Here is a 112161-nt window from a genome sequence, read left to right on the forward strand (position 1 = left end):
CTCTGACTTCGTCTTCTGGATCTCGACTTGGTTATTGTGGGTTTACTGGTTTTTGACCCTCTTGACCTCCTGACCCATGTTTTCGGATAAACCCCTGCTGGTACTTTTGAGTTCAGAAGATTCTGCCTAGAGTCCTTCTTCCGCCCTGTAACAGCTCCCCATGCACACGGGAGAAGGGGTACCATTAAAGTAGGGGGCCTGGATAGTACAGACACCTGCAAATGGTAAAGTACTGTAACATGAAGGGAAAGACGCACTGTACAGGGAATCGATACCCTCTGGTCTGTCTTTTCTGGACTGATTCCAGCTGGAACATCAGCATAGACTGGGGACCCCCCAGGAGCAGATCTGGAGACCTCTGGTCTGTATATAAAGGGGGGCAAGATCTTACTACATATAGTTTCTTATTGTTGTAATTCTGATCTGTTGCTAAGAGCTGTAGTGAATTATCTGTCTCACCCTCCGCCTGTAGGCAGCTCTGCAGGAGGCTGCGTTCCTTCAACACAGCAGTCTGTGGAACAGTGTTCATGGTACAAGCCTGCTTTACAAGCACAGTGAACTGCATTAAAAGTTTAGGTGTTTTAACTCGCAATTTCTGCACATGAAGGTGATGCCTATTAAAACAGTGATTACTTTAAGAAAGTGATATGTTTCATTTTTAAACTCTGCTACTTGAGATTTGCAGTGCAGCTGCACATAGCACTTGCAAAGACACACTCACACATTGATGCTGACTCTGGCAAAAATAAAATGTTCTGTGACATTTGCTAAAAGGAACATTGTCCTGAGCCTCTGAGCTGTTTGCTTAAGATGATCAGTTCATGAGTATTCTGGAATATTGATATTTTCAATCAAATTTTCATATTTCTGTTCCACTGAGGTCATTGCTCAGTCATTGTTCTGTCACACTTGATTCTGTGGTGACTATGCATGGTACTCAGGGATCTGTGACAAATAAATCAAATAAATACCATCAACATAGCATATTTAAAGAAAGGTTTTTAAGAAATCAAATCGCTTTCAGTAGCCATTATGTATGATATCTAAAAAGCAGACTAGGCTCCATTTTAGTTTTTGTCAAATGTTCAGAGCATGCAATAAGAAGGATTCTCTATTTTACAATGCTATTATCTAGAGAAGCAAAAACAAAATGAAGGGAAATGGTTTAAAATACAGTATATACAGAGCCAAAACTATTTAAGACTGAGTGCTCAGAAAAGGTAGGGGATAGAGGAATTTTTTAAACACAGCTGGTTGAAATCAAAGCCTGATATTTCCTGCCAAAAAAGTTAATTATCCATCAACTAATCCCTGTGCTATAGCCACGAGTCAGTCTGAAGGTCACTGGGCCTGCACGCTTTTTGTGAACTGGTTGGGGGAAGAAAGTCAAATTGCACATCGGTTTTAGACGCTGTGAAATCAGGCTTGCATGAGAATGATCAGCTGCCCAGTAATCAGGGAAAAGAGTTTTAATATTTGTAGCAGAATCACCCCCAAACTCTTGGAGGGTTTTTAGGAGTTGCTTGCAGACTTGTAGAGTCTCCAGTGTCACTGAATAGGTGAGAGGTCAGGAGAGATGCACTAGCTAGCTGGGTTAGAGTCTGCATACAGCACTGGTAAATTATTTTAAATAAACATTTCCTCATTTCCTTTAGGAATGGCAGTGCCCAGTTTTTCAGCAGTACTTATCTGCCTGTGGTAAATATCAACCTCGCTTATGACCGTCTGCATAAGGCCCTGCATTACAGATAAGGTTGTGGTATAACATTGCTGTCTTCGAGTAATATCATTTTTTGCTTGGTGTTTTTGCTTTGCTTATCACAATTTCAGAATCTGTTGTTTTTAGAATTGATAATAATCAATGTACAATTCCTTTGTAGCTTATTATCTTAAAAGCTTCTACCTAAATTACAGTAGATTGAAACTTCTCAATGATCACTTATAACCTCAACAAATGCATATAGATATTATCACTAGAATTGCAAAAAATGTAATGGTGCACTACATTTTGGAACAGACATGACTTACAGTAGGCAAAATGTGCAGATTATCATTTGTCCATCCGTTCAACAAGTGACTAGATAGATGATAGATACTTTATTGATCCTGTGAGGGATCAGTACAGTGAGAAGTGCACTAAGAAGAGTTACTCACAGTCCAGACTAATGGTACCATTGCCACTGTTGGAAACAATACAAGTTGCACATCTGGCGCAGTGGTTAGCATTTCTGACTCCCAGCCCTTTGATTCCGGACCTGGGGTGCGATCTGGATCTGTATGGAGCTTCTTTTCCCCATGTTTGTGTGGGTCTGCTCTGGGTGCTCCCGTTTCCTTCCACAGTCCAAAGACATACTGGGAGGTTAATTGTCATCTGGGAAAACTGGCTCTGGTGTGTTTGTGAACTGCATGTCTGCCCTGAGACGGACTGATGTCCCTCCCAGGGTGTACCCTGCCTCGTGCCTGTTGCTTGCCATGACTGGCTCCATCTCCCCTGCGACGCCGACTTGGAAGAAGCTGTTAGAAAACGGATGGATAGATCAATTGCTAGTTCCTTTACCTGCAGGCCCTAGCACAGGCCTGTCCTATCCTGATGCTGGAGGGGCAGAGTCTTAATAATAATAATAATAATAATAATAATAATAATAATAATTGCTTACACTTATATAGCTCTTTTCTGGACACTCCACTCAAAGCACTTTACAGGTAATGGGGACTCCCCTCCACCACCACCAATGTGCAGCATCCACCTGGATGGTGCGACGGCAGCCATAGTGCACCGGAACACTCATCACACACCAGCTCTCGGTGGGGAGGAGAGTAGAGTAATGAAGCCAATTCATAGATGGGGATTATTAGGAGGCCATGATTGGTAAGGGCAAATGGGAAATTTGGCCAGGACGCCAGAGTTACACCCCTACTCTTTTCGAGAAACACCCTGAGATTTTTAATGACCACAGAGAGTCAGGATCTCGGTTTCACGTCTCATCCGAAAGACGGCGCCTGTTTACAGTATAGTGTCCCCGTCACTATACTGGGGCATTAGGACCCATGTGGACCGCAGGGTGGGCAGCAACCTTAGTTTTTCCCAGGTGGTCTCCCATCCAGGTACTGGTGGGTTTTCATTGCCACTGGGCTCTTGGTGAGCTAAACCAGCTGATCACTGGCTTAGCTGGAGCAGTAGAACGGCTTCTCCCAGCTGCTGCTTTAAAGAGACCTGGGAAAGTTGCAAACACTCTGGATCTCCTGGACCAGAACAGGACGCCATGCTCATTGGCTGTAGTTGCAACAATAAAATCCCCAGCGTGTCCAGGGTTTCAATCTTCAATATTAAACTGCACATTCCTGTGCTTTCTGTACACTGGAGAAAAATAGTAAACATGTTCTGCTTCTGGTTTTCTTCACATCTGTCTAAAGTGACCTGAACAAACACCCCTCCAGCTCCTAGCATCCTCGCAGACATCTCACACACCTTGTTCTCAGCACTGACCCACAAAGTGCCTAACCAGCAACCTGAGATGAAAAGCTACTCAGAAAGTGCTCCAAAAGCCACAGAGGTGACACAACATCATTAAATGCAAATAAAACACTGATGTCAGCCATTAAGTGAGATAGTGTGACAGCTCCATCCGGTGGTTGCACTGTGCAATGAAAACAGAAGACTGCAGTATACTTAAGGACACAAGAAACGGAAGAAATAAGAAGAGGTATTTGGCTCATGTAGCCCATTTGGTTGCAAGAAACAAATTATTCCTCTTATCTCACCCAGCCACTTCTTGAAACAATGGTACCGGCTTAAACTACAGGCCTTAGTTTCAAATTCACATCTGCTTAGTTTCTGGTTGACTGGCACATGATAGTTTCAACAAGAGCACAGCCAAAACCTAGTTGCACTACATTGATGAGCTCTGCAATGGGGCTGAAACTGATGTGCATCCAGCCAACATGTGAATCCAGGTGGTAGTTACCTTAGGCAATTCAAAGGCACCAATTAAACTCATTGAAATTCTTTGGGGGGGAAACTGAAGAAAAATCACCAAAATATGGGTGGAACGTAAATTCCACCTAGAAGGTACCCCAAACCGGAATCGAACCCAGGGCTCAAGGGCTGGGAGGCAATAGCACTGACCGTTTCCATCCCTTCGCCAGCATTTGTGATTTTTTGAGCGCCCGTGTGTGATTTGTGTAAGTTTGGGCAGCTTTTGTGCTTTTGATCGATAAAACTGATACACGGGATGTGTACTGTGGATAGGACTGCAATGTGGGAGATGCACTACACATAGAAAAAGTTCAAAATCAGCCACTGTGTCTGGCTTTGGTCTCTCGCTTTGCGAAATGGTTCAAGAAGGTGGTTGTAGAAAGTCCAGAGAAGAACAAGCCCCATTTCAGGGATGAAGGGACTTATTTTCAGTGCTGGAAGATGATATCTGAGAGCAGGCCTTATTGAGACTTTCCCAGTTTCAAAGGGAATCCATTAGGAAGAAACCAAATAAGTTGACTGTACAGAGCTCACAGGCAGAACTGTTGCACCTGTACAAGCAAACACTTTTTCACACAGTTATCAGTTCCCTTGGCAGGCTGTGGCCGAAAAGATACTGGAACTGTTTTTGGTGCCATGATGGCATCGCTAAGTGTGTCCAGAAATGACCAGCACAGACAACATGAATGGCCTCTCATCACCTGTAGTTTTCTCATGTTCTTGTTTTTTTTTTTAAATAAGGGCCTGTTTTCATGCACCACTGTGGCTAAATATTTCTACTGCTTATTTGAGAGGGCAACGAAAACGATAATATCATAATTATAACCTTTAATTAACAGAATCATTAAATAATCTTTGATTTTACCAGTGCTTGGTGAAGGCCTTTTTTAGGAGTTTAAATCTGACAGCAAGGAGTGTAATTATTACAAACATTTGTCTGTACAGAATAAAATACTGTCACGAGTCTTCATTTCCCTATGTACTGAAATGACTAGTGCTTTATAAAAGACCCAGAAATTCAAGAACAGATTACAGTATTTTACTGTAGTTCGTTCTTGATTATTTTACGTTACTACTGCTAGTCATATTAGTAATGGCTAAGAAGATTACTTTAGTGAACTTGGGAGTTAAAAATGAGTAAAACAGGCAGAAGAAAATGTGCGCATGTATAAATAATGTTTTAGAAAATAACCTGAGTCTAATATTAGCTAATTGCATATTGGTAACTAACAACAGATGCGGATAAACCTAATTAAATTTAGCCCGTGCATGAATATGAGTGTGCTGTCGGTGTGTTGTTGGGACGGGGAGACTGGCATGGGAACTGCCAGGCCTAGAGGAAACATGTGCGGACATATTTTTCAAAGCTATTCTGGCGCTGGGGGGGAGAATCGACAGCAAGGCTGAACTCATATTACGTCTTTTTGTGTTTTCACGGTGAAAAACTGAAATCCAGTTATTTCAAAGAGCGCAATATCGCTTCGAATGGTTAGACTACGAACTGACGTCTATAGAATAAAGAGTCGCCCTTTCCTATTTCTAATAAATGCGCCTGGTCTTAAACATAAATCACAACACAAGAAACCCCCTCTTTTGTTCCGTTCAAATACGTGCCATTTTTGTTGTCCGCTGAAAAGCGTGTAGTCAGTGTGAGACGAGTAAATGAGACGCTAATTAAAAGCTTCCTGCGTTGTGAAGACTAGCGGGCAACATTATTCAATTGTGCATCTTTCACGATGTGAGCCGCTGTCTCGTAGTTGGGGAGTATTTTTAATTTTTGTTCAGTCGAGCCATTGTAAATCAGACGGTAATGAAAGCCGTTCTTCGCCTGCAGCAACCAGAAGTGAACAGTAGGCGACCCGGAAGGTCTGAACTCCGATTGAAGGCAGGCAGAAAGAACATCTCAACCTTTTTTAATATATATATACAAGAGACAAAATCTGCAATCGGGGATCAAGGTCTGTATGCAATCCTTCGTTGTCTTTCTATCTGAGAACTTTAAACATGTTCTGGTGCGCGCATTGCATGTTTAAAAGAGTTAATTTCGTTCATTTGAGTCGGGGGAAAAAAGTTGCAAATTACAAATATTACAAAAGCAAGCGCATGTTTCGGAAAGACAACCTCCTTTTGGGATTGTAAAACATTTCCCTCTGTGTCGTGGCCAAAATGCAAGATCTAAAAGGCTGCGGCGGTGGCCTTTTTCAGGATAAATTTGAATTGCAAAAAAAGCATCCGAGCGCCTTAGCAAATGCAGTGCAATTTTGCAAGGCATGATTGTTGTAGGAAGTGTCTAGTTTTTTTTTTAAGAGCCGGGCTATTCAAACCTGCAATTCTTCGTAAACAATCATTCATGCCCTTAATGCAAATAAACTGGTCTCAAATTTCGATTTTGTCAGATTACTTTCGTTTTTTAAAGGTGAATTGTTTTAGTAAATTTGGGATCTGCAGAATATGGCGTCCTGTCCTTATAAAAATAAGACAGGCTGCCATTTTTGTTTTCCTTTTGTCTGAAAATTTTAATAAAACTGTCTGAGAATGTGGGAGAGGCACCGGGTGAGGGTACTAGGCGGAATCGAGACTTTTTCTTTTTGTTGAAATGCTGACAGTCGGGTCCTACATTTTACGTGAACGGGTTTGCGAAAAGTAATGGATTTTTATCTGAATCAGTCGCTTGGAGCCTGGTGAAATTAAAGAAGAAAAGTTAGGCAACTTTGAGTTGTGGAGTGCGGAACTTTTTCGGATAATCTCCAGTCTGAGAATTAGTCCGACCAAATGATCAGCCACATAAAACGTCCTTTAAAAAATAAAAGTAAATACAAACGTATCAGCGTTGTACTTGGCTCTAGCGGCGAAAGAAACGTGAGTGTTCGGCATATTTTATTTTTAACGATGGTTTTTATGGCTGATGGGTGCCTAGCGTGAAAGAAACGTCTCGTTTTTTAAAAGACGTCGATTTACATTAAAAATACATTATTTTATGGTTTTACTTGTAATCGCTCAAAGGGGAGCCAGCTTTTATTTTAATGACGATCTACATTTTAAAGAAGTAACTGGAAGCAATGCTGGGTGACATTAATAGTAAAATGTTTCCTCTAGCGTGGAAAAGAGGTCTGTGATTTATTGACACATACAATAGAGCGCGGTACAGTGTTACATTTGCGACTGCATCTGTTTTGTCCAAACCTTAAACACAGAGGTGTGAAACGAACACACATGATCTTTGAGGCGGGCAGTACAATTCGCAGTCAAACACCGGAGTCGTTGTTTTTCCCAATAGGTCCAAGTGAAAACTGGATTCCGGTGCCGTAGATTTCTGGTGTCCTCTGAGAGTCTGTCACAGTAAAATCCCAATTCCAGGGTTTAAGGGCTGCTATCCCTTAAACAGGTTTACAGGTATCTTTTACATCTCCATCTTCCTAAGATCATGGAGAGGCTTTAATCCGTTCAGTTGGACAATTAAGGACATGGAAAGGAAAGAAGACCACAGAGCGTCTGGCTGTCCGGGACTGGAGTTGTGCGCCTTTGGTCTGTGTTTCACCAAGTGGAGTTGAAAAGTGTGCTGACAGCTTTGTCTCAACCTGTCTCTTAAGTACAGATTCATCTTAAAAGTCAAGCAGCTGTTCTGGGTCTCATACTGTAAGTGTGGCCAGTTATGGGAGTGAACTTCACGGAATTCACTTATTTTTTGGCACAGCCAATTGCCTTGAAAATAGGGTTGTATTTGACCATTCAGAGTCCCAGTTTGTGAATTTGTGTGCTTAGTCACAGAATCATCCTCAGATGCTCCTAGAGAAATGCACGAGGTAGTGAAGTGAAAGCTTAACTGGGGCAGGATTTACGGCTCTGGTGAAGTAAATCATGTCCAATGGTTATTCAGTCTTCTTCGAAAGGAAGTTATTGGACTGACTAACTTGTTTTTTCATTGGCGTGTCTGTTTCAGTATTGGAATGGCTGCTTCATTCCATTAGATTTTTAGCAATTTGTTTAATTTCTGGAGCAACAATGGAAAATTATTCAAACAAGCTCATGCAGAGATCTGCCTTTTAGTTTTGGGAGCTAATTCAATTTCTTCCAAAATAGTGAGTCTTGGATCGCACTCACTGTTGCCCTGTTCGCAAGTCACGTGTCTGGTTGAAAAGTCCTACATGTTGGACCCTCATGACATTTCCAGATGTCCAACTGGGTCTTTGTAGTGCTGAAATTTAAACTTGGGTTGTTTTAAACATTTGTAAAACGCAAAATAATTGCTAGCATAGAAGCTGTAATTTTTTTGATGCATTTAAGTTTTGTTTAATGATTTTAATTATGTTTAATTAATGTTTTACTTAATTCTTTAGAGCAGTTTACTGCCCCCCTTGGTCCTAAATTCAGGGGGTCCTCTGATGGGCATTCAGCTTTGTTGTTCTTCACGTGATTGAATCTGATCAAGTGGGGCGATTGATCTGAACTACAACACGTTCCTGGTCACCAGAGATTGAGTTCTCTGGAAAATCAGTAGAGTTGTGCCTTCCCTGGACCAGGAGTAAGAGAGAATGCTGTATCATATGCCTGATCAGTGATCTGATTCTGGGTGAATGGTACCAGAATGAAGAGGAGCAGCAGAGAGTAGCTAGGATGACAGGCTGTGGGTTCGAGTCCCCACTGTAGACACTGCTGTTGCATGTTGAGTGAGGTGCTTTACCACAGTTTCTCCAGTCCACCTGTATAAACCTGGACCGGCACTGCACAGACGTCACCCCTGGGATATACCAGTGTCCTATCCAGGAAGGGATATACATGTCTTAGTCTGCTTAAGGCTACAGAAGCCAGGGTGATCTCAGGCCTCATGAGTCTCTATGCAGTGAGGTGGGCTTTGCCTGCTGAAGAATTACTTTCAGCAGGACCACAGCTTGATGCTCCATAATAAGGATGGAACTGGGAAAACGAAGTAAAATACCCAGGGCGATTTATTTCGATTACTGGAGCGCCGAAGCTCTGTGGAGAGACCAGCACCGTTGCTCTTGGCTACATGTGTGCAGAAACACACCTAAAGCATGTGTTTAACCGCATCACATGGCCTCACAATGGAGGAATTTCAAGAACTTCCCCCTTTATTTAAATTTTATTTTTTAATGCATGCCATACATGTCTTATTCAATACTTATTCAGATTTTTTGTGAATATTCTTATATATGCCGAGAACAAACAACCACTTTTTTTTTGTATTAACATAACAGGATTTAAGTAATATGGTTACAGCACACCCAGCTGTGACCAACTCCAGTGGAAAGCTGTGATTTATCTTAATCCCAGAGGTTATTGTGCAGTGCTAGGTTTCTGGATCATTGCTGTGAAATTGCTCTCCAAGACTGCTGGAAGACAATCACCTTCAGCTTCATGTGGTTGTCTTACCACTCCTGTGTTGCGCTAAGACAGTAAAGACCTCTTTCTCAAACTAGTTTGTGGCCCATAATCAATACATTCGTCCCTCAAATAACCATCCTTCGATTTTTTTCTTCACTTGCAGTTTAATGTTTGCCCAGGCAGAGTTTTAGGGATGTTTCTAAATGTATGTTAGTTCTTAGGTTATAGAATAAATCCAAATGACCATTTGCGGCTAAGTGTGTCATGTTTCATGTAGAAAAATCACAGGAAAACTTTCCTTCCTCCAGACTTCAGATCTATCGGTTGGTAGCCAGTTTTAAGTGATAATCATCTCTGTGTCGGTCGGGATAAACCCAATCGACTGAGCATTTCGTAATCCTGTTGTTGACATTCTCTTTTTAAAGCATTTCTGTTTCAGTTCTGTTTGGTACCCTTCCACGGTAGATTATTTCTATCTGCAAATGTAATATGAGAGGGTTCTTGGTCATCATTGTCTGCCAGACAATGGCTGTATCCAAAGTAAATTTCCTCAGTTTCTGACTCCCCACTGTCCATAAAAGAGTGGACAGAAATCTATGCTTATTGAATAAACAGAACCATATATTTTGTCATCTAGGGTGCTTTTCTATTTAATAGTTCTGAGCTATCCAACCTCAATTGAATTTGTTGTTTTTTGAACAGATAGCATAGGAGTGCTTTCCTGAGGATTTTCCTTTCTGACTTTTTAGCCCTCACGTGAGAGCCTCAATACTCTCACAGGGGGCTGTGTGCCTCCAGTTTCGTTTGCTTCTTAAACGCTTGGTCATTTTTCGGACAGCCATTTTCTTTCCACGGCCGTGTTCACTGCGTGTTTGGGCACTGTGGTTTGCCCCACAGTCCATTTCACTTACCAGAAACTATTTTTTTTTTCTGTGCCAAAAAAAGCAAAAATGATAGGTGCCAGCGTGTGCAATTATACTTCATGAAAATAGTTGGTGATGTAGGCAGAGTAGTGCCTGTCAAAGATAAGGCCTCTTCAACCTGGCAGAGGATGTAAACAAAGTGGCTTTCTGGAATGCGTTAAACATTTGATTAGAGTGCAGGACCTTCATTCCCTTTGAAAAGCAAGGTTTACTGACCTTATAAGCAACAGAGTCGGACTCAGATGGTCAGAAGCCATTCTTTCAATGTAGAGTTCATCCTAAAGCCTGGAAACTCCTGTCTTCCAGTACCTACCAGTACTGTCTGACAGTCTCTTGGCCAGGAGGACGTGACTATCAGGGTAGGGCAGCTGGAGACTCCTTTGATTGTTAGCTGGTGTAGGAAAAGGTGCACAAGCACCATGTTTGTATTTGAGTCTGGACATTGGTTTTTTTTGTTTGGTCAGGGAAGTTCACTAAGAAATGTGTGCCCAAGAAGGCCAGGAAATGGAAAGACGCAAGTTGGAATGACGTTGTCTGATAAAAGGACGTTTGTAAGTCATTTTCTGAACAACCATATTCTGATTAATAGAGGATTGTCACGCCTTTATTTTCCGGTATGCCAGTCATCGTCTCCTCGCTTTTAATTTCGAGGTAGTTAATTTGTTTTAACTTATCCTGCAGTAGACACTGGTATTTTTGCCTCAAGCTGCCTTGTACAAAGCTTTGAAATCTTGGTAGACTGTAACAGCCAGGGATTCAGCTCATTTCTCTTTGTAGGTGAATGAGTACCAGGAGAAACATATGCTTCATACACAGACTGCTTTACTCCTCCGCCATGTCTCTCTGCACCAAGCCTGCTCTCTCTGCTGTGGTTTGTGGATGTGGGGTGAGGGATGAAGTTCATTGCATCATATGTCACCTCCTACACTGCGAGCACTGCGACAGTGCGTATTTAACTCTGTGAACCTGTGCGCGGGGAGCTCGCTGCCTATTTTTGGGGGACACATGGGTACCTGCTTACCACTTATAGTGTGGAGAAAAAGTGAGTACACCCCCTTCAGATGTTCTGGTGTAACATATTGATTCATTTTTTTTATCTAGTCCTGACCCCATCTTAAGAGCAGATAAAACTAACCTCATTTTACAGATAACACACAAGCTACTTTGTCTACTTATTTTTTCAATCCAGTGCCGTTTCTTGGTAATAGCCATCTGTAAGAATTGTCAGGCAGCACCTAAGATTAGACACGTCTTTGATTTTGCCAGCAGATTATTGCTGCTTTTATCATTTTTGTTGGGTAGGAAATCATATCTCTAGAAGCTAAGTCATTTTTGTTTTCCAAACTTCACAGATCTTAACCACAATTTCCTCAGGTGAAAGTCACTTTGATCTTCATATGTTGCACAACCGAATGCACTTTTCGGTGGCATTCACCTCAAATGCTTTAAGTAGAAGACATAAAGTCATTCTGGTTGGTTAAATATTTCCTTTTATGCTTTACATATATTAAAACTCCGTCTTTTGGGTGAGACGTTAAACCGAGGTCCTGACTGTCAGTGGTCATCAAAGATCCCCGGGCATTTCTCGATAAGAGTAGGGAGTTATCCCGGTGTCCGGGCGAAATTTCCCCCCTCGGCATTTACCATGGCCTCCAAATCGTCCCCATGTATGATTGGCTTGCACTTGTACTGCGATGGACTGGCGCCCCTTCCAGAGTATACCCTGCCTTGTGCTCGTGTTTCGCGGGAAGCCGGAGCCTACCCGACAAGCATCTTACGGTATTAAGCGGTTTGGCAAATGACATGATATTACATATTTGGAACCTGTGTAGCTCTGCTCTGCCCCTGGTGGGAGTTGATCACGGTTGCTTGTGAGTCACACAGCATCACTCTCTAGACAGTGGCCACTATGGCAGAAGAGGGTGGGCGTGATGCCATTTCAGTTACAGGCTCAGTGCACTGAGCCCTATTGATCTATCCCCCTCTTAACCCCTCCTTCTCCTCTACTGCAACCTCAGCCTGTGAAATTGGGCTCACGGTAACAATGTAAGATGTGCAGCTCAGCTCTGCCTTTGCCAGGATTTGATCGCAAGTTGCTTGTGGGCTTGGAGCGCACATGTCATTGAACTTCCTTGTGGCATAAGATTGGCTTCTCTGTTGCGGCAGAATTCTGCACTGCCTAGGCCTCACTTCCGTACCATGCTAAGTGCACTGAGCCCTCTTGCATATATCAGTCACCCGCCGTGAAAGGGAAAATGCCGTTTTGAAATGTGTGTCATCTGTATCTTCTGTGAGGGTTGCCTGCTCGTTAGGAGTGCAGTTAGTACTTCTAGGAAATGATGTCTCCTTAACCTCTGTCTCTTCAAGGTTCAGTTCCTACCCATTTTAAGAAGGACATCATGATTACAGTTGTCAGGTCTTGAGTTTGTTTCAAAATGGCAAATGGCTTTTTCGTGTGCATGATGTTTTTCAATGTCTCCCCCTTGTTGGTTTTCCGAATGTAGAACCATGTGCAGATGATAGCAGGCCATTGTAATAAATGACTAAACCTAAAAAGATTCAGGGTTTCATATTTGGCTCAACTTGTTACAGTACGCTCTTCGGATTTGTACTGGGTTAATGAGGATTAGTCAGTTATTAAAACTGATGTCATGTCATTACCAGTTGGCTTGGTATGTAATAAGTTCTTTTTGTTCCTGATTAAAAACCGTGCTGTGTGTGACTGGCCTTTCTAATAGATTAAGCAGCTATTTACATATGATTACAAGACCCTTGGATTCATCAGTGGATTTTCCCTCTAACGTACCTCATTTTCTGTCAACCACAAATGGGCTTCCACACCCTCGTTCTGCCAACTGTTCCTTTCTGTGCTCCTGAAGAAAAATAAATTTGGAACTGGCTGCCACTTTGTGTGATTCCTGCATTCTCTTGCATGATTTGCTGTGTTGGACTGTGGTAACGTGTGCCCATTTGACACAAGTCACCAGTTAAGTCAATTAAATCTGTCCCCTGACTTCATGAGCTGACTGCCAGAAGTAAATTCGAAGGCCTGGGCATTTGCGTTCCTGAAGAATATGTATGCTGGGCGAAGAGTACCAGGGCTGTTACCTGCCATAATTATTACTTATAATTCATAGTAATGAATTGTTATTAATAGTGACTAAGTTACGATAAATTAATGAAAACGCAACTGCATGCTGCCATTTTGTGTCATATAATATTGTTCATTTTAAAGGAATTTATTTCAGTCTTCTGCAATGATGTCGATCGTTAAGTCTGTCGGTATGCAGCAACAGTACTGAGGGATTGTTTTGGTTTTTCAGAGATGCAAACTTAAATTTGAGGATTCCTGGAGTTTGGCATGATAGCCATTAGGAAAATCTGATTGATTGAATCTTTTCAAGTCAGCACCAGGTTTTAACATATGTTATTTTTATAAGAGTAAACTAGAATCTTTTTCCTGAAATTTTGGGTTTCTGTCTGCTTTTGGTGTCTGTCATAGGTCCATATTGCAGATTACAATGCAGTGAATTGTGCTTCTGGTTAAAAACACATTTTATTAAGTCACCTCTCAGATATTCTATTTATGATCTCGATAATGTTGATAAAAACAAACTGTGATGGCTCCCGAAATGCTACTTTTTTAAGCAGCTCAAGTTCTGGGGAAAAAACCTGCAATTTCAGATTACTTGTGGAAACTGGATTGACGTTATGATTTCTTCTGAATTATCTCTGGGAAATGACATTGCAGTCTTTTACCAACTTATTTTTTACTTTTGACATTTGATTTTGAATTTTGAAATTTGTCTTTTTTATGCTTTCAAAATTGGGATCTGTAATGATCCCGGTCTGCTGCTATAAACCCTGTAGCAGCACACAGGGAATGAGGGCTGGGCATGTTGTCTTTCAAATCATGAACACATCAAGGCTGTTCTCTGTGTTTTAATAATAATAATTCATAATTGCTTACACTTATTTAGCGCTTTTCTGGACACTCCACACAAAGCGCTTTACAGGTAATGGGGATCCCCTCCACCATCACCAATGTGGAGCCCCACCTGGATGATGCGACGGCAGCCATAGTGCGCCAGAACGTTCACCACACATAAGCTATCAGTGGGGAGGAGCGCAGAGCAATGAAGCCAATTCATAGAGGTGGATTATTAGGAGGCCATGATTGGTAAGGGCCAATGGGAAATTTGGCCAGGACACCGGGGTTACACCCCTACTCTTTTCGAGAAACGCCCTGGGATTTTTAATGACCACAGAGAGTCAGGACCTCGGTTTTGCATCTCATCCGAAGGACGGTGCCTGTTTACAGTATAGTGTCCCTGGGCATTAGGACCCACATGGACCGCAGGGTGAGCGCCCCCTGCTGGCCCCACTAACACCTCTTCCAGGAAGTTACTTTAACACAAGAAGTCCTACATCTCTACAGGAGACTGGGTATTCATTGGGGGATCTGCTGATCCCAGAGTCCGGTGGGTCCTGTGCAAACCTGCTTGGAGAAACCCCAGTCATAATTGCCTACTGACCTAGACTTTTAACTGGGGAAGTCTGGACTATAGAGCTCAACCTACTTTCTAAGTGGATATCTGAACTGGCTGAGATGCTTAGCAGTCCAAAGGCACGTCTTTTTAAGGGCCTCTTGCTGTTTTTGCGCAGAACAATCTGTGGCGGAAGGGAGTGTGGACCTTCAAGGCTGGGCTACAGGTTCCTTCACAGCAAGTCATCCAACTAGTTAAGACCAAAATCACACAAGAAACACCCAGCTTCCTTCCTATCTTGCATATGCCCAGTATGGTGTAGTAGAAGTTGATTGTGTGGGATGGGAATGTTATTTAAAACATATTCTGAAGAAAGTCTGATTTTTTTGGTGTGAAGCTCCTCTGTTCTCATGTCCACAAAAATGCTTGGTCGCCTATTTGTTTTGGGCTTTTCACAGGGAAGCTGCAGTGTTTATATTTCATGTTTATATTTCAGGGTTAGAAAGAATCAGCTTTGACAAGTGCATTTCAAATCACAATAACACAGTAAAATGTGCATAGTAATGTGCGAAACCTCCAATTTACATCGCAAAATAGACATAATTTCCAGGTGTCTGCAGCCCAAAGTTCTGCAAGTCAGAATGAGGCAACAAAATTTCCAGTAACGTGAAGAGGCCTTTTACATTGTAATCAAGCAGGCTTGTGAATCATTTAATCCAATAGAAATATTGCTCTCGACTTTGAGACGGTTCTGCTGACAAATACAACTTGCTTGTCAGCTCTTTATGCAGATCACGTTGGAACATTTCTGCGGCAGAATATCTGCTGCACAACCTGCACTTTTTCGCTCGTAGGCTTGATCACATTAAATTAGTCATTACAGTGACTAGTGAGCAGGAAGGGCTACTTCACATTGCAGTTCACATGAACTCTTGCTCTTTCCCATGGGAAGACCAGTTGTTTGTTGCAATATAGTGACTATACAGTACTTTCTCAAAGTTCATGTTATGAGCTTAATTTGGAATTTGTAAAATTTTGCAATACCATTAATGTATCTATAGTTTTTAAAGATTTAATAACTGCTCTGAGAAATTGGCACTGCAGTTACCCTTTAAATTTGTGCATGAAAACATTTGTCTGCAGTTCTTGCATACACCCACAACCCATTGTGTCGTGATGTTTTTGTTTCTGAATTGAAATCAGCCTCATTTACAGTTTATGGTTTCTAGTTTGGCCCTCTGATCAGTTTTAAGAAAGGTGTGGGTTGACATGGTTAGTGCCTTGATGAATTTTAAGCACTTTCTGATCTTTTACAGCAGTCTTTGTTCCAGGCGGAAAACGTAAAACGTTTTGTTAGTTTTAGTGGCCCTAAAACTTTAGTGGCCCCTGTTTTATTCCTACTAAAATAGTATTAGTCGGAATCACTGGGTTAAGGAGCCTGAAACAAGCTTCTACACCTTCTCTGGCCAGAACGTTCACAGTCCTGTTGAAAACTGTGGGATTTTTCTGGGAAGTGCAGAATCTTTGTTCTTCACTTAAAAAGCCTGGTGCTTCCATGTATACTCTCGTCAGTCATATTTGGCATTTTGAATGTTCTGGGTATTTACTCTGAATGTTATTGATGCGTTTGTCTGACATTTTCTATCAAATCACTGTACAGCTGTACCCATTGGTACCCAGCTGTGTCCAGCTGAGTATTTTCCAGGGAGCAATCTGAATGCAGTAAGTTGATCAGGGGTGTGTTAGCAGTGTCCCAGCTGGCATCCGGAGCCACAACCTTCCAGTTCCCCATTCAGAGCTTCAGTCACTGCTCCACACTGCTTACCTAGCTTTGTGCTCTGTATGTTCAGAATGCTGGAGGAATCTGTTCAATATTCAGTTATATTTTTTAAAATATTCAAGGAATTATGAGCCATGTACTGTAATGGCAAATTCTGAATATAAGTTTGAACACACAAACAGCGGTACAACAACAGGAAGCAGAGAGATGAATGCACAGATGCTTTTGGCCCTGTGGGTTTAGATAGAACTGGAAGTCACAAGGGTGGCACGGTGGCACAGTGGTTAGTGTTGCTGTATCAGAGCACTGGGGCCCTGGGTTCAATTCCTGGGGTGGGACTGTATCTGTGTGGAGTTCGCATGTTCTCCCTGTGTTCCTCCATGTGCTCTGGTTTCCTCCAGCAGTCCAAAAACATACTGGCAGGTTAATTGGGTTCTGGGAAAATTAGCTCTTTTGCGTCTGTGCATCTGCCTTGCAGTGGACTGGCGTCCCATCCAGGGTGTGTCCTGCCTTGTGCCAGTTGCTTGCCAGGATAGGCTCTGGCTCCCCCGCGACCCTGAATTGGATAAAGGGGTTAAAATGATGGATGGATGTAAGTCATAAAACAAGAGGAAAACAAAGTGTATGGAGTTTTAAAAAGTTTAACGGAAAGCATAGACCACACGTGACTGGAATCCGCTTCTTTCAAGTGGTGGAGGGCCACTTCAAGACATAATCCTTGTGTTTTATGGGGACATATCCTTGAGTAACTGCAGCTCACGTCTTGTTAATCTTTGAAAAGCTCAAGAAGTTCAAGAGGGATCACTTGTGTTTTCTCTTGCATCAACAGCATGGATGTTGTACTGGGCGGAACTTATTTACCTGCTCTTATTAAACTGGATTCACTGTAGCACTTCTGAAGCTCAGAATACAGTAACAGCTTTCAAATATGCTAGCATGTAGTGTTGCAAGTAAAGGTTTTATAATTATGGCAGATACTATTGTACGGTGTTATTAAAGGCTGTCATGTTGACCTAATTGTCTCAAAGATCTCTACATCACAAACTATTTTTATAATGAGTTTTGTTCATTTTGTTCATTTGTAAGCTTAGGCTGCTATACATGAAGTCAGTGAACCTAATAAAGTGTAATTTGTCTTGCCTGAAAGACAGTTTATTACAATTAATTATTGTGTAATATAATTAATAATATTTATTTTATTATTGATTGATGATACTGTTAATTTACCATTGTATAATGTTATTATTACAATGAATAATATACATTAATTTAACAGAAACTTTTATCTAAAACAACTTACATTTATATCCATGTAAAGAACAGGACATTTTCAGGGGTACTCTGTGTGAAGTACCTTACTCAAGGGTGTAATTGTCTCACCTGGGGTCTGAACCCACAGAGTCCTGACCACTGCTCCACATTGCTTTCCATGAGCATGTACTGTGTATGTTGTGTGTGGAAGCCACAGACAATGTAAAAAACAAAGATGTGGTATGTAGGTTTTCACACAAGCCACTGTTTGTACTCATAAGAAAGCAAGGTGGTGAAGTTGTTGATACCACACAAAAAAACAACCTTTCACAATACTGCTGTATGAGGAGGAATTTGCTTTTCATTTTGCCCAAAAGATTGTTTTTATTATATGTTATGGCATGTTGTAGTGAAATAAAATGCTTATACTCCCTTCTGGTAAAGAAGACAGTGTGTTGGAATGGCTGTCTGATCATGCTTTATGCAAAGGGTGAATATATGTAAGCTTATATATAGGATATAGGCTTAGACTTTGAGACTATAGACTGTAATGCTTAATATGCAATTAGATTAATGAATTAACTGAGAATGATATGCAGTTGCCTTCAGGTGTGTTTGTACTTTTGATGAAATGTGGACATGTGCTGGAATGAGCTACGGATTGTATAAGAGGATCAAGGCACATTTGTATGTGTCACATAGGGCAAAATTGTATTTGTGGGAATAATTTAGTGAGTTCCAGAAAACCTGGTGTTTGAATTTATACATACCTCTAAGCATTCCATTGGGTTAACTCCAACAAAAACACAATTTTGTTTCTTGGTAGTGTGGTGCAAGCCTCTGGAACTATATAGAGGCCTCTCAAGGACAGAGAGCTCTTAAAAGACAGCAACTTAAGGGTCATTGATGTCCATAAATTGAGGGACAGCTTTAAAAATATCCATAATTAGCTGAATCTACCACATTGCACTGTAGTGTCCATTATTTGGACAATCAAGGCCACTGCTATAGTGGACACCCTGCTAGTAAGAGGACTAAGTTTATGTTGTTGTCAAGAGGTTGAGTGGCAAAAGTAAAGGCAGCAGCTGGAATCTGATCAGAGGTCTTCAGGGTACACAGTGGGAAGAACAAAAAGAAAATCCAGCAACAATCGAAATTCAAATAAGTGTTAGATAAAGAGTAGATGATGATTAATGTAGACAAGTGCAGTGTTTTGCATGCAGGTAGCAAAGACAAAAGCTCTAAATTAAAAAATGGAAACGCTGTGCTGAAAGAGGCTTCTACAGAAAAAGACTGAGGTGTCTGTACTGACATGTCATTGCAGACAATAGAGGGAAGCAATTTCGCTGACATTTGGTCTTTATATCTTCTAAATGGTCTATGTGGACAGAATGGCCTCTTCTCATTTGCAACCTTATTATCTTGTGTTGGTATTGTTAAAAGTGTAGCATTTAAATCAAGGCTCATGTTAAAACTGTATAATGCACTAGCAAGACATCTTGTCGAATATTGTGTTCAGTTTTGGTCTCGGCTTTATATAACAGACAATCTGGGGCTTATAGGAAAACCATACACTGACAAGCTGAAGAAACTGAGCCTTTTTAGTCTTGTACAAAATGAGCAGTTGAAACATGAACAAGTGGAAACTACGTGGAAACTGAGAACAGGAAGCTGTTCGTTACTCAAAGAGTTGTGGGAGTATGGAACAAGCTACCCAGCTGCATTATTTATTGAAGCTGATATTTTATGCCTAAAAATGTGAATGGTGACCCACCATTACACAGAATGAGACTGTTTCACGCAATACAGTTTCACTGATTATAGGTAAAGGAGAAATTCACAGTAGGAATAAACCTTCACTTGTTCCTTTGCAGCCCACGCATGGAAAATTACTTGGGGAAAATTAAAATGTAAAAACTGAACTGGTAAATGAGGATCTTTTAATCTCCTGTGTGTATTATGACACTATTTTCTGGTTTTGACACATCGGATCAATTTATAGATTGTCGTTATATTAAGAAATATTACAGATAAAAGGGAGCTGTCGTGTCCTTCCTGCTTGGGTTACTGTAGATTATTGTTTGAGTAATGTTATTTATGTGTTTCTTGAGGGATCCCAGAGATTCGGCTGGAGTATGTGTGGGCAGTTCAGATCCCCTGCAGCACTTAGTATAAATGAAGTGCTTACTGGTTTCAGTCTGAAATTCCCAGTTTTTCAACTTGTTTAGTTAGTGGGCCGGTGATTTGGTCGAAACTGCTATTCAGGATTGTAACATCCATCCATTTTCTAACCACATCTTCCAGTTCAGGACTGGCTTGCAGCTATAGCCTATCCTGGAAAGCAATGGTTGCAAGGCAGGCTACACCCTGGGCGGGACGCCAGTCCATTGCAGAATCTCAGTTATCAGTTATTAAAGCCTATTTTTGTGGAGGCACATCAGTTTGTCAGCTAGCAGTCCATTGCAGTACACACAGACACACACTCGCAACAGGGCCAGTTTTACTAGAGGCCAGTTACCCTTCTAGTCTGCTTTTGGACTGTGGGAGGAAACTGGAGTATCCAGAGGAAACCCAGAAGGAAAATGGGGAGAACGTACAAACTCCACATAGACAGCACCTCAGGACTGGAATTGCAATGCTGACCGCTGTACCATCATGCCGTCTGTATTGTAACATGCAAAGATTCACTCATGGGCTGTAGTGTCTGACAATTGTGGGGCTTGTGAACGCGTTGCTAGTTTATACAGTACTTTAAACTAGGGTCCAGACTGTGGTTGTTAAAGATCCCAAGGTGCTGTTGGTAATTGGTGGGTCCTGTCCTGTCCAAGCTTGGACAGTCTGGCCTCCCTGCAGTTCTTCCTTGCTTCAGTCAGTGCAGCATTTCTGATTTCTCCTCCTGATTGAGACTGCTGGAGTAGAATGGCTGCTCATCTTCCAAGGGGGTTCTGGTCTGGAGGGGTGCAGTGAGACCCCTCCTGTGTCTTAGGAGCTTTGGGATGTAAAGCCCTTTACAAATGCTAGACATTTTTAATTGCTTAGTGTTGGATTCTAATGCAAATGGCTACCTGGATGAAGGTAGTGGTTCTTTCCGGCCAATAATTAAAGGTGTTTTTACTTTCAATTGCTTTCTGATTGTTGCTGAGCCTTTTTTAAAAAAATTCCATCTTCTACATTTGCCAGCTGCTGTATGGTGTTTTCCACTGTGCTATTACTCTGACTGTGGTCGCTTTCATAAAAATAAACGGGCAACAGAGTGTTCAGAAAATTATCTGCAGCAAAAGGAGCTTTGCTGCTTTGTCTCTCCTCAGCTTAATGTGCCCTCCTCCCTGCTGTACTGTATTTTATTATTCTGAAAAATACCAGGTGTCTGGAAATTGTTTCATTTTCCTGAGGCAGGGCTTGCATTCATACTACGATCACGTTCAAAATCTGTGCGCTGGGGGCACATAGTTAACCAAATATGCATTTGAAATGCTTGTAGCCTGCTAATTGGGAAATTCTAAACTAAACTAAAAAAAAAAAAACAATTCATGAGTCAATCCTGTATGTGGGTTCTGTTTGGCTTCTCAGGTAGTCAGGTTGCAGTATGTTTCTGTGTGTCAGTGTGCTTGTATGTTATAAAAATGAATTTGCATTGAATGCAGGGTCCTGCTTTATGCTAGCAGAATTGTGTTTTTTTTTTGCTTTCCTGAAATCCGAAGGCTGGTAGGTTAGTGCCAACAATAATATCAGATTTCCTGAGTGTTAAAAAAAATTGTAAGACTTGAGAGCAAATTACCGAAAGTGGTTCTTCGTTCTTAACGGGTTTTCTGGGAGAGTGATGTTGCTGTATGTGATGGGAGGCTGGTTTCAGTGCCGTGCCAGTTTTGGTTCACTCTGCTAATTGTTGGGGGAATTGAGAAATGAGGGTCTTTGTCATCAGTATATGTAGCTAGTGGAGGTGAAATGCAAAATGTTTATCAGGAGAACCTCGGCTGAAAAGAATAAGCCTTTTGGTCCATCTGGTTTGATGGCTAATGGCTTGTTGACGGAAAATATTTTTATTTCATGGTTCTCCCGCAGGATCTCAGTGATTCTGCATTCATAGTGTGGCTTTGTGGCATGTCCCATACATCTGCTATTCACATGGTAGGTGTGGCCCTGTGAAGAAGTGGCTAAGTCCCGAATAAGCCCGCAGCAGTGTTCTTCACGTCTGTTTCTTCCCAGGGATCGGCCTGAAGAATGTGAAGGCTTTTACAGGTGTTAATACTTTTGTTTTAGTTTCATTTAGGTCATTATAGTGTGATCATGTGTTACTGGGCTCTTTTGTCTTAAATTAAGCTGTGGTCTGACAATAGTTTCTACACAGTTAGCCCACCTGGAAGTGCATTTAAAGCTGAGAACAGAAGGCACTTCTTTACACAAGGGGTTGTGGGAGTATGGAACAAGCTACCCAGTGGTATTGTTAGAGCCAAAACGTCTTCGAGGAAATAACTGGATGAGATCCTTGAATCAATTGGAAGCTAACAACCAAGCAGGCTAGAGGGGCAGGTTAACCACCTATCATTTGTAGCTTGTATACATTTTTGATGTTTCTTTCCCAGTTGTGTTTGACAGCTCTTAACGGTATAACCAGGAATTGGATCACTTTTATCAGCTGCTTTTCCAATCATTGAAAACGCTGACTTCAGAGCTCAGCATCTGGGTGTTTTCAAACATCATGTGGGCTAATGGGGTTGTAGTCTATAGCGGCATCACTTTTATATGATCCTTTTACCTGAATTTTACACTAAGTTTAATTTGCATTGGCACAGCTCCATACAGTATATATACGTCTACATTTGCTGTAAATTTGTCATAGTTTTCACGCCCCCCTCCACACTCATACACCCTCACACGTGCAGGTTTGTGTCAGTCAGAGAACCTTCGGTCTAAGTCTGGATGAAATCAATACTCTAACCCTCCCATCCTGGCACAAATTACAGACCCTGGTCTCGCTGTTGGCTTTTCGCTGGGAAGAAGGTAAAAAAGCGCAGTGTGAGGTTTGGAGTTTGAGATTCACAGGGTGGGTCCAGGCCACAGTCGCTGGTGCAGATTAGGAAAAGCAGTGGTCCTGGTATTTATGGTTGCAGTGCTATAAAGCCTTTGCCCAGGTTGCAATTTCATGTTTTAAAGCTTCCTGTTCCCTGTTAGACGTGTGAGCTACTATTTCCTCTTCCCTGGATGCTGTGTCTCTGTGGATTCCTGTGAAGTCTGTGAAGTTGAGGGACTGTCGTGTGGAAGTTGCTGTGCCATACACTCTGCTGCTAACTGTTACGGAAGCTTCTTCGCTGGTTAGACAGAAGTGTCCTTTCCTGACCTGATACCCAGTATTCTGTGATGTCACACGAAGGCTGGCACAGCGGCTGGATTCTTTTCCAGACAAGGGTATCATCTTTGTGCCTTTGGATGTTGTCTCCTGGTCAGCGTGGGTTTTCTCAATGTGCTCTGGTTGTCTCCCACCCCCTGGAGGCAGGCTGGCCAGGTTAATCGGTATCTCTAACCATCCTTGTGTGTGCCCTGTGATGGACTGGCACTGTGTCTAGGAGATAGGCTTGCCTTGTGCTCTGTGCTTCTGGGAGCAGCTCCAGGCTGTGGTGGCCCTTTCTAAAATTAACTGACTGATAATGAAAGGATGAAATTGCAAATGGATAAGTTGAAAATTATTTGGATTTTTATATACACTAAGCCTAATTGACCTGCTGTAAAACTAACTGCTTTTTTTGTTGTTGTGATGCACATTTTTCGTATGTTACAATCAAGAAAACCTTTAAAATACAGTTGAAATGTTAGGTTCAGGGTCAATGTGGGCTCTTCCAAAGGCCAGCAAATGTTCTAGAACTGGTTGGCACATTGATGGATGCAAGAAATTAAAAGAACAGACGACTTTCTCCAAGGACTTACACCTCAGACTGCTCTTTGAGTGTGATCTTTTCTCATTCATCCACCCATTTTCTAACTGCTTTATCCAATTCAGGGTCGTGGCAGAGCTGGATCTCATCTAGCAACAGGCACAAGGCGGGATACTCTCTGTATGGGATGCCAGTCCGTCACAGGGCACACAGAAAAAGTTTTACCAGAAGCCAGTTATTCTTCCAGTAACTCTTGGGACCGTAGGAAACCAGAGTTCTTTAGACATCCTGGCAGACGGCACCCCAGGTCTGGAATTGAACCCAGGGCCCCAGTGCTGCAAGGCAGCAATGCAAACCACTGTGGTACTGTGCCACCATCTTATCCATTTTCCTTCTTATTTCAATATTTGTTCAAAACGTTGCCCTTTAATTGTGAGTAATGTCTCTCCTTTGTTCAGGACAGCTGAATAAACAACAAGTTGATTAATTAAATTAATTATCGCTAGTCCCTGTACATGAGTTTCCAACAGAAACGGAGTGCTTGCTGCTGTGCATCTGCCCAATTAAACTCTTGCATAGATGGCCTTTTCAATGAAGACATTCTGATTCTTACTGCCCATTCTGTAGCTATTCTGCCCCTGTGTGCTTTCAGTCGATTTTTTATTTACCATGGACTGGCAAATGGAGAAATAACTCATCACTTTTCTTTCAGTTTGCCATAAAATGCTATCCTTTATTTAACCCTTTTTGCAGTTGAATTGTTGAAGGTGGGTGGTTGCATTGGCGTCTTGGAAATATGGATGCATATGACAGCAGACCACTTTTAAATGCAAGAAGCAGTAGTTGTAATATTATTTTGTATGTCTAATAGCAGCACCAATCCATCCTTCACGTCAGTAGTGTTTGAGTGGTGTTTTGCTGGGCTACTCCACATTCTGCAACAGGAGATTCAGTTCAGACATGCAAGTTCTACCCTGCCTGTTTCAGAGTCCAGATGCTGTGTAATGTAGCATATAGAGCAAACACGATGATGTGAACTCTCTAAAAACCTGAACATATGTTTTCATCCCATTATGACATTCTTGTTCCATTAGTGCTATGTTGAAATTGGGTGCCCCCTAGCATTTGTAAACTTGAATTATTTTTTCTCTGTAAAAGAGGGATGAGTATCAGGCACGGTTCCTTACAAAAATATTATTTTATATGCTGCATTCCTGCTTAGTAGGAGAAAGAGCACAGACTGGAGGGGAGTAGTGTCTGATGGGAGTGCCTTGAGCTCATGGATGCTCGGCACTCTGGGTATACTGTAGCATTTTTGAGCTCACTGTAGCCCTCTTGTGTTCTGCAGATTGAGAAGCTAAGACAACTGTGTGGAGTAATGGTTAGAGCTCTGGACTCATATCAAACTTGGGATGAAATCCTGCTTAAGGTGAAGCAAGGTACTTCACTAAGATTGCTGCAGTAAAATACCCAGCTCCTGAATTTCCATTGACTTTAGGTCTCTGGTCAGATCCTTGTTTAGCTCAATGTGAGGATTATAGCCATTGAGGAAGGTTGTTTACGGAGGATTGGTGAACTTTTTTTTTAATAAAATGGATTAGAAGACCAAAGATTCTATACTTGTTCAGAGATGCTTTAGTAAAGGACATCCGATTAGGAACAGAATTTTTTGGAACATGTAGCTCAGGATGTTTGTCAGTCTACTATGTCTTCATTTGTTTTCATTAATAATGCTCAACATTAGGGCGGAGCTGTGGCACTGTGGCCAAGGATCTGCACCTGCGCCTGGAAGGTTGCCGGTTCAAATCCCACGGCACGCGGAGGAATCCTACTCCGTTGGGCCCCTGAGCAAGGCCCTTGACCCCAACTGCTCCAGGGGCGCTGCATAAATGGCTGACCCTGCGCTCTGACCACAAGCTTCTCTTTCCCTGTCTGTGGGTCTCATGGAGAGCAAGCTGGGGTATGCGAAAAGACAAATTCCTAATGCAAGAAATTGTATATGTCCAATATAGTGATCTTATAAGCACTCTTATCTTATAGTGCTTATGTGTGCTGAAAATAAATGTTCTTTGAAAGCTGCAATAAAATATATATTTTATGGATTCTTTACAGGAACAAACATTTACAAGAGGGAATAAATGATGGACATTTTAAACCTACTGCTCAAGTAATTTAAGACTTTTCTCTGATGATCTAGTCCACCCTGCTTAGTTTCCTAAGATCACCAGTCACCTCTGTCTGCCATGAACAAAAAGACCATAGCCACCACTTTGAACGTTTGTACTCAATGAGTCCCTCAGACACTCTCCCTAACAGAAGTATTGAAATTAGACTGTACTATAAATTAGCATTTTAATATTATTCAGAGAAGATGCTAGGAAGTTTCCTTCGCTGAGAGTTGATTGAGCACCTAAATTATTCTGTCGAGAAAACCGATCACATTAAAAGTCATTTTGCTCTCCAGGTGTACAATAATGAAGATGAGTGGACGATTACTCTGGTCTAATTTGTGCGATATGCATGTACAGGATAGGTCATTCGTTTTTGGAAGATACATTCTTTTTTCTAAAGACACTCTCAAATAAGGTTTAGTGCTGCAAAATTTTAATGAATTTGTTTGCATTTCCTCAGAAAGGGACAGCGTCATAAGTTATTTCACTTTCTTAATTATCTAGAGCTTCCATGTAACCAGTTTTCCTGTATGAAAATTCCATAGCCTGCAAGGTTGTGCAGGAGCTTGGTAACGTGCCTCTGACACACTTATATGCAGTTATTAGCAAATGTGTGCACGAATATGGGCCCCTGCAAATGTAAAAGTCCTTTTCTCAGTCGGCTGAAGCCAGAAATGTTCTAGATTTTATGCTTTTGCTTGCTTCAGAGGTTTTGATAAAAGCAATAAAAAATTAGATAGTTTTTAGATTTGTAACTTTACAAATTGCATCGCACAAATGAGGAGACATTAGTTCTTACCTGCAGAATGTGCTCAAACACGGATGGAGCTTTAATGTTTCGTTTGTTTATATAGCTAAATCAATTGAGAGGAGTTTCTGCTTTCCAGTGAAAACCTGGAGCTCTCTTAGTAGAGCAAACTATTATTGGAGCCATGTGAGAGCAGTGCTGAAGTGGTATCGAAGAGCTAAGAGGTACAACAGAAATGTGTCAACCAGCATGTGAACGCATGACCCTCCTCTCTGGAGGCCAGAGTGCTAACACTGTTCCTCATGACACACACCTTACTTGTTCTCCCTGTCCTGAGTCCGGGATGATGCCTACTGCTTGTTAAACAGTGAGGAGTCGTGACCTGGTGTTGTTTATTGCTTCTGGTGAATCGATTAATAAAGAAGACTTGCCCTTTATTCACAATTACTTGACATCCTTAACATTTAGTTGTTTGTTTGCATTTGTAGTATAAAAAGTACTATATTGAGTTATCACTTGAAGTTGAAACTCTCTAGCAATGATGAAATGCAGGGAGTGTATACATATGGTATATATTAAAATTATAAGAAACATTCAATATCTTTATATGATATAAGATTCAGATGTGAACATTTTTAGGTTGTACATTAGGTCATCAAAAATATTGTTACGTATTTTTTCTAGCAAAAAAGGCATACTGTTAAATAACCATATACATTGTATTGCTTTGATGTTTCTATGGACCTGTGGAGTTTGTGGTTGAGGTGTGTTAAGTTAGGATAGGTCTTAGGATCTGCTGTGATAGTGCTGAAAGAGAGGCATACAACACTGTAGTTCCTTGTTTCTCATGATAGAAGGTCAGACTCCACACTTACATGGATAGTGAATAATCCGCTGATTAGATTTGTAGTAGTCGCAGTCTTTGGCTTTTGTTGTCATAAAGCGAAAGTCTGCTCCATATCTAAACCAAGCTCTTCATGAAATTTCACCTTAATGAGTATGTCAACTGCATCCTGGCCAGGTACTTAATAAAAAGCTGCTTTTTTAGAGGTTGTGGCAAGACCATTCCTTTTAATTTTGGCATGTTTAATTTTAATGATAATAATAATAATAATAGTAATTGCTTACACTTATACAGTGCTTTTCTGGACACTCCACTCAAAGCGCTATACAGGTAATGGGGACTCCCCTCCACCACCACCAATGTGCAGCATCCACCAGGATGATGCGACGGCAGCCATAGTGCACCAGAACGCTCACCACACATCAGCTCTCAGTGGGGAGGAGAGCAGAGTAATGAAGCCAATTCATAGATGGGGATTATTAGGAGGCCATGATTGGTAAGGTCCAATGGGAAATTTGGCCAGGACGCCGGGGTTACACCCCTACTCTTTACGAGAAACGCCCTGGAATTTTTAATGACCACAGAGAGTCAGGACCTCAGTTTTACGTCTCATCCGAAGGATGGCGCCTGTTTACAATATAGTATAGGACCCACATGGACCGCAGGGTGAGCACCCCCTGCTGGCCCACTAACACCTCTTCCAGCAGCAACCTTAGTATTTCCCAGGAGGTCTCCCATCCAGGTCCTGACCAGGCTCACACCTGCTGAGCTCCAGTGGGCTGCCAGCTGTGAGTTGCAGGGTGAAATGGCTGCTGCCAATTTTGCGTGCTTTGGAGCAAGAACCACAGGGTGGTGTGACCCTTCATCCTGCCACAGTGAGCAGTTTCAGAACCGCTGGCTTCACGTAATTCAACCCCTTCCTTTCTGGACAGACTGTTTCAAATTCACAAGAAGCTAAACCATGGAAAAAAAATTTAGACTCGGGGCAGTGCGCTTTTCCTTTGGGCTTCCTCACTCTGTCACACTGGTCTCCGGCTCAGACACCAGCCCGATCTTCAGGTCATTAAAGGTGCCTCTTTGGCTCACCATAAGGGCAAAGTATTCAAATATTGACCATGTGCATGCCTGCATGTGTGTTAGACACATAGAAGGATTTGTGTGAACCTCAGCAACAGGTTTTGGTAGAAGGACATGTGTAAAACCCAATATGAATGTTTGCTTAAGTTTTACACCATTGGAACCACTTAACCTTTAACATGTAAAGTAAAGGCACCTCTCACAGAATTAATATTTATAATAATAAACTATGCCTTTAAAGGTGGCTTCTCAAAGCGCTTTACAGAACAACAACAGCAATAAATAAAAAGAATACACAAGATAAAACAAAATTACAATATACAGAGACCGTGGATGGTGGTACTACGAAAAGCAGAGGGGTGAAGAATGGAACCAGTTAAGTTAAGGCTCTTTTAAAGAATTAGGTTATGAGTCTGGATTTGAAGGAGTTTAGAGACGGTGACTCTCTGATATCCTTGGGCAGAGAGTTTCAGAGCTTGGGGGCATAACAGGAGAAGGCCCTGTCACCCATATAATGTAGACGGGCTTGGGGGACAGTAAGGAGACCAGAGTTAGAAGAGCGAAGGTTGCGAGGTGGGGAGTAGGGGAATAATAGTTGATACTGAGGTGCCAAGCCATGCAGAGCCTTATAGGCGAGCATGAGGATTTTAAAGTCCACACGGAATTTGACCAGAAGCCAGTGCAAGGACTCCAGGATAGGAGTAATGTGATCATTTGCACTAGACCTGGTCAGGATTCTGGCTGCTGAATTTTGGACATACTACAGCTTGTTCAGAGTAGATTTAGATACCCTAGCGAGTAGAGTATTACAGTAGTCAATTCGAGAGACCACAAATGTGTTGATCAGCTTTTCAGCCACAGTTAGTGAGTCCTAATATTTCATCTTTGTGTGAAAAGAGGTTAAATCCTTTCCAGGTGAATCCCTGGAAAAACCACTCTGTTGTGGAACAAGAACTACACGCGATGTGCTGAGGTAGTGCTGTTGAATTAAGTACTGTTGTCGAAGATTAATCTAAAAAGGCTTCTTGTTTTACGAACAAACTCAGTGTGTGTACTATTTAATCCTTGTTTGTTTGTTTTTTTAGGATGGCAGAGCCTCGGTTTAATAATCCCTATTTCTGGCCTCCTCCACCAACCATGCCCAGCCAGGTAAGAACATCTACAGTTTTTTGGGGGCGGGTTTCTCATGCAGTTTCTTTAAACTGTGACGCTCTGTTAGACAAGAAACCAGTATCAGTCATGTGCTGTGATCATTCGCTGTTAAATAAAGGGGTCTTCTAGTGTTCATTGCAAACAGAACTCTTAATTATTGGGTCATCTAGACTTTAAAATAAATTATTTTGCATGTTCAAATAACCCAGTGGTTGAGACTGCACTTAACAATTAATGTATGCCCAGATTTCAGACTTCTTCAAGGTCTTCTAAAGCTTATTAACTGAAGGATGCAACTGAGTTAAAGCACAGAAATCCTTTCCGAGCTGTTAAATTTAACAAGGGCAAATTAGACTGAGTGTTTAACACGGATTGGAGCCAAGACACTACAGATCCTTCAGCAACAGAGTGTGACTGGCGCACCGGTAGGCTTCTGAATACAGTATCGCAAAACCAAGTGCATTTACAGCACTTTGAAGAGCATGCTTCTTATCAGTGTTGATGTGTAAAAGGTGCATATCGCCAGTGTACGATCTGAAAACTTTGACTTTTACAGACTCCAAGAGACATAGCGAGTTGGACTTTACCTGTCCCTTGTCCTTGATCACAAGACACCTCAAACCTCCGTGTTTGCAAAGAGAGGAAGAAAAGCCTTGTTAGAGTGGGGTTAACTGGAGCAAGAATGTTAGGCGCTGTGCTCTTGGGATGTGTTGTGTCTTGTTCTTGCTGTGCTCTTGGGCTGCCTCTAGGGAGACCTCCTCTTCCCTGTAGGCGCTGTGGGGCTCCGCTTGGAAAGTGATTGAGCGCACGCTTCCACACCGCGCGCGTGGTCTGAGCCTCTCGTTCTCTCCCATGAGAGCCCCTCCCAAGAGCATAACAACTTTCTACGGTTTTATTAAAAAATTAAATTACACTTTCCTGTCAATGTAATTTACGCACAAATAATTAATTGTTCACGGTAGAAAGTTCTATACCATTTAGCATAAAGATCACACCCACTTGCTCACATAAGTGATTGACATAATTAGTAAATAGGTCAAATCAACATAGACACAGACTTAACACAGGTTATTGTATCTAGTAATGTTGGAGGCCCAAAATACCTATAAATGGCATCAAAACGGCTTTCCTCCAGGTCCTCCAGTTTCCTCCCACAGTCCAAAGGCATACTGGTAGGTAAATTGGCTTCTGGGAACACTGGCCCTGGTGTGAGTGTGTGTGCCTGTGTGTGCCCCGTGATGGACTGCTGACCCATCCAGGGTGGACCCTGCCTTGTGCCCGGTACTTGCAGGGATGGATTGTATGGACAGATTAAATATTTTTCTTAGTAAAATGATCTGCTTTGATGCTTTAATTAAGGTTTTAAATAGTTAGCAAAACCTGAACATAAAGACATAAATGGACATTTTTAACTGTAGCTGGAAGCCTTGAAGACTCAAGTATTCATTGACCCAGATCCAGCTGTTGTCTCATTAGATAACAATAAGTCTACTTTTAACAACATCCTCGTCACCTCTAAATATTTAGGAAATCCCCTTTGCCCTCTAGTATAACTGCGACAACTGCTCTAGAGGCTAAGAAACTTTGAAGTTTCTTACCTTGCTTGGAAAGATAGGGTCTTGATTTTTAAGTGTGCACTGTCCTCAGCCAGTCAGGTGACTCTCGCTTAACAGACACAAGTTAAAACAATTATTTTGAACACAGCAATTTAACAAGCCAACCAACGCCAGGAGCCCGCTCAGAAACCGAAAACCCTCTGCTGCTTTCCCACAATAAAAGTTTTGCCGCTATAAGAAAGCAGATATCAAATACTGTGACCAAATCAGTTGACCCAATTTGAGATAAAGACATTGCCTCTTCCTTGAGGCCAAAATACATTTTTGACTCATGAGTGTTTCATAGACAGGAAGTGAGGATTGAAACAGAAGAAGCAGTGCTTGTTTACTGTTTGTAGACCTTTGTTTAAGCTTTTCTAGATGTATGTTTTTGTCTCAAGCACAGTGGGGGGAACAAAAATTGGCTTTACTGCTGGAGTGTGTTTCTGCTCCCTTGAGGAGGAGCTGGAGTGTTTCCTGTAGAACATTTATTGGAGGTGTGGACAGGGCAGTGTGTGTGGAGGTACACGGAGTGTGTAGAACTCTACAGGTACTGTGGAGCTTCAGGAGCAAGCAGACAGGCTCTTGTCCGGTGGATCCGGTTGTTAAGGTCCATGTTGGAGCAAATGACAGACATTATTTATTCAGTTAACTGTTGAATGGCCAGATGTTATACTGGAAATCTACTTTCATTTCAGTGGATGAATAAGCTTCTTAATTGAACAGATCACCTCCTTCACTTTTATTGTTTCAGGAGTTTAGATGTTTTTTTTTTAACTTTGGCCAACCCTGTTTATTATCCTGCAAGGGGGGGTGAGTAAACATGTAAAAGGAGTATTGGGAATATAGCCGGTATATAGCTCGTATCTAGATGAGCTATGTTGGTACAGACCTAACCAGAATTAGATAGATAAGACTTTATTGATCCCGAAAGGAAATTGATGTGTTACAGCAGTACAGCCCAAGACAAGCAAAAACAGACATCACAATAGACGAAAAATTATAGAAAATAAATAAAAATAAATACAAAGGTGTGTGCAAAATATGATGATCATAGTCACTGTGAAAACAATAAAATATGTGCAAAATGTGCATAGGTTTATACAGATTGACTATTATGACTATAATTCAAGCTAAAGGTGCTACTACCAAGCACTGACTCAGGTGTTTGTACCCATTTTTCTAGGTTTTCATCTGAGATTACTTTTCAGAATGTTTGGGCATTTGTTTTTCTCTTGGAGGTTGTGTGTTACAATATGTGAAAAAAAGTTAAATCAATTCTGATGAATGTGACATGATTTCAGGCTGTCAGGCCACAGTATGTGTTATTTTGGAAAAAGTGTGTAGAGCTTCTATGGACACTATAACCAGAGTGTGTTCCTGCCCAAAAATATTGCACACAATGCTGAGAAATTGAGTGTGTAATACCCTTTTTTCTGCCCAAACCGGGTTTTGCCTAGACTATGGCCAGCAGCCATATCACCCTGCAACTCACAGCTGGCAGCCCACTGGAGCTCAGCAGGTGTGAGCCTGGTCAGTACCTGGATGGGAGAACTCCTGAGAAAAACTAAGGTTGCTGAGGTGTTAGTGGGGCCAGCAGGGGGTGCTCACCCTGCAGTCTGTATGAATCCTAATGCCCCTGTATAGTGATGGGGACACTATACTGTTAAAAAAGCACAGACTTTCCAATGAGACATAAAACCGAGATCCTGACTCTTTGTGGTCATTAAAAATCCCAGGGTTTTTCTTGAAAAGAGTAAGTTTGTTACCCTGGTGTCCTGCCAAATTTCCCCCTGGCCTTTACCAATCATGGCCTCATAATAATCCCCATCTATGAATTGGCTTCATTACTCTGCTCTCCTTCCAACTAATAGCTTATGTGTGGGGAGTGTACTGGCGCACGATGGCTGCCATCGTATCATCCAGGTGGGGCTGCACACAGGTGGTGGTTGAGGGAAATCATTATTACCCATAAAGTGCTTTGAGTGCAGTGTCCAGAAAAGCGCTATAAATGTAAGGAATTGTTACTAGACTAAAGCTAAATCAATTGACTGCTGAAAAGCTCCTAACAGAAACAGAGATATCTGGCCACGTGACACCAATACTGGCATCTCTACACTGGCTCTCAATTATACCGGGTCAATATCGTGTTCCTGTAGTGGACTGGCAGTCTGTCCTGGGTGTATACGGTCTTGCGTCCATTGCTTGAGGGGTTAGGCTTTGGCTCCGGCGTGACTCTGTATTGGAAAAAATGATTACAGAATGAATAGACGATTTTTTTTAGTTTTACAAAGCCCTTAAAGGGACAGGCCCCATCTTAAATGATCTTACTTATTGATCCCCTGGACTCTGCAGTTCTGAGCACTTTCAAAAAGCTTACTGGTGTTCCAGTATTTGCCTTCAGTGCTCTGAGTTCCCTTCAATAAAGGAGTCTCTGGCAATATCAGTCTTTTGAAACCAGGTTGAATGTGAGATTTTAATGCCTTATTCCCCGTGCCTGTAACAGAGCAGCCTTGTTTGGACTGTAAGAGCGGGGTTGAGCAGCCAGAGGGCAGCGTTGAGACACTCCCAGCTAGAGCAAACCTCCCATTCTAACGAGGAGATTAAGGAATCGGTCACACCTGTGGATAGAAATACCCCAAAAAAGAAGTTCAGAGTAGACAGAGCTTGGTGGTGAGGCCTTAGAGCATATTCCAGCGGAGTGAAAACTGAAAATAAGACTGTTGTGGGAAATTCTTCATGAGGGGAGCAGGACACACAGTCTTGTGCAGATTGAGTTTTATTGAGATCAGTAAGGACAGCAATGCTCTTGGGTCTGCCCCGCAGAACAGACAACAGAAAGGGGTTTCCATCCCGTATCTATAGTAAGGCCTCAGAAAGAGGTTTGGTTTCACAGTTTCATGGTCTGTTATGGGTATTTGTCCTGTCCTTTGATATGTAGCATTGGTTGAGTGGCTTTTTCCTGTTTCTTCTGTTGATGGTATTTTTATGGGTGTTTGTCCTGTCTTTTGTTGTGTATCATAAGTTGCTGGAGTTTCTAAAGCAAGTCAGGTTTGTTTTATCTTCGTGTAACCGTTGGTGAAGGCCTAATGAGCAGATCCCAGCAATTCCTTCCACAGTTAAGTGCAGTGCTGGATATGTGGGTTATTTACATGACCCAGTTTTAAGACTTACCTCATTGCAGCAGCCTTGAGTGTTGTCCTGCCAGCCCACCAGTAACTAAGAAGAGAGGTAGAGGACTGGCCTAACAGGACTGACCGGCTGGGGTTTTCACTGCTACTGCTAGAGTGGGAGTCAGGGACACACTCGTCAGGACCAGCCCTGGGTTGGAAAGGGCTGATCTGCTGGCAGCTTAACATCTCATGCAAAGGGACAGTTAATTAGACAGGTTCCCCTGCTCCACTGCCAACTAAGGTGCATCCTCAGTTAACTTAATGCCTAACTGCATTATGCTTTTCTTTTCTTTAGATAGGATAGATAAGATCACTTTATTGGCCACATACAATTTCTTCTATTAGGAATTTGTCTTTTTGCATAGCCCAACTTGCTCTCCATGAGACACACAGACAGGGAGAGAGAAGCTTGGGGTCAGAGCGCAGGGTCAGCCATTTATACAGCACCCCTGGAGCAGTTGGGGTTAAGGGCCTTGCTCAGGGGCCCAACGGAGGAGGATTCCTCTGCCGGTCGTGGAATACAAACCGGCAGCCTTCCAGCCACAGGCACAGATCCTTAGCCACAGAGCCACCACTCCGTCCCTTAGTTGTTCAGCACTTGTTTAGTTGTTCAGCCTCATGTGAAGCTCCCCGAGACAGCTTCTTGTGAAGTTAAAGATGGATTATTATTAGACTAGCCTAATATCTAGGAAACTAAGAAGCATCTACACAGCATTATTAGTGAATCCATATGAGATCTTTTAATATTCCTTTCTGTAAGAACTTGGTTCATTTTGGACATGTTCATGTTGGCATTATTGTGCTTCCACAGGTTACAGTGGTACATTGTAGAATTATATTAGAAACATCACCATTGAGAAGGCTAATATCTGTCATTCACAAATTGGATTAAAATAATCACCCTGGAATTTTTTTAATGAAAAGTTTTGTGCTGTAATTGAATGTAATTGTGCTGTGGGGAACAATAAGCTGACAGCTGGTTATTTGAAAATTATATTTGACTTTTTTAAAGATTTGGATTATATTGAAAAGCAAATGCTGTTTACACTTGGGAATAGCAATATTTTCCTTTTCCTTTTAGCCAGCAGCCATATCACCCTGCAACTCACAACTGGCAGCCCACTGGAGCTCAGCAGGTGTGAGCCTGGTCAGTACCTGGATGGGAGAACTCCTGAGAAAAACTAAGGTTGCTGCTGGAAGAGGTGTTAGTGGGGCCAGCAGGGGGCGCTCACCCTGTGGTCTGTATGGGTCCAAATGCCCCAGTATAGTGACGGGGACACTATACTGTAAAAAGGCGACGTCCTTCGAATTGGTAAAACCGAGGTCCTGACACTGTGGTCATTAAAAATCTCAGGGCGTTTCTCGAAAAGAGTAGGGGTGTAACCCCGGCGTCCTGGCTTAATTTCCCATGGGCCCTTACTAGTCAAGGCCTCCTAATAATCCCCATCTATGAATTGGCTTAATTACTCTGTTCTCCTCCCAACTGATAGCTGATGTGTGGTGAGCGTACTGCACTATGGCTGCCGTCGCATCATCCAGGTGGGGGCTACAGGGGAGTCCCCATTACCTGGTAGCAATTATTATTTACATCCGACCAGCGTGTAATTCATGTTCAGGCCGCTAGATGGAACTAAAGTTACACCAACCCACTCAGTGTTGAGTCACGGGTTGCCGATTTTTTAAATGTTTTTGGGGGAGGCAAATCTGTAAACAGTATTATACAGTATCTGCAGTTTGTTGGTTCTTGTGACAGTTATTTCAACAATAAAAATAATGTTTTGTATTTACTTTTTATGAAACTTTAAGTATTTCAAATATTAGTAACATTTTTTAAATGGCATTAGAAATGGAACAGAATATTTAGAACACATGTTTTATGTGTGTGATTCACATCAGCATTGTAGTTTTTCCCCTGCGTATGGCCATTGTAGTAGAAAAAACAAAGGGGAAAGCAGATGTTTTTTAAAAGTGTCACAATCCAGTAATTTTTGGCTTATATTGCTGGTTAATTGTTTGAGTAACATGCAGACCATTCTCCAAACTCTGCTGTGAACCAAAGAAGAACTCGTATTAGGGATTTTAAAATATTAACTGGGTGCAAAATAGGTTTCTCTTCCAATTAGGTTCAATTTACTGAACATTTTAGTGCTCAAAATGGTAAACATCTTCTTTCTGTTGCAATTTTCTGTCTGACTACTACTTCCAAACTAAAACTACATCTGCTCTGGAAAGCACAAAACTGCATATGCACTGGTGCCCAGGGAAATGCAACAGTCTGTGTTTTTGTCTCAATAGTTCACGAGGACATACATAATTATTACATTTACATTTTAATAGTTTTCTTTGGGTGGGGGAAAAAAAAATACTGTGCTCAGATCTGGTAATTTCATTTAAAAAAAACAATGCTCAGTCTTTGGCATCAAGTTGAAGTACATTTCCCAAAGAGTTAGTTATTAATTGGAATAAACTGCCAATTTAAAACACAATTTTAGTTTAAGAACCATGAAAGATATGAACACATCCTGCTGAGTGGTTGCTGTCAACGTGATTGAAGGAGGCCAGTCTGTGAGAGAGTTTGGCAAGAGAATGTGATGCTTCAGCAATAAACAGGGTAGACCAGAGAAAGCTGGAAACCTGCCCTGTGAGAGAGAGGATGCGTTGTGAATGTGTGAGGGTCACCACACATGGAACCTGGGACCATCACATCCATCTGATGCAGATCTGTAGTCCTGGCAAAGGCTGGAGGATTCATGAGAAAGTCTAGGAACAAGTAACCTAAGCATCAGCAGAACGACTGTAGCTCATTGTCTGAACAAAGATGATCTACATGCTTGGCAGCCGTTTGGCTGTAGTTGCAGTCTTGTATGGGCAAAAGAACACCTGCGATGTTGCCAGGCAACATGAGTGAGAGTGTTTCCTATACTGATGAATACCGTTTTGCCCTTAACAGACCTGACTGAAGACAATGTCTGTGGGATTGTCGTGGTGAGTGTTGCACTGATTTTCACGTTATTCAAGCCAGCCGGTGAGGTGGTGGGAAGAAATCGCCTTTAACCCAAAAAATGTCTGTGGGCACCTTTCCTGCTTGGTGGTATATTGAGGCAATCCACAGTTTTTCCTTTTCTGTTAGCCACACTGGACATGTTGATTTCTCAGCGGGACAATGCAGGACCACACAGTCTTCACAGCCCAGCTTCAAGACTGACTTGAGTCCAGGCAGAACCAACTCACCAGTCCATCAACAAGAGATAACTGTGGGCCAGCATTCTCCAGCTGCCTGTCAAATAGCAAAACACTTTTCAGTCTTTCGGGGACATCATATTAAGTAGTGATTTTATTATGTTTTATTTTGACAGTGTATCAAATGTAAAACTGAAAACTTATGAAGATTCTGAACTGTATTTTTTCTTCTAATTTTGTTATCATTTGGTTCAAGTACTTATCCATCCATCTGTGAGAAAACTGCTTATTCTTGATGAAGGTAATTCAGAGCCTGTTGTTGAGGCATAAGATACAAGGCAGGACATACCCTGGACAGGACACAAGTCCATCACAGGACACAAGGCAGGACCACACCCTGGACAGGACACCAGTCCATCACAGGACACAAGGCAGGACCACACCCTGGACAGGACACCAGGCCTTCACAGGACACAAGGCAGGACCACACCCTGGACAGGACACCAGGCCTTCACAGGACACAAGGCAGGACCACACCCTGGACAGGACACCAGTCCATCACAGGACACAAGGCAGGACCACACCCTGGACTGGACACCAGGCCATCACAGGACACAAGGCAGGACCACACCCTGGACAGGACACCAGGCCTTCACAGGACACAAGGCAGGACCACACCCTGGACAGGATACCAGTCCATCACAGGACACAAGGCAGGACCACACCCTGGATGGGACACCAGTCCATCACAGGACACAAGGCAGAACACACCTTGGACAGAACACCAGTCCATCACAGGACACAAGGCAGAACACACCCTGGACAGAACACCAGTCCATCACAGGACACAAGGGAGGACCACACCCTGGACAGGACACCAGGCCTTCACAGGACACAAGGCAGGACCACAGCCTGGATGGGACACCAGTCCATCACAGGACACAAGGCAGGACCACACCCAGGATGGGACAACAGTCCATCACAGGACACAAGGCAGGACCACACCCTGGATGGGACACCAGTCCATCACAGGACACAAGGCAGAACACACCTTGGACAGAACACCAGTCCATCACAGGACACTAGGCAGAACACACCTTGGACAGGACACCAGTCCATCACAGGACAGAAGGCAGGACCACACCCTGGACAAGACACCAGTCCATCACAGGAAGAACAGGCAAATGGCACAAGAAAGAGTCCCAGTCCAGAATCATACCTGGGACAAGAACAGTGAGGTACCACCTCATGTGACATGTTTCTAAAGTGTTAAATCCAGTAAACCTGAGTGGTACGTTTCTTTTGTGCATTATCACGATATAATACTGTAGAGCAGTGGTTCTCAAACTTTTTGGACCAAGTACCACCCCTAATCCAACCAAAGCATCCAAGTACCACCTACAAGTCATCATCTCATAGGAACCCCAGAAATTCTCAATGACCAACATGAGGGCACGTGCACACACACTCACACATACGTATACTAAATATTATAATAATAAACTTTATTTGATATAGCGCCTTTAAAGGTGGCTTCTCAAAGTGTTTTACAGAAAAAAATCATTAAGAACAACTAATAAAAAAGCACCATTTCAGTGAGAGGGGTGAGCCTGTTTAGTTGAGCAAAGCAGATGTGAATTAATTTTTCGAGCCTTGATACAATTCACAACAGTCTAACAGATTTTAAATCGTCAGGCATTTTCTTGACGGCAAAGGTCTCGCGGTGGATGTTGTAATGCGTACATTAATTTCTGGAGCAACCTATCTAATTCGTGCAACTACACCGTTATGTCAGCTTGTCATTGCTCTAGCACCGTCTGTACAAACTCAGACGCATTCTCTTCGATAAATTCATTCAGAAGCTGAAATATGTGCTCTCCTGTAGTTCCTGTTGGTAGCGGTTTACAGAACAGAAAGTCTTCATGGGACATGCCCTCAAACTCGTATCTAACGTAAACGAGCAAATTGGCCAAATTGACTGCAGACTCATCTAATTGCAGAGAAAAACATCTGCTCATCTTAACGCGCTCTATCAGTGTACTTTTGATATAATCCTTCATTTCAATAATTCTATGAATGACTGTGTCTTTCAGGGGGAGGGGGGCAGCAGGTCAAGCTGTTTAGCAGCTTTTTCTCAACACAATACGTGTCAGCTCTTTTGCCAACGGTAAATAAGGTTCTTCAGAAATAGTGTACTGTAGCTTACCTGCTTTAGCAATCCGCAAGCTTGCATTTTTCCGCGTTTCCGTTTTTATTTCCGTATTTATTTAAAGTTTTTATTTCATGCGCATGGGAGCGAAACACAGAGACACTCAGTGTATTTTTCTCAAATTAGAACAGTTCTTAAAGATTTTTCTTTTATCACGCTTTCCTGTGCTCACAAGATTACCTGCGTTCGTAGCACATATTTCTATGCATTCCTGTGTTTACAACGTTGGCATTGTTCCAAAATCACACACATTCTCCTTTCTCCCTATTTGCTGGAGATACAGTAGCTTTTTTTAAATACAATTGGTCACTTGCATCCATAGCACACATTCCTATAGAGTGGTATAGAATTACAGAGTATCTCTTGTGTCCACTGAAGTATCAGCGCGCACTGTATCGTAGTACTGCGTATTCGACACGTATTAAAAAACAAAATATGAAAACCCGTCCCGATTTTTCAGCGCACACGACACAGTTCCAGGGTCATTTGGCGTACCACCTGGCGGCACTCCACGTACCACTGCCGGTACGCGTACCACAGTTTGAGAACCACTTCTGTAGAGGAATGTAAGGAATGTAAGTTTAAAAACAGAAAACTTCTGCAGAAATTGTTTTTTTAATTCTTAAGTTTGGCCTTTTACACCACTCTGGGATTTGAGTCCAATTTTGTTTTCCACATTCCTTTCCATCTAATGATATTTCAGACTCGAAGTGGACCCGTTTTCTAGACACATGGAAAGCACCTATATTATTTTATTGTTAATTTTGTCTTTCACTGGGAGCAACTGTATTTCATCCACAAAGCATTCAAGTTCATATGATTGACTTGTATTATTTTGTTGTACGTAGTATGTAACTTTATATGAGTGACTTGAGAGCGCAGGAGGCACTGGCTTTAGCAGTGTAAACACTCCTTGAAGTTGATTAAGTAGAAAAATACCACAGGCCTTTGCATATGTTCACATTTTGTCACCTGAGATCTTCCAGGAACCAGGTGGGAGTACTATCTTGTTGTCGCTAACCTTCACATATTCTGGTTGTTTCATACAGAGTGAAAAGAGCTAACTGGAATAGTTTATTTTTAGAAGCTTTATTAATTCTGTTCTGTTGTTGGTCTGCTTGGAACCGCTCGGCACATCCTGCAGCAGTGGAGCAGAGGGTTGTGGGTTCGAACCTCGGGCAGGATGAGGCTGTTGTAGTTTGGAGCAGGAGAAATGAGAACTGTAGAATGAAAGCTTCAGGTCGTCATTTGGAAATCAGAATTTGTTCTTCATTCGCTCGCCTGCTTCAGTGTGCCAGTAAAGCCACCTAACGGTTTGTTATTTAGAGTAGCGTAGAGGAGTGTATTGCCATACAGTATGTACATGTACATTGGAATTTATATTCATGCTGATCTCTCGGGACATACACTGTACAACAGACAACACCACACAATGTAGACAGTACAGTACAGACTTGATAAATCTGTTGTGGAGAGCAATAAATACGTAGTAATGAAAAAAAAAACATGGCAGACTATGCAAAAAGTGCATAGAGGAGGTGTGCATTGAGTCTGCATTTAGCTGTTGAGCATGCGCACTGCAGTAGGGTATTTGTTTGTGTATGGAGAAGACCCACAGTTATTTATAGTATATAGGCATTTGCAGTCTTCCCCTCATTGGCACTGTTATTTGTAATTGTGACAACATGTAGCTGTTGCTCCCAAGTAATACAGTTTTGTAAATGTAGATAAGAATCCACTGAACTCTATCTGAAATGTAGATTAGAGGCCAAGGGGCCTGTAAGTGATTATGACCTGAAGGGGTTGTTTTGATTTAATTCTTTGAAACTTTTTGGTACCACGAAGAGTGATTGACACATTTCACTCAGTGCGACCACATCCAGGAATTGAATGTTTTGTGAGTGTTTGGATTATTTGGTGAGGAAGGTTTGAGTAAACTCGGTTGGTTAATGGGTATCCCCCTGGCCAGGGGATGAGGAGACTCGACCCCCCATTCAGAGTGAGTGACCAGGGGGCAGCTGGAGGAGGGAAGCTTGAGGTGAATGTGAAGGGGGGAGTTTGTGTTTGATGTATAGAGTTAATTTTGTAATGATGGTGATGAGCTCTGTGAGATTGACTTCTCATTGGTATCGGTCCTGAATATCAGTTAATAACTTCCATTTAGCTGGAAGGGCACAGCTGAACCAAATGGGCTAATCTGCTCCCTTTACCATGACATATGAGTATGGTGGTAATATATGTACTGTTTCTGATCGACGAGGCCTCAGCAGGGGGTATGGTACTCTGCCTGGCATAGGGACTTCTTGTTTCAGTTTTCAGTTTCAGTTTCTGATTGCATTGAGGACGAGTTGCTGGAAGGAGCAGGCTGCGGTTTAGGCCTGCAAGCCTGTGGCCTGGGTGGTGCTATTAAGAATCATTTTAGAAATGTAACAAAGTTGTCAGATAACATAACCAGTCCAGTTAGGAAGGGGACCATCTCTCATAAAAGCCAGGTCATTCCCAAAAATAATCCCAATTATCCATCCATCTTATAGATGCCTTATCTAGTTCAGGGTTGTGGGGGAGACGGTGAATGGAGCAAGGCAGGATACACCCTGGATGGGATACCAGTCCATCGCAGAATCCCAATTATCAACAAAGCCTGTTTTTATGGAGGCACATCAGTTTGTTGTGAAGGGAGAGCCTTTTAAAGACTTCATCCCCTCCGTATAATCAGCATGGAGGGTCACATACAATTACAATGACATCAATTCCCTCTTATTTATATTTCTGCCTGTCCATGAGTTATTCATGGCAGCATGGATAACCAGAGTAGAGACTCTCTCCAGACCTGACATGTTTATTTTTGCCTTAATGTCAGACAGCCTGGCTCCCAGGAGACATTTCACATCTGCTGCTGGTGACTGAATTGCAATGTCTGTAGCTGTGGAATTGCCAATGATGAGCATCCGAAACCCAGATTAAATTTGGGAATTGGCTTTGCGACACATGGTTCAGTTTCCAATTAATTTCCGTTTAATTACCATTGTCTACAAATTAAGTATGTTATTGTTACTCAATTATAACTAACATTTGGGAAGTTAGGTACCTATACGAATAATAATGTGAAAATATCATTAAAATTTAGTTTATTAGTAGTAGACAACTGTTTTGCTAAAGTGCATATATTAGAAGAATGGCACAAAACTAATACAGTTTATTGATAAGATAAGGAACAAGTAACGCCTGAAGAAGGCTCCACGGCCGAAACGTTGTGTTCTCTTTCTTCTTTTTTTCAGCATGGAATAAACCTATTACTTGTTCCTTTGCAGCCTACCCATGCTGGCGCAGCTCCCCACCTGAATTGATAAGATAAGATCACTTTATTGGCCATATACAATTTATTGCATTAGGAATTCATCTTTTCACATACCCCACCTTGCTCTCCATGAGACACAGACACAGACAGGAAGAGAAGCTTAGGGTCAGAGCGCAGGGTCAGCCATTTATACGGCACCCCTGGAGCAGTTGGGGTTAAGGGTCTTACTCAGGGGCCCAACGGAGTAGGATTCCTCTGCCGGCCACGGGATTTGAACTGGCAACGTTCTGGCCCAGGCGCAGATCCTTAGCCACAGAGCCACCGCTCCGCCCTGGTTGCCCAGGATGCTGGGATGTGGGGTGAGCTAGCTGTGGCGTCATCATCAGAGTGTCTCCTATCTCCGGCTGCCACAGGAAACTGATCTCTTGGAGACTCAGAACCTGCAGTCAGTTTACGACCACACCGGTTCCAGGTTCTCCCCAGAATAAACACTCGGACCTGATGAAGGCTGGGGTTCTGCCATTGAGTTTGGCTACTGAGCCCTCAAGCCTGGCTTCTGGGTATTTCCCATGTCTGGCTTGTGTTCTGAGCCCTGGATCACCTCCTTAGCTTTGTTTATGGTTTGTCTCTGGCTTTGAACTTGGACTGTATGACCACAGACCTGGACTGTGTTCGCCTGCACCTCTCTTTGGACTCCCTGGCTAGCCCCAGCACCGCTCCTGCCTGTGTGCGTGTCTCCTCGGCTCTCGGGCCTGCTCCCTGCTCCAAGAGTGTGTGATCCCTGCTCCCTCCAGACTCGGCCACACACAGCTCTGGGTGATTCCCTGTGTGCTGTTTGCCGGCTCCCGGGCTCCACCACCTGTTCGCCCAGCAGCTGGGATCTCTTCTCTCCCGGATCGCACCCTGAGTCCCCACCTCAGGCGCACATCATAACAATTTGCTCATATTGGTGTCCTTCGGCTCAGATAGACATCGGTCTCAATTTTAGGTACACGATGTTTACGCACGATTCATTCCAGCGTCGAGCACATTGACTCCTTGCCCCCTAGTGATGATGCTAGAGTCAGGGTCCCGGGATCGTGGGCTTGCCTGTTGGCGGCCCCCTGTTAAAACCCACACCGGCACTCCCACTAACACCACAGCACAGGCCACCGAACAGACTCCCCTTCAGACGCAAAGCCGGTCGCAGAGCAGAGAAGGGTTTGCAGGATCATCAACTCTGTTTGCCCAGCAGCTGGGTTCTCTAACTCTTCCAGATCAGGAGTCCCAGCTCAGGAGCACGTCACGACATCGGTCTGAATGGTGGGACAGAGGTACAGGGGGCTCTTGTTCCTGCTTCTATAGCGTCTCTTAACTCGGAGACGGCGATTGTCCTGGTTTGTTTTGTTTATCCTAGAGCCACTAGTGCCGCCTTCTGTCTGGATACTGAGGGGCTGGGAGAATTTCTGGAGGAGTTATAGCACCGTAGACTGACCGGAAGTCAATTTTCCTTCTCCTCTCTCGGCGTACGAATGTGCTCCTCAAGTTCGTGTCTCTTGTCCGACAGGTCCTTATTGAATACACCATTTTCACAAGTGTAATTATCTCTGGGGTCAGCGTAACAAATCATAAACATGTCACGTGTGAGGCAGACGGTGCCCTTATTCTGGGAAGTGGACAGAAGCAGCTGGACCTCTGCTCCTCTCCGGGGATTTAGATAGATAAATGACCATTCACTGTGCCTCCTCCTGCTGCCTGCCTCAGTCGGTCTGGGGACGCAGCTGATATGCAGTATCTGTACATATTATATATACCTTGTGTTTCACAGTATAAATATGAAGTGTAGTATAAGTATAAATATGTAGTGCTTTGGAACATTATCCCAAGGTTCTCTCAATGTTTTTTTTATGTGATGCAGACATGCAATCAGTGTTTCCCTTTTCCCAAGTGATCTCCATTTTTACAACAGCAGATTGGCTAAATCCTTACTATGTCAAAGCAGCTGGCAAAAAGACAAGAGAATATTTTATTGTGGTACAGAGCAGTCTCTCCTTGGGTTCAAGTAAGCAACCAGCTGTTGTACAGAAACACCCCCGATGGTGAAAAAAAATAAGGCTTAAGCACCGGTGTGGATGAGCAGGACCCAATTAAAGGAAATTGTCTTTGTGCTCCCAGCCTGACCCTTTTTGAAACACTGGAAGTATTGCGTGTTTGTCTAGATGACCCAGAAATTTAATAAAGCCTTTCCAAACCCAAGGATGCTGTACATAGTGATAAAAAAAATAGCACAATAAAAAGGTTTCCTGGTAAAAAGGTGAGTTTGGAGTTTGGTGATTGTAACAGGATGTGTCTCTCGTACAGTCCGAGGAAGGCATTCCGTAACCAAGGAGCAGCGACAGAAATAGTACAGCCTCTGAAAGTCCGGGATTTAGTCCCAGGTACAGTGAGCAAAGGACCAACCTTTGCTAACAGGAGCCTAGGGGAGGGAGTGTAAACAGGGAGTTCAGAGATGTATGATGGAGGCAGATTATCAGACATGACTCATGGCACTTCATGGCCAGTCAGGGCACTGCAACATACTAGTTCTTCCTGTTGATATGAAGATGAGAGTTGTACACTGTATCACAAGCAAAACAACAACATATCTGACACACAGACATCGTAGACTACTCTGCAGAGTCTCACTGCCATATGCACATATATATACTTCTTTTTTATCTCCATGCTTGCAAATTGGTTCTAAAGGTTCCACCCAGATTGAAGCTGTTCAAGTAGCACGAAACACACGTTTCTGGGGCCGTCTTAGACACTATAGCTCATTAAAACACAGCTCATTAGTTACTGCTCACCCTCTCTCTCTTTTTTCTGACTGACGGTTTCTGATACAGGAGAGCTAGAAAGTACATTTCGTAAGAAACTGTTTCTTTGTTGATTTGTATACTAAATGGGCCTGCATTTTCCTTAGGTTCTTCCTTGGCACTGTGGCAGCCTTGAGCATATTTTTATCCCTTTTCTGCTACATAATGCTAGCAATAGACAGTTTCCAAGTGGCTAAATATTTATGCAAATAAATTACAATTTAATAGATAACCGTTTCCTATAGTACCAAAAGAAATTCACAAAATCTATAAAATATAATAGGTGCCGAATGAGAAAGCACCATATATGAACAAAACCTTTCACTGCTTTCCAAAATCAGAATTATGCACAATGGGGAGAAATGCACTGTTGTGGGTTGTGTGCAGATTACCAGTGCCAAGATGGGTTCTAAATAGCAGGCAGGCATCTGGAGCTGGCATCTCAGCCTCCACAACTGAAATAGCAACAGTTGCAATGGTTTTTCAGCTTGTTTTGATTAAGAGGAGCTTCTCACCCATGTAACTTCTGACTAATGCATCATTCATTTTGGACTGTTTTTTTGCCCTTTTCATTACAAATCTCCACATATTTAATGTTTGTTGTCTATGATCCATTTAATCGGTAGGATTTCTTATAATACAAAATAGTCAGCATACTTATATATAACTTACATGTGCTAAAACATGTGCAGCCAGAGAGAAGGACACTATTTGCACTTTTAACGCTTTAAAGGGTATTTAATTTCCATCAATAGATGGTAAAAAAAATTAAAACCAAAGCTGAACATATTTCCAAAGTTAGATGCTACAGTGGTGTGGAAAAGTGTTTGCCCCCTTCCTGATTTCTTATTTTTTTGCATGTTTGTCACACTGAAATGTTTCAGATCATCAAACAAATTGAAATATTAGACAAAGATAACACAAGTAAACACAAAATGCAGTTTTTAAATGAAGGTCTTTATTATTTAGGGTAAAAAAAATCCAAACGTACATGGCCCTGTGTGAAAAAGTGATTGCCCCCCCTGTTAAAACATAAATCAACTGTGGTTTACCACATCTTTGGAAAGCTGTGTTCAATTTCTCTAGCCACACCCAGGCCTGATTACTGCCACACCTGTTCTCAATCAAGAAATCACTTAAATAGGACCTGCCTGACAAAGTGAAGTAGACCAAAAGATCCTCAAAAGCTAGACATCATGCTGCGATCCAAAGAAATACATGATCAAATGAAAAACAGAGTAATTGAGATTTATCAGTCTGGAAAAGGTTATAAAGCCATTTCTACAGCTTTGGGACTCCAGCGAACCACAGTGAGAGCCATTATCCACAAATGGCGAAAACATGGAACAGTGGTGAACCTTCCCAGGAGTGGCCGGCCGACCAAAATTACCCCAAGAGCGCAGCGACAACTCATCCAAGAGGTCACAAAAAAACCCACAACAACATCCAAAGAACTGCAGGCTTCACTTGCCTCAGTTAAGGTCAGTGTTCATGACTCCACCATAAGAAAGAGACTGGGCAAAAATGGCCTGCATGGCAGAGTTCCAAGACGAAAACCACTGCTGAGCAAAAAGAACATAAAGGCTCGTCTCAGTTTTGCCAGAAAACATCTTGATGATCCCCAAGACTTTTCGGAAAATACTCTGTGGACTGACGAGACAGAAGTTGAACGTTTTGGAAGGTGTGTGTCCCATTACATCTGGCGTAAAAGTAACACAGCACTTCAGAAAAGGAACATCATACCAACAGTAAAATGGTGGTGGTAGTGTGATGGTCTGGGGCTGTTTTGCTGCTTCAGGACCTGGAAGACTTGCTGTGGTAAATGGAACCATGAATTCTGCTGTCTACCAAAACATCCTGAAGGAGAATGTCCGGCCATCTGTTCGTGACCTCAAGCTGAAGCGCCCTTGGGTTCTGCAGCAGGACAAGGATCCTAAACACACCAGCAAGTCCACCTCTGAATGGCTTAAGAAAAACAAAATGAAGACTTTGGAGTGGCCTAGTCAAAGTCCAGACCTGAATCCGATTGAGATGTTGTGGCATGACCTTAAAAAAGCGGTTAAGGCTCGAAAACCCTCCAATGTGGCTGAATTACAACAACTCTGCAAAGATGAGTGGGCCGAAATTCCTCCACAGCGCTGTAAAAGACTCATTGCCAGTTATCGCAAACGCTTGATTGCAGTTGTTGCTGCTAAGAGTGGCCCAACCAGTTATTAGGTTTAGGGGGCAATCACTTTTTCACACAGGGCCATGTAGGTTTGGATTTTTTTTTCCCTTAATAATAAAAACCTTCATTTAAAAACTGCATTTTGTGTTTACTTGTGTTATCTTTGTCTAATATTTCAATTTGTTTGATGATCTGAAACATTTCAATGTGACAAACATGCAAAAAAATAAGAAATCAGGAAGGGGGCAAACACTTTTTCACACCACTGTATATATTTCAAGGCAGAGCCTAAAATGTCAGATATTTTAGCGCAGTTTATATGTTTGAGATCAGAGTGTGTGAAGTACTGTGTGTAAGCGAGAGAATAATTATGGACTTCACTTCAGTACTTTTTTCTGTCTTCCTGTACGGAGTATTGTGGCTTCTTTTTGAAGCCATGTGGGCTTCCTTTTTGAAGGTGTTAACAATGTTAATAATAATATAGCACCTTTAAAAGTAGCTTCTCAAAGTGCTTTACCATAAGGAAAAAAAGATAACAAGGAGTGAAGATGCCAGAATTAGAAAGCAGAAGCCGATTCCGACATCAATTAGATAAAAAACTTTTCTGAAGAAAAAGGTTTTGAGTCTGGATTTGAAAGCGCTCAGGCTAGGTGACTCCCTAGTATTCTTCGGGATAGAATTCCAGAGGTCGGGGGCACAGCAAGAGAAGGCCCTGTCACATGTTGACGAGCTTGGGGTCCAAAATGGAGACCAGAGTCAGATGAATGAAGGTTGTGAGGTGGGGAGTAGACAGATAATAAGTCAGACAGGTACTAAGGTGGTATGTAGAGCCCTATAGGTGAGCACGAGGATTTTGAAATTGACCTGAAACCTCATCACTTGCACACAACCTGGTCGTGCAGCCTGGACATCAGGAGCTGTTTGTGTAAGAAGCCACACATCACCAAGGTAGTTCGTCAGCAACTTTGGTTGTTTTTAAAATCTGCTTAGTTACGATGTTGCCGTCTTCAAATCCAAAATGGGGCGGAGCGGTGGCTCTGTGGCTAAGGATCTGCGCCTGTGACCAGAAGGTTGCCGGTTCAAATCCCGCGGCCGGCAGAGGAATCCTACTCCGTTGGGCCCCTGAGCAAGGCCCTTAACCCCAACTGCTCCAGGGGCGCCGTACAATGGCATACCCTGCGCTCTGACCCCAAGCTTCTCTCCCTGTCTCTGTGTCTGTGTCTCCCTGGAGAAAAGCTGGGGTATGCGAAAAAACGCATTCCTAATGCAAGAAACTGTATAGGGCTAATAAAGAAACATTACATTATTACATTATTCATGAAGACAAAAACAGTGCTGTTCTTGTCTGTATCAAGACGATTATGGTATTGCTGTAACGATGCCATGTTTAGAGTAAATGGGCCAAATGTTTTCTTAAACAGCAGGGATTGGTCTGCTAGAAAATGTGGGTCTTTGAGTAGAAGTTTACATGATAGGCTGGGTTTCTTACAATGGTTTCTAACCTATTGCAGAGTAAAAATAAAGTAGCAGCTTGCCAGGTGGTTCAGCTTGGACTACTGATGAAGTGAATGATTTCCAATAATTTTCAATTTGTAAATTGCATACATTGTTTCTGCACAAGAAGAAGAATTTGAGAGGAATTTTTATTAAAGCTGGTCAATCCACCATCATGATTGATAGAGAACCCCAGATTTTGTCACAAAAATTCAAAGTATGTCTGCCTACTCAGCATAAAGTTGCTCGTTCTGCCTGGGATTTAAACTTGAGCAACATCAAAACTGGGAAGAAACGAAACTCACTGCAGTCGGTCCTTGATGTTTAAAAGACTTTCCGATTCTTTCCGGATGTGCCTTCTAGGTTAAAAAGAGGTTCATGCAGTTTAATGATCATTATCGCATGCATTTCTGTTTCTGTTGTCTTCTTAGCTGGATAACTTGGTGTTGATCAACAAGATCAAGGAGCAGCTGATGGCCGAGAAGATCAGGCCTCCCCACCTGCCGCCCACCTCTGTCCCTTCCCAGCAGCCCTTGCTGGTGCCCCCCTCGCCCTCGGAGGGCGGCCAGCACGTGATGTCCATTCCCAAGCTTCAGCAGGTGCCCGGGCTCCACACACACAGTCCCTCGCAGCCTGACATCGCCCTGCACGCCCGGCCAGCCTCCAGCACTGTGGCAGGTAGGCAATGCCCCCTACTCCTGCCCCCTGAGAGGATTCTCCTTCAAGGCACTAGCGATGTGCACGAAATTCACCTCCTTCAGCTCAGGGCGTCGGTTCACATCCATTTATATTTCACACGGCATCTCCTCACCCTCCATTTGTGTCATTTTCTGCTCTACTGTAATGCAGTCGCTTCATGGCTTTTTTTTAATACGGAAAAGCTGCTGGGTGCCCGTTACAGCAAGCAGCTTTGTGGGTTGGAGCGACTGGAGGCTTTTTAGTGTAATCAGAAAATGTAATTGGATCGCAAGGCTGCTCTGGCTGGGGTTTCGCCGTTACATTCTGTGGGTTCTATCTGTATTAAAGTTGCAAAGCCTGCAAATACAGATTTAAAAGGACAGCTGTGTTTCGGAAAAAATATCATGCTTAGGGTGAACCTAAACTTAAAAAATATATTCCGGTTGTTCTTGTCTATGGAATTTGAATGTTTTGTTTGAAGGGAAAGTTTGAAGGGATAAAATGGCCAAAAGAGTCCAAAGAGACTGATATAAAATAAGCAAATAAGCAGGTTTTGGAGATAAATTATACTGTGAGACACATGAATGCTGCAAGATATTGGAACTCCTGGAGGAACGTATAGCTCCTCATTTTTCTCCTGCAACTCACAACTGGATACCCACTGAAGCTAAGCAGGTGTGAGCCTGGTCAGTACCTGGATGGGAGACCTCCTGGGAAAAACTAAGGTTGCTGCTGGAAGAGGCGTTAGTGGGGCCAGCAGGGGGCGCTAACCCTGCGGCTCATGTGGGTCCTAATGCCCCAGTGTAGTGACGGGGACACTTTACTGTAAACAGGCGCCGTCCTTCGGATGAGAAATCCCAGGGTGTTTCTCGAAAAGAGTAGGGGTGTACCCCGGCGTCCTGGCCAAATTTCCCATCGGCCTTTATCAATCATGGCCTCCTAACAATCCCCCTCTATAAATTGGCTAAATTACTCTGCTCTCCTCCCCACTGATCGCTGATGTGTGGTGAGCGTTCTGGCGCACTATGGCTGCCGTCGCATCATCCAGGTGGATGCTGCACATTGGTGGTGGTGGAGGGGAGTCCCCATTACCTGTAAAGCGCTTTGAGTGGAGTGTCCAGAAAAGCGCTATATAAATGTAAGCAATTATTATTATTATTATTATTATTTCTATTCCAATCATAAATTAATTGATTTGAGTGGGAGCTACGTTTTGTGTATCAGCCCTATATAGTGTGCAGCACAACACTCCAGATTCTTGCAAGGAGTAAGAGTCAAAGTCAAGAGTTTTAAGCTTGGTTACAGTATCTTCCTAGCCAGCATTAAGGAGGACTTCAGATGCATTACCTGTCCTGCCTTTGTTAAACAATGGCTTCAATAACATTGCACTTTTATTTCAAGGCTACAATTTGCCTTACAATAAAAATGACCTCCAATGTTTTACTGTATTTTTTATTTTTCATTGATTTACACTATTTTTGGTGGGGTGTGGTATTGCTATTAAAAACAAAATATTTTTTGCAGTTACAGAGTGCTAGCCCCTTGTATGGAGAAAATTCTTGTATGGATTCAACTTCTCCTGACTGGAAGCAGTAGAACTGAATGAATACCTTTATTTTAAGATCGTAAATAAAGGGTTATGAAAGCATGAATATTATAAACATAGTTCTGAGTAAAGGCTGGGTGGACACAGGTGCCAAACCCTTCCCAGAATCCTTTGCTGACTCCTGGTTCTGCTGCATCTCCATTTGATCCGCAAGGGGGGGCTATAGTCTCATCCTCACAGCCAGACTGCTCTTCCCTCGGCACACATGGATCGCGGCCAGATCAAGATGGGATGGCTGAGTCACTGCTTCCCGAAAAGCATTCCAGCTTTCTGCAGCTCTCGGAATAAACTGCCTTTCAGTGTTTGATCATTAAAAAGTTGTTTTGGAAGGAAGGCAGTTCTTAAACTTTCTTTAAGGTTTGCCTGTGCCCACGGTGTCTGTGGGCAAAGAGCCCGCCAGCTGGCACGACCAGAACCTAATGCTCATGCATTTCATTTCATTGCTTCTGTCAAGTGGAATCCTTGACTGCACTTTTTCTTTCAGGATTCAGTTCTTAATTGACAAGGTCATACACAGCTGTAAACCTCAGGAGGGCTGTGGAAAATGACTGATGATTTCCATACACGCCACGTAGTTTGTAGTTGGGAGTCCAGCGAGATGGTGATTGGCTGTTATCGATTCTGTGTTTGCACCCACGGGTCTATTGATAAGAGAGTTTTTGGTTAAGTCAGAAACAGTTACACAGTGCCATAAGATTTGGCATTTTGTATTTTCCTTTTTAACCCCTAGTACAGGCACAGCTGTCCGATTTGCCACTGAGCCTTCAGTAAATTCTTCCCACATTTGACCAGTTTGTCTTGTGAGATGGTCCTGTATTTAAAAACAAAACCGCAGTTGTTGTTTTTCTTTTGCAATACCACTGACCCGAAGGCATGAAACTGCATTACAGATAAAGAGGAACTTGACCAGGGTGGGTTATGGACATGTTTTGGGATATATAAATGTGTAAACCTTCACCTTCTTTAAAAAAAAAAATGTTTTCTCCCTTTTCTAAGTTGCTCTTGTATGTTGATTATCCATGAATACCAATGTTTCTCGTAAATCTGGGTTTTCTGCACATCTCTAACAGGCCTTATTCTTGGTGATGTAAACTTGGATGATAAGACATCTGTAAAAGCTAAAGGATTGTGGGAGGACTGGCATTTGCGTCAAATCATAGACCAGCCTACTAGAATGAACCATCTCTCAGGTAATCGCCTCTCCATGGATCTGGCATTTCTGCCATGTTACCTTGTTAAAAGAAAAAGAAAACAGACCTCAAGGTTTTATCTTCTTGTGTTTTGAGTCAAAATGGAGCAGTGGCTTTTTTTTTAAGTGTCATAAATGAGTTACTATCTAGTCACCCCGAAATCATTTTTAACGGCATGGGAATATTGCCCTAGCTGTGTAGTTTGATGGGTGCCACATTTCCACCGCGCTTACAAAGCTCCAGGAAAATTTGACACGTGACTGGGAATTAACTACTGTTTTGGAATGCATAGGTCTTCCCGAATTCCACACACCTTGTTTGCACACAAAATGCCATAACAGACTCACCTTGTCAAGGTGGTTGTTCAACTGTAGGTGACTAACTCCTCCTGATTACTTTCTGTCTGTCTGGTGACAGACAAGTTCAGGGAGCTGCTGTGCTAAGAATTGCAGCTCTTTTCTGTGTGCTAGTATCTGTGCATTCATCCTAAAATGAAATCTACCTCTAATCACTTAATGCCAGTGCTACAGAAGCATCATTTTAGCCTTTTGGGGAAAAAGGGGATTTCTAATACTCACCTGTTCCGGGAAATATTTCTTTAGCGTGGCAATTTTGAAAAAATAATGGAAGCAGATACCTTTGAACTTGTTAATCAAAGAAAATGAACACCACACCTTTAGATTAAAAGATTGGTGTTTTTATTGGTACGTTATTTTGTGAGCAGTAATAAATCCATAATGTATAAATCATGAGTACCTGCACTGTTGTACTCTGCCACATTACATGTTTACTGCTCTGTTCTGGCTGTGTTCCCCTTTGTCTTGCTAATTAACAGCATATTCAACTCAACAGTAAAATTAGACCACCAGATTTTACCTGTTTTAATTACTTTTCCAGGACTGTCAGACACACTGGTTTTATTTTGTACAGGATGCACCTAGCACCTGGCTGTACATTCCTCAAAAGTATTGAAGTAGGTTTCCACTTGTTGTGGAGTATATTATCATTGTACAACTCGTAACTGATTAATTGGATTAAGTCTCCAGATGAAGTCATTTATTACACTATTTTAGGTGCAGTAGTAAAATTAATATCAAATCCGGCCGAGCAATGGCTCTGTGGCTAATGATCTCTGCCTGTGACTGGAAGGTTGCCGGTTCAAATCCCGCGGCCGGCAGAGGAATCCTACTCCGTTGGGCCCCCCACTGCTCCAGGGGTGCTGTATAAATGGCTGATCCTGCGCTCTGACTCCAAGCTTCTCTCTCCCTGTCTGTGTGTATGTGTGTCTCATGGAGAGCAAGCTGGGGTATGTGAAAAGAGAAATTCCTAATGCAATGTGGCCAATAAAGTGATCTTATCTTATCTCTTATCTTAAATCCTGCCAAGTCTAACTGCAATCTATATCTAAACTATATATCTAAACTGTTGTACCATGCCATTTTGCATTTTTACTGTTGTGATCTTTTTTAGGAAAATTTCTTCATGGCAAACCCTCTAAATCAATTCCCAGGACTTGCCCTAAATCTAATATGAGAGAGTTTGGAAAATGAATATGGTGGTCTAGGAAAAGACATGGATTGTTTGTAGGAAAACTGTCACATTTTTATTAGCGAAACTACTTTGTTCGCACAGTAAACCGCCATATTCTGAGGGAAGAGAGATCCTCTATGGTTTTTCCACGCTAAGGTGTTGTATCAGGGGTCTGAAGTTTAGAAAGAAAAGAGAAGAATAGAAACGCAACATTTTGGCTGTGGAGCCTTCTTCATGCTGCTCTCTTTTACGTGCTGTAGAGGTTTGCTGCTCTCGTTATTTTGAAATGGCAAAAAAAAAAGAACAGGAGTTGCTAAAATCATAAAACAATGGCGCAGGATATCAAACAGACCTGGGAATATCAGTAAATTCAAATGAGTCCTTGTAGATAAGTAGACTCTGAGCATCAATTTCTTCCAGTCACTTGCTATCTACCATAAGAAGCTCCTTTATGCCTCCCATCTGTTATGTCAGTGTTTTCCACTCTGAGCCTCCACAATTCCCTTCAGAACAAAGCCTTTATCTCGTCCAAAGTTCACCCTATTAATAGATTCTCTTTGTTTATTCTAGTCCCACTTATTGTAGATTGTTTTTATTATTCAAGTTTCTGTTGACCAAATTACGAAGGACAGACAAAAAAGCTACCAGCGATTGGAAACGCAGTGAAATGCCTTCCGTTGTAATCGAGGGAGGTATGGCTGAAACTGTTTAATGCAGTAGCCTATAAAAGTGTGTTTGCTTCTGTCACCACTAAATGAAAGAATCTATAGGTAGTAGAGTAGAGGAGATGGTAGAGTAGAGGAGTTTATTGCCATATGTACGTGTACATTGGAATTCTTATTCGCTCTCTTCTCTCAGGACATGCACAGTACATTACAAAACACTATATAATAAATAGTGATAGTATGTACAGTCAATAAAACGAGAGCAATAAATACCTGGTAGAGAACATTAAATATATGGTAGTGAATACAAATCATGGTTGTCCAAGTCCTTATGTAGTGCGAAACTGCATTGAGTTCTGATGCACTGCACAGTTACCTGTTAAGGATGCGCACTGCCATAGGATGGAAGCTGTTCTTAAGCCTAGTGGTCTGAGCTTTAATGGTGCAGTACTGCTTTCCAGAGCGTCAGGGCAGAGCAGTTTGGAACTCCCCTGTATTTTATTGAACAGCTGTATTGTACTGAACAATCCAGAGCAAAGGGCATCCATGATGAGATGAAAGCTGACAAATATTGAGTCTGCACATCCTAGAACGCGGATCTTAGCAGTTTACCAGGGACGTCATTGGCAGCTTTCTGTATTCTGAGAGCTTGACAAATTGGAATTGAGAAATCGGTTGCCGGGAATTAATTAAAAATCTTTGAAAAGACCTCGATGTCAGGTTCAACACAGATAGCAGGAAAGGTAATTTCAAAGTAAAAGTAACAAAGAGCAGCTAAAATCAGGAGGCTGTTCTTCACCCACAGCATGGGTGGGGTTCAGAAACAGCGGATTCCAAACTCCAGAGGAGCCACCCTGGCCAATCTCAGGAATGCTCTCAAAACGTACTGCTGTCTCAGTAAGGCACTCCGGGTTAGTACTTCTTTATCCTTGATCGGATAGTCTGGAATGTTGGAATCCCTGCTGTATCTTCAGTTGTAGATTCACAGAAATAACAGCAGAGAAATAGTTTTTTTTTATATATATATAACCACCCAACCTAATGGTTTACTCACTTTCCCTTTAAGCCTAATACTGTTAGTTTGGGTTTCCCACTTTAAAATGTTTAACATTAGCAGTACTGTAAGTGCTCAAATGGACTCCTGCCTGTAAAATGTTTGTAGCTTTAATGCCTTTTTTGATCAGGCTTTTTAAGTTGAATCAATCCATTCCTTATGTTATTCTGTGTGTAATATGTAATATTACAGACATCCATCCATTTTCTGACCAGTTCATCCAATTTAGAGTCACAGGGTCATTTATCAGAAGCCATGTAACCTACCAGTCTGTCTTTGGGAGAGCATACGAACTCCACACAGACAGCACCCTAGGAATAGTGCTGTGAGGCAGCGATGGTAACTACTGCCCAACCAAGCCGCCCTGTTGAGGACGTATGTGGACAAATTAAGGGGAACTGCAGTCCTGACGTCTCAGGCCAATTTACAATTCTGAAATTAGCACAAAATCGTGAACATTGTGAAAGTACTGTCTCATCTCCCTTTTTGTCGCAAACCCCAGTGTGAGAGCGAGCATTTGTGCGAATGAAGATCTTCCTGCTCACTAGTCACTGTCTTGACTCATGTAATGCGATGTACCAGAGAAAAAGGTTGTGCAGCTGAAATTCCAGCGCAGAGATGTTACTCTGTACCTTTTTACTTTTTGCTGTAGTTTGAAATGTGCTCATCAATGCTGATTTTTTCTAACCTCAAAATATAAAAATAGCTTCGCAGTTCCCCTTTAAGGCAGATTTCACATAACAGTACAGAAATTGCATCATAAATACAGTAAGAGTGACCGAAGAGTTTTGTAAAATTTCATTTTTGCTCTTGGAGTATTGTATAAAATATAAATACAGTGCCTTGCGAAAGTATTCGGCCCCCTTGAACTTTTCAACCTTTTGCCACATTTCAGGCTTCAAACATAAAGATATAAATTTTTTATTTTATGTGAAGAATCACCAACAAGTGGGACACAATTGTGAAGTGGAACGAAATCTATTGGATTTTTGAAACTTTTTTAACTAATAAAAAAATGAAAAGTGGGGCGTGCAAAATTATTCGGCCCCTTTACTTTCAGTGCAGCAAACTCACTCCAGAAGTTCAGCGAGGATCTCTGAATGATCCAATGTTGTCCTAAATGACTGATGGTGATAAATAGAATCCACCTGTGTGTAATCAAGTCTCTGTATAAATGCACCTGCTCTGTGATAGTCTCAAGGTTCTGTTGAAAGCGCAGAGAGCATCATGAAGACCAAGGAACACACCAGGCAGGTTCGTAATACTGTTGTGGAGAAGTTTAAAGCCGGATTTGGATACAAAAAGATTTCCCAAGCTTCAAACATCCCAAGGAGCATTGTGCAAGCAATCATCTTGAAATGGAAGGAGTATCAGACCACTGCAAATCTACCAAGACCTGGCCGTCCCTCTAAACTTTCAGCTCAGACAAGGAGAAGACTGATCAGAGATGCAGCCAAGAGGCCCATGATCACTCTGGATGAACTGCAGAGAACTACAGCTGAGGTGGGAGAGTCTGTCCATAGGACAACAATCAGTCTTACACTGCACAAATCTGGCCTTTATGGAAGAGTGGCAAGAAGAAAGCCATTTCTCAAAGATATCCATAAAAAGTCTCGTCTAAAGTTTGCCACAAGCCACCTGGGAGACACCCCAAACATGTGGAAGAAGGTGCTCTGGTCAGATGAAACCAAAATTGAACTTTTTGGCCACAATGCAAAACGATATGTTTGGCGTAAAAGCAACACAGCTCATCACCCTCAACACACCATCCCCACTGTCAAACATGGTGGTGGCAGCATCATGGTTTGGGCCTGCTTTTCTTCAGCAGGGACAGGGAAGATGGTTAAAATTGAGGGGAAGATGGATGCAGCCAAATACAGGACCATTCTGGATGAAAACCTGTTGGAGTCTGCAAAAGACCTGAAACTGGGACGGAGATTTATCTTCCAACAAGACAATGATCCCAAACATACAGCAAAATCTACAAAGGAATGGTTCACAAATAAACGTATCCAGGTGTTTGAATGGCCAAGTCAACGTCCAGACCTGAATCCAATCGAGAATCTGTGGAAAGAGCTGAAAACTGCTGTTCACAAACGCTCTCCATCCAACCTCACTGAGCTCGAGCTGTTTTGCAAGGAAGAATGGGCAAGAATTTCAGTCTCTCGATGTGCAAAACTGATAGAGACATACCCCAAGCGACTTGCAGCTGTAATCGCAGCAAAAGGTGGCTCTACAAAGTATTAACGCAAGGGGGCCGAATAATTTTGCACGCCCCACTTTTCATTTTTTTATTAGTTAAAAAAGTTTCAAAAATCCAATAGATTTCGTTCCACTTCACAATTGTGTCCCACTTGTTGGTGATTCTTCACATAAAATAAAAAATTTATATCTTTATGTTTGAAGCCTGAAATGTGGCAAAAGGTTGAAAAGTTCAAGGGGGCCGAATACTTTCGCAAGGCACTGTATTTCTAAAGCTGGACTGACATCAATCCACATAGCTGCTGATCAAATCCATCTTAATGTGGTAACTGCTGATGTATCAAATTGGTCAATTTGCTTGCTTTATTTAATGGAATAGCATACATTCTGACCATGCAGTTTTCTAAAATAAAATTATTCCCTTCCAATATCAGGTTTTTGCACTGTCTTATGCAGAATTATGGTACAGTATTGTTTAATCGAATTGATAATTAATTAGCGGTTGCAGTAGTTTTTGTTTGCAGTAATGAGTTTGGTTTTAACTATAGGAAAACTACCGTTTTGAAAATACTACTGCTTTCTTACATGGGATGTTACATTGCTCAGTCCTGCCAGCTCCCCCTTGCTTCAGGTGGCGATGAGGTAGCTCTGCTCTGCCTGGTCTGCTGTGCAGTGTGACTGATGGCACAGAGTGGCTGCTGTAGGTCACTCAGGTGGGGCTGATTCCCTCCTATTTGTAAAGTGTTGTGGGATCCTTTAGGATGAAGAGTGCTATATAAATAATAATAATTCTTTACACATATACAGTAGCTATTTTCTGGACACTCCACTCAAAGCGCTTTACAGGTAATGGGGATCCCCTCCACCACCACCAATGTGCAGCATCCACCTGGATGATGCGACAGCAGCCATAGTGCACCAGAACGCTCACCACACACCAGCTCTCAGTGGGGAGGAGAGCAGAGTGATGAAGCCAGTTCAGAGATGGGGAGTATTAGGAGGCCATGATTGATAAGGGCCAATGTGGAAATTTGGCCAGGACGCTGGGGTTACACCCCTAGTCTTTTTGAGAAACGCCCTTGGATTTTTAATGACCACAGAGAGTCAGGACCTTGGTTTTACCAATTCAAAGGATGGCGCCTTTTTAAAGTATAGTGTCCCCGGCACTATACTGGGGCATTTGGACCCACAAAGACCACAGGGTTGGCACCCCCTGCTGGCCCCACTAACACCTCTTCCAGCAGCAACCTTAGTTTTTGCAAGGTGGTCTCCCATCCAGGTACTGGCCAGGCTCACACCCGCTGAGCTTTAATGGGCTGCCAGTTGTGAGTTGCACAGTGAAATGGCTGCTGGCCATAAATGCAAGGGATTAAATGTATAAATTGGTCAAAGATATGAATGATCGGGGAGACGGAATGATTGAATAGCAGAAGCCAAGCAAATGGTTGTGTGTCGATTTTTGGAAAGAAAAGTATGAATGCAATGAATTAAATTAAGTAAACATCTACAAAATTCAATATCAACTAAATCAAAAATATTTGGCATAAGCCAACATTACTTGACATACTGGGCACATGACTTAAGCGCACAGTAAAACGTTTTAGAGCCAAAATAGCTGCTGATCTAACCATTTTAACAGTGTCTGTTGGAAGTACTATCTGAGATACTATTTAGAAAGGATTATTGACGGATTTTTTAAAATAAGCAAAGTAGTGAAACTCTAATCACATTTTGCGTCCTGTAATCTCGATAGCATCCTTGAATTGAATAATTGCTTATAATCGTGTTTAAGGGACTGCATGACTTTTCACTTGTAGCTTAAATTCTCAACCAAAGCTAGAAAACATATCATGATATCTGCCATATCATGAGGTGGAAATTCATCCTGACACAGTGGGTGAACTACACTATAAACAGGAAAATGACCCTGAGGGGTTAATGGCCTGATTTTGTTGTAAACTTTCTTCTATTTCTGTAAGCCAAGACATCCTTCTTCTGTGGGAAACGTCATGTAAAATTGCCTCAAGGGGCAGCTTCCCCACAGGGGAAAGCCGTTACGATGTTGTGTTATTTATTTGGAGGCCAGGAGGCGTGACGCCGTCTTTGTCCCCCAACTCTCTTCCCAGCAGGCCTGGCCCTGTCATCCCGCACGGGCAGCCAGAATAACACCTCGGAGGCCATCACCCCCACCACCCCCACCTCCAGCAGCCAGAGCCGCCTGGGCGGAGCCTCCTCTCCCAACGTCAGCTCGGGGCTGGCCAGCGGCCCGGGGATGGAGCCGGCCAAGAGCGGGGGCCTGTCGGGCCTGCTGGGGCCGCCGCCCAAGGGGGAGCGCGGCCGGAAGAAGATCAAGGCCGAGAGCCCGTCGGGCCCCCTGCTGGTCGTCCCGTACCCCATCCTGGCCTCCGGCACGGACCAGTCCACCGTCACCATCGCCGCGAAAGAGGGGAAAACGTACAGGTTGGAAAATAAGCGGTAGAGTACCACTTACAGAGTACACAATACCGTGATTCACTTCCTGAATTTTGCCATTTCCCGTTTTTTTTTAAGTTTGCCTTTGTTCTTTGGGTCAAGGCTTCTCCAGTCCTCTGGGAATAAGATGACCTTTTCTGTTCTGGTCTGCTGGGCGCTTGTGTCCCCCTCTGCTGATTATCTCAGCAGAGACCCCTAATTTCTAGCTTTTAGAACCAAATTAATCTGTGACAGAAATCAGGGTGGATGTAATGGATTCCAAAATAGAAACAACAAGAAATGATTCACCTGGCTAGGGACCAGAGCTTATCCTGTAGAGTCCAGGGCCCTCAGAATTAACAGTTCATTTCTGCCAGACGCTAAGAATCACATTACTTTTCAGTAATTACACCAGTGATGGCATCGGTTAAGTCATTGAGATCTTGGTTGGAATGAAAACCAAAAGCTGCTGTAAACCCAACAATCTTCAGCCCTGTTCCTGAAGAATTCCAACCTATTTGGTGTCTTAGGTCACTTTAAGTTGAGAGGTTTTAAAGTCTGGAAGCCACAATTGAGAGTTATAGATCAATTAAGTAAATAGTTTGTTCAGGTACACAAACTCTTTTCCCTGAGAGTTGAAGGCCTTTCCCAGTTCTTTGCACAGTAATCTTTAAATTAACTAAACAAACAACCCACTTGCTAATTTGATCGCAGTTACAATATTCTAATTGGAATATTGTGAATCATCGACTCAATTGTTACTAGTAAGACCTAGCAAGAATTAGATCCCTTGATTTAATTTAAACATTTCATATAGGTGAAAATCTGTATGTGGATTAATGCAAAAATGTTTGATTGATGTTTAGTAAGTGCCTTGTTTTTGGTGTTAGTATCTTCATTCAAACTAGACTGGCCTTATATAAAATCAGTCATCTGTTTTCTTTTAATTATATAATGAGATGTTTGCTACCCTGGAGGGAAATTTGTTGACGATTTTTCCTTACTTGCGTGGGAATGTTTCACAAGGTGATGACAGAGAAAAACAATACTTAGGTTTGTTTTTCAGGCAGCTGTTTTCAGATTTTTAAGCAGACTGATACAAAATGTACTTGAAAGTGTTTTTTTTTCCCTAGAGGGCTGGAGCTCTGAGCCACAATAAATAGTATTACTGAGTATGAAGGTTGAAAAGTACTTCAGGTCACTGAATGAATAAGCCTTTATTCCTTCAATAGCTACAATGCTTAACCATTTCTGATTAAAAGCACAGACTTATGGAATAGGGCTACATTATTTGTCTGAATTAGTACTCCACAATCTGGATGCTCAGTCTGCTTTTTCTGGCATGCCTTCTCAATTCCTTTGGCAACAAAGAAGATATTTTCCCTCTGGAAAAGGATCTTTTTTGCATGTGTTCCCATCTGTATGTAGCAAGCCTGTGCTTACACTTAACCTTGGAATGAATTTTGCTGTTGTTTGGGAAATAAGCTGGCTGTGGTATAATGGTATAATGCCTGTTTTTCTTTCTTTTTCTCTTTTTTAATCTGTGTAGTGGTTGCATAATTTTGCTTTCTGGTCTGCGATTTAAATGGTCATAAATCAACACGCGAGTTAGGTGTGATGTTTTTGGCACCGTAGCTACTGAGAGACATCAGTCTCTTCCTACATGTTACCTTTCTTCTGATCTTGGCTTCTGAGTTCAAAGTCAGAACTGGTCCGTCTTGGCTGTAACTTGAAAATCCTTGCTGCAGGTACAGTATATCTGCATAGACTTAATTCTGCAGAAGTAAAAAGGAAACTGTTTCTGATTGACCCTTTCCTGGAGCAGAGGTTTTAGCCCTGTAGGGATGACTTTCAAGCTCGGTGTGGGGACACTTCTTTCTTGCTGAGCTCTTAAAGAGGAACCGCAATGCTATTTTACGTTTTGGGGTTTTTAAAGAATCGGCATTGAGTGCATTGCAAATCACATTGAAAGTACAAAGTACACAGTAATGTGTACAACCTCCAGTCTACATCACAAAGTGGCTGAAAACTCCAGGTATGTGCTGCGCCGGATTGCCGTTATTGTCTACGAATCAGAATGAGGCAACAAAATTTCCAGTGACGTGAAGTGGCCTTTTACATTGTAAACAAGCAGGCTTGTGAATCTTTCAATCCAATAGAAATATCGCTCTTAGTCGTACAGTAAAACCATATTTAGTGCACATCTTAACTTAGGTCTTAAACATAATTCCGATATAAATGATCACGTAAATCGTGAAGATTGTTTTCTGTTTTTCTCTCGAGCACTGATGTCACCCTCTCATTGCGTTCTCTTTTCATTGGTCGCTTTATATGGGCAAAAATGGCACCTGGTAGGAGCACAAGTTTTGGTTCAGTATCTGAAATGAAAATATTTTCCTTATTATGAATGGTCAGGCTTCATAATCTTGTAAAGTCAAAAGCAACAAAAATTGTGTTGCAATAAAACACATGCTTTACAACAAATATTCCTATTGTATTCATTAGTTTCTAAACTGTTATTAAACTGACACATACAAGGAGACATATTTTAGATACATTATCTAGACTGCTGATCTGAATGAGTGCAAATTAATTGAATTCAGTATATCAACTTTGAGATGGTTTTGCTGACAAATACTACTTTCTTCTTACCTCTGCATGCAGATCACATTTAAACATTTCTGCAGCTCGTACATCGCACTGAATCTTGTGAGAAATTAGCTGATGATTCCAACATCACTGCCCATGTTTATTACCCATCTCATGGCTAATTGAATATCCCATGGACAACTAAAGAGTTTGACTTTCTGATCTGATCCTCAGTTTTGACCACAGGTCTTCACAGACATATGCTAGACAGTGAGCCATCATTTAAAAAATATACATGAGTTGCAAAAGCCAAAAAAGGATTAAAGTTGTTTGAAGACCAAGATTCCCCTTTTGCTTACAGGGAATAGCGAGCAGGAAGGGTCATGTTCTATCGCAATGCGAGTGAACTCTCGCTCTTGTCTTTGGCAAAACCGGCAGTCTGCGACATTATGGCAACTACACAAAATTCACGATCTTGTACTATACCGTTAACTAATTTATTTTGTCACCGAGATGTTTTTATCCGGACTGTATTTCCCCTTTGAATCAGCTGTTTTAAACTGTTTCAGCACCCATACCCTCCTTATTGTTTCCAACTGCTTCAGCACACAGCTTCTCAAGACTCTTCTCGATGTGCATTTGAGAGTTTGCTCTCTCATTTCTGAAGCAGCAGCTCTTCATAGCTCTTAATGTCAATTTAACAGCGAGAGGTGAATGAAGGGATTTCGAAAACCTCAAAACTTGGTGCAGGACCAATAAATTACAAGTGGGTAGCTGCGTCAGCATGCGTAGGCTGCAAAGGAACAAGTAATAGGTTTATTCCATGCTGAAAAAAAGAAGAAAGAGAACACAACGTTTCGGAAGTGGAGCCTTCTTCAGGTGTGTAAGTATAAACGTATTACTTGTTCCAATAAATTACAATTTCTTTATCACAAATTACAAGTCAATGAAATGGCTTAGTCTGTGAATAAGAACTCAGCTCTAACAAAATATAGTCAAAATATAGTTCCTGGTCTTGAGTTAGGATCCCCTGATTTACAGTCTTAATATTGCTGGTTCAGGTCTGTGTTACTGGGGTTGGTTTAGCTTAAGTCACCCTGTTCAGTGTTGAGCAGAGCCTCTCTGTACTGATGTCAGGGAAAGACGCTGCTCCTTGAATCAGAACTGATTGCCTGTATGAATTGAGGCACATTGGGCACAACCTGATACCAATCGTTTAGTTTTCACTCCTGGATCTTGGAAGTGAAAGAAGGAACTGAAAGCCACTTAGACATAGACTGTATTCCTGTGAAGCGAATCCCATTGTCTTCCAAACCATATCATCTCTTATTGTAGAGAGCTTTGCTTCCACAATAGACCAACACCAGATTAACTTGGTCAATTCATTCTTTATAATTTCTGGTGTACTCTATATTTTTACAACAAGACGTTCCAAAACCTGTGTAGTGTTTGTTAGTTAATTATAATATGTCCATTAAGGTCTCACTTAAACTGAAATGATAATTTAAGCATTACACCTTAGCTAAATTTGCCAATGGACTGGTGCCACATCCAGGTTGTACCCTGCCTTGCGCTCATTGCTTCCCGTGTAGGCTCCAGCTTCTCACAACGCTGTATGGTATAAAGCGGTTTGGAAAATGACATGACATGACCTTACCTTAGCTAAATTAGGTTTTATTAATGATCCCATGCAATAGTGATAATATTGGGCTTTAAGAACAAGTCTTTCCTGGATTTGATGAGCTATTCCAACGCTATGGAAGGTGGCAGTGAGAGGATACAACAGGCCAGCAGTAAGATTAAAAACAAAAACTTCCAGCTTTCTAAATTAGCTACCAAATGACCAGGTCAAACAGACAGGAGGTTGACCAGCCTCCTGTCTGTTTTCTTAAATTCCTAGATCGTTCCTCGGGGATTAGGGATTGTGGAGCAGTTTTCACCCAGGATAGTTCTACTTAAAGGAAAACTGAAGTCCCAATTTCTTAATTCAATCTCTGTAACAAAATAAATGCATTGATGTTATAGAAATATTTTCAAAATTTTGAATTAAGCACAAATGATTGAGCTTTGTGAAGGTACTATAAGTCACCCAGTTGTCGGAAACTCGTATTCAAGTTTGCATGAATTGTGACCTGGCTGTTCCTGCTCTCTAGTCACTGTAATAACTAATGTAATGTGATATATGAGCAAATAAGTACAGGTTATGCAGCAGATATTTCACCGCAGAAATGTTCCAATGTGATCTACATGTAATATTTGTCAGCAAAACTGTCTAAAAGTTGAAAGCAGTTCTATTGGATTAACTGCGAAATTGTATATGATTAAAAAGGATGGATTCACAAGCTCGCTTGTTTACAGTGTAATAGGGCTGCTTCACGTCACTGGAAGGTTTGCTGCCTCTTTCTGAATCACAGAATATGGCGCTGCACATACCTGGGAATGTAGTCTATTTTTATGCAAGTTGGGGTTACTACAATCTTTTTCCATTTTGTTTTTATTTTAAAAATGCACTCATGAAAGCTCATTCTTTCTAACCCCAAAATATAAAAATTGCACTGTAGTTCTCCGTTAACTGATAATCTCGTATCAGTGCGTGTGCTGGCATGTGCATATTTATAAGGATTTGCAAGCTGTTACCATTATGTTTGCGAATATAAGAAAGGTTTCAAACGTCTTGAGGCTATTTATTATTTAGCTCATCTGGCCCATTTGGTAATTTGTAGTTCATTGATCCAAGGATCATCAGACCATTTCTTAAAGGAAGGCAGGAAACGAGGTATCGGCTTCAACCACATGGCTGGGTGACATGCTCTGTACACCTACGACCTTTGGGGTAAAGAAGTGGCGTTTTAAAACAAAAGGGGTGTTTTTATCGGTCTTCGAAAGGATTCAATTCTAAAAGCACACATGTATGAAAATGGCAAGGAAAATGCACAGGGTGCAAATTAAAGTAACCTCTGATTCTACAAGAATACAGGCAGGGATGGAGCTCTGGTGCAGTGAATGCTTTTGGTTGCCAGAAAGGAAATCACACATTTCATGCATTTAGCGACCAAAGCCTCAACTTGGATGGCAGGATGGCTGTGTCTGTCAGCAGGAGCTGTATGTGAGACTTTAATGAGAGCAGGTGAGATTCGTACAGTTTAATAACGGGTGTCATTAAAGCTGAAAGTCTGTGCTCTGCAGAAGTGATGCAAAGCACTTGCAGGTTTCTTCTCCATACCCTGGGTTTAAGCCTCTATATTAGACACTTCCACATGCTTGGCTTGTAAACCCACTCCTTTAAATAGTGCAAAGATCTGCAGGCAGCTACACACCCAGTATTCTGTGCAGAAGGGGTGTGAAATCACCCCACTCCTTCCTGTAATTGCTGTAATTGGGGTTTGGAAAGTGAGTACTGTCTTTCTTCTTAAGGGAACGAAGCAGAAAATATTGAAAGTCCTTTTTGCTTTGTAAACCACTGTAGGAAAATACACCCAATTCTGAAACAAGATCTGTTGAATACGAGTCATAGTGAGTTTTATACCAGCTCTGACTTTCAAGAGGTTTTTTTTTGGGCAACTGAGTGTTGGATTACAGGGGGAGTACAGTATTTACCCTGCAGGGTTCACATTCGTGACAAGATGCAAGATTAGTGCTACAATTTTGGTGCATTTCTGAGTGTGATTTCTGAAAGTGCTTTTTAATTTCCAGGGCTTCCCTATTTGACTTAGTTGAAAGGAATTACCCCAAATTCCTTTGCAGAATATTGACCTTTCATTTTCTAACCTATCAAAGTGGAGTGAAGTTGTGTTGGTAAAATTTAGATTTTCTACAGTTTTAAAGCTCATAATATTTTATTTTAGATACATATGTATTCTATGTATGAAGTGTGTAGATATACGGAAGAATGGACCTGGAGGAAGGGATTAGAGCTTAGTGCCTCATTTGGGACATAGCCCTTCACTGACTTACACAGGAAGCTCTGCTTCCTACTTTTCAAAGTCTTACCTGAGCAGTTGTCTTCCTGAAACTGGTAAGGTGACTGAGAGCTGCAGCTAATTGCCTCCAGAGCTTTCTGAGGAATGCAGCCCCAACTGGACTTTGCTCTCAGAGTAGATCAAAGTATAGCTCTGTCAATTAACAAGTAGAAAAACTAATGGAAAAGTGTTCACAGCAAAGCCTTTTTTAGGACTTCCAGTTAACATGGCACCACGAGTTGTACAACCATGCACAATGTGTCTCTGTCCTTTTTAGATGAAAGCCACTTGTACTAATAAAAGAGGTCAAACCAGTTGAACACTTAAATAGTTTGTGCTTTTTTGTTTGTTTCTACTGTTATCTGAATACTGAATGTAAAACATGTTAGTAAACAGATTTTGCTTTCGAAATGACAGAACACTTTGGGTCTCACATAAGCAATATGTCTATTAACTCAAGAATACAAAATACTTTTAAGCTGTAGTTTCTGCATGACTGTAAAAAGTTATGAATGTACAGTAGGGTCTTGACATCTGCAAATTTACCATTCACAGATTTGCTTATTCGCCATTCCTTCTGGCCGACAGAGTTTTAGATGGAAGAAAAGCAGAGCAGGATGAAATTGAGCCAAAGGGAAAGTGCAACTTTCAAATCAGCCCAAGATGAGACTCGGATCACGTGAAAAAATCTAGCTCGCGAGTGAGCCTCCACCTGCCTGTTGACCAAATACCAACTACCATCATCCCTATCTCAACGTGTAAATGAAAGCTTGCGGTTTTGTGTTGCCGGCTGGAGATGACATTACAGGCTCACTGACAGTTTTATTGCCCATTCCTTTACACTGGGGTGAGCTAATGGCAGACAGAGAGAGAAAGTGCAGGCATCCACTGCACGTAGAGGAGGGATTCATGTTGTTTATTTTACCTGATTACTATAAGTCTGTGATTATTGATGTTTTAACTGATCAGTGTATTTTAATTAGTCCAATGCATTAATAATAATAATAATTGCTTACACTTATATAGCACTTTTCTGGACACTCCACTCAAAGGGCTTTACAGGTAATGGGGACTCCCCTCCACCACCACCAGTGTGCAGCCCCACCTGGATGGTGCGACGGCAGCCATAGTGCGCAAGAACGCTCACCACACATCAGCTATCAGCGGGGAGGAGAGCAGAGTAATGAAGCCAATTCATAGAGGGGGATTATTAGGGGGCCATGATTGGTAAGGGCCAATGGGAAATTGGGCCAGGACGCCGGGGTTACATCCCTACTCTTTTCGAGAAATGCCCTGGGATTTTTAATGACCACAGAGAGTCAGGACCTCAGTTTTATGTCTCATCCGAAGGACGGCGCCTGTTTACAGTATAGTGTCCCCGTCGCTATACTGGGGCATCAGGACCCACATAGACCGCAGGGTGAGCGTCCCCTGCTGGCCCCACTAACACCTCTTCCTAGGTGTTAGCACTTTAATCATCATATAGAGGAGGGATACGTGCTTTTTAACCATACATACTATATACTGTAGTACATTAAGCAAAGGTATTGGGGCGGACTTAGTTAATGTGAATTTGGCTATTTGCGACAGTTCTCTATAATGAATCCACACGAATGTCAAGACCCTTCTGTATTTAACTTCTTTGTAAAGCAGAAAACGTTCACCCAGATGAGCGTACATTTTCAGCAGCTTGGTTATTGATACGCCAGTGTTCAGGATAATATGACTAGCAGAACTCTGTTCATGGTTGCTTTTTTTTTTACCTTTTCATTGGCAGCTCAAGTCTGATTAGGGATTATCCTAGGAATCAATTTTTCTGCAGGAAAATGTGTTTTGCTTCTTGCCAATAGGCTGTGCTTTAAAGACAAACATTTGTTAGTGTGTACATTCATCAATTCCTCTGGCTGAATCAATTTTAAGCTTGCATGATTTCCGCTCTAAAAATGCTCAAGCTAAATTCCGCAACCTTTTTTCATCACTGCATTATTCTAACAACAGATCCAGCCAAGCAAAGAAAGAGCCTGTTCATCTACAAGCTCTCTCTCCAAACTTGGGTGCTATTTGTGCAGCATGTAAAAATGCTTCCAGTAATGTACTGAAACCAAAATAGTAGTTATAAGATCTGGAAGTTTTGTTGTTCTTCTTCCTTAAAAACAATTGAGAGTTTTTTCTAAAACTAAAATTGGAATGGGAATGTTTGTGTCAGTGGGTCTCTCCGGCCACAGAGAAGGCAAAACCTTAACTACTATTTGCAGAAGTTTGTTAAAAAAACTTTTGCATTGTATTTTAGGAATGAAACTTCACCGAGCTGTTGCATTGTGGTATAAACGACTCCTCTGCCCTGTCCACCTAGGTACCGATCTTCTTTTAACAGATCACAGGCCACACAAGAGTGTGCAGCAGGTTTAGCTGGCAGCTGCAGGAATCTGTATTGCCAGGAGCTAAGAGAGCCCTGGCTGACTTAGCCCAGTCCCAGCCCCTCTCAGCGCTCAGCCAATTGCATGTTGCCACTTGGGGATTCTCAGTCACAGTCGGGTAGTGACATGACCCAAGCTTGAACCTGGCTCTCTCAGAGATGATCACAGATCCAGCCTGACTTGGACTAGCACAATTGACTGTCGAGGCCTTCGGAAGCTCTTATAGAATAATGGATTTCATTTTGTAATTTAGCTTGATTTTAGGTTTGTAATTAGTTTTGCTACTAATAGATAATGTCCCCAAGCTACAGGATTGAGGCTAAGGGCTGAGTAGGCTGAGTTATGTGTTCAATGACTAGCAGGTAAATCTGTCATTCTTTTCTGAACTTTACTTGTACCTTGAACCTTGAACAGTGCAAGGATCTTTCAGCATCCCTTGAAACTTGCAATCTATCTTCCATGCTTTCACTCTGGTCAGGCTCTCATGTCTCCTACCTTGACCATATTTCGTCACATGGTTCGTGATATCTCAATCAACAGCTTGTAAAGAAAAAGATAACTTAAATGTTTTCCTTTAGGTGGGTTGGAATTTGAACATTTTGAATGAAGTTTTGACATGAGGGTGGGATTATCAGTTATATGGTCAAATTATACAGTTCAGGGATCTGGAGAGCCACAGGGTCTTCTGGTTTCTGATGAATGACTGATTTGGATCAACTGACTGCTTGACAAAGCCCAGATCAAGCTGCTTGTGAGACCTGCAGGGCTGTGGGCTGTCTAGAACTCGGGCAGAGCTCGGCGCGACGTCCACAGCTGCGGGGCAGGCTCGGGTTTATGTCATCACTTACAGCTGCCGGGGGTGGGTTGTCACTTGTGTTCCTGCAGGTGTAAAGTGTGCCCCCTGACCTTCTTCACCAAGTCGGAGATGCAGATCCACTCTAAGTCGCACACGGAGGCCAAGCCCCACAAGTGCCCACATTGCTCCAAGTCCTTCGCCAATGCCTCCTACCTGGCCCAGCACCTGCGGATCCACCTGGGCGTCAAACCCTACCACTGCTCCTACTGCGAGAAGTCCTTCCGTCAGCTGTCGCACCTGCAGCAGCACACCAGGTGAGGGCACCATGTTCCCCCCCATTCCTTGGGGTTGCTGTCCAGATAAACAGCAACATTTTCAAATGGGCAGCCTTACACTTTCCCAATGTCTGCAGGTGTTTTAACTGTCTGTGTGTCATTATTAAGCATATAAGTGAAGAAACATTAAAATGTCAGAATTTGGATGTTGGTGAAAGAAGAGCTGTTTATCCGTGTGCACACGGGAGAGCAGCTTGCAAAAGCTAGTCTCTCTGAACGGTTATAAAGTTAGTCTTTTCATACAGTGTAACAAATAAAGTATTAGCACATACATCATATGACTTGCTAACTGTCGACTCAGTCCTTTCCATTCTTATGCTGGTCTAACAGAAAAGACCTCCTTATATGGCATTTTGCCAGAACGCAGCATTCACGAAACAGGATGTTACAAGTTCTGCGTAGACGTTATGTGAAATCATGAAAGTACAACACTTGCTATGCGTTTCCTGATGACAGGCTACTAATATGCAGCTTAACCTGCAGGAGATAAATTGTTAAAAGCATTTATTCTAGGAAGTTGTCATGTCACTGCTGGAGGTGGTAACGCATTCATGAAATTAATACAAGAGCAGGCAGATAAATACGGACAAACTGTAGCCTGAGCAGGAGGCACAGTGTTTGCTGCCAGTAGTGGAGACAGACAGGCTCAGTGAAGGTGAGCATTGGCCAGTATGGTCCAGGTAAACAGTCCATAGACATAAACCAGGGCAAGCAAAGTTCAAAACCAAGAGACACAGCACAGAGCACCAGAGAAGAATCCAGATATTGAAGTCAGGGTGAAGCAGGGCCCAGAATCCAGGAGGCAAACAGAGTGAGAACTCATAAAATTGGAACACCGCTTGAGACCTAGCTAACTCTTTGACAGAGTTCCTGAGCACTGCCAGATCACAGCTCCTGAAGAGTGAAACACCTGAGGTGGACGTGGTAAGTCATTGCCTCCAGGTGGTCCAGGGCTCCAGTCAAATAGTTATCATGGTAACCAGCACTTGAATGAGTTGTGGCTGGCTGCTGTGAGATATCATGCCCTGGTCATCCAGAGAGATGAGCATGACACCTCTGGCTTGTGTTTTGCTATTTGAGTTTGAAGTAATACACTTGTCCTTTATGGTTTTAAACATTTGAAACTGGTCTGCTTGTAGTCTCCTCTCATCAAAGTTAAACACCTCAGTTCTTTCGGCCTTTAACACTGGGAGCGTATCTGTTGGCTGTTCTATGAACTAATTTCAGAGCAGTGTTGTTTTCTTTTCTTTGGGTGACCCAAAATTGGACACAGATTTTGCAATGTGGTCCTCCTAGTGTATTGTAAATCTTAACATTCTTTCAGTCACCTTCTACACTTGTATCTATATTCCCTAATGTTCTTTTTGCGCTTTTTATTGCTTTCCATAAGTAAGCATCCTGACATTGTGTACAGTCTCTCTTTTCTTTCATTTTTTTATTGTGCAGTTTGCTGCATAGTAAGAGGTGTAAGGGCGCCATCAATGGTAGGAAGAACCAGAACAATTGGGTAACATAGGTTTGGCCTTGGTCTGTCATGGAGATGGAAATACGTTTTTCTTTGGCATTGTTTTCTTTGCAACTAAGCACTAATAGTAACTGCAGCCTTCAGACTGTCGATATGCACTAGTTGGACTGGGACTGTAGGAATGGAGAGTTATTTTCCATGGACTTCTGCCTGGGATCATAAGACTGTCAGGCAAGGCTGCAACCAAAAAATGTTTTTAGTGTCCAGAGGTTGTTAATTTGTGGAGAGGGTTTAGAGGCACAGAGGGCCCCATGTCAGTGTTTTCCCTACAGAAAACAGTTCAAGGTATTCACCACAAATAGAAATCTTACAAGTAAGATTTAAACAGCTGTAGCGGCATGTCCAGATGTTTAAAGCTGTATAACTGGAACCCCTCTAATAATTAATAATATTAGTAATAATAATTCCTTACACTTATAAAGCACTTTTCTGGACACTCCACTCTTTACAGGTAATAATATAAGATAAGATCACTTTATTGGCCATAAACAATTTCTTGTATTAGGAATCTTGTATTAGGAATGTATTAGGAGGTATGTGGGGTATTTCCACATACCCCAACTTGCTCTCCATGAGACACAAAGACAGGGAGAGAGAAGCATGGGGTCAGAGCACAGGGTCAGCTATTTATACGGCACCCCTGGAGCAGCTAGGGTTAAGGGCCTTGCTCAGGGGCCCAACGGAGGAGGATTCCTCTCCCAACCGCAGGATATGAACCGGCAGCCTTCCAGCCACAGGCGCAGATCCTGAGCCACAGAGCCACCACTCTGCCTCATGAGGCGTCTTCTGTGGGTGTGAAGGCTGAAGAAGGATCCACAGCCAAAACAAGACTTATGATATTACCTGGGACACATTACAGACTCTGTATTTTAAGTCGAGAGACTGAGAGAAAATTAGCCGTTTATTACTGACAGAGCTTAGACTGTTCTCCAGCTTGATTCTCCTTAATTATACATTATTTTTTATGCAATATGCACGGTTTTCAGCCACTGTTTCTGATTATCCCCATAAGTATTTGTTTCATGTATTACTTGCTATTTCACAAGCGCCGAGCAAAGGCCTGTTCAGTTCAATCAAGACAAACAGTGGATTACGTAGATAACGATATTATACACTTTCCCAATAAAAAGATCTGCTGGAAGTTGACTGTAACCACTCAACTTTAAATAATAGAAATCTTGAAATTGCTAAAAAGATGTAATTATTGTTCTCAATCTACTGGTGCAAAAATGAGAAATGTTGTTACTTTCCCTTATTTCAAACTCATGTGATTTGTTTGATTTCAGGTGTCCAAGAGATAATGTTTTTATATTAATGGTTACCACAGCAACAAAAACCAATTGTGACTGGGTGAATCCCCAGCCGCAAGACAACATTCAAGTTACTGTTTAACAAACAGTACTAAAACAAAAGAAAACACACCTCTGTGGAATTTTAACACTAATTTGAATACAATGCTAATACTGTTTGCAAATGCTTGGATGCAACCTGAGAACATCTTTTAAACAATAAACGTTAATTACACAGCATTACTATTGTAAGTGCTAGTAAAAATACAATGGAGGCAAGGCAGGAACAAACATTCATTTAACTTAAAAGTAAAACAACGCTTTTTAGAAATAGAACAATGACAGACTGGAGCTGTTTAAACTTGAAATGAAACTAGTATTGCTGCTTTTGTTTCAGACAGAAAAAAAATAAATGTGACGACAGATAATGTTACAAAAGTACAATGCTGAAGCTCTGTAAAGTTGGCCCTCTTCGAATAACACAGTACCTCCCACCACATTGTTTTGTGCCAAATTTGTGTTTGTGTTGTAAAAAATGTCATTATTTTACCAACATAAATACCTAGCTCTGCTTTGTGTTTCCTCAATTGTATTTGTGGATTATGGTTTTACTTCCTGCATGCCAAACCCAGGACTTGTCTGCATTACACATCATCTGCAAGGTGTTTACTCAATCCTGAATTATCTCAATTTTTTTTTGTTTGCTTCTGAAGTGTTTTCTAATCCTCCTATATGATCTATAAACATGACTAGTTTATGAAATTAGTCAGGATCTATATATACATCATTGATATGAAATGGAAGAACAGTGGTCTTATTTGAGAGTTAAGAATAAAAATTGCTTAAACTTATATAGCACTTTTCTGGACACTCCACTCAAAGCACTTTACAGGTAATGGGGACCCCCCTCAACAACCACCATTGTGCAGCTACACCTGGATGGTGCGACGGCAGCCATAGTGCACCAGAACGCTCCCCACACACCAGCTCTCAGCGGGGAAGAGAGCAGAGTACTGAAGCCAGTTCATAGATGGGGATTATTAGGAGGGCATGATTGGTAAGGGCCAATGGGAAATTTGGCGAGGACACTGGAGTAACACCCCTACTCTTTTCAAGAAACACCCTGGGATTTTTAATGACCACAGAGAGTCAGGACCTCAGTTTTACGTCTCATCCGAAGGACGGCGCCTGTTTACAGTATAGTGTCCCCATCACTATACTGGGGCATTAGGACCCACATGGACTGCAGGGTGAGCGCCCCCTGCTGGCCCCACTAACACCTCTTCCAGCAGCAACCATAGCTTCCCAGGAGGTCTCCCATCTAGGTACTGACCAGGCTCAAACCTGCTTAGCTTCAGTGGGTTGCCAATTGTGAGTTGCAGGGTGATATGGCTGCTGGCTTATATACTTATATACTTTGTGTCCATTACTGTTGTTTGTTCTAAAAACTGTAGTATGTTTAATAAGCAAGACCAGCCTTTCTCAAACCATGTTGACCACTACCAAGTATCTGATTTGCTTGTATGTGATCCTTTAGTTTGGTCTAATAATTGTTTCTATAATATGACATATAATACAATTTAGTTATCGATCTGTAAGTACTTTAAGTTCACCCTTCATATGGATCGACTCTACATTCAAAATTGTGCAGTCCCTTCCTTGAGCAGCTGTTGAAGAGTCTGTATTAAAGTCTCATTTTAGGCCTGGAGTATTTATTTATCATAAGTACTTCTGGTACCTGAAATACTTCTCAACGTTTATGATGATTCTGTTTAATACAGAACTTTGTCCTACTGCTGCTTGAGACTTGTTGCTGTCTTCTTCCTTAGTAAACTGAGTGAAATATTAATTTAGTGTATCAGCTGTTTTCCTTCGATTTTCTAGAAGATTCCGTTGTTGTCATGGCTATATTTTACTTCATCCCCAACAGCTCTTTTGTTGTTACTCTTTTGGCCAAGCTAATACCTTCTTTCATTGTACAACTTTTCATTTTTTATAAAGTGCTTTCTTTTCCTCTATATTTTTCCCTAATTACTTGGAGTAATCCCTAAGTAAATCCTATACTCACTTTTGGGAGAACCAGATTTGTTCTGTTTCAAGAAGAATCTCTTTAGTTTCCATCCATTTTACACCGCTGTTATATCTATCCTAATATATTTTACTTCTCTTCAACTTCGTCTCATTCCTCCAAACTTTGCTTTGTAGCATTTGTAAACTTCTACATTGTACTTTGAGCATATTGCTCTCAATTTCGAGACAGTTTGACAACTTAGATGTAAACTCTGCATGCAGCTCACCTTGGAAACTTTCTGCGGTGAAATATTTGCTGCACAACCTGTACTTATTTGCTCGTACATCGCATTTCATCACAGTGACTACTGAGCAGGAAGGGCCACTTCATGTCACAGTTCGTGGGAATTCTCACTCTCGCCAGTTGTCCTAAACCCCTGGTCCCTCACCATGGCGATGTACAGTACTTGCACAAGATCTTGAAATTTGCCATTTTTCTCTATACCTTCAATTAATTTATTTTGTTACCAAGATTGAATAACCAGTCTGAGAAATTGGGACTGCAGTCCCAATTTAAACTATAGAGTTTCCAGATATACAGTTGCAAGAAGACGTTTGTGGACCCTTTGGATTTACCTGAATTTTTTCATTAAGTACTCATACAAATGTGGTCTGATCTTCACTTAAGTCACAAACACAATCTTCTTAAACTAATAGATAGATAGATACTTTATTGATCCCGTGAGGGAAATTGCAATGCAACAGCAGCTTAACACAGACAACACAGCCACAGTGTAACGAATTATATAATAATAGTACAATACGTACAATACAATACAAGAGTTACTCACAGTCCGGACACACAAAGAACAAACTAGAACAGAACAGTACACAGAAAGATCGTATCACACATATGAATATAAATATAGATGTAGATATAGATATAAATATAGATATAAATGTATTGCACAGGTCCCTGGCATATATTGCACAAAAAACGGTTGTAAACGGGAAAAAGAAAAAGAAAGAGAACAGATGTAGCAGTAGATGTGTAGATGCATTCAGTCCAGAAACAGGTCACTGTCGATGTTGCCTCTGCCCAGACGCAAGGTGGATGCGTTGTACAGTCTTATGGCAGAAGGCAAGCATTACCTCCTGTAGCGCTCCCTGTTGCACCGTGGATGAATCAGTCTATTGCTGAACATGCTCTTCATTTCTGCAAGCCTGTCATAGAGGGGATGGGAGAAGCTGTCCATGATGGCCTCTAGTTTGGACATCATTCTCCTCTCAGCCACTACCTCCAAGGGGTCCAGGTCAGACCCAATGTCAGAGCTTGCTCTCCTGATGAGCTTGTTCAGCCTTTTAGAATCCACTGCTCTAATCCCAGAGCCCCAGCACACCACTGCGTAGAAAATGGCACTCGCTACCACCGACTGATAGAACATATGTAGCATCTTACTACACACATTGAAGGACCTGAGCCTCCTCAAGAAGTAAAGTCGGCTCTGTCCCTTCTTATAGATGGCCTCGATGTTCTTAGACCATTCCAGTCTATCGTCGATGTGCACTCCCAGGTACCTGTACGAGTCCACCATCTCCACGCCACTCCCATGGATGTAGACAGGAGTAGGTTTGACCTTTTTCCTCCTGAAATCTACCACCAGTTCCTTTGTCTTTGTTACATTCAGTTCCAAGTGGTTCATCCCACACCACTCCACAAAGCTGCTGACCAGTCCTCTGTACTCCTCCTCCTGCTCACCCTTGATACATCCCACAATTGCAGAGTCATCTGAGAACTTCTGCAGGTGGTATGACTTTGAGTTGTACTTAAAGTCCGAAGTATAGAGGGTGAAGAGGAATGGAGAAAGAACTGTCCCTTGAGGTGCCCCTGTGTTACTCACTACCTGTTCAGACACAAAGTTCTGAAGTCTCACAGACTGTGGTCTGCCTGTCAGGTAGTCAGTGATCCACGAGGTCGTGGAGGCATCGACTTGCATCTCCTCCAGCTTCCTCCTTAGAAGTAAGGGCTGGATGGTATTGAAGGCACTGGAGAAGTCGAAAAACATGATCCTTACAGTGTTGCCAGCCCTGTCCAGGTGTGAGTAGGCCCTTTGCAGCATGTAGATGATCGCATCCCTCACACCAACACTGGGCTGGTAGGCAAACTGTAGGGTGTCCAGTGATGAGCTGACCAGGGGTCTCAGGTGGGATAAGACCAGCCTCTCCAGTGTCTTCATGACGTGAGAAGTCAGTGCAACTGGTCTGTAGTCGTTGAGGACAGAGGGGCGCCCTTTCTTTGGTATCCAGGCATGATGTCTTCCAGAGCACCAGGACTCTCTCCAAGCGCAGGCTCAGGTTGAACAGTCGCTGGAGCACTCCGCTCAGCTGATCAGCACAGGCCCTCAGAACTCTGGGACAGATGTCATCTGGTCCTGTGGCCTTACCCTGGTGCAGCCTCTTCAGCTCCTTCTTCACCTGGTCAGCCGTGATGGTCAGCCTGGGCTGGGGGATGGTGCTCATAGCGCTGTCAGTGTTGCAGGTGTTAATGGCGGAGGTGTTGGAGAGTGGCAGCTGTGGGGGATGGGTGGGTGAGTAGCTGTCGGGGGTTGTAGCTGTAGGCGGCCATGTTTGTGGGGGGATGGAGGAGGTGTTAGGCAGTCGCAGCTGTGAAGGGATAGGGAGCGTGTGGCTGTGGGGGGATGGGTGTTGAGCCACAGAGGACCCAGAATCAAACCTGTTAAAGAACTGGTTCAACTCGTTGGCCATCTCCAGGTTCCCCTCTGTTGCACCCCCAGCCTGTTTGAAGCCAGAGATCTCTCTCATACAGCTCCATACATCCCTCACCCTATTCCTTTGCAGCTTGTCCTCTACCTTCCTCCTGTAGGCGTCCTTGCTCTCTCTTAACTTCTGCTTTAGCTCCCTCTGTACACGCTTGACCTTTTCCTTATCTCCCCTCCTAAAGGCTCTCTTCTTGTCATTCAGAAGAGTCTTCAGGTCACTGGTGATCCAGGGTTTGTTATTGGAAAAGCAGTGTACGTCTTTGGTGGGGATGGTGTTGTCTACGCAGAAGTTAATGTGTCAGTGACACAGTCCACCATGCTGTCTATGTTGTCCCCATGTGGTTCGCACAGCACATCCCAGTCGGTGGCCTCCAAAGCACCACGTAGATCCTCCATAGCCTCCTGAGACCATCTCCTCACAGTCCTCATGGTCACAGGTTGGCGCTGGACAATAGGCGTGTATAGTGGTGTAAGCAAGACGAGGTTGTGATCTGATCTGCCAAGGGGGGGAAGGGCTGTGGAACTATATGCATCCTTAGCATTGGCATATAATAAGTCCAGTGTTTTGTTTTCTCTGGTAGGGCACTTAACAAACTGGTGGAAAGTAGGCAGAGTGATGGAAATAGATATGTGGTTAAAGTCCCCTGAAATAGCTATAAAAGCACTAGGGTGCTTTGTTTGTAGCCTGGCTGTGACTGTGTTTATGACGTCACACGCTACCTCTGCATTTGCCGTAGGTGGAATGTAAACAACAAAAAAGATGGCGCATGTAAACTCCCACGGCAGATAGCACGGACACAGTCCTACGGCTACCAGTTCGATGTCCGGGTTACAGACGCGCTCCTTAACACGAGTATGTCCAGGATTACACCATCTGTTGTTGACAAGCACCGCGAGCCCCCCTCCTTTCCTCTTACCGCTCTCGGTGTTTCTGTCCGCCTGCACCGGCTGAAAGCCGCCGATGGTAACGTTCGAGTCCGGAATAAGTTCCTGCAGCCACGTCTCGGTGAAACACATGATACTGCACACAAACACACAAACAATTGTAGTTCTTCTTATCAATATTGAACACATCGTTTAAACCTTTCTGTCCATTTTTCATGTCTGTAATGGGCTTCCCTGTGGTTGGTGCATTGCTGTATTTATCCTGACTTGCCTTAGGCCCAACTTTGTCCTTTGTTCCATCCTGTAGGATGACGAGCTGACATACTGTCATGACCTCACTGGGAATGGTCCAGTCACTGTAAAACATTAGTGTTCTAATATAGCTGACTTAATGATTTAACAGTGAATTAGTTTAACCTGAGTTACGTACAGTATTTGACTTGCTTCAAGGACAAGGACAGTTATGTAAACACTCTACAGTGCTATTATTAACCAATATCTCCAACATCAAACTGTACTGACTTGGAGTCTGTGATTATTGCTGTGATATTATTCAAAAGCTTACTGCAATGACCTATTCTGTTTGTATAAGCTGGTAATGTAAGGGCAAGTCCATAAAAACGTTATAGGATCTTGTGTTAAAGATGGGTTAGGTTTAGAAAAATGAAGCTTTCCCTGTGAACAGTCTTCACCACTTTACTTTTCCTGAACTTTTTTCTCTGCATTTTTTAATCTTGATCCAGATGGTCTCTTTTTTTCCTTGTTTCTTTTTTCTTTCTCTACACTGGGACATTGCAGAGGACAGATGATTAAACCCATTTAAAACATTAAAATGTCCCTCAAAGCAGTGAAAACATATTTTTTCATAGAACCTAGGATATTAATAATAGATTAACATTCTAAATTGAACTCTTCTTTCTTTACATAGCTCATAGTTTGCTATCTATCCTGAAGCCCTAGCAGCAATTAAAACATCTTTTCCAGTAAGCTAGTCTTAAATGTTATTAATTTTATTTTCTCTGCAGTAGCCTTGCATTGTAGTATTTTCAGCAACATCCCTTTTTAGTTTTCAGACATGAGTTCTTCACATCACTTATCAGTCATCACTGTGAGAAGTATATAATAGCAACTGTTCACTTCTCCTACTCAAGATGATGAGTTCACTATATGGGAAGAAAAGGCGAGAGGGATGGTATTTCAGATCATATTATTTGGAGGATCCTGCCTTTCTTTTGCAACTTGGTCAAGATATTTTATCATAGGAAGTGTAAAAAAAGGCCAGTCCACCACTGATCATAATACTCTCTATGGCTCAATAATGGCAAATTTCTAAAACCTCAGAGGTGCACAGGACAGTAACAGATAGGAGGAAGACAGTTATTAATCTGGCTGTGAGATGCTTGTTGTCCCATCACTTCTCATCTGCCTCTTTTTTGCAGTGTCAGAACAGCTCAGTATCTATTAACATTATTGGCCAGATCATTGCATGAATCCTTAAACAATCATGCCCGTCTTAAAATGTCATCCTTGTTGTCGAAACATCTGTTGCACCAGATCACATATCCGCCACCAAAGCACACAAAGGGATCGGGGACTTAAGATGTATAATGCTTTTATGATGTATGCTCTTGAAGTGTGTTTCAGTTTCTGCCTCAGAGCCTTTGCTTTTGTTATGTACTGTTTCTAGAGTTGAAATGTGAATGTAAGAAGTGGTTACATTCCAGTTTTGAAAACAAATTTGTAAATGCTGATCATTAATCAACTGTGTCCATCGCAACACCTGTGGCTTTAACACAGGTGATACAAGGGCCATTGTCAGGATGCATACAAAGGTTGCTGGCCTATTCACAGTGATCACAGGGATTTGCCCTTTTTTAAGAGGTGAAATGACCACAGTGCATTTTCAGGGATGCTTGTTTTTAATTGGAGTCATTGTTTTCAAACCTGTTGGTAGGGAAATATGTGTGCATTAAGCTAACACCGGGATAGGGTTATACCCAGAAAAGTGCTGTTTCTAATATTTTTATGCCTTTCTTGTTTCTCCCAGAATCCACACTGGTGATCGGCCCTATAAATGCGCCCATCCTGGCTGTGAAAAAGCCTTCACTCAGCTCTCCAATCTACAGGTTAGTCCAGCATGTCCAGTCAAAGTAAGTTCAAAAACAAAAGAATGTGAAATTTTGTGGGCAGAGAGGTGGCTCTGTGGCTAAGGATCTGTGCCTGTGGCTGGAAGGTTACAACCAGAACTCCAGTTCATTACAGACACTCACACTCACACCAGAGCCCAGTAATCCACCAGCATGTCTTTGGACTCTGGGAGGAAACCCATGTAAACATGAGGAGAAAACACAAACACCATGCAGACAGCACCCCAGGAATTGAACCTAGGACCCCAGAGCCATCCATTATTTTTCCCAACAGTACTAACCAGGTTAGTGTCAACCAAGTATTCCATTACCTAATGGAAGGAAATCTGAGAGGCTGCGTAAGGTGGGAAAACTGTGCCTTTCCATGCTCAAATCGAATTTTGTTAAGGAAAAAAAAATGCTGAGCTCAGTGGAAGAATTCCTAACAATTTCCATTGTTAGGGAAATAGCCAGAAAATCTTATGTAAATAAATGTAAACATTAAATGCAGACAGCTCATGTATAATCCTTTAATACCAATTAGGCTTTATACAGTAGTATTGGAATAAGAAACAATTCTTCAGAAAGATGCATGTTTGCAAGTGTTCCTCAAATAAAATCCAGAAATAGTAAACATTCATGATTCAGCAGCATATTGTGTGGGTATTATTATTACTATTATCATCTAGTGATAAGTATTCTATCCAAATAAGGGGTAAGAGTGTTAGAACTGTCCAGTGATTCAGCCTAGAGTACACTTCAGCACTACAGATCCTTAGTTTTTCTGAAGAATTTGCTGCAAGCACTTATCTTCAGAGCCTGGTGGCATTCATCCAGAGTGACTTAAGAAAAAAGTGGAAGAAGTTATTTATAGACCATTTTACAAGACACTCTTAATCGGTCAGGATGTGGAAACAATCTGTTGACTAGGAGATTCCTGTATCACCCAACCAAGTTGTTATGGATTGATGTTACTTTTCTTGCAGTGTATTTATGGAGATGATAATTAAAACTGAACTAAAGGGTTGTCTGTATGATAATATTCTAGGAATATTCACCATGGATACAGGAAAGGTAGTGAAGGCATGGGGTTTAGGCTAGGCCACACAGAGACACCAGGGACAGCAGGGTGGAGTTGATCAGCTTTATTGCTGTGCTGGAAGACCACACTCTCCTTGTATGTTGAATGTTCCTGGCGAAATAAAGAATCTAATGCTTAAACATTATTCTGCATTGTAACTTCCATGTAAAAGGAATTCATTGAGGTTCATGTGTCTTAAGATGGGGCTCAAAAATAAACTGCCCAAACTAGCAGGTTCCTTCTCCAAGGTCACCCTAACTCCTCCATGAGCTCTGCTTTTCCCAGGTCTTTCCAAGAGCTCTGGCTTAGCAACCACAATAGTGGCCCCACTTCTTTCACCCTTATCTCCCAGCACACCGTGAGGAGTCTCCCTCGCAGACCCGTCTCCCCCTCACCAGCCTCTCAGAACCCGTCTCTCACTTAGAGCCTGTCTGTCACTCCAAGCCTCGCACACCTCCAGGAGCTTTTGCTTATTAGATTTCTTTAAACAAAGAGCAGCAGTAAAAGATGCAAACAGCAAATGGTGTTTCTCGATTTCCAGGAGGCTTTTGACCAATTTCCACATAAATAACCAAGTCTCAAATTGAAGGTTATAGGTATCCAAGGAGTTGCATGTATTTGCATTAAGATCTGCTTAATAAATAGGAAACAGTCAATGATTATATTTGCCTTCTGCACAATTTCTTTGATGTAGATGACTGAAATCTCTACACAGATTATAGATAAGGGGTAAATACTCAGATAGGGGTGATAGGAGTACTGGAGGGATTAATATTAGGACAACAGTTGATATTATTAATGATGTAGATCCTGGTATAGTTAAACTAATTTGTGGAGAAAATGAAAATGGATAAAAACAAACTGTATGATCTGTAAAATGGCCAAATACATTCAAAAAGACTTAGACACAAGTTCACACTTGTTCAGCATGTTACATGCAGGTAGTAAATTTCTTTCAGTGAACTTTGTACTTTATGATGATTCTCATTCATGAACCTGGTGACTAGTACAGGATTCACATACTCTGGCAGGCTGAGCATGTGGTATCCTGGTAGATGTCTGGTTATGCAACCTGGTTGTGCAATTCAGCCAATGGTAATCTAAACAGGCTGTGTGTGCCAGACAGCCTCCTTTTATCTGTAAGCATTAGGTGTTTGTGTTACATTTGAGCGTATTGATCTCCCTGTAATGAAAGGCTCAGCTGCTCTCCAAAATACAAAGGTAGAAGAGAAATTTATCATTGTTTGCAAACAGGAAAGGAATCCTACCATTCTTACCAGCAGGGCGAGGATCCCAGCTGCATAATGACTTAGAAAGCAGTACAATTAAAACCTGATGCCAAAACTTGATATCTACAGTATAGGCTGTTAATTTCACCATCTTCAAAATGGCAAAGGATTTGTTCAAATGGATTTAAAAAGAAGGCAGTTTTTCTGTATTGCTTTGTGTCTCATTCCTCATATGTAAGCTGACCTTAGATAAGTTTGCCTCTAAAATAATGCTGAGGCCAGCCTTTCACTGATCTTCAAAGCAGACCTTGCTCTTGTCTCAACCCCACAGGACTAAAGGGTGTCTTTCTCCTTTCCTTAAGGCAGACATCACTCTCCTTGCAGGACTAAAGGGTGCCTTTCTTTCCTCAGGGGCAGCTCTGGATATGTGTTCAAGGTGTTCCGAGTCCTTAGAGTGGATCGACAAACTAGGGCCAAACTATTGTATTATCTGTAGACCACACAACAAAAATGCACAAATTAAAATTAAATGCCAATGCATTTGAAGATTTTAAATAAAGTACTACTTTTGTATTGATCTTTTTAAAAAGAAACTGGGAACCTATAATTACAAGGAAGAGGAGTTCATTTGGCAGACCTTGCTTATCAGGGTGTTGATAGCTTTGATGGATCGCGGATATAGTCTGTGTTTCTTAAAAGATCTCTTGGGGTCAGCTTCACCTCCATGTCTTCTGAAGGTGTAAAAAGGCCTTGTCTGATTTCTGTTGCAATTGGCCCAAAAAGTAATTTTCCACTTGTGTCATTTGGTCCTGGTGTCACTGCTGATGTTGAGAGAGCCCACAATGAGTTGTCGTGATCAGTGTCTCACAGGACCTTCAATAATTGAAATCCTCATAAAACTTAAAAACAAAATGTATTCTGTATTCTCTTCCTTTGCCTTTGTATGCACGGCAGATTTGATTTTACTAACTGCACCAGAGCAACAAAGTAAATAAATTGTTTTAACCGAGAGAAAATAAGCTAGGATATATATTCAGGCTGATGTATGTGTTTTACCTGTTTGCATTTTTTTTTATCATAGCACTATTAATTATGTAAAAGCTGTCTGGAAAAGATAATACAATAAAAATAAATTGTATTTATGCCTTGTCCCTGATTTACAAGGCTTACAAGGTATTCTTTCAATTGATACAAAGCTCATTCTTGCACTTCGTAGATCCTTGCTGTATTCAGGTCATTCACTCGCAGTACGCTGGAGACAGGAGTCTTGCAGAGTGACCAAGTTGCCTTAGAGGAAACCACATGAGAAGCCTACTTCTGAGAAGTCTGTATTTTTGTACTGGAAACTTTGTGATTTGCTTAAGTTTTTCCTGTTCCCTCACAACGCGTGGTTGTTTCAGGTGCGCCGGAAATGTCAGAAATAACAGCTCGTCTCTTCCTGATTTTGTCTCACCAGTCACACCAGAGGCAGCACAACAAAGACAAGCCCTACAAGTGTCCAAACTGCTACCGCGCCTATTCCGACTCGGCCTCATTGCAGATCCATCTGTCCGCGCACGCTATCAAAAACGCCAAGGCCTACTGCTGCAGTATGTGCGGCCGGGCCTACACCTCAGTAAGTGCAAGGCAACCCTCTAGCATTTTCCTTCTGACAATCAAGGTAACCTTGTTGGGAATGCCATAGTCAATTCCAGAGGTCCACACTCACTGAACCATTCAGTGCCTTATATGTGAGCAGGATAACCTTAACATCCACTCTAACGTTCACAGGAAGTTAATGCATTATTCCCAAAATGGGAGTACTGTATATGCTGATTAGTTTTAGCTAATCTGCTTTAGAGAGTAATTTTAGTTAGTACATGAACCACAAAATGTTGACATATCTAAGCCTATTTCACACTTTCCCATTAAGAAAGGGGTTACAGTAGTCTTGTCTTGATGAAATAAAGGCAGTATCTGAGAAACGTTCCCTGGAACCGTGAAACAGCACTTTCTGAAATCAAAAACTTCAGCCTCCCTGTAGTCTCATGTAGGTTAAACTTTTAATTGTTCCAAATTGTTATTATGATAATAATAATAATTGCTTACACTTATATAGTGCTTTTCTGGACACTCCACTCAAAGCGTAATGGGGTGGAGGTAATGGGGCGTAATTACAGGTAATGGGGATCCCCTCCACCACCACCAGTGTGCAGCCCCACCTGGATGATGCGACAGCAGCCATAGTGCGCCAGAACGCTCCCCACACACCAGCTCTCAGTGGAGAGGAGAGCAGAGTGATGGAGCCAGTTCAGAGATGAGGATTATTAGAAGGCCATAATTGGTGAAGGCCAATAGTAAAATTGGGATGTGCCATTTAAGTTGTAGTTTTGTGCACTTCAGTAAACAGCAGTTGTATGATTTTAAATTGTATTTTGGACTGAAGCTTTTTTATTTCTTTAGTTGCCTTTAACGGAGCTTATTTCATGTAGTCAGAGTACCAAGCTCTGAGCCTTTGCTGGTCTGTGTGCCTTTCAGGAGACGTACCTTATGAAGCACATGTCCAAGCATACTGTGGTCGAGCACCTGGTGAACCACCATTCCCCTCAGAGGACAGAGTCCCCGAGCATCCCCATCCGGATCTCCCTCATCTGAGCGGCGCGGGGCTCCCCCTCCTGGGGCTCCCTGCGCCGCCCCGCAAGGGCCTCCGTTCCGCCGCGGGCCGCCGGCCAGCTCCCCGTTGTGCTGTTCCTTGTCGTTCGTTTGGTTTTCGTTTGTCCCCAGTTTGGGTTCCAAAAAAAAAAATGTGCCAGACTGTATTTTGTATTTTAACACAACAACAAAAAAATTTTGGGGGTGAGGGGGCAGGTGCTAGTTAATTAGTTTGTGAAAGGGGATGGGAGGGGGGTGGGACATCCAAAGATGATTTTTAGAGCACTTTCAGGCCTTTACAGTATTGGCCAAAAAAAGTTTATAGTCTGTTAAGACAAAAAATGAAAAGGCATTGCTACAGGCAGCTAAGACTTTTGACCATAGGTATTAAAGGACCTCCTGTGTGCTTTTTTTAGATTTGGTTAGAACCAAATCTAAAAAATAAGTCTAAATGGTTAGAACTGGTTAATTGGGTAGCACTTCTTTCTACGGCAATCTTCTTCAAACTGAGTTGTGACCAGTCCTGAGATGATGGCAGGGGGCCCTAAATCTGATAATTGGTACGTGCCAGGTTTTGGTTTAATGAACCGTTTTTTTAGAAAGGTTATACCTAATGCACAGTGTTATGGGAATTGTTTTCTTTCTTACTTTATGAAGAAAGGAACGTTTAACATGGGAGTTTTTGGGAAAAATAGCACCATCCAGCTATGTCCCAGGTGAGTTTGGAGTTACATGGGCGTCTTTATGAGAGGAGTAATGGACAAAAATGTTTTGGGTTTTTTAAAAAAAACAAACAAACTGCAGCACACCCAAAGCAGGCCCAGAGAATGTCTGCACGGCTCTGCGGTAAGTAGTGATACAAGCTATGATATAGCTAAAATCGTCAACCGGGCAATACAGACAAAAGGCACATGCTTAAGGGATTGTTGTTGTATTCATGTTACCTAGGAAGTAAATATTGGACAAAAATAAAATACAGAATCACACCTCTACTGAACCAGTAGAAAAAGCATGGGCTGAAAAAACGATATCCTGAATCTTCAGTCTACATAAAAAGGACTTTAAGCCCTGATCGAACTTTAAATATAGCTCCTATATAATCTGGAACTAGTGTGGCACAGCTAGTGTACTTTATATTTTCAAAGAAAACAAGAATAGTACAGCTGCTGACATTTTCTGTCCCCACTCTCTCTGACTTGTATCTGCAGTCTTGGCCTCTGTGTTTGGCTCTTTACCAAGTAACCATCGCACATCACTCGGAAAGTGATGGACGCCCATTCGTGGATTATCTTTTAACCAGATAAATAAGAATAAGCTACATTCAAAAACAATATTATGGGTAGGAAATGGGGAGGGCTTGTTTTTACTGCATTCCAGTTTAATGTAACCTTTTAGTGAAAGGCGGCGTGCCTGGTTTCTTTGAAATGGAGGCATGCGGTTTTTAATATTGCAATCCCCATCTCGTGTGGTCGTGAATGCATGTGTTTGTGTGCGTGTGTGTTGAGAAAAGGTTTCTAGATGTAAAAAGGTGGGGTCCCTGTCACAAATTTCGTGTAGGCTGTACTCCCCAGTGATGTCACTGCCCAGAGGCTGAGGATGCAGGTTTTTACTGGTGGGTTTTATGGTCATAACTGAAAAGGTACATCTAAAGATCAGAATGAAAGCACTTCCTGTGTGGTGATTGGCACGCTTTCGGCAAACTTTCCAGGGCGGTCTAAATTCAGCGGCACCTGAGGCTTTCATTTAGCCCTGGTCATAGTTTGACAGTAGCAAATGGATTTGCGAGGGAAAACTCTGGGTCCCAATTGTATATTATAACTGTTTGGTCTGGCAAAGGCATTGATTTAATCTTTGTTCGGAAATGGGATTCCTAAGCCTTGATTACTTGATCAGGACTGCGAGCTCTTGTATTCCATGGCTTTCCTGTTCAGTTCTTCATGGCTTTCCTTGAGTTTGGGCTGACCAGATTGGCAGTAGCGACCTGCTGTTTGGAGCCCATGTACTTTGCTCAGATAGCGTCCACTTTTCACTTTACAGCCCTGGCTTGTGCAGCGTGGCAGTGTGCTGCAGTCCACAGTATTTAACTGGGAATACTCATTCTTATTCTCAGTCAGAATTTCCCATTTCTTGGTTGAATGACAAAATGCCAGCATCCTCTGGGACGTGCCAGGCATGTGAGCAGGCTGTGCTGTCGGGGAGAACTGCATCACTCCTCCAGCTGATGCTAACTGAGCTGGGGGCACCGTGTGACCTGCATAGCTCACGAGCTGGTGTGACAATCATAGTGCCGGATTGGTGATTCCGTTGTGGCCGTATAAAAAGAAAATAATGGGGGGAAAAAAGTTATTTTCATTTATCAATCACTTCTATCATGCTTTTTTTTTAGCTTTCAGTGCACAAAAAAGATCATGTGTTTATTATCATTACAGCTTGGTCATGCATTTCTTATTCCAGTGTTGCTGGGGTGAATTGAAATCAGACATGTCATTGGAACATAAAGTGTTATAGGGTTTTCATTTCAAGTGATTAAAGTAATTAAATATATATATATATGAAGGAACTGTCAGAAAATTGGACTTTTACATAAGGAAAAAAAATGCCTCTATATTTTAGCTTTAGAAAAGGTCTGATGTTTGCAATCTCCATAATAACTTGTCTAAGAACTCTTAATTACACAGTATTATGTGTAATAAAGTTGAATTTTCTGTAATCATTTAAAAAGAATGGAAATCAGGAGGTTTTTTGGCACAAGGTTAGAGGACAAAGTCCACTGTAACTTCTGTGTTTTACAAGGCGGCCACAATGTAAATGCTCTGCGCTTGTTCTGCATTTTCAGAATCTGATGGGCATCCCCTGTATTGCATAAATGTGCTTGTTAGATTGTGAGCTCAGGCCAGAAGCCCCAGGAGTCTTGTTAGTGTACCAGATTTCAGCATGCACAGTATCTGAGAGGCAGCCCCACCTCCTGCACTTTATGGTTCCTTCCACTACATTTACTGACATTCCAGTCTAGTAACAATTATACTAATAATGAAAGAGCAACTGGAGAAAAAAAGAGAACAATCATTTAGGTGTTGCTTGAAAAGTGTAGCATTTTGAAATTGATTTTAATGTGCGGCTCTGACGAACTTTTACTCATTAACACGTTTTTTTATCACATGGTGCTTTGAGTGGTGTGACACAAGATCACTGAATTGTAACTTCAACACCAGTTTACTGGAGAATATTTACTGTATTGTTCTAATTAATTTACCCCACAGAGTAAAATAATTATTTATATAGGTTATAATATATATTTTATATATAATCTGGCCATTTAATTGGTATAAAACCCTTAAGTACATAACTATGTATGCCAAGAAAAAACAGATCCCACCTTTTACCTACAAATCTTTGTTTTTTTTGAATGGAGTAAATCGGAATGTGTGAGTTTACATGATAAATATACCTTCGGCCCTTTTTTGTTTTAAATTGAAAAGAATTCTTGTTTTGGGTGTCTCATTAAATTCTGTATAGATATGTTTATGTATAAAAGACCTCCTGGTGTCTTGTAATCTTTTATTTTCTTCATGCCTAAAATATTAATAATTAACTGTTTTGTTATTTTTATACACATTTAAGCCTTAACTATATATTATCACTGTATGTTTATCACATTTTATTTCCATTTTTTCATATTGGTGTTGTTCGGTAACCAGTACTGTATCTACATACTTTTTTCTTAGCATGGAATATACTGTAAATAAACTATATAATACTTACTGTTAACCCATTTTCTATATTAAATGATTATATAGGTCTAGTTATTATTAAAAAATCCTTTGTCTTGCATTGTGGTACCTTATAAAAAGTTCACTCTGGCTGTGTAATACGCAGTTAAGACTTTGAAAAGAAAAATGGGATTTGTGTAAAAAGCAAAAAACATGAAAAACACTTTGTATCTTTTTGTTGTTCAATAAATGCAGACTCTGTAATAAATATGTCTAATGAGTTTTTTTTTCTTTCTGCAATAATGAACCATCAAACTCTTTCAAGTCTCTATGTGAGATTTTGCTGATAACGAGGCGTTCTTGTCAATTCCAGTAGAACCAGAGAAATGGCCCATTGAGTCTGGTGGGCAGGAAAGTAGCTCCATACCACATGTTCTTAGTGTTGCTCACATGTGTGCCTCTATGCATTGATGAATGTAACAGCAGACCTGGCTAATGTGTCAATTCAGACAAGACGTTCACAAGACTTTGTTGGTGAAATAAATAAAAAATCGGAAAGTACAGCATGTTGTACTGAACATTACTGACAGGTAGCAGGTTTTGCAAACAATTTTGCCCCGGACATTTATGAACATCTACTGGAATTGCTCCATGTGCCATTAATCGATGTCACAGTAGATGGACCAGCTTTTCATTGGCAGTGTTATCTCATATTTTGTATTATTTAATACTTAGTGTGGTATGTATGTATAAATAACATACAGATAGAACCATGGTCAGGACATTTCCAAGAACAGGAGGTACTTCTTTACTCAAAGGCTTGCAGGAGGATGGGAAAAGCTACTGTATGCAGCCATTTTGTTGAAAATGATGCCCTGGCTTCTTTCAAAAAACATCTGGATGAGATTTTTGGTTCAGTTGCCAAATGACCAAGTGGGCTACGTGGGCCAAATGGCCTGTTCTGGTTTGTGACCTTTCTTATGTTCTCCAGTTCAGTACCAATACACCCCAGGAGCTCTGTACCTTCTGTACACTTGTATTTAATTTAGAACAACCGCATTCCTTTGGTGCTTCCTTACCACCCTAACACAGTTCCTATCCCAGGACCATTAACCAGAACTTTTCCATCCTACAGGATGATCCCTCCATTGGGGCCCTCTTTTCTGATCGCCCTATCATCTCATATCGCCGACCACCTAATCTGCGTAACCTCCTTGTTCACAGCTCCCTTGACCGCCCTCAACAACCATCCACACCAGGCACTTTCCCTTGCAACAGAGCTCGCTGTATCACCTGCAAGTACACAGCCACCACCACACTCATTCAAGGCCCCTCAGGACAATTCCGGATCACCCAGACAGCATCTTGCAGTAAATGCCCAGCCATCTACATTGGAGAAACAGGAAGGAGACTCGGAGACCGCGTCGGGGCTGTGAAGATTAAAGATCTCTCCAAGCCCATTGTTTCTCATTTCACCTCTGACGGCCACGACCACTCTAATCTCTCCGTCTGTGTTCTCAAAGACGGTTTTCCGAACTCATACATCAGAAAGACCACCGAAACTAAAATTATTCTGCAGCTAGGATCACACATTCTCCCTTCCCTTAATGACAGACTACTGTTCTTTTAAATTTTCTCCATTCATTGGAAGTTTCATTTCACACCTCTCTGCACCCATTCTGACTTCACACCTCTTGATTGGCCTCTCTTTCTGTCCCCTGCTCCCGCCTCTCACTCCTCCTCCCTCCCAACCTTTGTTCTCCCGCTACTTTACCTTTGCCTACTGCCCTGTCTCTCTCACACCTGAAGAAGGCTCCACGGCCGAAACGTTGTGTTCTCTTTCTTCTTTTTTTCAGCATGGAATAAACCTATTACTTGTTCCTTTGCAGCCTACGCATGCTGACGCAGCTCCCCACCTGAACTTTTATTTAGAATGAAGAGAATGTCTTATCCTGCTCCATCCTTGGCAGGGTGAACTGACCCAATGTTTAGGCTGATCTCCAACATGTTGTTGTATTATTTTGGCTGCGGCTGTTAGACCTTTTGTAATAAAGGGGATTTAAGATTTAACCCCAGTCCGAAGTAGGAACACACTGTTTTGAGGTTGTGATGAGAGGTAGTGGTAAGCACAGTTTTCTATCTCATGTGGGTGAGCTGTTCAGAAGAGCAAAAACTCACTGTCATTAGAAAGTGTTGGTAAGTTAATTATTTTAAGTGATTTTTAAATATAGAATTCCTTATCTTTCCTTAATGCATCCTAAAGAGCAGAAGATTCCTCTGTCTGCATGGGTTTACTCCATGTGCTCTGCCCAAGGCATGCTGGGTAGGTTTGATTGGTGTCTCTCTATTGACCCTGGTGTCCCATCCAGGGGGTAGTCCACTTTGTGCCCTGTGCTCCTGGGATATGTTTCAGGTTGCCACAGCCTTTGACAAACAATAAGATGTTTTCTTCTAATGGATGAGTGCACTGTAGAAGCTGCAGACAAGCTCGGGCCATTGTGCCTGTTTGATTTCCAGTAGCTACACAGATCGTGTTCAGCCATTTCTTGGAACAGAGTGTCAGTTGGTTCTGCCCTTCTCAGTTTTGAACAGTTCTGGTTCTGAATAACTGGTTCTGGTTTTGTTGGTTTTACTAAAGACCCAAAATGATGTAAAACGTCGGGCATTCGGAACCATGATAAAGTGTCACAAGAAAAATTTCAATGTGTTGAGAATGTATGACCAATGAAGGAAAGATGTGCTTGCTTCTTAATAATGTACAGTAAAATGTCCTGTGAGATAATTGTATGAATGACAGGGAAAGTATTTTTGTTTTTTGCCAGCTATATGCATGTGCAGTAGTATGTTGACTGTGACACTGCCAGTCTCGAGTGTAAAAGAAGGCCTGATATTTTAATGTGTTGATATAGTACTGACTTGTTAAATTTGTTCTTAATCCTAAATCTGTTTTGTTTGTTTTCAGGTGGATGTAGATACAGTGGATCAGGTTAACGTACAGTCTTTTTAATTTGTACTCTTTCTAAATAATAATAATAATAATAATAAACTTTATTTTATATAGCGCCTTTAAAGGTGGCTTCTCAAAGCGCTTTACAGGATGACAATAACAATAAATAAGAAGACTACAACAATAAATAAGAAAATTTCACAAGACAGGACACAATTATAATTACAACAATACAACAATAACAATAGAGGAGACCGTGGAAGATGGTATTAAGAAGAGCAGAGGGGTGAAGAATGGAAGCAGTTAAGTAAAGGCTTTTCTGAAAAGGAGGGTTTTGAGTCTGGATTTGAAGGAGTTTAGAGAAGGTGACTCTCTAATATCCTTGGGCAAGGAGTTCCAGAGCTTGGGGGCATAGCAGGAGAAGGCCCTGTCGCCCATACAATGTAGACGGGCTTGGGGGACAGTAAGGAGGGCAGAATTTGAAGAGCGGAGGTTGCGAGGTGGGGAGTAGGGCGATAAAAGTTCAGACAGGTATTGAGGTGCCAAGCCATGTAAAGCCTTGTAGGTGAGCATGAGGATTTTAAAGTCTACGCGGAATTTGACCGGAAGCCAGTGCAAGGACTCCAGGATAGGAGTAATGTGAACACTTGCACTAGATCTGGTCAGGATTCTGGCTGCTGAATTTTGGACATACTGCAGCTTGTTCAGAGTAGATTTAGATACCCCAGGGAGCAGAGCATTGCAGTAGTCAATTCGAGAGAATACAAATATGTTGATCAGCTTTTCAGCCACAGTTAATGATAGCATAGGGCGTAGTCTTGCGATATTTCTAAGGTGAAAAAAAGATGTTTTGACAGTATGCTGTACATGTGGGTCGAATGTTAAGCCAGAATCGAATATAACCCCAAGGTTTTTCAATTTTGATTGGAGCTCAAGTACAGAGCCATCTACAGACAGGGTTACAGGACTGGCTTTACGAAGTTGATGGGGGGTACCAATAAGCATGACTTCAGTCTTGTCACAGTTAAGATGAAGGAAGTTTTGAGTCATCCAAATTTTTATGTCAGAGATGCAATTAGATAGAATAGAGACAGCCAAATCAGTGTCGGGTTTGGTATGGATGTATATTTGAGTATCGTCAGCGTAAAAATGAAAGCTGAGGCCATGTGATCTTAAAAGCTGACCAAGTGGGAACATGTAAATGCTGAAGAGCAAGGGGGCCAGTATTGAGCCCTGAGGGACACCAGACTTGACAAGACCAATTTCAGACCTGTACCCATTGAGAGAGACAAAGTGACAGCGATCAGTGAGGTAAGACTTAAACCATTTGAGGGCAGTGTCAGAGACTCCAAACACAGTCTCGAGACGAGAAAGCAAGATGTTATGGTCAACAGTGTCAAAGGCAGCACTGAGATCAAGAAGGATGAGTATGGAAAGAGAACCAGAATCAGAAGCTATTAGGAGATCGTTGGTGACTTTGACTAGGGCGGTTTCTGTGCTATGAAGTTGACGGAAGCCAGATTGGAGGGGTTCGAAAAGGTTGTTTGTCATGAGGTGGTTATGTAACTGAAGTGTGACAGCACGTTCTAGAATTTTAGAGAGAAAGGGTAAGTTGGAGATGGGGCGAAAGTTGTTAAGATTGTCGAGAGCCATGTTAGGCTTCTTTGGCACTGGGGTAATAGCAGCAGTTTTGAGGACCGTTGGTACAATGCCGGTGCTCAAGGATTCATGTATTATATTGAGGACAATGGGACAGAGAGAAGAGAAACAGGACTGGAATAAAGTGGTGGGAATGGGATCTAAAATAGATGTGGTGGGTTTCATGCGCGTAACTAGTTTGTTTAGGGATGCTGAGTCAAGAAGAGAGAAGCTGGAGAGACGGGAACCAGAGAAGTTGGATGAGGAGGGAGGAGGTGTGTTAATTATATCCGTAGTGGAGAGAATGTGATGCCGGATGTTGTCAATCTTAGAACTAAAGAAATCTAAGAATGTGTTGCAAAGTTGTGATGAGGCAGGTAATGTGGTGGGGCAGTTTGGCTTGAGCAGTCTGTTGATGGTGGAGAAAAGATGTCTGGGATTGTTTTGGTGATTTTCAATGATGTGAGAGAAGTAGGTGGATCTAGCAGACTCTATAGTAACCTTATAATCAGATAAGTAATCTCTCCAGGCCTGATAATGTACATTTAGGCCGGAAAGACGCCACCTACGCTCAAGTTTGCGAGAGGCTGCCTTCATGAAACGCAGATGGTCATTGTACCAGGGGGCAGGAATACATCATTATTGATGCATTCTCCATGTATAAAGCATTCTAGTTGCTAGAGGAATTGGTCTTTTATAAATTATGGAAGTGCATTGTTGCCATCAAGGGAAAAAAATGTGTTACATTGTAATTAGAAGATAGTACATTACGTACAGTACGTAATTACGAGTATAGAAATGATCTGTATGAACAACCTCTTGCTTTGCGCAATGACAACACCTAGAAGCTACTGAGAGCCCAGATGGAACCGTGAGTATAATTTTTGTGACAATGTTCAGCAATGCAGAATTTTCACAGACTGACTTTACTCACAGTGAAATGTTACAATCTGTATCTAATGTGAACACAATCATTATAACACTTGCACATATCCTTAAACAAGAATGAGTGTACCATGCAATTGCTTCCACTGCTTAAAACTTACTGTGCCTAAATTATGACATTTGTGCTATTGTGTGATTATCACATAAAGTGCGATAATTTACTGTCTTGTAATTATGAGATAATATACTATCTTGTAAAAACGAGATAACTTTCACCTAATCACTAGATAACGTGAAATTTTTCTTTTCTTGATGGTAGCAATGTGCTTCCGTAATAAATAGCCCTTCATTTGCTCGTCTATGGACAGCATGCTTGCTCCATTGTACTTTTTCGACAATCAATCTATATAAACCTGTGCACATTTTGCACATATTTTATTGTTTTTACAGAGATTATGATCATCACATTTTGCACACACCTATGTATTTATTTTTTATTTATTTATTTTGTTGTCTTTTGTTTTATAACTATTCTGATGTCTGTTTTTGCTTGTCTTGGGCTGGACTGCTGTAACACATCAATTTCCCTACGGGATTAATAAAGTATTATCTATCTATCTTATTAACTTTTAAAATATAGTTACTGCTAATACCTGCTGTAATACTATGAATTGTGACTTTCTGTGGCTCTATGGGAGGTGTAGTGACCCAGATTGCATGTCTTTCTTTTCTCAATGCAGATAATAGTACTTTATCAACCACAGTTTGGACTATCCTCCCTACACCCACACAGAAAGTCAGTTGCAAACAGCCTGCCTTTTAAGACGATGTATAACTGCTGACGAGTCCATCACAGCCTCTGTCTGGCCCAAGACAGTCGGGTGTGACGTCTAGGAGGTGTAAACAGAGGGCCTCTGACAGGTCGCCTTGCTCTAAGGCCAGCAGCATGGAGCCTCACTGTCCTGTCACTGATGTGGGCATTGTGTCTGCCGGCAGGTTCAGCAGCAGTACGGGTGGCAGATCTGAAATTATCTCTCAGGTGGACCAGTCTGATGTGTCTGTCCTGCTCTGGTGTGGTCACTCGAGGGCAACCGGATCTTGGACAGTTGTCTGTCCTGCAGGTCTGCTGAAACCTTCTCTGCAGTCGGGACACAGTGGAGCAGCTCACTCCATAGTGTCTGGCAAGGCTGGCACATGACATGCCTGCCTGCAGCATGCCAGTGGCCCTCTCTCTTGCTTCTGGTGACATTCGAGGCATTATATAATGCACAGGAAACTGACTAAGTGTGACCTTTTTCTTGCAGTGACCTAAGCTTTGAATTAAGGCCTTTTTAAAGGTGACCTTATCAGGCATTGTTCTACCTGGACCTTGTTGGGTAAAAGTGCACCTAACGAGCTTTCCTGTGATTGGCAAGTTGCAATGCCTCACTGCACAAGCTGTATTGCTGGTCAGAGGGCTTAAAACAAATTGGCAACTTTTTGTGAAAGTACATAAGCTATAACTAGAGTATTCTCATTCCAGAAAACGTTGCGTTTCTTTTTTCCATCAGTATATTTCCACATTGTTGTGTTGAAAGTCACTGCATGGACATGTAAAAGGACTGGAAAATTGACGTCACACATGCGAGATAAAAACTTTAAACAACACAGAGCCCCCCTGACTCTTTGGAGAATACTCTCCACTTCACCAATCTAACCTACTGCAAGCAAGAGACAGCTTGTCACCTTCTAACCAAGAGTATAAGGAGACTGATGTAACCAGACTCTTATGACTCATGTTATAATCATGAGTGTTTAACCTCTCCTCCTGTGTCTCTGTCTCAACCATTCTTTAAAGAGATTAAATAATGAACGTTACAAATGTGTGCAATTAAGCCATGAGCAGTGATCTATCTAATAGGCTTCTCAATCAATTAAAAATTATGCGGCTCCCTAGACACATCAACCACACAAACGCCTCTCGCAGCGACAGCTGCCTTGTTACAGGCTCTCAGGGAAAAGGCTGTGGAACATGCTTGTATCTAGTATTTTATGGAAAGATAATGGGGATGCTTCAGTGCAGACCATCATCAATCTGAACAAAATCCCACCAGTTTTAGACCAAGAGTCTAAACATCATGAACACTCAGGAATTGAATGATATTGATATAAGACAGATATTGCATTATAATGTTGCATGCTCAAACTCTCAATAACACATTTACCCAGAATGAGAAGGATATTGTTAGAGAAGATTGCACAGTGCAGTTTTAGATCTGTTAGATGAGACTACTCGTTTGAACACACTTTCCTCATACCTATTTTTTTTTTAATTAAACAATTTTTGTTAGAGGGCCTTTGGTTTGGTCTAGTGGCACATCAGCTGCTACTGCAATACCTATCTGTCACATAGCATAAGGAGAAATTACGTTCTGCTCAGACTAAGAAGGTTATTGTGGAATAGCATCTAAGGGAGTGGCAGAGGATGCGAAAGGAGGTTTTTCAGATATTTTTCCCAGATTCCCATTGAAGGAATTCAAGCAGAAGGCACAGGATGTTCTCAGCCAGTCTACCAGAGCAGTCTGCAACTATTGGACAAGCTCAGGGACACAGCAGAGGGTACATGCTGCCAGAGACGCTTTGCTGAGGATCTTCAGGGAAGTGTGGAGCAGTTCCCTGAAGTGAGGGAGAAAGAGCTCCTTTCGCCACAGCTAGACTGAGTCTCCAGAGGAGGAGGGGAACAGCAGCCGATAAAGGTGGAGCTGGTAGCCAACCAGCTTAGAAAAAGAAAACAGGAAGTGAATTCTAAGTATTCAGACATTTGCTCCTTTATTCGCTGGATAAGTAAAAACCAACTTGGCATCTTCCCCAACAAAAGTAGTGGGAAAGGCCAGTGAGTCCACAAACATCTCCGTGAAGTTAGAGAAAGGTGCAGGACATTGCCAGGTCTTGTCTCCTGCCCCAAAGACTCCAGGAGAGGGTGAAAACACCTTTTGGATGATGACCCACTCTCCCTGCCATCTGTCTGAATAGGATTGAGGTCTTCTGGGTGACAACAAACCCTGCAGTCTTCGTGAAAGCAAGGGTGGTCTGCTCACAGCCATCAAGAAACCTTGGACTACTGTTGGGTTCCTGGGAGACAGAGCGACTGATGGCCAACCTCTACACTCCCCTGAGAATTGCTTCACGGAGAGTGGAGTTTGGGAGCATGTGTTTGAATTGTCTTCTTTGGGCCTGTCCCATGGCTGCTGGCAGGCTAAGGCTCTCCCAGTTGGGGGGAGCTGAAGGAGAGGAAATGTGTCACGCTGCCCTTTGAGGGGATTGTGATAACAGCTGATCTCCTACAGGTCAGTTGGACATTGGCTGTCAGGGTGTGAATTAGTTAATTATTATTGCTGAGGGGTTGAATTCTGTTACGATGCGTCTTTCAGGACCCTATGCGGACAGTACAATCTGGAAGGGAGTGAGCACACATGGGGAGGAACTGGGCTGGTAGACGCAACAGGGGGGCGTGGTCCAGGCAAACAGTCCAAAAGGGAGTCCAAAGGGAAGTCATGCAGGCAGATGTCCAGAGCCGGGTGATCGATCCAAGACGAACAAGACAAAGTTAAAAGCCGGAGCGGGATCCGGCGAAGGGTTGGGGGGAAAAAGGGAGAACAGAACCAGACGCTCCAGGTCCCGGACTCGGCTGGTTCAGGACACCTAGGAGGCGAATGCCACCTGAGCCGCGGATGAAGGGCGACTTGGTGGTAGGCGAGCCTCCGAGCGTCCGTGTTCCAGTGCAGGCTTTTGTAGGGAGGCAGGAACAGGGAGCAAGTGCACAAAATCAACTCAAATGTGAACTAGCTGGAGCGCCCTTAAGGGGGAGGGATTACAATCGTGACAAATTCCTGATTATCACATGGGTGTAATTAGTGATGTTTAGATATGTAAAGGGCCAACCACAGTGTTAGTGATTGCATTTAGGATGCAGTCTGGGGAGAATTCTAGGGTCAATTGCAATGGACCTACTAATTTAGTACAGATCTGTACACTAATTTGAGTACTTTTTAGTACTGTACTATGTAGGGATCATCCCCAGCTTTGTACGCAATAGCAAAAAAAAACTGCAGAATAAAGTTGGAGATCGACTGGTTCCATTCTTAGTACAGTACTAAGGATTACACTTTGGTGTTGTTCAGCAGAAACTGAAGAGGGGGTCTGATTCGGAATATTTGAATTATTCTAAACAGCAAACTAATGCATACTAAGGCTAACATTAATATATAATTATTACTTTGCACATCACATCTGGGTGTCATTTGAAGATTTATTCTATTAATTGTAAAAGGACTCTTCACAGGGGCGGTTCTTCGAGCTAATCAGGACATTGAGGAACAAGGGTACAGTACGTACAATTGTCATAGAAAGTGATGCCTAAATGCAATTTGTTTTAGCAACTATGCCATTTAGAAATTGTATGGAATTCTAGGATGCCTTTATCCTAGCAACAGGTTCGTTTTAACCACCAGTGCACTAACAGATCAGCTCCAGGCATTAGTATTGCATACATGCCCTTCTTATTGTCTAATAATTACAGCACTCCTCACTGTCTACACGAAAACACGGAATCTACAACACACACAATATCTCCAAGGACACACTTGAGAACCAGAAATTTAACAGCCCAATCGCGGCATGTGAACGTTTTTTTTCCCCCATACTGAATAAGTAGATCTATTAAAAAAAAAACTTTTTTTTTTTAATAGTCCCTGTTGGGAAGTCTCTGCAATGGCCTGGCTGTACCAGACATTTTCCCAACTCTCCAACAGGCCTAGCTGTGTTTCCACTCTGTCTGTTGCTTCAATACCAGCTCTTCAGGTCTGGTGTTTTGTTTCTTGGTCCCTGGAGATTAAAGTCTCAGAACAATACCTCAGTACTGCTGCTAAGACTTCCTTTTGTCTGCAGTTCTAGGAACATTATCAACACACTGGATACCCAGCTACTCCAAACAGTCAAAGATGAGAAAAATCAGATAAATGAAATTGTAATTTATCTGTAAAGAATGCAGCACATGAAGGAGCATGGGGTTAGTATTTTCTACACATACATGTAGCATAAGCCTATCATAAAAAACAAATGACCAATGTGTTGCATTAAGCATCTAAAGAGTTTCAATATGTCTCTGTATCATTTATAAATGCAAATTAAAGTCGCTGTGATACACCAAATGATCAACTTCAACACTAACAGCTACTGCATTCTTTTCCTGGCACTTTGAAATTGATAGAATAATAGTTACTGTACGTGCTCTCATCTGGAGTTTTTTCATATTTACTTATGAAAAACTAAGATAAAATCAATTTCCCTACGGGATCAATAAAGTCTTACCTATCTTATCTAAAAGAATGAATTTGACTATATACCGTGTATGACAAAGTAACAAAAATCAATGTGATGCCGTATATTAGTTTACTGGTACAGATAATTCAAATAATATTCAGAGCTTCCTTCAGTTTCTGCCTGGTACAACAACAGCTTAGTATCATACTATGAACAGGATCAGCTGATCTCCAACTTTGCGCTGCAGGTTTTCTCCTTGTAATTCATCATGCGGCTGGTGATGATCCCAAGATACTGTAGTACCATAGTAGTTACCATAATAGTCATAGTGTGCAGATCTGGACCAGTTGGGCGAGACTGTTGGTCCCTTCTGTTTTACTTGTGTATTTGCCTTAATTTCAGTTTGCTTACCTGCACAGAATATTTATCTCAATATATCTTAAAACTCTCTTTTTATACTTCAGACTCTGCATGCAGCAGTAGCTGTAATACTGAGGACATCTTCTTTCACAAGACATAGGTCTATTATATTGTAGTTGGAATGCAATGTTAGTTGAATATTACAATCCATTTCCCAGAAACGGACACTTAAAATCATTCCATCACAATGATAACATTTCTGTAATAAACTGCAACTGATTTCTGGACCTTTCCCATGAAATCCAGTGTTCCTCTTTATTATAGTACTGAATTGCTAAAGCTCTTGCAATAATTGTATTAATTTAGCCTTAAAAAACTGGTATTACATACAGTATACTGACAATCCATACTAGTATATGGTAGTATACTAGTTTTGGTATGGAGCTGTGTACTTACCACAGGATCATCCCTTGTTAGTGTGCTGCTAAGTTCAGTACAATTGACCCATAATCGGACCCATGTCCAGTTCTGAATGCACTGGGGGGAAATATAGAAGAGAAGGCTTTTGGACTCTCATAACTCTCCTATTATAAACAGTTTTTGTATTTTCTATCTGTTAGTTTGTAATGTATATTTAAAATTGTATATGCCAGTTATTTCTACTGTATATTGTTCAGATCTGAGAAATCATTTAACCTTGCCTGGTATTGATTCTAACTAGTTGATGTTTTATCTCACTATCTTGAGCATTTCTCCTTAAGCTGTTGTAAGGACTGGCAAGGAAATAGAAGTTCCCTTCTTAAAGTAAAGAGCTTTAAGACGAACAGTGATATACAAATCCAATAAACAAATTTAGAAGAATTTAGACTAATTTAGTTAGAAGTACTAATCTGTCTAAACTAACTGTCCATTTTGGAATGGTATCAATTCCTCACTTCAGTTAAGAACACCCTTCAACTTCGCCTGTATTGCAGTTCATATCCTAAATTCAATTGAACACATTAAAAATGGTAAACTTTCATCTGGACTCCAATATCCAAAATTGAAGCACAACCACATATGCTGAAAATTTCCCTCCTGTAGGTTCCCTCCCTTATTCATGCTGTGGTTCATTCCTATGGTGGCTGATTCATTACCTGGCACAATAATCCATCCATAGGTGGCTCAATTGATGTTGAACGTCTGTTCTTTAATGTGGTGGTCTTTAAATTATTAAGAACACCCCCTAATCATCTGTGACATTCTCTGAATTCACTTTATTTTATACCCCAAGAAGAGCAAGATAAATACTGCCAAAACAATACCCCTTGTCCCAAGACTTCAGAGTAAAATAATCGAGCTGGCTTTGCTAGCACCACCTGAAAATCAATTGCTCCCCACCCAGTCATGAAAATAGGACAAGCTTGGCTCTGAAGATCTTGTTTAAGTGGGCTATTAAGTTTCTTTTCCCCAGAAGGCAGTGCACGTTAGTGGCAGGTGTTCCTGTGTAGCGCCCCTTTGAAACACAACCTTGACCTTGGGTCCGTTTGTTGTTTAAACAGAGATCATAAAGGCAGTGAGCTGGTGGAGCACCCCTTCCTGATAAAGTTATCTTGAGGACTGCTGTCTGGATTTTTTGTTGGTGCTAAAAGTGCCCTGGTTGTAAGGCCCCAGACAGTGGCACTCATCTGATTTATCTGTTTTAGAGGTTCCTTCATTTTAGAGCTGTCAGCTGCTGTGCCTATAGGAGTGGAAAAGCCCTCTCGTTTGAAATCTGAAACTGTCTAAATCTCCTCCTCCTTTTCATTTGGAAACGCTTCCATTCAGCTCATAAATAGTTTTTTTTTATGTGATGAAAAGGGAAAAGGGACCACATTACTATGAAACTAATTAAAATGAAGGCAGCCAGGAAATAAAGACAATAAAGGAACAATTTAAATCTGATCTGTATCCTTGACTTGAAAGTTCCAGAAGGAAAACGTGAGCAGCTTGCCAAAAATAACTTTTAAGTTAAAAATAAGTTTTTTAGCATGTATTACTTCTTACAGAGTATACAGTATACAGAGCAATTAAATATACAGAGCTACATGCATACTGTATTACTCAGTGTGACCAGTGTGATCAGGAGAGTAAAGATAAGGTGGAAATTGAAGTATAGCTGGCTGACCATATTGAAAGGTACAATAAGAACTTGTCTTTCACCAGAAGGTGTGGCATGATTCCTGTTAGCCTTCTACCTCACAGGTGCAAGATGTTAACCCTTTCTAATCCGTCAGCTCTATGCTGTTGAGACTTGTTCACCAGTGGGCAGGGATGGGCAGTTTTAGTCCTGTATGGCCAGTGAGTCTGCAGGTTTTCATTCCATCAACTTTATGATGTAAATCAGCACATTATTGGATTAATCGGGCCAATTAATGGGACTGGTTTCTTCTAGGTCTTTAGGTGCTGCTTTTTGGAGACCTAAGAAAACTGCAGACACAACAGACCTTTTTCTGTATGCTTTTTTATTTCCACTAGTTGTGGTTAAAGTGTTAAACATTTCAAATGACTGAGAGGAAAATGTCTTCTTTTTCTTCCTCTTTCCCAAACTACCTGTGAGGTTTACAAGCAAAGTCATCTCGTAGTTGGTTCCATGGCTAAAGTTTGTTCTCCTGAAAGGATTTTAACTTGGAATCCTCTTCTGGGGCACCTTGATCACCCTCATAGTGAATCGTGCATCCTGACACCTAAATATTCTGAGGGGTGCTTGGTGAAGTTGTGGCTTAAGTAAAACAGATGTTTTTTAGAGATAGTTAAAGCTTTTTGTGTCGTACCTGTTGCAGGTATCATAGGCGTTGACCTGCAATGAATCTTAGTAGGTTGTAAAAACAGTGCAGCCGGAATAGGAGCTGTCAACCAGGTAGTCAGGTGACAATTCACTACTTTCCTGAGGGTCATCAGAACCAAGGCGACATTTTGCACTGCTACTTTGAGTAGTGCGCACAATCATTAATCGAATTTTTGCTAGTGAAATTTGATTTGATATTATATGGTATTCGTATTGTGCTAACATTACTGTTACCACTATATGACCGTGAAATGAAAAGTTGTGCATGATAAATGCCAAACGTGCAGTACAAACCCAGCATCCACAGCAAGTCAGTGGTTTCAACATACAGTACTGCCGACATGAGAACTGGTGACCAAGGAAGGCATTAAACCATGATGACACAAGTCCCACGTGAGTTACAGACCCAGATTATTATTGCCTGGCACACGTGCCGTGCTTTAACAGCCTGGTTGAGCGGCTGTTCTTTTAATAAAGTTTCCGCTCCATACGCAGCGATGCCATGATTGTCCACTGATAAGTGTAACCAGGTGCTACGCATGGCTTCGATCCGGAATGTCCCAACAAACTACCAAATGTGTAGTCAGCTTGACCTCTTTCCTCTTGTTTATAACTGCTATAAACAACCGCATCGCATAGCCATAGAAGTGCTGTGAGTGTGACATTACATACAGTAACTGAGCCATTATTACATCAGTGATTGGGCACATTCTCGGTGTCTGGTGCAATGATGCTGGCCACTAGGCAAATGGCTCAAGATCACGCGCTGTCATCGCCTTCAAAGAGCTGCTTCAGCCTTAACAGACCCCTCGATTGTATAACACAGAAACATTTCAAAGGTTATCGCATGATGTGAATGTGCCCTGCTCTTCTCTTAATGCGATTCACCGCAGTTTTGTTTCAGATTGAGCTAAATCCAGTGTTCGTCCTGATTTAATCCTTAAGATTCACTTTGTCAAGAATGCTCAGGGTTTTAGATCACTGTACACAGTCTCCTTGCAGTTTCCTCTGTGTCTGTCTCAAAAGATTTCATTATTTTATCCAGTCATTGCTTTTAAAGTCAAACAAATACGTAAGGTAAACTAAACTGTAAAGCTGTACTAGTTTTCCACTGTGTACAGCCACACTTAATACTCTGTATGTGTGGAGTCTTCTTAGTACATTGTGGTGATTCTAACCTGTAGATCTGATTGTGCAAGAACAAACGTTCATCTGCACCATGGTGTCTACTTTATTTGGTTTGACAATGTAAGCCCTGTGGACCCGTAGACTGTATTTACCATTTACAGTACATTTTTAAAAATGACTAAAAGCTAAACAGTACGCATGCTTGGTGCAAATGTTAAACAGTGAGATTCCATATACTGGACATTCTGCATTTTCCAGTTTTGTCAGGAGGATTGCAAAACATGTTGCCGTTTTGTAACGATTCTGATAAATGGGTCTTAGTCATTATTCCTAAGCATGGAATAAATGCCATTTTCCAGGCTGAAAGTACAGACAATTTATCTTCTTAGCGAATTCTGGAATACACCAGATGCAGTGTATTTTCACCGCCAAGTCAAAGCACAACCTTCACAGAGTAAAGATAAATACAGAGAATCACAAATTGGGTAACTTTACATATATATTAAACAGTATATATGAACACAGATCTTTAAGCTCTAAAGCCAACAGTTACATAACAATATTTACTTTTGTTCAGGTATTTTTTTTCTCACAACATTTGCATCACTTCCAAAAAAAGACAAAGGCCTTTTATTTCGAAGGTTCTTGCTTTTACTTCGCTGTTTTGTTCTGCTATCTGGTGTTTTGTGGAAATGCCGCAGGTCCAGAGACACTGTAAGCAAGCAGGCTTGTGAATACATCTCTTTTAATCCAATAGAAATATTGCACTTAATCGCAAAGCCATCTCGATGGACGTGTGAGGATATCAGTTCGAACCTCAATAGACGCAAGATGAAATGGATGAAAATGCCAAGGAGGAATTAATGAATGAAGCTGAACTAAAGAAGGACAACGCTTCTCCTTGATTTCAACATTAGACGACAATGACAGCAATGATTTTGATGCGTGGTGTGATTGGGGAAAGTGCAAGAAAATGATGGTGCTGTCATGAGATGCGCAGTCCACGGCCAATGAAAGACCCTGGTTACACTGCACCCCGATTTCTCCGTGGTGTGCCTCAACAGAGTGTTCAAGTCCAAGTTCACGTTTATTTGTCATTCCAGCCATCTACAAGCATACAGTGGAATGAAATATCGTTCCTCCTGGTCCATGGTGCAAATACAGACAGGACACTGACATAGACATTGTAGACAGAATTCACATAGTGCAAATTACAAGGCAATACGTAGTACAATATACACAACACACTGGGGGGGATTTAATCCCTGTTTCTGGAATTGGGGTGGGTGCAAGTAGATTCCAGGGTGTTGAGGAGCCTGACAGCCTGTGGGAAGAAGCTGTTTCAGAGTCTGGTGGATCTAGCCCGTACACTGCAGTGTCCTGCAGGTTCCTGCTCATCAGCTTCATGAACTCAGAGGCCATCTCGATTTACAGTAGGCAGCAAGGTAGGTCTTTAATTCTTTGACAAATATATACTGATGGAAATGCAACATTTTCTGGAATGACAATGCTATAGTTAAAGCTTATGTACTTTCACAAACAGTTGTCAATTTCTTTTAAGCCCTCTGACCAGCAATACAGCTTGTGCAGTGAGGCATTGCAACTTGCCAATCCCACGAAAGCTCGTTAGGTGCATTTTTACAAAACCGAGGTCTAGGTGGAACAATGCCGGATCAGGTCACTATTAAAAAGATCTTAAATAAATTAATTTGAAGCTTAGGTCACTGCAAGAAAAAGGCCACACATAGTCAGTTTTCTGTGCATTCCACAATGCCTCGAATGTCACCAGAAGCAAGGGAGAAGCCCATTGGCATGCTGCAGGCAGGCATGTCATGTGCCAGCATTGCCAGACAATGTGGAATAAGGTTTCAGCAGACCAGCAGGACAGATGACCATCCAAAACCCAGTCGCACTGTGACCACACCAGAACAGGACCGACACATCAGACTGGTCTGTCTAAGAGATCGTTTCAGATCACCCGTACTGCTGCTGAACCTGCCGGCAGACACAATGCCCACATCAGTGACAGGACAGTGAGGCTCCATGCTGCTGGCCTTAGAGCAAGGCGACCTGTCAGAGGCCCTCTGTTTACACCTCCTAGACGTCACACCCGACTGGCTTGGGCCAGACAGAGGCTGCGGTGGACTCGTCAGCAGTGGCATCGGGTTCTCTTCACGTATGAGTCACTCTTCAGCCTGTTCCACCCAGACGGGAGGGCCAGAGCGTGGAGGAGGAGGTGTTGCGTTTCTTTTTTTTCCAGCAGTATATATATTAGACATTTGAGCAGGTAGCTGTGTAATCATGCCTGGTTGCAAGGGAATGGGTAAAGGAGTGGTGCGGAGGGCGGAGTGGTGGCTCTGTGGCTAAGGATCTGCGCCTGTGACTGGAAGGTTGCCGGTTCAAATCCCGCGGCTGGCAGAGAAATCCTACTCTGTTGGGCCCCTGAGCAAGGCCCTTAACCCTAACTGCTCCAGGGGCGCCGTACAATGGCAGACCCTGTGCTCTGACCCCAAGCTTCTCCCTGTCTGTGTCTCCATGGAGAAAAGCTGTGGTATGCGAAAAGACGAATTCCTAATGCAAGAAATTGTATAGGGCTAATAAAGAAACATTAAAAAAAACATTAAAGGTGTATTCCAAGCTGAAAGGAAAAAAAAGAGACACAATGTTTTAGCGTATGTGAGGTAGATACAAGAGAAAAAGACTCAGCACTGAAACATTGTCTCTTTTTTTTCCTGCCAGCCTGGAATAAACCTTTACCTGTTTGTTTCCAAAAATATACCAGGCAAGATTATTTTCGAATTTTTTTCAGTTAGGATAAGAGTTACTAAATTACATTACATCATCGGTTGCCTGAGGTATTGTCAAAGTTCAACTGGAGTACTTATTTGAATTGCTGAGGATGTAATTTCAGATTTATTGTGATGATTTCTTGATCTTTTCTGTCTTCTGGCTTGAACTGCCAAAACCATGAAAATAAAGTAACAATATCCTTTTGGATAAAAAAGAGCTTAATTTAACTTCAATTACATGATTTGGACATGATTTCTTTATGATTGTTCTTTTCTGTTTTTGTTTTGTGACATTTGCTGGTGAGCACAGGATAAAAACATTCCGTGAAATTCCGGTTCACAACTCCTGATGGTTTATGTCTACTTAAAATATTAACACTTGAGAATAACGTTAAATTAATCCAATTAAGGTGCAAGTGGACCAATTTGTGCTTTCTCCATAACCTCAAATTATGGTGATTGGGATCTCCTTTTCTGGATAGTGGGGGGATACAATACAAAAAGGTCAAACATGGTAAAAACATGTTAGGACACATAGTAAAAAATGCAAAAGTTCAATTTTTGAATGCTACGTGAAATTTGTACAATGTAACATTAACACCTCATACTGATTTTTAAGTAGCACTTTGGTCATATGGCAGAGAAGTGCATTTATAAATAAAGACAGTTGTGGGGGTTCTCTGGAACAAGCTACTAAGCCATGCTAAAGCAACTCACAGCAACCAAATGAACTATGACTTGAATAGCTTCCTCACATTTAGGACCATTATTATTATCTTATTGTGTGCTGCTCTGTTTGATGCTACAGTATACTGTTTTCATAACCTTGACTCCTGTTCTTGTGATGTGACACTCGGTTTCGTTCTTGATATTTAGTTAATTGGATTTATGCACGAGCAGTATGGTAGCATTGCGGACCTGGGGTACTACCTGCATGGAGTTTGTATAGTATGTTCTCCCCATGTTTGTGTGGGTTTCCTCTGGGTGCTCTGGTTTCCTCCCACAGTCCAAAGACATACTGGTAGTTTAATTGGCTTCTGGGGAAATTGGCCCTGATGTGAGGGTGTGTTTGTGTTTGTCTGAGTCTACCTTGCAATGGATTGGTGTCTGTAACGGGAGCTGGTCCTGACTCCCGTCAAGTGTGTAGTCCAGGTCCCTATGCAGATGGTATAATCTGGAAGTTAGTGGAGTAGGACAATGGGGAGGAGACGATGAGGATCAGGGCAGGTTGACAAATGGTTGGGTGTGATGACAGTGAACAGGTGTTCGGGGGGTGTGGCCAAGGCAGACAAGTCCAAGGAGTCCAGGGGGGATATCCAGGGTGATGTCCAAGGTCCAAAACCAGGTGATCCATCAGTGATGAAACAAGACAAGGTTAAACACCGGAACGGGATCCGGTACAGGGACAGGGCATAAAAACAGGATGACGAGGCCAGGCGTTCCGAGCCCCGGACTCAGATGGTCAGGACGCTGTGGTGAAGCCTATGCCGTTGGGTCTCTCCTGGACCCGCTGGAAGGCAGGCTTCCGGGCGTCCATCTTCCAATGCTGAGACATCAATAGCAGGAGCGCCAGGCTTAAATAAGGAGGGGCAGGATTGGGGGCAGGTGCACGTAATCAGCAAAATAAGAAAAAGCCGGAGCGCCCTTAAAAGGAGGGATTACGATCGTGACAGTGTCCTGACCAGGGTGTATCCTGCCTCATACCTGAATACTGAAGCATGTGTCTGAAGGCCAATGAGGAGTGAATAGCAGTAGATCAAGTGCTTAAATAAGCATAAGCATCAGCACAGAGGTGGGCTAGACAGCCATGTTAAGATAGATAGAGAGATAGATAAGACTTTATTAATCCCGTAGGGAAATTGATGTGTTACAGCAGTCCAGCCCAAGACAAGCTGTTAATACAGTAGTTCAAGTAGGGAGCTGCAACAGCATGTGTAGGCTACAAAGAAACAAGCAAAGGTTTATTCCATGCTGAAAAGAGAAGAAAAGAAACACAACGTTTTGGCTGTGGAGCCTTCTTTGGGTGTGGACCCGAAGTGTGTCACACACAAGGACACACACCAACAGTACACTCTACAGTCCATCAAAAATGAAAACATCCTCAATTAAGAAGGAGTAATTAATTTATGATTATACAAGAACAAAACCTCTCATGCTGTTAGGACCATCTCCAAGACAGCTGAACCTTGTGAGTATTTGTGCACTTCCAACTTTCAGCTTGAAAAAGTCTCACCTCTATGACTTATTGTGAGAATACACCTATATGCTGGTTTCCTGAAATTTGCTGACAAACAGGTGAACGTTGCTACAACTAAAGCACACTCAAATATTCTATGACTTCTTTATAACTGCCTAACATGTCTTTGCAAGTACAATACAGGCCCACATCAAGTAGGAGAGCATGTTGTGGATTATGATAACAAAAGGACTGTAAAAGACAATGAAAGCTACAAACAAAGCCTCCCACAGGGAAAGAGTATTAGACAAAGCTTTGCATAAGGAGTGTCCCATTTCACTGACAGAAAAGGTTTAACTACAATTCAGTTTGTTTGTAGAAGTATCCCTATTTAGTTAAAATGTATGCCGAGGGTTCTACACTACTTAAAGGTTTAGTCAAAATCATGTTCCAGGTTACTGAATCTGAGCAACTCCAAATAAAAAATGGCAGTGTTTCTGACCTGCGTAGTCAGAAGTAGAGATAACAATAACCCATGCAAAGTGCTGTAATTTACATACTGTATGAATAAGTGATATATAACTGAATATCTGAATGTCAGCAAGCCCAGTCCCATGCTAAGTTCCAGCAATATCTATAGTTGCCTGGCAGGCAAACCAGGCAGCTGTGGTGGAAGGATAGGATTAATGGTGGAAGAAATTATTTTCCTAAAACACTGACATTCCTGTGCAAGTTGTACTCTATCCTGTTTTTTTCCATAATTTTTTATTTTCTTTTCAAAATATCTCGTGCATCCTTGAAACATCTCACAGCCCTAACCTAGCTTTCACTTGGTTTCGCTCATTGCAGACAATTGACGATGCTGCTGTATTTCTGCCAGCACATTGACTATAACTGCGTTGTGAGTATTTTGTGTTTGACAAATATCCATAGTTTTGGTGGCTGCCTTGACTCAGGTAAAGGCACTGAGCATGAATGGAAGTTCTGAACTGAAGTTCATGGGGGATAATGACAGTCAAAAGTACCATCACCAACTTTCATGGTGTATATATAGTACATCTCGCACAAACTAATCTTTTCGCATTTTGGTGGCACGAATGTTGCAGTCATCAGTCCTAAAAGAAAAAGAAAGAGAGAAACAATCTCGTATTTTCCCTCATGTATTATTCATCTATTTGTGGACGGTGGTCCAGTCAACATAAGAGGAAAATGACAAGTGGTCTCTGTCTGTCATCCAGACAGAAACGATAATAAAAGTAATTATTAACTGAAGTTCAAAATGGTTTGGACAAATGAAGCCAATTTCACACAGCTGTTAGGCATTTTTACAGCTATATATATCTCCCCAAAAAACGAATCTTTTTGCATTTTAGTGAAACATGTTGGGAAAATGTCTCTACCACCCCATCTACACCTTTGCAGCTACCCCTTGGTTAACTCCTCTCGCTGAATTGGGGGCCAAGCCTCTGTCCTGTGGCCAGCAGAGGACCCCTTACCCAAATGGGTTAAGCCAAAACTCATCCAACATAAAACACTCAGTCAAAAGGCATCTGATTTTTGACTGTTGTTGTTCCTCATGAAAAAGAGATGTGACGTAAGGCGATAAGCCATACTGATAAGAATATAAGAAAGTTCCAAATGAGAGGAGGCCATGAAGCCTGTCTTGTTAATATGGTCGCTAATAACTTAATGATATGACACCGTGCTTACTGCAAACTAATAATATGATGATATGACACCCTGCAGCTCTGTTTGAACATTTGGGTTCTTAGAACATAAATTTCAAAGTGGGAAAAAAGCAAGAAAGGAAGATAGCAG

The 112161-nt window shown here is 42.0% G+C and overlaps 1 protein-coding gene across 11 annotated transcripts; it reads left to right on the forward strand.

The window, feature by feature from the left end:
* The first annotated feature begins 5382 nt into the window (after nucleotides 1–5382).
* znf362a (zinc finger protein 362a) lies at nucleotides 5383–90581 on the forward strand. 11 transcript variants are annotated; one of them, XM_088616756.1, is made up of 10 exons: nucleotides 5384–5934; nucleotides 29556–29619; nucleotides 35472–35537; nucleotides 50007–50253; nucleotides 52930–53049; nucleotides 60627–60975; nucleotides 70802–71026; nucleotides 81584–81662; nucleotides 85429–85587; nucleotides 86490–90581. In XM_088616756.1, exons 2-10 carry the CDS (start codon nucleotides 29557–29559, stop codon nucleotides 86604–86606), a joined length of 1425 nt encoding a protein of 474 aa, XP_088472882.1. In that variant the 5' UTR covers nucleotides 5384–5934; nucleotide 29556; the 3' UTR covers nucleotides 86607–90581. The 11 variants fall into 11 exon arrangements, with proteins under 11 accessions (XP_088472890.1, XP_088472892.1, XP_088472882.1 ...); XM_088616758.1 differs by having other exon boundaries at nucleotides 5387–5934; nucleotides 60630–60975; XM_088616759.1 differs by having other exon boundaries at nucleotides 5388–5934; nucleotides 60627–60960.
* Nucleotides 90582–112161: the final 21580 nt, after the last annotated feature.

The sequence above is a fragment of the Lepisosteus platostomus genome, chromosome 23 (genome assembly GCF_059453375.1).
Source record: "Lepisosteus platostomus isolate fLepPlt1 chromosome 23, fLepPlt1.hap1, whole genome shotgun sequence".
NCBI classification, from domain to species: domain Eukaryota; kingdom Metazoa; phylum Chordata; class Actinopteri; order Semionotiformes; family Lepisosteidae; genus Lepisosteus; species Lepisosteus platostomus.

Excerpts from the sequence above, each read along its gene's own strand:
- znf362a (XM_088616756.1), top strand. The coding sequence starts at position 29,557 with ATGGCAGAGCCTCGGTTTAATAATCCCTATTTCTGGCCTCCTCCACCA. Across the intron at positions 29,620-35,471 it reads CACCAACCATGCCCAGCCAG|CCAGCAGCCATATCACCCTG; the intron begins GTAAGAACATCT and ends TTTTCCTTTTAG. Across the intron at positions 35,538-50,006 it reads GCTCAGCAGGTGTGAGCCTG|CTGGATAACTTGGTGTTGAT; the intron begins GTCAGTACCTGG and ends TTGTCTTCTTAG.